At 34.7% G+C, this 121,068-nt stretch overlaps 14 protein-coding genes across 22 annotated transcripts; 7 read left to right on the top strand and 7 right to left on the bottom strand.

The window, feature by feature from the left end:
* Positions 1 to 4,083: 4,083 nt before the first annotated feature.
* LOC129791311 (dual oxidase) lies at positions 4,084 to 30,954 on the top strand. The gene is made up of 12 exons (XM_055829411.1): positions 4,084 to 4,559; positions 7,126 to 7,413; positions 16,298 to 16,378; positions 20,178 to 20,339; positions 20,684 to 21,076; positions 21,158 to 21,409; positions 22,525 to 23,306; positions 23,388 to 23,888; positions 23,965 to 24,068; positions 27,031 to 28,933; positions 30,327 to 30,455; positions 30,560 to 30,954. The coding sequence occupies exons 2-12, from the start codon at positions 7,302 to 7,304 to the stop codon at positions 30,686 to 30,688; spliced, it is 4,548 nt and encodes a 1,515-aa protein (XP_055685386.1). The 5' UTR covers positions 4,084 to 4,559; positions 7,126 to 7,301; the 3' UTR covers positions 30,689 to 30,954.
* A 15,794-nt stretch (positions 30,955 to 46,748) lies between these two features.
* On the top strand, positions 46,749 to 58,117 carry LOC129791348 (dual oxidase maturation factor 1). Its single transcript, XM_055829488.1, has 6 exons — positions 46,749 to 47,117; positions 54,571 to 54,813; positions 55,241 to 55,375; positions 56,505 to 56,936; positions 57,004 to 57,433; positions 57,962 to 58,117. The coding sequence occupies exons 2-6, from the start codon at positions 54,591 to 54,593 to the stop codon at positions 58,002 to 58,004; spliced, it is 1,263 nt and encodes a 420-aa protein (XP_055685463.1). The 5' UTR covers positions 46,749 to 47,117; positions 54,571 to 54,590; the 3' UTR covers positions 58,005 to 58,117.
* LOC129791353 (protein fuzzy homolog) lies at positions 57,941 to 60,106 on the bottom strand. Its single transcript, XM_055829496.1, has 4 exons — positions 59,943 to 60,106; positions 59,596 to 59,800; positions 58,705 to 59,536; positions 57,941 to 58,627 (listed from the first exon to the last, which is right to left on the bottom strand). The coding sequence occupies exons 2-4, from the start codon at positions 59,671 to 59,673 to the stop codon at positions 58,359 to 58,361; spliced, it is 1,179 nt and encodes a 392-aa protein (XP_055685471.1). The 5' UTR covers positions 59,674 to 59,800; positions 59,943 to 60,106; the 3' UTR covers positions 57,941 to 58,358.
* Positions 60,107 to 60,728: 622 nt separating this feature from the next.
* LOC129791387 (thioredoxin-2) lies at positions 60,729 to 63,924 on the top strand. Its single transcript, XM_055829547.1, has 2 exons — positions 60,729 to 60,977; positions 61,379 to 63,924. The coding sequence occupies exons 1-2, from the start codon at positions 60,954 to 60,956 to the stop codon at positions 61,676 to 61,678; spliced, it is 324 nt and encodes a 107-aa protein (XP_055685522.1). The 5' UTR covers positions 60,729 to 60,953; the 3' UTR covers positions 61,679 to 63,924.
* On the bottom strand, positions 63,648 to 65,236 carry LOC129791355 (uncharacterized). Its single transcript, XM_055829498.1, has 2 exons — positions 64,920 to 65,236; positions 63,648 to 64,857 (listed from the first exon to the last, which is right to left on the bottom strand). The coding sequence occupies exons 1-2, from the start codon at positions 65,165 to 65,167 to the stop codon at positions 63,945 to 63,947; spliced, it is 1,161 nt and encodes a 386-aa protein (XP_055685473.1). The 5' UTR covers positions 65,168 to 65,236; the 3' UTR covers positions 63,648 to 63,944.
* A 952-nt stretch (positions 65,237 to 66,188) lies between these two features.
* On the bottom strand, positions 66,189 to 68,946 carry LOC129791360 (M-phase phosphoprotein 8). Of its 2 annotated transcripts, none has more exons than XM_055829503.1 (5): positions 68,842 to 68,946; positions 68,313 to 68,770; positions 68,091 to 68,234; positions 66,763 to 67,166; positions 66,189 to 66,531 (listed from the first exon to the last, which is right to left on the bottom strand). In XM_055829503.1, coding segments are annotated over exons 1-5 (1,032 nt in total). In that variant the 5' UTR covers positions 68,843 to 68,946; the 3' UTR covers positions 66,189 to 66,506. The 2 variants fall into 2 exon arrangements, with proteins under 2 accessions (XP_055685478.1, XP_055685479.1); XM_055829504.1 differs by having other exon boundaries at positions 68,846 to 68,927.
* Positions 68,947 to 69,410: 464 nt separating this feature from the next.
* Positions 69,411 to 70,958, top strand: LOC129791366 (40S ribosomal protein SA). Of its 2 annotated transcripts, none has more exons than XM_055829512.1 (4): positions 69,411 to 69,530; positions 69,752 to 69,877; positions 69,943 to 70,062; positions 70,252 to 70,958. In XM_055829512.1, exons 2-4 carry the CDS (start codon positions 69,779 to 69,781, stop codon positions 70,861 to 70,863), a joined length of 831 nt encoding a protein of 276 aa, XP_055685487.1. In that variant the 5' UTR covers positions 69,411 to 69,530; positions 69,752 to 69,778; the 3' UTR covers positions 70,864 to 70,958. The 2 variants fall into 2 exon arrangements, with proteins under 2 accessions (XP_055685487.1, XP_055685488.1); XM_055829513.1 differs by having other exon boundaries at positions 69,487 to 69,534.
* A 610-nt stretch (positions 70,959 to 71,568) lies between these two features.
* On the top strand, positions 71,569 to 76,383 carry LOC129791317 (glutamate receptor ionotropic, NMDA 2B). Its single transcript, XM_055829427.1, has 7 exons — positions 71,569 to 72,429; positions 72,541 to 73,274; positions 73,345 to 73,606; positions 73,681 to 74,858; positions 74,935 to 75,053; positions 75,118 to 75,406; positions 75,478 to 76,383. Exons 1-7 carry the CDS (start codon positions 72,100 to 72,102, stop codon positions 75,629 to 75,631), a joined length of 3,066 nt encoding a protein of 1,021 aa, XP_055685402.1. The 5' UTR covers positions 71,569 to 72,099; the 3' UTR covers positions 75,632 to 76,383.
* Positions 76,384 to 78,901: 2,518 nt separating this feature from the next.
* LOC129791341 (lysophosphatidylcholine acyltransferase) lies at positions 78,902 to 89,403 on the bottom strand. 5 transcript variants are annotated; one of them, XM_055829470.1, is made up of 12 exons: positions 88,964 to 89,403; positions 88,473 to 88,640; positions 88,044 to 88,189; positions 81,762 to 81,973; positions 80,884 to 80,996; positions 80,657 to 80,811; positions 80,425 to 80,562; positions 80,220 to 80,345; positions 79,961 to 80,096; positions 79,783 to 79,884; positions 79,560 to 79,701; positions 78,902 to 79,491 (listed from the first exon to the last, which is right to left on the bottom strand). In XM_055829470.1, the coding sequence occupies exons 2-12, from the start codon at positions 88,629 to 88,631 to the stop codon at positions 79,400 to 79,402; spliced, it is 1,521 nt and encodes a 506-aa protein (XP_055685445.1). In that variant the 5' UTR covers positions 88,632 to 88,640; positions 88,964 to 89,403; the 3' UTR covers positions 78,902 to 79,399. The 5 variants fall into 5 exon arrangements, with proteins under 5 accessions (XP_055685445.1, XP_055685446.1, XP_055685443.1 ...); XM_055829471.1 differs by having other exon boundaries at positions 88,473 to 88,631; XM_055829468.1 differs by lacking the exon at positions 81,762 to 81,973 and adding an exon at positions 83,045 to 83,262 and having other exon boundaries at positions 88,964 to 89,402.
* A 780-nt stretch (positions 89,404 to 90,183) lies between these two features.
* On the top strand, positions 90,184 to 97,512 carry LOC129791309 (protein MON2 homolog). Its single transcript, XM_055829408.1, has 6 exons — positions 90,184 to 90,461; positions 90,596 to 91,878; positions 93,022 to 95,074; positions 95,529 to 96,561; positions 96,621 to 96,938; positions 96,998 to 97,512. Exons 1-6 carry the CDS (start codon positions 90,342 to 90,344, stop codon positions 97,168 to 97,170), a joined length of 4,980 nt encoding a protein of 1,659 aa, XP_055685383.1. The 5' UTR covers positions 90,184 to 90,341; the 3' UTR covers positions 97,171 to 97,512.
* A 674-nt stretch (positions 97,513 to 98,186) lies between these two features.
* LOC129791319 (ralBP1-associated Eps domain-containing protein 2) lies at positions 98,187 to 104,332 on the bottom strand. Its single transcript, XM_055829430.1, has 4 exons — positions 103,873 to 104,332; positions 100,772 to 102,483; positions 99,300 to 99,486; positions 98,187 to 99,233 (listed from the first exon to the last, which is right to left on the bottom strand). Exons 1-4 carry the CDS (start codon positions 104,038 to 104,040, stop codon positions 98,739 to 98,741), a joined length of 2,562 nt encoding a protein of 853 aa, XP_055685405.1. The 5' UTR covers positions 104,041 to 104,332; the 3' UTR covers positions 98,187 to 98,738.
* Positions 104,333 to 105,045: 713 nt separating this feature from the next.
* LOC129791368 (uncharacterized) lies at positions 105,046 to 111,695 on the bottom strand. Of its 3 annotated transcripts, none has more exons than XM_055829518.1 (3): positions 111,573 to 111,695; positions 108,015 to 108,156; positions 105,046 to 106,954 (listed from the first exon to the last, which is right to left on the bottom strand). In XM_055829518.1, the coding sequence occupies exons 1-3, from the start codon at positions 111,693 to 111,695 to the stop codon at positions 106,392 to 106,394; spliced, it is 828 nt and encodes a 275-aa protein (XP_055685493.1). In that variant the 3' UTR covers positions 105,046 to 106,391. The 3 variants fall into 3 exon arrangements, with proteins under 3 accessions (XP_055685493.1, XP_055685495.1, XP_055685494.1); XM_055829520.1 differs by lacking the exon at positions 111,573 to 111,695 and adding an exon at positions 109,574 to 109,715; XM_055829519.1 differs by lacking the exon at positions 111,573 to 111,695 and adding an exon at positions 109,559 to 109,710.
* On the bottom strand, positions 111,374 to 113,761 carry LOC129791350 (zinc finger protein OZF-like). The gene is made up of 3 exons (XM_055829491.1): positions 112,949 to 113,761; positions 112,000 to 112,870; positions 111,374 to 111,922 (listed from the first exon to the last, which is right to left on the bottom strand). Exons 1-3 carry the CDS (start codon positions 113,295 to 113,297, stop codon positions 111,742 to 111,744), a joined length of 1,401 nt encoding a protein of 466 aa, XP_055685466.1. The 5' UTR covers positions 113,298 to 113,761; the 3' UTR covers positions 111,374 to 111,741.
* Positions 113,715 to 119,022, top strand: LOC129791332 (protein GPR107). Its single transcript, XM_055829457.1, has 11 exons — positions 113,715 to 113,900; positions 114,023 to 114,139; positions 114,213 to 114,358; positions 114,421 to 114,566; positions 114,656 to 114,756; positions 115,821 to 115,925; positions 115,997 to 116,130; positions 116,215 to 116,364; positions 116,436 to 116,826; positions 116,888 to 117,045; positions 117,144 to 119,022. The coding sequence occupies exons 1-11, from the start codon at positions 113,811 to 113,813 to the stop codon at positions 117,280 to 117,282; spliced, it is 1,677 nt and encodes a 558-aa protein (XP_055685432.1). The 5' UTR covers positions 113,715 to 113,810; the 3' UTR covers positions 117,283 to 119,022.
* Positions 119,023 to 121,068: the final 2,046 nt, after the last annotated feature.

Below are 121,068 nucleotides of genomic sequence, written 5' to 3'. Positions count from 1 at the left end.
AAACACGAGTTCAACGAAATGTACTTCAAGATAAGAAATATTGTCAGACAGAATAACTACTTGACTTCTGTTGAATCCTCTTCATGAGAATTTATGAGTTAAAAAGAAAATGCAGAAAAAAACACTGTCGAAGCTCTCTAAAGCATCGTGTCAACCTCTTGTGAAGAAAGCTCTTTTGTGTTGAATTTATTTTTTATTTTACAACCACCATTTAAGAACCTTGAAGAATATTAAAATTAATTAATATTTGGATATTTTATGGCTTTAGAATATTGAAAAAATCATGAGCAAACGCAGCGCCAGGAGAAGCTATAGATTTTATACAAATTTTCAGAAATAAAAGGAAAATATTATAGAATTTTTGTAACTGAAATTTTCATTCAAATTCATTTTCTTCTCACTAAAATGATAAACTAAAAATCGCAAAAAACATATCTTCTTCTATGCTTGAGTAAGGAGTGCAATTGATTTAATTAGCACACAAGTAATAGAGAAAGTTTCTCGTGATTATCAATGATACAAAGTGGTGGTGATGTCTCTCCCCGCGTGGATGTGAGATGAAGAAGGACGATAACACAAGAGATGCGTGGGTAGATGAGTGCAAAAAAATCATAAAAGAAAAATTATTTAATGAGGCAGCCCATTTCTTCTTCATCCCAATTTAATGTCTCTTTCAACACATCCTCCGTGGGCGAGACTTTTGCGCATTTTCTTGCTTTATCTTCTTATATCAATTAATTCACAAAGATGCAATTTTACGCACAGCGTCTTCCCCATTGAAATTCGACCGATTAATTACCCTTTTTTGCACCGATAACTGTCACAATTTTATGATCATTGCAAGTTGCGATGGTATACACAAGTGAGGTGTGGCAACTACGCGAAATTGAAGACATGGTGAGAAAAGAATTTAATGTAAAAAAAAAGCTCACCGCGGTGTCTTGAACGTCTCGAACCATATCAACACCCATATTTATGACTTAAGCAAATACTCTTCAATTCAATATGTATATATTCCCCAATTCCCCGCATTGGAAAATTAAACCAAAAAAATGTTTTCAGTGAGCACAGGTAACACACACACAAAAGGGGGCAGATTGAATCACGAATCCTCCACCTACTCGCGGAGATCTGCAAAAAATAAATTCACTTACTGCTTGAACTAAATTAGACATCTCATATCGAGCCGGCAAATCGATTTTTTTTCTTCTCTCAACTTACCTAGTTCTTGTCTTGTAATACAAAGCGCGATTGTGCAATAATAGAGCGATTTGTGTTGCTGGAAATAACTTGCGTTTGTGCTTTGGTTAATTAACGTTCACCTGGGAATCCGGGGGTGGGTAACTAATAAATATTTTGTATCCTTACGTGCTCGTGAATGAGGATTCACATGCTATAGAATTAATAGTAAATTTTATGAGTGATTTTCTCCGAAAACTCTGAACGTATTTTTTTTTTTTTTTAAATATCTCATTGCTGTCTTGAATAATATAATTAATAATATTATTTTAATATAAATTCAATTTCAATTTAAAGCTAATATTTCATAAATGTAATTACTCGAATTAACCCTGAAAGGATTAATAAATTCAGGGTTCGTTTCCTCATTGAGCACAAAAGTCTTTTTTTCGTACCACCAAAATTAATCCCATCTTATTTGTTTACAACGCTTTAATGCCACGAAAGTTAATTGAAATTTTGGTAAATTGCCCGGCAAAAGAAGCAAAACTGTTAAACGAAATATACCGCCTCCTTTTTGCCTGAGAGGTGTGCATTCTGCGGTATTTATTGTCACCAATAAAGATACGAAATATTGTTAACTTTTTTTGGCCAACATGACGCTATTCTTTTTTTGTGGGATTATTTAAAAAAAATACCCGCTAAAGTGTGAGGATTTCTGCATAAAAATTATATTTCTGCAATTTTCATAAATTAATAATAACACATCTCCAACGTTGCCACACAATCTCTTCCAATGTTTCTTTTTTGCGTCAGCGTGCACCTTCTTTTCTTCTTTCACAATTGCGGGCCTCACAAATTGATCAAAAAAATTTGCATTTGTTCCAACCACGCAATCTCGTGAATTTTGTAGGTATCTTAAAAAGTATATATATTGTCTCTAATGTCTTTGATTGCAAACACCGGTCGCTAGAGGAAAAATTAGATCAAATTGCTGGTAGGTAAGTGCGAGAAGCGTCTACGGGCAATCGATTAAAATGCGTTGTTGGAGCCGCGCGCGAATGCATTGACGGTGAAAGTGAAAGGTAAAACTTCCAAACGATCGCAATTGCGACCTTCTCACAAGAGAGACATATTTCATAGCACTTGAAACAACCTGTGCATTTCGCATTTTGCAGAGAGCGCACAACATCGAGCACCCAGAGTAGCCCAAAAGGCTTTCCATCATCCATTTCGATACACTTCTTCGTACAAAAGTATGTTCCACCAAACTCACTGCCAAACAATGGGACTTTTTTCTTCTTTTAGTCTCCTCAGCAATGGGTGGATCAGTAATGGAGATGTGGTGCTGTCTCAGTTCATTTTATAAATTACTAAAAGAGGTGTAAAAATGTTTTGAAAAAAGTAGTAAGCGAGTAAATATTTTTTAGAGTATATATAATACTCACTTTAAAGATACTGAAAGTTCACCTTTGAGCAGGTTGACATTCTGTACAAAATCAAGTAAATGACGTAATATTTTCTGTTTACACGCGAAATAGTAAAGAATGCAGATTTTTAAAGAATAGTGAAGATTTATTTATAAATAAAAAAGTTTAATTACTCTTCTTAATCTTATTTAATTTAATAATTTATTTTTATTTAATTTATCTTAAATTAAAGATTGATTTTTCTATTTCAACTAAAAAAAACATTTTTTATTTTTCAAATAAAACCCATCCCAACCTTTTTGTGGCGCCCACCGAGTCGAAGCGCAATAGTATAAAAGAAAGTTTTTAAAATATAGTAAAAAAAAAGATGTAAGAAATTTTCAAGTTTTTTCAAGAAAATGCCTTATAACAATTTAGTAAATGAAATATTGGGGTAGAATCTGATAAAAATCTTTCCTTTTCTTTACTTATAATTCGACAGTTGTAAGATTCTTCATATTCTGGGAAAAATCTTACAAGATTTTGACATTTTATTTCATTCTTTAATTGTGTTTTTGAAGAAAAATTACTTTTCCAGGAGTCTTTAAAAATATTTCTGGGTGTTTTCTGCAACAACAAATTCCCTGATTTTCTTTTATAGAACGACAAATGAACAATTTTAAAATATTAGCTGTCAAAATCTTATAACTATTACTAAGTTGTTATTAAAGATTTTAATCAGAATTTATCCCAATTCCTAACTTTAGGAATTTATTTAGCACATAATGCTCTTTTCAGAAATTAAATTTAAAAAAAAAAAGAAACAAAAAAATAATAATTTCAAAAAGTAAGAACTTTATATTCAAGTTTCAATGCTATAATTTTGCTGTAGCGATATTAAATTCATTTAAAATAAAATAAAATAAATATTTTATCGTGTTCAATTCCTATTAAGTAAACTTTCTTTGACATTTCGCAACATAATCATACGACATATTCTTTACAAAATATTATACATACAATCCTGATTATTACTACATAGTATATATATACATGAAATAAATTAAAAGTTCGTTATGCTTATTTAAATTTTAAAAGCATCAAAATGTGTTAAAATTCAGCCTTTATCGGTGTGTTGGGACTCTAATAAAAATACTTTATTATGATGACAAATTTAAAATGCATTTTATCCTGCACGGAGAATCATTAAGTTAAAGCTCAAGCAATAAAATATTAAAAAGCACTCACTGGATTCTCCATCGTTGAAAGAACATTTCTTTGATGATTAAGCAATGCCCGCGACGCCTTTTGGGTGCGATTTTAATGGGATATCCGTAAATGGCGGGATTTTTTTAATCTGATATCTTTGATGACTCCAACTCTACCTCCTCCTCTTGGTCATCTCTTCTTCTTGTCTCTGTGTGTGATGAGCTGCACTACCTCGCGCAATTTGAGCGAATTCCATTGTGGCGATGAGAGCGCGAAAGAGAGACTTGCTATGAGAGAGTAATTTAGAACAAAACGCGCGTGTAGTGTTGGAAGACTTTTGGCATCTCTGTGGGTATTCTCCCTGGGCACGACAGGTTTTTCGCTTAAACCACGTAGGTACCGTTACATGCGGTACACTGTGAGAGAGTCTCACAAGTGGGGGCCCCAGCAGTGGCGTAGCCAGGGGGAGGATTTAGGGGTTAAACCGTATTCTCAAGCTAAGTGAACTAAAATTTATTTCTGACTACGTCCCTGGGGTACAGCACCGAAAAAGAAACCCCAAGTGGGGGAAGAGCTCTGCACCAGCAGAGCGTGTGTGGATCCCACTCTCGGTGTTCTCCTCCAGTGTCGGCAGTACTGGATGGATCTCGATCGTGGTCAGACACTCAGCGTTCAAAGGCGGTTTTCAAAGTGATTTCTGATTTCAAAAGTCTCTCATACCTCTCTCTCTTGCTATTTGCTACCTAAGAGACAGAAGAAGTGGTTAGTGAATTTCTTGTGGCGAGTTGTTTTGTCAAAATTCCATTCATAGCACCTCGTTGGGAAAAGGCAGATTTCGTGGCAAATTCTTCTTGTGCTTTTCATATATGTATTTCCTCTGAGTTTTCCCTTTTAAATGAAATGAAAAAAAGAATCTCTCTCTGCGGAGGGAAAAAGCAACGGTGAAGTATTTGCCAGCCGTTTTTCATGCAGCTTCTGCGACAAAATCAAATCGTTAAATGTATATAATTTATTTTTTTCAAGAATAACGGTTGTGGCCGTTTTGTGCGCCCTGCAAGATGGAATTTTTTTGTGTGAGCACCATCTTATAGCCACTATAAATAATAAGAGTTGTACGTGATTCGACCATAAATTGTAACCGTGTGGAAGCCACCATCAACACCATCGCGTATAGCCAACACGTACATTGCTGTATTTGAAGAAGTGAAAGAGAATTTTATAATATTTTTTTCACTTTTCATTTCCACTGCACAAAGACAGGCGAAAACCATTCCCTCGCGCGCGCCATGTGTTTGAACATCAAAATGCAACTTCACTCGGTGAAGTTTTTTTTTTTATTATGAGTAAAGCTCAAGAGAAAAAAATGTGGGTAAAATGCAGAAAAAGTGCGAAATTGGACAGCTTTGTGCAAGAAATGGTAGCGCTTACAATATTAGTTTTTTCCTCTCTCTCTCTTGTAATTCCGTTAAATCCGTGAAAGTTCATTTTTTGTGTAATTGAAATGTACATATAGTGCAAGATCATGGTCAGAAAATAGAATACAATATTTATAAATGAAATTCTTCTGAGGAAGAATTTTCAAGGAAGGCGAGTAGCTTTCAGGCTTTTTTTTCAGGAAAGCTCCTTACACCGTAAAATTGGTCTTAAGGTTTTATATTGAAAAGCTTTACCTAATAAATTGACCTTTATTGCATTTTATATTTCTTTTAAATAATTTCTTTCGGTTAAATAAAAAGTTTTTTTTTTTTTAATATGAATGAATTGCATGATAAAGCTTCAGAACATTCTGAACACATTCTTATTTAGACTATATATCACCGCAATGCGTTCTCAAAAGCATAAAACTTAAACTATGTGTTTCATTTTATGTTTTCAAAACATATATTTTCGAACAAACAATTTTGTTGTTGTTTTGCTTACTAATGCGAAACAATAATAACTTCAAGAGAAAATATTCAGAAGTTTCCCAACCAACGTGACCTTTTAAACATTCCGCCTAATTTATTTTAAAAATGTTTTGATAAAAAATTTTCCTTTAAATTTAACGCGAGAAAAATTAAATCAAATGCGCCATCATTTCTTGTAGGAGACTGCAACATTAAGATATTCTCTCAAATTGCTATACCCAATTGTTCTAGAGAAAATTACCGTGAAGATCTGAAAATATTATATACCTATGTAGGTTCAATGAATCTCTTAAAGCTTTTTTTTTTTACTTCTTATCTTTCCTCTCAGTCTGTGAAAAAAAATGTGCTGAAAAGCAATGGAGAAAAAAATGCAATAAATTATACTAAATCCGTATTTGAAATGAATCTAAAAATGGAATCAAGAAATTTTTGTGTTGGCTCGGCGAGCAATAAATTTGATAAAAACTTTTACTTTCATTTTTATTATTCACTCCACACAGTTAGATATTTGACTTTTATATTTGATTTTTAATTAGTTTCGGTAGCTAAATTGCAAATGTCTTTGTAGTGTTACTTCACATTTTTTTTTCTTTCAAAGCTTTACTATATTGTCTTTCTCACTCTTGTACCCATCCGTCTCATGTCTGGGTATACGCCTTCGTTGCACACATTATTTTTGAATAAATGTATTGAATGAAAAACCTATATTTGGAGAAAGACTTCACCAACTGACCCAATTTTCCGATTTTTTTTTGTAATATTAAAGGAAATTCAATTTTTTTTTCTTTATTAATTCTTTATTAGCTTTTCTCATTCACAGTTTCTTTAATATTTTCTCAAGTAAAAATAACAGTAAGAGCAATAAAATAGCAAGTTAGAATATTCAAAAATAAATGAAAGTAAAAACATTTTATGCTGCCGCATTAGCTGATTCAATCTTCATTGTTTCATTCGATCAATTGATGATTAGAACCATTTAGAGGGGGTATGATTGCAATTTTTGTGGCAAAAGATAGATGTAGGTAAGACAAGAAAATTAATAAGAAAAATATTCCCCACTTCCTCTTTACTTCAAAGAGAAATATGCACACACACACACAATGTCTTTGCTCGGAATCGAAGAGATGAATCTTCGGCATTACGTAAAGAAGGCAAAACTTGCACAACACTTGAAGCAATCTCATGTGTTTCTCCTCTCTGTGTCCATGGCGCTTCGGTAATGTTTTTGTGTTAATTCACCTAACGTAGCAATTAAAGAGCGCGCGGGGAACTTATCGTGATTTTTGCCATATCCCCAACAATATTTGTTGATGAGGTTTTTCAAAAAGAAAAAAAAAAGAGATGGATTGAGACAGACAAAACGCCAAAAGTAGCAATTAAACAGTGTTGCCAATTGATCATGTTGTCGCTTGTACTTCCAGTTTCGATCACCTTGATGTGAATGAGTGAGTGTACTACAATGGTGTCCACGGAGGCGTGATCTCGTGCTATTTTGGTGGTGATAAATTCGCATTCCCACAGACGGTTCCCGCGGGAAGCAGCAGTGCGCGCGAATTTTTGGGTGACAAAGTGCACCACGTTGGATAATGCTGTAAAGATGAATAATATGGTGCCCGTAGTTTTTCCATGGCGAAGAAGAAGACCCGTTTGGCTGCTTCTTCTGGCAACATTTGCCATCTTAGTCACACCAACCAGTGGAAATGAAGAAGGTGAGTTTCAACATTTTTTTTTATTTCCTTAAGTTCATTTTAGAGAATATTTTCCTAGCTCTTCCCGCTGAAAAATTCACCCAAAAAGCAAAAAAAATCAACCCACACCACTCAAATTATTGTCATGTGCAAAAATTTTTACAAAGGTGAGTGTGCTGGCCAAAAAAATGAAGGAAAATGTGCCACACCAGAACCCGCTTTCTTTGACAAATAAAACACTTATTTTTGTAGAAATTGTGGTGGTATAAATACACGAGCACACACAATGGCGCTTTGTTGCTAATTTCCGATATTTCAAGTTTATGAATCTTTCGGTTTACGTAAGAATTTTTGGGAAATTCAGACCATCACGGAAAGTCCATATTAATTGGCGAAGACACAGTAAATGGGAAATTGCATGCAATGCGAAAGAGTAAGAGAGCTCAAAGTTTAATTAAGTTTTTAAAAAGTTTTAAAAGAATTTTTAATGAAAGGATTTCACCTTTTAAATTGAATTATTTTAGTTTAATTAATTCTGAATTAATTCTTTATTAATTAAGTGGGTGTGTGTGTTGAAGACTATTTGAAGGAATTTTCTTGGAAGAATTATTTTCTAATCTTGCACTTTCTTCTGAAATCTGAAGAAGATATAATGTAAAAGATAAACTTATTCGGGAAAATTCAAGATTGTTCTCTACAGTTGAATTGCTTTAAGAATTCAAGGAAATCTAAAGGAATTCATTTCTTTTTCTTGTGGTTCTAAGTTAGGGTTTTAATCAATTGTATTAGAGTTTGGGAAGTTTACTGAAAATATATTTTCCTGATATAATTTATTAGATGATGGGGAAAAATTTTAAATCAAAATATTTTTTATCAAAAATAATTAGAATTAATTGATCAGAAAAATTCTTAGAATGTTCAGAATAATTTGAAGTAGGAGTAATTTAAAAAAAAAGCTTGTTTCTCATTAAATTTCTATTTTAAATGATCGTTTGTGACCCCAGGAATGGCGAAGAAAACAAAACTTTTTGCTTAAGTATGAGGAAATTTTCAATAATCTTACATTTTCTGCTTTTGAAGCATCTAAAAATATGAGGCTTAAAGATTTCTCTTTCATTTTGCGCTGCATCGTCTATTTATAAGACATTGTAATCGCATTATGGCTTTTGTTGAGTACGTGATGAAATGGTAGACTCTGTGAATTAGCATCCCAACATATTAAGCAGCTCCGTTTCATGGTGCAAATTTTTCCTCCACAATCACATTAAAAAGTCTCGCATCCGGGATATACAGAGAATGTGTTGGAAGAACAATCAGCAGGTGACAGACATTTGACGTGGGGTACAATCACGATTAATATCTAATAATAGAGTCTCTCCACAAAAGGTCCATTTCATAGCAGACTATTTGAACTTGAAGCTAAAATCTCGCGCATATTAGAAGTTCATCGATCTTTGTTTTGTGATTTTCGTGAATTATTCGCAAGAATTGGATTTTTTTTCCGCAAATCATTCAATTTAATTTATGTATCAAACATGGAACATCATAAAAAGCAATTGGTCGAGGCGGTTGATTTAGTTTTTAATGTGTTGCGCCCAAAAATTACCTTGAGAGATTGACTAATCCGATCCAAATATATATTTTTTATTATCACTTTTAACAGCAACGCGTGTGTGATCTCTTTTGAGTTGTCTGGGAAGAATTGGCGCGAAAAAAAAGAGGAATCATCAAATACAAAGCGGCATGTTTTAGAGGGAGAGAGAAAAAAAGAGGCAATATATTGTGTCCATTTGAAATCCAATGAGAAAATGTTTATTGCTCATAATTATTATTTAATAATGGTGTTTCTTACACAAGCATCACTGGCCTTAATTCACCGATTATCCACTCAAGTGTTTTGTGGTTAATTGATTTTTGTCAACAGCTCTGAAAAGGGGCAATACTCAAGAAGTCCAAATACACCTTGACGTGATGCTGCGGAGATTTTTTTTTGAGAAGATTTGTTATTTCTCAAAAAAAAAAGCCGTCTTGAAGTTCAATACGATGGGCCTAAATGGGAATTTCTTTGTGTATCTTTCGTATTAATGTTTCTCTTTGGTAAAGAGAAACATAAAAATATATTTATGAATACCCTGTAATTGCCTTTGAATCATATCAAAATCATACATATTTTGTTGACCTAGCCCCACGTCCAAGAAGTCTCTCCGCGGTGAGCATAACAGCATAACCTTTGAGAATAAGTTGATAAAAAAAAAGATCCATTAGAGATATGTAAACATGATAGTATTTATGTAGTTTGTTGGTCAATCTTGGTGTATATGCGACGGTATGTTGATGACCCAATTTAGAGAAAAATTTAAATCCGACGGTCAGTCTCACAATCACAATAAATAATATCGCGCAAATGTGCGTGACAATCATCCAATGTTGGTTTTCATTTATATAAATTAGCGCCGTAACTGAAACAGAGATTAATTAACTAAATGGCCACTTTATTCGCCACACAGGTGATCAAAGCTTCTGTTCGGGGCATTTTTATAGAATGTAAAGTAATTAGTTTTGCTCTTAAGGTGTATCACCTTAAATGGTCACTTTTTTCAACGAGATCGCACAATTATGGTTAATGCGAACATTTTGGGTAGTACACAAAACTGCTCAACATGGGCTTCCCCACAATATTACTTTTCCTCATACTTTGTAAATTGTATGTGAAATAAACTTCCAACCAATAAATATTTTTCAATCATGGAACATCGTGAGGTTGTTTAAATGAGATGAAATGCGATGACTCTCATGCCATTCATTAATTTCCCCAGAAGTATTCCCAAAATTGTAAAAGAGTTTCTCAAAATGGAGAGCTTTTTTTTCTCATCTGTACATATAAGACCAATAAACAAAACGAATATTACTTAATAATGCAATACTAAATGTACTTTATTTTACTACATATATTGTATTTTCAGAAATATATAGCAATTATAATTTCCAATATGTTGTGGCCTTCCCACGGTCATGTAAGAATTCACTTGATTGAGATATAAAGATTTACAGTTTGATTGGAAGCTTTTAAAATTATGTACAGAATTTATTTTGAGCTTCAGTATACGTCAATAATTTGAAGAATGTGCTCAAAAGCTTCATTCTTTTTTTTGGGGTAGGGGAGAGCGGGGTTAAAAAAGTCACTTAAGGGTTTAGAAAAAGCTCAAAATATCATATTTCACAAACAGATAAAACGAAATGTATAGTCCAATTCTTTAGGATATTTCTTGCCCTACAACTCTTTCTAAGATCATTTTGTTCTATCTAGCTAAGAAATATGATATTTTAGCCTTTTTCCAAACCCTTAAGTGACTTTATTAGCCCCGCTCTCCCCTATTTTCTTGCATTTTTTTCTTTAAAAAAATTTAGGAATCAACTATTTTTCTACAAAAATAATAAGAAAATGAACATTATTCTTAATTTTGTTATTTATAGACTTAAAAGTCACTATAAATCGATTTAGGATAGTTTTACATGGAATAGAAGAACATCTACGCATGTTGTGCATGCTGAAACTTATGCTTTATGCGTGTATACTATACTTAAATGAGATATTTATTTAAAAAAGAAAAGAAAAAAAACAAACCTTATATTCTGCTTAACAAATGGATTATCTAATAACATTAAATCTTATCACACCTAAGCTCCAAATGCTTAAGCATCATATGTGTGTACAAGAGAGACAACTACGCTGTTTTTTTTTTCGTTCTTTCACATGGAAAATCTTATGCATCAAGTGCTTTGAGCTTAAGTGTGATAACTCCCTTAAAAAAGAATTTTCACGATGAAAAAAAAATTGTAGCTTAAGAAATCCTTGAATTCCGATTAAGAAATAATTCTAATTGAGAATGGAATAATAAAAAAATATTCATTTTCTTATTTCAATAAATATCTCATTTAAATAAAGCATACGCATAAAGCTTAAGCTTCAGCATGTAAAACATACGCAGATGTTCTTTAACTCCATGTAAAACTATCCTAAATCAATTTATAGTGACTTTAAAGTCTTCTTGTGCACCCTACAACGGTCACGTCTGCACTAAACTTTCTTTTCGTGGAAATTTACCATTTTTGAAATATTTTTGGCATTGTATTTTAACTTGAGAAAAAAAAGACATACCACCCAAAAACATCAAGGCGACATAAATTAAGCCTATCATATCGCGATTATCTTACCATTGCGGCACTTAAGAGCGTATTACTCTGTGAAGTCTCGCGAAAGAACCATGTGATGTGCAACTTTTAGTATACCAATGCGCTTCAAATAACCATCCATCATCAATTGCGACACTTTTGCCTCGAGTGACGGTGCTCAATCAAAAGGTAGTAGTATGTCTTCTTTCATCCATAAACCCACATTGATTGCATTTTCTCATTTACAACGAACCTCTTCTGTGCGGGGCAGGAAAATACAGTGGATGGGTAAGAGAGAAATTTTTAAAGTACTGCGAGCCTTTCACAAAAAAAAGAAGATTGATCTTTTGAGAGCATATCACCACTCAAGTACCATCCAGATTTCTTTTCTTTTTTTCATCTTCTTGCACTTAACTCTCAAGCTTATCTCTTTGAAGGTTTTTAGCACATTTTTCAGCATGAATGGTTGTTCGATCTCTTCGAATTTGTCTGCAGAGGTGGCTTTGTGCTTTGGGGATTGGATATTCGGTTTGGGGAAGATCGCATGAAGAGACCGTGTGTGCATGATGTAAAAGCCATTTCTCACCTTCCACTGGTGTTTATCTTTGTATTCGAAAGGTAACAAGTTGGTGATTATCTCGCAGCGATGCTACTCTCGCGATGGAAATTTTCAGGTGTTTTGCTAATGATCACAATTCGCTCATTTGATGTCGTCACGCGCGCAATTCACTCCATAATGAAGCTTCTGGGTTGTATTTAATTATTAAAATGTCTGTGGTATGTGAAGGTGAGATCGCTCATTGTGGATTTATGTCTTCACTTTCGGTGTCTTTTCTGCGCCGTTTTGATCTCTATAAAATGCAGGAAGACCGTGTGCGCGACTCAAGAGGTGTGAGATGCTGCGAGATATCATCTCCACACACACGCGGAGATTCCGTCTTTTATGCCAATAAAATGCTGCTGCTGCTACTTCTAAAGTCGCGTCATCGGCAAACCCAACAATGAGCCAATAGTATATAAATGAAGGATAATTGCAAATTTAACCATTGCGCATTCGCTTCGGTTTTACTTCTTTTAAAAGTCATACAAGATAGGAGTCTCTCTTCTATAAAGGTAAATTACATCCCATGCTGTGAAGCATAATTGCTAATGAGATGAGCAGAGGTGCGTCTCTATCGCAAATGAAATCCTGATTCACAAATGTGTGCTTCTATTTAAACTCTAATTGACTTAATTACCTCGGTATCCCATATAATGAATTCACTTTCAATCTCACAGGTGATATGTCGCTGGCCACGTGTTACGAATTGCTTATCCCAAGGTTAATTTGGACGACAAAGCTATGTCTCGCACTACCCACAGAAATCCTTCTTTTTTCTTCACTCTTCTCTAATACAAACACGCGCTTCTTGTAAATTTATTTTAATGAAATGACCAATGCTTAGAGATTCCAGGTCAATTATTTTACCAATTTCATTAAATGCCACATCTGTCTCCTACAATAAAAATTCACATGTCAATTCTTGGCATTCTCACAGCAAATTCCATTAATTCTGCATGACTAAAATTGCAACTTAAAAAAAAGAGGCGCGCAAAGAACATTGAGTTGCAGTAATGTTATTGAAAAATTAAAAATTAATGGAGAAATTTTTGCAAGTTTGCCAGAAGGTAAATGAATTATATCAAACACAATGTAATCCATGAAAGGAGTTTATTCATTTTAAAGACCATGAGATGATTTTTTTTGTATATTTTTTTTTTTATTTTATTATAATTCTTTATTCATTCCTACAATTCTTATTTTCCTACAATATTCTTATTTTACTTTATTTTAAATTGTAATAATATAAGAAAATTCAGGAAAGTTTTGTACAATAATATTAAAATCACGCCCCCACTGTATCTCATATCCAGTTTCATTGAATGCCGCATATGCGTCTATGCTTTATTCGAGCAATTAAGATGCACATTATGTTGCATTAATTGTAGAAAATTGAAATAAAATATGGGCGTGATTCTTGCTAAATTTGAGCAGCATAATTCAAAGAAAAAATTCGTATTTTTTGACAAGAATATTAACAAAACTAAACTGCAAATTAGGAAAGGAGTTTATTCAGAGACTTTAAAATAAAATAAGAAACAGAAAAGTGACTAAAGTCCTTTCTCTGCTTATAAATGTTTTCCAAAAAAAAACTTGCACATGTTTCTGTAGTTTGAAAAATCATCAATGCATAACTTTTTTATGTTTTGCGTGGACAAAGAGATCCTGTGGTAGCCATAAATGTATGAAATGAATAATCAAAATTAAATCAGTGTGAAATGCATAAAATTCCCATTTTGGAAATTATGAGACTTGTTGCGGTGAAGTTCACGTGGTGTGACATGCTCTGCGAGACTCGTGGGATTAATTAAAATCACGAAGACGCATGTTCCCCTAAAGAACTGAAGGTCGTGTCATACATTATTGCTAACCATGAGGATTTCTGTGCAAATGAATGAGAAAAGAAGTTGCGGTCGCAAATTAATTAAACATCCTCTAAGATTTTTTAAACACTTTGATGGTCATTTTACCGTGGCGCGTTGTTTTATTCTCAAACATCTCTTCCCCCTCACGTGGAGATGTGTTTTTTGTTGTTGTTGCTGCTGTTTAAGAACAAGAATTCACAACAAACTAGTCATTTAATGTTTCTCGCATCTCTTTCATTAAATTAATTAATTCGCTAATTAAGGTGCACGGCAAAATTCTCATTGGATTTATGTTTGGTGAAGGGGGGGGGGGGGATCGGCTAAAATCCAAGTTTTAGAATGAAAAATGCGATCGATTTTTCAATTAATCTTGTCCAATGTCAGAATGTAATTTAATAACTCCATTCTGTGTGTACACAATGTTCTACATTCTGTGCGTGACACAAGTTAAATTTTAAGTGCATTTGCAGAGAATTTATTATTATATGAAAAGTGATACGATATAATGCTCTCAATGGTAGATTATATTCTGTGTGACTCAAGAAAAACCACAGAGAGTCTTTCTAGGACAAAAAATCCCCCAACAAATAAAACCTTCATTCGCCGCCACACCACAAATTAAAAGAGAAATCTTTGCGATATTTTTTCACCTAATTATGGGTGTTTTTGAACGGGTTTTTGCAAAACCAACATTTGATTGCAAATAACTTTGGTTATTTTCGCGAAATCAAGGGTTTTTTGTCGCAGAAACTTTGACCTTTTACCATTTTGGCATAATGCATTTTAATTCCACCTCAATTTCCCCCTCAAAGACAACATAAATTGGTCCAAAACACCATGCATATATATGGTTATGTATTTGTGGGAAAATGTTAATTACCGTGACAAAATGTTGCTATTCTGTGCATCTAATTTCGGCAGTTCCAAAAAGTCTTGTGAATGAAACAAAAGACAACAAAAGACTTGAATGCTTTAAGCGACGAACCCTCTTTTTTGGTGGTTTTCGCTTTTTTTTTGTCTCAGCTAGTAATATTATTTCACTTTTGCCACGCAAACTCCAAGGTGATTCTCCTCGGTGACGTCTTCACCACAGCGTTGATTAGAATTCTGCATAATGTAAATTTTTTATTCAATCATAATTTTCTTGCTCATCACAAAAATCTTCTCGTGAGTCTTGTGACTTCCACATCTGTTTAGATGAGTAATGAAAATATCATGTGATTTCTGTGGGAGATAAATTTTAATTGGTCACGACGGGATTCTCAAGATTCACTTTTGGCCACTACATAGATATATTATGTATACTTGTGCTATATGTAGCAAAAAAAGGGGAACAATTTGTCTTGGCAACATAGCCGTGTAGAGGAGAATGAAGAAAAAGTTCAGAAGAAAAACTCGTTTATGTGCGTGAATTTTTGGTTTGATTGGTAAACTGGATCAAATATTGGGTGGTACACTGAGGAAAAAAAAATCAACCGACGTCCTTCGTGTCAATACATTACGCGCAGAGATAATCCCTTTCTGTGGTTAGTAAATGCTCAAATTTAAATAAAAACCCGATGCTCTTAAGATTGTGCGTGAGAGATGCAAATTGAGATCAAAATGTGATAAATTGCTCACCACCAAATGGGCGATAAAGGTTAGAATTTTGGCATTTAATTTGCCTCCATAAAAGGAATGAGCTACTGGTTTTTGCTTTGGTTGTGAATTTTATTGGAAAATTTGATTAGTTCGATTTTTTTTCTCACGCGGGGCATTCCATATTAGTCGATGGAAATATCGCTAATTTATCTCAAAAGTTTTTAAATAAGATAAGTAAACACTGAGGAAAGATCCCCGGATTCTACTTAATAGTCTGGATTTTCTAATGATTTTATGACCAAGAATTTTTGAATGAGAGTATTTTTGGCTGAGATGTAAATTAATTGAAAAAATAAAACTCATAAAAACCCTAAAAAATATATTCTTGTAGAAATTCTTGATTTTTTACATTGATAAATTAAAGCGGATTAAACTTCAAAGACTAAACTATATTTAACTGAGATTTTTATGTACACATATAGGTATATAGACATCTTCAATTAGTTGGTATTTTCTTTCATCAGACTTGGAGTTAATTTTAATAAGCATTCCCAAACCTGATGAAGCTTATAATTTAAAAGATATTTACTTCTTATTTTTTTCCATTCCATCTACTCTAATATTTCATGTCTTTTAATTTCCTTATTTGACGTTTTTTTCTCATAATATTTTTTTTGAATTTCAGAAAAAATTCTGAGTCACACCGAGAAGCAGAGATACGATGGATGGTACAACAATCTCGCACATCCTGATTGGGGTTCTGTTGGTGAGTAAAAGAAGATGAAGAAAAAGTCAATTTTATCCAAGAATTTCAAACATCTCAAGTGCGAAAAAAGTGCTTCAATAAACAAGGTCATATAAAGAAATTCCTTGAGAAATGATAAAAAAAATTGGAGCATAAATTGCTTTATTTATTGACCACACAGGTATAAGAAAAACATTAAATTCCTCTGCAGATTTTTCAATTTTATGCCCTTTTTATGCAATGCAAAAAGCATAAATTGCACTCCGTTGTATATACCTATCTCCAAAATGATATATCATTTTACTCACTTTATTGACTCGGTCTCTACTTAAGTTCTTTACCGAAAAATCACGTAATTAATTATGCGATGAGGGAGAAATGGAGGAAGGAGAAAAAAAAGAAAGAAAGAAAGACAATTTCGGAGTTAATTCCTCCCAGTAAATTACTTCAAGTTTTCAATGAGATTTATTATGCGAACATTCTTTTTCTCCGCATTGGTTGTTTTTATTCACACGAAATTGCCCTCGAACAAAATACTCTTAAATACAACGCAGTGACAATTATTTATAATTGATCAACTGATCAAGATCTGCTATAATTTTCTTTTTACTTCATTTTACCCCATTTCATCGCGCATGCAAATTTATTAATTTTCTTGAGAGCATTAAGGAAAAAAAAATCATGCCAAAAATCTCGTGCGGTGTCGACCACCGCTGGCGAGGAAAATAAAATAAAAGAACCAACAATATTTTGGGCTGAAAAAAAACTAATCAGCTTTTATGAATAATTTTCTATCTTCGATACCTACTTGCTATGTAGATTCTTTCGTGGAGAGTCTTTGGAAATACCTTCAAGAAGCAGAATAAATTGAGAAGACTTCTTTTTGTTCTGAATCTGATTCACTAAAATTTCAACCAATAAATCGATCACTTTTTATGTTAAATATTCCCGGAGATTTTGGAAAACCCTGTGAAGAGTTCCTGCGGGTTTTATTCACGTGTTAAAAAAAAATATTCACGTGTTAAAAAAAAATAAAAGACATTTCTGCCAATGATTCAGAAATGATTTTGTATTTTTTTTTTAAACTAAACTTAATCTAAAATTATATTTTTTTTGCCGCTGGCTTACATATTGTGGGCACATGCCTACCAAAGCTATTCTCTTCCTCATTTTGCGTGGTTTATGAAAAAGTGTTTGGTGACGGCTTGAGGTTTGGGCGAAAGAAGTAATAAAACTATATGTATAAAATGATTATTTAAATGAAATTCATACGGAGCTCTAAAAAGTGAGAAAACCGTTTGGCAAATAGATTAATTAATTAGCATAAACAGGTGTTTTATTGAGCAATTAATTTTGAAAAATTATCCGACGTTGTCTTCTCATTTGTTTGGAATTTGCGGCATAAAAAAAGTATATTGAGGTTCTTTTTTTGCAGCAGCAACAACAGCTATTAAGTGGGTAATTTTCCAGGAAATTACTTTTACTCACACTCATGTTGGTATGTGGTGATTAAAACATCTTGCCGCTGCTTAAATTTGACTTCTATATTCTTTTTTTTTTCTTCTTGTATTGTGTCTTACCAACCCACTGCTCTTTTTCACCTTTCCTCCTTGGTTCCCCCAATATAACAAAAGTGAGGCAATCAACTCAACTCCATGTGGTTCGTACAATTTTTTTTTGTACAATGTGCTTGAGAGCACTAAAGGAGAGAAGGAAAAAAAAAGTGCGAACCACGAGTTTCGCCAGACGGAATAAAGCATCAAAGTCGAGCTTTTGCAGATCACAATCTGTGGGGCACACAAAAAAAAACCGCGCACATAATAAAGTTTATTTGAAGTGCCTTACAATTGGCGAATAGGAAGTATTTTATGAGGCATGGTGTGCTTCTGTTCTTGTTGTCATTGGACTAGTTTTGCGCTAAAATTGCTCAACATTTTTTTCTTCCTCATCAACTCCGGAGAATATATGGGAAAATTGATTGAAAATTACTATCTACGAGACGGATCTCGTTTGTCAATTGACATCATCGCACAGAAAATTTATCCAACACAATTAACGTGCGCTTTTTCCTTCCATATAGTGCGGCGTCGATTACTCACGACTTTGGTGAAAATCCGGGTTTTGGTCACCTCAAATTGCCCGCATATTGTATAGATTTCATAACACATCCCATTTCTGATTAATTGCGATATACACCGGAATAAATTAAAAGTTCAATATTTTGTCAAATTGATTCTCTCTCCGGTACACTTGCGATGAAATTTATGGTTCCAACCTCTGGGCAAAAATTAAATGTGCCATAAATCTGAAAATTTATTGAAATTCCACGGACATAATTCACAATTTAATTTCTCAAGATAAATAATAAAAACAGCCCATGAGAGGGCTTCGAATAACAAATTCATGCGTGGAATGTTGCTAAAAGACATTAATTATGGAACTGTGAGATATAGTGTAGGTATCATATATGTTTTGTGTAAGACATTTAAAAGTAATTGATCAATATGTCACACAATATTAAGTCATTAATGAAATGTTTGTTGACTTTGAAAATTAATTTTTAGGCCAGAAATGTGTGTGAATTGCAGAAATTAATAAGACACATTCCGTTAAAAAATTGTTTGAAATTAAATTGACGTATTATTTGACAGATATTAAGCTGACAGTATCTTTTTAATTGACAGATGATTTGACACAAATAAATTGACATAACTTTAATTTGACAGAATACTTTGGGAGAGAATTACAAATTATTTTTTGACCGAATGCTCAATGTTTCAATTAACTGCGATTCTTTCTTTGAAAATTTAGAACTTTAGATGATTAAATAAAGTAAATTTTGTGGTGAAAGCTTTTTATTTATTAATTTTTAAAGGTTTCTTTAAAGGTAACGCACTAAATAATCCTTCTTTGCTATTTTATGATTTTCTTAATTATCATGAAAGTGTTTAATAATTTTTTAGAATCTAGAAAAAATTAAGAACTTTTAATTGACTTTTAAAATGTTTATTTAATTTTAACAAACAGCATTCCATAATAATGTTAAAAAATAATAATAAATTAGTAGTTTTTTTTCTACATTCCACTGACTAAAAATTCACGAAAAACTATAAATAAATTAGATCACATCCTGTCTGAAAAAAAAGTTTATTTTTGCTACACTTTAAGACATAAGAAATGAATGAGAAAAAAATTCGCGTGATCGCATAACATTAAACTGGAAGACATTAACAACAAAAAAATGTATAAATTTGAATATTTTTATATTAGTTTTAGATTAATGCTCCTCATTGTGTGCTCACTGAAAGCCACAAGAGCGATAAAGTAATTCTTTAGGAAAAATTTACAAAAAAAAGTTCTAATTTTTTGATAAAATAAAAGAATCATTCATAAAATCAATAAAATTTAAAGAGGCAACATTTTTTTTTCAATCTGACTGTATAATTAAATACATAAACAATTTGTTTAAATGATTTAATTAAGCTGTGACTCATAAAATAAAAATTTTCCATCTTCCACAGAGAAGTATCAGTTATTAAAAATTCATTAATAAAATGGCTTCAAAGTCAAGACCATCCGTAGCTAATTGGTTGATTGATTTTTCGCGCATTTAATCTTTTTGCACTGCCAACACAACTCCCCACGGGGCTAAAAAGCATCTGACCCTCTTCGTATTTCAGCACTTCTTGCACTCGGCGTTGCGGAAGCATCCGCGATGTTTATTGTGTTGAGGAAGTGGCTCTCAGCAGATGATCGCGAGATCCATTAATCTCGCCATAAATTGACTTACACTTGACTTTTTGTTTATTTGCCCATATAGATACTCACCTGGTGAGAAAGGCTCCGTCTGCCTATTCAGATGGTGTCTACGCACTGGCCGGCGCCAATCGGCCATCTCCAAGAAGACTGAGTAGATTATTTATGCGTGGCGTCGATGGATTAGCCTCCAAGTCAAATAGGACGGCAATTTTGGCTTTCTTCGGTAAGTTCACTTTTCCTTCAAGTTTTTTTTTCTCTTCTTCTTCGGATGTAGGTAATTTTTTTTTTTCATGAGCTCTTTGGAGCTTGGGGAGATGCGGGATTAGCGATGAGGTGTTGAAAATGCCATTTCTCGCATATTGGGAGAAAATTGATAATGAAAACATAAAAAGGTATTTGTGGTTTTGCTCATCACCCGCACCATTAGCTTTGCAATTTGCTAGTTCTCTGCTGTTTTGTTGTGATGTAAGAGCTTCCACCATAAGTGTCTCTCTCTCTCTCAGGAGGAGAGTGCTTTTTAATCTTCCATTATTCCATATTATTATATTGCTTTACTCGCGCATACAGGCCAGGTCGTTACGAATGAAATCGTGATGGCATCAGAGTCGGGCTGCCCAATTGAGATGCACCGCATTGAGATTGAGAAATGTGATCATATGTATGACAAGGAGTGCCGAGGTGACAAGTACATCCCATTCCATCGTGCTGCCTACGACAGGGAGACGGGTCAGAGCCCCAATGCGCCCCGTGAGCAGATAAATCAGATGACGGCATGGATTGATGGGAGTTTCATCTACAGCACCTCCGAAGCTTGGCTAAATGCCATGCGATCATTCCAAAATGGCACCCTCCTCACCGATCAAACGGGTCAGATGCCCGTGAGGAATACAATGAGGGTGCCACTCTTCAATAATCCCGTGCCACACGTTATGCGGACTCTCAATCCCGAGCGACTCTTCTGTAAGTTCAAACGGTCAATTTTTAAATTATTGCAATTGCATACTTTACGGCTAATGATCATCGTGATCTTTTCGCGCACAGTGCTTGGAGATCCACGAACAAACCAAAATCCAGGCTTACTCTCCTTTGCCATCCTCTTCTTCCGCTGGCACAATGTCCTGGCACGAAGGATTAAGAAGCAACATCCCACATGGACGGATGAGGATATTTTTCAACGAGCTCGAAGGATTGTTATTGCTTCTCTGCAGAATATTATTCTCTACGAGTACCTACCTGCCTTTCTGGACACTGAGATACCGCCGTACAGAGGATACCAACAGGATACGCATCCGGGTATGTACTAAAATTGCCAACAAATCATAATAATTCAATTTTATTGCCAGCAGTATTTCACACCAACATAAAAACAAAAACGTTTCAATAAAATGTTGAGTAATTTTAATGATTCCCATAAATCACGATCAAAAAAAACTAAACTGGAGATATTAACTTTTATTGGTTGTTTTAATTTGTAGATCGCAACCTTGAATTAAAAATTTAACAATTCAATTCAAACTAGTGCAAAAGTATAAAAAAACAGATAATCAAATTTTATTGATTGTTAAACTATATTAAATTAAAAATTATATTTTTAAAAATAATTTATCAACAAAACTATTTTTTTTAAGTTCCTTTCTTTATGCTATAAAGAGATTAAACTAATTTTAAAACAAGGGGTGTTTATCTGACGAATATTTTTGTTATTATGGTGAATCAATAGAATATTTTGAAAGATCTGAATATTTTAATTTACTATAAACATCCCTTGATGAAAGCCGAATAATACGAAACGGAATAAAAATCGAAAAAAAACATTTCCCTTTTCGGCTTGAATTTACAACTATTTAGGCTTTAATTAAGTATTATTTTAAGTTGACTCTGCTTGTTTAGAGCTGAAAACCAAATATTTTTAGGCTTGAATTTAAGTCGTTTCAGGTTGAATTTACTATTTTTTCAACTTGAATTGACTGCTTTTTGTCCTTTATAGGCTTGGATTATTTTTTTTAAAGTTTTTTTCCTCAATCTCTGCTTTTTTACGTCTGGAAAAACTATTTTTATGCTTGAATTTAGTCTTTTTTATGCTTGAATTTAGCATGTTTAGGGATTTACTATTCGGGTTAAATTTAGTCCTTTTGAGTCTTGAATAATTTTTTTTTGGCCTTATCTCCTCAATCTGATCTGAACCATTTTTTTTTAGACTAAAGACTAGAGCCAAATCATCCGAATATTAAGGAATAATCTGAATATTTGCGAAGATCCGAATAATTTCAATCAGACAATCACCTCTTGTTTTAAAAATATTAATTTCATCTTTTATTTTTTTAATTTAAATTTAAATTTAAGAAACAGAAATTCTTTATTTAATTTAATTTAATAAGTTAAAAAAGATAAGAAATGAATTCTTCTAGGTGTAAGCCATATGTTCCAATCGGCTGCTTTCCGTTTCGGGCACACAATGATCCCGCCGGGATTCTATCGACGTGATGGGAAGTGCAATTACAGAACAACAGCCATGGGGTACCCAGCTGTGAGACTCTGCACAACCTGGTGGGATTCCAATGAGGCCCTCTCAATTACAACAATCGAGGAAATTCTAATGGGTTTAGCATCACAAATAGCCGAAAGGGAGGATGCTGTTCTCTGTACGGATGTCCGGGATAAGCTATTTGGTCCAATGGAATTCACCCGACGTGATCTAGGGGCGCTAAATATCATGCGTGGGCGAGATAATGGCCTACCGGACTATAACACAGCCAGGGCGGCATTCAAGCTTCCCCGCGTAAAGTCCTGGAAGGAAATAAATCCGGAATTCTTTGAGAAAAATCCCGAAATAATGGAACTCCTTGTGTCGGTGTACTCAAATCAATTGGATAATGTGGATGTCTATGTGGGTGGGATGTTGGAATCAGCCGGGAAGCCCGGTGAACTCTTCTCCACGGTCATTGTGGAGCAATTTACGCGTATTCGCGATGCTGATCGCTTCTGGTTTGAGAATGAGGAAAATGGAATCTTTACTGCTGAGGAAATTGCGGAGCTACGGAAGATAACTCTCTGGGATATCATTGTCAATGCGACGGACATTAAACCAGGGGAGATTCAGAAGAATGTTTTCAAGTGGACAAATGGAGATCCCTGCCCGCAGCCAATGCAACTGAATGCAACCGAATTGGAGCCCTGTAGTTATCTTCAGGTGAGATTTAAAATGAATTTTTTTTAGAAAGAAATTTCACAAAGAGATTAATCATTTTTTTCGTTGTTGTCCATTTATCAGGGCTACGACTACTTTTCTGGTTCCGAATTAACTTTCATCTATGTGTGCGTTTTTCTGGGCTTTGTGCCCATCCTGTGTGCTGCTGCTGGGTATGGGGTTGTAAAGTTGCAGAATAGCAAGAGACGCAAGCTCAAGATTCGCCAAGAGACACTCCGTAATAAATCCAATCATAAAGGATCCGTGGACAAGATGATCGCTCGTGAGTGGCTCCATGCAAATCACAAACGTCTCGTTACGGTTAAATTTGGTCCAGAAGCAGCCATTTACACAGTCGATCGCAAAGGGGAGAAATTGCGTACGTTCAATCTAAAAAATGTTGACTTGATCACAGTTGAGGAGTCCCAGTCAAATTATTCCCAGAAGAGGCCATACATTCTCCTACGTGTGCCAAATGATCATGATCTTGTGCTGGAACTCGAATCAATCACGCAGCGCAGGAAATTTGTGAAGAAACTCGAAGATTTCCTCATTTTGCACAAAAAGGAAATGACCATCAATGAGGTGAGAAGGAGATCCTAATTTAATAGAAGGACGTTCTAATGCTGATTTAAAAACAAAATAATTCTTATTCTTTTAGTCCAATCGAGATATTATGTTGGCCAAGGCAGAAACACGAGAACGACGTCAAAAGAGATTGGAATACTTCTTCAGGGAAGCCTATGCGCTAACATTTGGATTGAAGTGAGTAAACTTTATTATAATTCTTTTACTTGAAAAAAAAATGTTTTTATTCATAACAAAAAATCACCCAAAAAGCTCTCAATAGCTAAAAGCAACAACTTAAAGTTTGTGCACTTTTCGAATAAACTTTTCTTCCCGGAAAGTGCCATAAATGGCTGGAAGTTGTGCAGTCATCCTGCCCATTGCATCAGGAAGTTTTAAAGGGATCTTAGGAACTTCCTTTTTAACACCCTGCTGATCCTTGATTCCATTTAAGGGTGAAAATCTGTATATTTTGGAAGTTTTCTTTGCAATTGCGTGAAGCATTTTTATTAACTCAGATTTTGACCCAAAGATGACATCAAGAATCCGCCGGGTGTTGAAAAGGAGGTTCCTAAGATCCCTTAGAAACTTCCTGTTTCAATGGGCAGTCATCCTGCACAACTTCCAGGCACTTACGGCACTTTCCGGGAAGCACATCAAACCGTTCCGAGAAGAAGTGTTTATTCAAAAAATGTAACAAACTTCAAGTTGATCCCTTTCGCTTGAAAAAAAAATGTTTTTATTCATAAAAAAAATCACAAAAAAGCTCCCACTACACATAGCTAAAAGCTCAGAAACTTGGAAAAAAAATCTTCAATCAATATGCATTGTAATTCTCATTGCATAAGCATTCAGAAATGCCAGAAATGTAAATAAATATGAAGGTGAGAATCATAAAAGTTGTCTTCCCGATGAGGAACCACAAAAGGAAATTTGAGGCATTTTTTGCTGCAAGAGTAGCTGTTGCAATTTCATTAGTTTGAGAAGTATCTGATTCAAAAATTCCATAAATCACTGCACAATCATTCCCTGTGAGACATGGATAATTCACAAATGCTGTCTCACATGAACATAGATCCATAGATCCGTATGCTTGGATCCAATTTTCCGGTGGTATTAGTGGTTTTATTATTGCCTGAGCTTTTTGAAGAGTTCCAGCATCCACATCAATTCCTTTTCTACCTAGAATCCAAATCCCCTCGACAATCGATCCATTGTGATAGTCGTGACAGTGCCAAAGAACGAGAATTTTCTCCTGATCTGGAGTCACGATGAATAGAACGTTGTAGTCATTGTAGCATCCAGTGGGTGGTGGGACTGATTCAGAAATAGTTGTTCCATACATAATTCGTGTATATGCAGATGAAAGCTCAATCCGGAAGCTTTCCATCCAACACAATTCGACTTCAGGACAATTAAGGGGTACAATACTAGCAACGGTGTGAAGTCCTTCAGCTTTAAATTGAAACTCCACGCAATCCACCAACATGTTTGGGGATGAACCGAAAATAGTGAATTTTGGAGAATAGATGGGAAGATGCTTAATTGGTGTCCAGTAGCTTCCCTGTAAATCAGCTATGTTACCTACACTGATATTTTCTTCATTTCCTGGGGCGAATTCAACACAAGTTCCCGGATAGGGGGAGTACCAAGTTAATGCGAAAGGGATAAAAAATAAATTTCCCAGAAGAAGCAGCATTTCCTCCCCAAAGGAAAGAAAGTTTTAAGGAATTTTCAGAAAACGCTTTGAAAGGATTTATTTTCTTCCTCATGGTTTTATATAGAAATCCATTGCTATCTATTCAATTATTTTCTTATTATCCTCAAATTTCATCAATTTTCTACAGACTTCTCTATTGTTGAATATTGATTTATTTAGGGAGGGAGAAATGAATACAATAGCATCGATTTAATAGATTCTTTACAACTCGTTTATGAGAATAAAAAAGCTCAATTAGGACTTTCTTGGAAGAGCGTGAGATTTATCAATAAAGGCCTAAAAGGAATATTGTAACAATGACAATAATTTACTTGAAAGACTCACTATGTGTAGGGTGAGAAAGCTCTCTGATGAAAGCTCGAAAATAAATGAAAACCGTAATCTCCTTTAATTTTTAGAAGAATTAGGGAGTTGTGCTTATTGTGTATGTTGTGGCTTTAAATTAAGATACAAATTTTACCTCAGATATATCGAGGGTTGGAAAATATACTATACTAACTCATTTTTGTTGATTTTCAGGAGAGCGATTTGAAGTTTGAGATTTACATTGCCTCTTATGTAAAATTTTTTACAGTTTTCGCTGTAACTTTGTAGGGAACAAATATTCGTATTTGTCCTTTTGAGGGAAGATGAAGGACATCAAAAGCTATCGAAAAATGCGTTAAAAATATACTATACTAACTCGACTTAGTATAGTGTATTTTCCAACCCTCGATATCCAGAAAAAATATCTTTGATTTTCTTGTGAAGTTTAATTTGAAAATTTTATAGAAAAATCAATTTTTAACTAATTTCTCGGAATTTTTCTTAAAAACTTCTAAATTTCTTCCTTTAATCAAATTCTTTTGATTTTTCAAAATAAAATTTTTTATGCAATTTTTATGCATTCAAAGGCAACAAAGAAAATTTTTCGAGTGTTTATTAGCCCTATTTCGGCTTAAGTTTAGTACTTTTTAGCTTAAATTTAGTGCTTTTTCGACTTTCGCTTTTCAATTGCAGCCATTAAGGACTGAAAATTGAATTACATTTTTCGCCTTGAATTTAACCCTTTTCAGCTTCCTTTCTCGGCTTAGAATCAGCCCTTTTTTAGCTTTATTTTTCGCCCTGAATTTAACTATTTTCAGTTTCTTTTTTCGGCTTAGATTTAGACTTTTTAAGCTTTCTTTTTAGGCTTAAATTTTACCCCTTTTTCGGCTTATATTTAGCCTTTTTTAGCTTCATTTTTCGACTTGAATTTAACTATTTTCAGCTTCTTTTTTCGGCTTGAGTTTTACCTTTTTTTCTGGCTAGAACTTTACCCTTTTTCAGCTAAGATTTAGCCCTTTTCAGCTTCAATTTAACACTTTTAAGATTTTTCCCTCTCAATCTGAGTTTGTTTAGAACTAAAAAAAACCAACGAGGGGTATGCTTAGAATAGAGATTAAAAAAAAATATTTTTAGGCCAGGAGAACGGCGTCGTCGCTCAGATGTTTCCTCAGATGGTGAAGTAATGACTGTGATGAGAACAAGCTTGTCAAAGGCTGAATTTGCATCGGCTCTGGGAATGAAATCGGACGATATGTTTGTGCGGAAAATGTTCAATATCGTCGACAAGGATCAGGATGGTCGAATCTCCTTTCAGGAATTTCTCGAAACAGTGGTGTTATTCTCGCGCGGGAAGACGGAAGACAAGCTCCGGATTATCTTTGATATGTGCGACAACGATAGGAATGGTGTGATTGATAAGGGGGAGCTGAGCGAGATGATGCGTTCCCTTGTTGAGATTGCGCGCACAACAAGCCTGGGGGATGATCAGGTGACGGAACTAATTGATGGGATGTTCCAAGATGTTGGCCTGGAGCACAAGAATCATCTCACCTATCAGGATTTCAAGTTGATGATGAAGGAGTACAAGGGGGAGTTTGTGGCCATTGGGCTGGATTGCAAGGGGGCCAAGCAGAACTTCCTCGATACATCGACAAATGTTGCGCGCATGACGTCATTCCACATTGAGCCAATGATGGACTCAAGACGCCACTGGATGCTCGAGAAGTGGGATAGCTACACGACATTCCTTGAGGAGAATCGCCAAAATATCTTCTACCTGTTCTTGTTCTACGTCGTAACCATTGTGCTGTTCGTTGAGCGATTCATTCACTATTCCTTCATGGCGGAACATACGGATCTGAGGCATATCATGGGTGTTGGCATTGCCATTACACGTGGCTCAGCAGCATCGTTGTCCTTCTGCTATTCCTTGTTGCTGCTAACAATGTCACGGAATCTCCTGACGAAGCTCAAAGAATTCCCCATACAGCAGTATATTCCACTGGATTCGCACATTCAATTCCACAAAATTGCTGCCTGTACTGCTTTATTCTTCTCCCTGCTGCACACAGTGGGGCACATTGTGAACTTCTATCATGTCTCCACGCAGAGTATTGAGAACCTTCGTTGCCTCACGCGTGAAGTTCACTTTACCTCAGACTACAAGCCAGACATCAGTTTTTGGCTCTTCCAGACCGTCACGGGAGTCACGGGGGTGATTCTCTTCATCACCATGTGCATAATTTTTGTCTTTGCCCATCCCACAATCCGGAAGAAGGCTTACAAGTTCTTCTGGAATATGCATTCACTCTTCATCCTACTCTACATTCTCTGTCTCATCCACGGACTGGCCAGACTGACGGGACCACCGCGGTTTTGGCTCTTCTTCATTGGACCCGGAATTATCTACACGCTGGACAAGATTGTCTCTCTGCGTACAAAGTACATGGCTCTGGATGTGATGGAAACGGATCTCCTCCCGTCTGATGTGATTAAAATTAAATTCTATCGCCCGCCGAATCTCAAATATCTCTCCGGGCAGTGGGTGAGGTTGTCGTGCACAGCCTTCCGTCCGCAGGAGATGCACAGCTTCACACTCACCTCGGCGCCACATGAGAACTTCCTGAGTTGCCACATAAAGGCACAGGGACCGTGGACGTGGAAGTTGCGCAACTATTTCGATCCGTGCAACTACAACCCCGAAGATCAGCCAAAGATTCGCATTGAGGGGCCCTTTGGGGGAGGGAATCAGGATTGGTATAAGTTTGAGGTGGCCGTAATGGTGGGCGGTGGTATTGGGGTGACGCCCTATGCGTCCATCCTCAATGACTTAGTCTTCGGTACCAGTACAAATCGCTACTCAGGTGTGGCGTGCAAGAAAGTCTACTTCCTCTGGATATGCCCGTCGCACAAGCACTTTGAATGGTTCATCGATGTGCTGCGCGATGTGGAGAAGAAGGATGTGACCAATGTCCTCGAGATTCATATTTTCATCACACAATTCTTCCATAAGTTCGATCTACGAACGACAATGTTGGTGAGTAATAACTTTATATTTTATTTCCCATCACATTTACTTCTTTGGTGCAAAATGCAAATTATTCATTCAGGGTGTTTCATGTTTAAATGTGCATAAATTTCAAAGCATAATAATGTTGTGTAGCATTGCTGATGAAGTTGTCCGAGTTTTTTATTATTAGCCAAGGCGAGATAATCGTGACTTTTTGAGGAGTTTTTTATTTTCTTTTAAATAAAGCAAAAAGGTGTGATTTTGTAATCTCTTTATGGTGTCCAAAGATAGTCATCGCGTGGACCTTAAGTCACTGTCAAAATCACAGAGTGAAAATGCAAGAAAATTCATCAGACTTGCATGAAGATTTTCTTCATTGAGGAAGGTTGAATATTTAAGAAAGAAAAACAAAGATTTATCAAATTAATCAGAAAGTTCAATTGCCCCACTCTATGTCTATCTAATGCATTTCATTAGATGAATTTCTTTTTAATATTTCCGGCATTTTTAGCTTTTTCCGTGTAAGCTGCGAAAAGCTTTGAATATTCCAATTTATCATGAAGCTTTTAGAGCTTTTATTTATGCGGTAATAAAAATTCAGGGGCGTAATCAGGGAGAATGTTTATAGATGTTTGAACATCCCTTAAAAATTGACAAAGTTCAGATTTTCAGCAAATTATTTTCATGTTAAAAATTATGATGGAAAAAAATAAAAAGTGATTTTCAAATATTTTAATCGTCGCTCTGACAAAATTGAACATTCTCAAACTCCAAAAAAAAGTATGCGCACTCCACTGTTTAAGTTATAACAGAAACACCATCAAAGTTAGAAAAGAAATGTCAAACTTTTAAAAGAAACGTCAAAGGTTTGAAATTAATTATCGATGTTTAGTAAAAACGTCAAGAATCTTCAATCGTTAGAAAAGAAACGTCGAAGGATAAAAAATTAAGTCTAGTAAAGAAGCATAAGAGTTTTAAATGAACGTAAAATGTTGGAAAAGAACCGTCAAACTTTTAAAATAAACGTCATGCATTAAAAAGAAACGCCAAGCTTTTTTTAAGGCACGTTAAACTTTTAAAAGAAACTTTAAATTTGAAAGAAGAGACAAACTTTTAAAATAAACATCGATCTTTAGAGAAGAAACGTAAATAAACGTCAAACGTTAGAAAAGAAGTATCAAATGTTAATAAATATCAAACATTAAAACGAATACAAGGTGTTTGAAAAGAAACATCAAACATTTAAAAATTCACTAAACGTTAGAATAGAAACGTCAAATGTTAAAAATAAAGATTAGGCACTACAGAGAATTAATTAATCATTTTCAAAGAAAGATTAAATTGTTTTTTTTAAATAAAAATCCCAAAACCCTTAAAAGAATTTCTTAATTTTTAATTTTTGCACATTTCTCTTTCACAGTACATCTGCGAGAATCACTTCCAGAGATTATCAAAAACATCAATGTTCACAGGTTTGAAGGCTGTTAATCACTTTGGTCGCCCAGATATGTCGAGTTTTCTCAAATTTGTACAAAAGAAGCATTCTTATGTGAGTAATTTCATCGTCAATGCGGAGGTTTTTCCTTCTCTGCACATTGCACAACTCTATCGTCACTCTTTATGCTTTTTTTTTCTTTTAATATCTCCTCACAGGTGTCGAAGATTGGTGTCTTCTCATGTGGACCACGTCCACTCACGAAAAGTGTCATGTCTGCCTGTGATGAGGTCAACAAGGGTCGCAAATTGCCCTACTTTATTCACCACTTTGAGAACTTTGGATAGTGCTTCCATGATTAACATTATTTCTAATAATTATATTTTTTGATTGATACAAATTGTGTGCGCGGGAGATGATGATAAGAAACAAAAATTCGTGTGTGTAAATTCCTCCATTTAATTTATTTTATTTTTTATGGCAATTTTTACATTTATCAAGTTATGTTAATTTGTAGTTATTGCTGTTAGGATTTGTAATTTTTTTTATATAGACGTTGTAAACAATTGAATTGGAATGATTTTTTTTATTAAAGAGAGAGATGAACGCCAAATGGGATTTTTTCTATGTGTGAAACGTGATGGAAGAATCTATGCGATTTATGGTGCTGAATTTTGCATTTAATGACCAAAGGGGTGTTCCGAAAGTTTTGATAATTGAAACGAACCACATATGATTTTTGTTTTAACTATTTGATTCTTTTTAATTACTATTTTTAATGATTAATTGTTAATAGTATTCAATGAAAATTGTTAGACTACACCGACTACACTGAGGTGCAACACTTTATTTAAATTCTCAATTAATTCCTTTTTAATATTCTTAGATTGGGAATATTTCTCCCTTCTTGAAGATTAAAAGAAGCTAAATGACCTTCAAATGAATTAAAGAATTTTCTCTATAAAATTTTTAATCAATCAAATAAATTAGCATAAAACTCCAAAAAGCATAAAGAAATTTTTAATATTTAAAAAAAAATCAATTAAATAGCAGAGAAGGTTGAAAGCTCATTTCTCACAAAACTTTCGGAACGTTCCCTTCGATAATATAGTGAAGAAGATAGCAAAATCACCTGTTTTGAGAAGTAATACTATGTATACTACATTGATCCACGAGCGAGACTATCATACATTAATATGTAACTATTCAGGCCATGGACGGACAAACATTATTTAATGGCATGTTGAATGCTTTTTACACACACTTTATTCGCCAATAATAATTATAAATATGGGATGTTTAATAACAAAATGCATAATGCTTTGCCGATGCTTCTCTTCCCACCAAGCAAGAAAAAAAGTGAGGAGAACCTCTTAAATGAATTCCTCGCATCAGCAATGATTGATGAATGAGATTTTTTTGTGTTTCTTCCACCTCTGCACGTGTCGTGGTTGATCCAAAAAAAAAAGAATTTTTCAGTGAAAGTTTGGCGCCGGTGAAACAACAAAAAATTGCCCATTGAAAGTGAAATGAAAAAAATAAAGGAGGTAAAAGAAAAAAAACTGTGAAAAAATACTTCATTTAAGTCGCGTATTGAGGAGAAGAAATAAAAACATTCAGTGCGCTAATTTATGTTACAAAAAAAAGAAGTAAAGAGAAGTATCTCGTATCGATTACGTCGCTCTTTTGCCATCTCGCGCGAACTAATGTGGTATAAGAGGAAAAAAAAAAGAAGTGACTTGAACTCTCTTCTCTCGCGCGACTTTCTTCTGCGAAAACATTATGCAAGTTTTCGCGGCACTTGTATGGAAGAAAATGAATACTGTAAGGCCTATCTTTGTCTTACCTACTTGGGCCTCTCTGTCTCACCTTCGTATACCCCATTGAAATCTCATTGAAATACAGAGTTGTGAGAAAAGTAGATAAGGAATAAAAGATTAATTTTATTTCTTCAGATAAAAAAATATTTTATTTTGAGTTTTAATTGAAAATATATTTTTAAATGAAGAAATAAAGGAGTTTCTTCGTTTTTGTACGGAGAAACTCTCATTTGAAGAAAAAAATCGGAACACGCCTTTAGAATGCTATAGAAAGAATAAGAAATTGCCATATGTTATACTCAAATCACACAGCTGAGATAAGTCGGAAAATATTTTCCCAAAAATGACTACAATGACGTCATTATTGTATATTTTATGCTTTTCAATGCATGAAGCATATGCCTCGTTGAAAATCATCAATGTACAGGTCAACGAAGCATAAACACGAATGTTTTATGCATTGAAAGGGTTGAAAAAGATCTTTCCTCCTTGACTTTAACCCTTTCGCGTTAAACGTGAAACATAAAACAACATTGAAACATGCGCTATATTTATTGCTTTTCTGAACCAGAATAAACTTCTTTAAGCTAGACTACAGTTTTTTTCAAACTAGACTTAAGTTTTTTAAGTCAGACCTAAGATTTTTAAGCAAGGCCTTTGTTGTAGATTCCCCACTACTGACCACCAAGCGAGGTCGAAAGCTCTGGGAAGATACTGAGTTGTAGATTAGACTTAAGTTTTTTTTTAAGAACAGGTTTTTAAGATTTCAAGGTTAGATTAGGCTAAACTACGGCTAAATACGTCCTAAAAGTCTGACCTAAGGGAACTATGGTTTGGCTTAAGAAAAATATACCTGGCTTAATAAACGCCTTAGCTTTGTTTCTTAAGTCAGGCTTAAGTTTTTAAGTCAAACTTGCATTTTTCTTTAGGTCTTAAACAGTTTACTTTAAAATTATTGTTTAAGTTGAAGCTTTAAGGTTTTAATATTTAAAACAGGTTAGGTCTAGAATAAACTTAACCCTCCCACAGCATGACTTAAGAAACTTAAGCTTAATTTTTTTAAAAAAAATTGAATTCTCTTAGAGGACATTTTTCAGGCAAAACCTCTTCTTCGACTTCTGCGTGAATTTGATGAATTTTTAATTTTGAAAAACAATTCATAAAAAATTGGAAAAATAAAATGTTTCTTCTTTGGCCCCACATTAAACATTAAAAGGAATCCTATTGTTATTATCTCTCTTCTTTATTAATTCTTGAGATTCTTGATCGGAATTTTTTTTTAATTTCCAAAAAAAATTATTCAAATTTTTATCACAAAATCTTTATCTAAAATTCACTGAGAGGCATTTCAGTAATCTCAACTCTGTTCACACGGTCAAAGAGAGATGTATTTAGCTTTAATGGTGGTGCCTGTGAAAAATTAAATAATTCATTCGCAATTTTCAAACAATAACCACCCCCCCCTCCTCGTCCTCCCACAAAATGCATGTGAATTCATTCCTTCAGCAGCATGGTGAGAATCATTTTGCTTCTCTCCAACACAACACTCATACAATATTGCCGCCTCCGGTGGGCTCTCCTGCAAATCTTCCGCGCACTGCTGGGGAATTGTTTGCCACTGCTGTGGCTGGAGGAGCGCACGAGAGTCTCAATTTCGCTTTCATCACCCAAGTTTAGTGTTGCTTTCAGTTGCCACTCGGACGCTTACCTGTGCAGAGATTTTTGTGCGCTAAATCCACCTGGAAGATTGGAAGTGCAATCTTGTTGTGTGGTGCAGTGTCTCACCTATTCGTTTTTTCCCTCATAAAGCCTCACAATTTAGCCTCATCTTAATTACCGCACAGCTCTCTTTGAGCCTCCTGCACGCCGTATTGTACCGTGTGTGTGTGTGTGTGCCCAATTGAGCAATATTTTGCTCTATGGAAATGAACTGTGTTGAGGATTTGTGATAAAAAAAAGTGCGGGTGGATTTATTTTGAAATAATTGCCGTACCTCACAGAGTGCACCTTACCTAGCTTGGCTACTATATACATAATAGTACTATAGAGATAGATTGGTGTCGGGTAAATTGAGTGGAATAAAAGCCCCATATATATGAGAATAATAAAGCACTATAGGAGAGCTTGAAGAGAAAAAAAGCTTGATTTATGGACTTTTTAATTGTGATTTATCATTGAGATCCCTTGCGAAACATCGCGAGATCTTGAATTTTTTCTCACCTCGCCGCCTCACCTGTGAGCATAGAGGTGCTGGATATTTTTTTTCTTCATACTACATAATTCATCTACTACAATATAATATTGCAAGCCCGTGTTTATGGAAACATCCATCGACGAGTGAAAAGTCTCATTCTTCGTACTCGGATCATTTTTTTTTTTAATATTTTGGTGTGAATCGCACGAGGATTGAGGAGTGAAAACGGGCGAGACAGAAAAGAGGGCCCCATCACTTGAAGAGGAGGATCAATGAATGGAATTTCTTGGTTGTTCAGCAAACAAAAGGTGAGTCTCTTGGGGCTTTTTTTTGAGTATCAATCTCTTCAGAGATCGCGCGCGCGAATGGTGAAAAATCCAACCTTTTGTGATCAGCAAGTAATTAATGATGACGTTGATCGGTACGCGTGTGAGTTTTGCAACAGAATCAATGCTTGAGGATTTTTTTTCATTCTTTTCAACATCTCTGCTGTGCCTCATCTGCTATGTGGCAGCATTGGAGCATATCAAAGAGATGAGTCTGCGATTGCATCACACTCTTTGCGCCTTATATAAAAGTCGTCGTGAGCAAATAAAAATTTACATGATTGATTGGATCTCGGAGCTTTCGCGCGCAGAGACATCCAGTCCGCGTGGCTTTCATCTCTCTTCCACCAGATCAAACTACAGATGCATATATGTAGCATACTTGAGATATTTTGAACATTTTGAATACTTTGCCTCAAACTTTATCTTGAAGATTTTAATAAAAAAAATCACAGCTATTGCAAATGATAGAGAGTTTCATGAATTTTAGTATATAAAAAAATTATTCTTATTTATAGGAAAAATAATGAATTTATGGAAGAATGTGCTAATTTCACGGGTTTTATGATTTAAAAAATAAGTAAAAGAACAATTTTATGAATTTTGAAGATATTCTAACGTTTGACGTTTGAAAGACTTTTCATTTTTTGTTTTTATAATTTATGTTGAAACTAAATGTTGACGCAAATTTACCTTATTGCGACTCCAAATAAGACTATTTGCGACTCAATTGTCGTATTCAGACTCAGCTTTTGCCTAATGTTGACTCAATTTTTAACTTATCTGTACTACAAAATGCCTAATTTACCCTGGCATTTGTATCGATCTCTAAATGTAATAATTTCAAAGTCAAAGAGTTTTAGGCACTTGAACACTCGAAAAGCTTCCATAATTGTGCCTCTGAAACTATGCAAATTGACCCAAAGTACTGTAATTAATTCAAATTGATTCAAAGGTTACCAATAGTTTTAAAATCATATCAGAAAAATCAAAAACGTTTCTTTAAAAAATATTTTATGGAACCTAAAAAAAATTAGCAGATATCCATAAACAATGAGGAATTGTTTAAATACCTACTTAAATATTTCTCAATATGTGAATTCTTTAAAATAAACCCCGTCGTGGCCAACAGCTAAATCACAACATTCACAAGCATATTATGTCTTTTCTCGGTGCCATTTCAACGTGATCGTGCTCCCCATTGAATCGTCATTTGCGTCGAATTTCACATTGCTGAGGAAATTTCACTTTCTTCCCAGTTTAAAGACACCAACAGCTTGTGACGCAAAGTGATTAAAAACACTCTCCATTTCTTTTCAATGCAAACCACACCGCAAGCATATGGGCGGCAATTTACACGACGACGCTCCAACTGTGCTCACAGACCGTACGTGTGTGTGGTGATGTTGTGCAGAATGATGCATAATTTGGTTTAGCGTCAAAGAAAGTTTGTTGTGTGCTTTTATAAAAGTTGGTACTTTATTGACATTTTACCGCGCAAAGCAGCAATATTACTTTTATTCAAAAACCACCAACAATTCGGGGGGAGTCCATTAAAAACTAACTTGAAGAAATTTTTATAAATTTTATTCATTCATTGTGCGGATAAAACGCTCTTACCGTGATCGTCGTGGTTCGAATATCTTTCACACACGAAAATGCCAAATTACCGCACATTTACATTTTTACCTCAATAACGGGCGAGTATGAGAGAAAATTGTGGCAATTTCCACGTTCAGAGTGCTTAATTTCTGCGCCTTTTTCCTCCTCCGTATGTTCGCAAGATTAATTCAATTCATTCAATTACACCACAATAAATGCGGATTTGATTGCACACGACTACTTTACACGGTAATTCATTAGGGGAGCACCAATAAGATGTTAAATCATCGCACTATAAAAATTCCTCAAGACAATTTATTTTATTAAAGCTTTTAAGCTTTTTTGAGCAACACCCTGTTTAAGCTAATATTTAGTTATTTTAATTAATTCAGGATTAAAATTGTATATATGTAATAGGTAGCATTTCACCACAAAATTCGTGATAGTTGTTTCTAAGTCTTTCCATTGAATACTTAAGATATTGCAATGTTTTTTTTTCAATTACACAAATTAAAAAAAAATGCCAGAATTTGGCCTAATAATTAAAGTTTTGCAAATCTTTTTTTTTTGCTAAACTTTTTTTGCAAAATTTTTTTTTTGAAAGGAAAAATTTATTTTTTACTTTATAAGCATTTTTTTGGGGTAGATTCTAGCAAAAAAATTTTTTTTTCATTGCTAATAATTTAAAATTTGTAAGATTTTGACAGATGGGTGTTTTTAAATTGTTCTGTTCTTATTCTAGAGAAGAAAAACACAGAATTTGTTGTTCCAGAAAATAGCCAGAAAGATCTTTAAAGAGCCCTGGAAAAGTAATTTTCCTTCATAAACTCGATTAAAGAAAGAAATAAAATGGCAAAATCTTATAAGATTTTGCCCAGAATACCAAAAATCTTATAAACTGACGAATTTTAAGAGTAGAAAAGAAAAGATTTATATCAGAATCCACCCCATTGTCAAATGTTTTTTACTAATATTTTTATCTTAGAAATAAATCTATAAAATATATTTTTTGTACGTTACAAAGTAATGTTCTTGCTCATCTTCGTGACATTTCATATAGACATCAAAATCTCATCACTTTATCTCTCTATATACTAAGAATAATTAACACGTTCCATTAACTGTGGTATTTATTGGTTCATAAAATCATGCCTAAGATGATGCGGCAAATTGACTCTTACGAGGTCAAATCACACTAATTGTGCAATAACAAAAAAATCGTTTTTCTTCAAAATTTTGTAGATTTCTTTTATTTGTTTGTTAAATCCTCGCTATGGTCAGTTAAATTTTCCACTAAATTCTAGGTTCAAGATCGATTTCATATGCGTCTGATGACCTTAGAGAAAATACTAATTGAATAATTTGGATTCAGAGAAAAATGAAAAATCATATTTACGAGGTAGCCAAAGAAGATGATATCGCCACCACTTCAGGGACATTTTCTGTATAATATTTGCAAATTTATGATTTTCAAAATTTCGCAAAGTTCAAGCATGAAAAGCTCCTTCGCTTGGACATTACATTATATTCTCATTCTAATGAACTTGAAATTAAAAAAAATACAATATCTTTTACATTATTACATTTTTACATAAGAAACTTCCCCTGAATGCGTTAGAAAATGCATTCACTGACGGAGTCATATATATAAAAAAAATGTTTAATGCAACAAAATCAACATAAAAAAAGCTTTATGAGAATTCATTTATGCGCGATATGACGACAAATCCATTGATCATGTGAATGAGATTCAATATAAGTTTGCGACCTTCACCAAGCACCTTTACTTCCTCCCCATTTTGCGATTGCATCAGTAACGTGGTGGCCAGAAGAGAGAGAGAGAGAACCCAAAGGTGGTCTTTTTTGCAGCAGCAGAAAAGCCACGACGCGATCACGTCAAGGATTTCCGGTTGAAAAACTCCGTCCGCGATGGTCAAATTTTCAAGCTCGTTTCCAAGCATCGTCATTAAAGTTCCTCTCTCTCTCTCTTCACACTTGTACCTCCGCCACCACGCGCAAAAGCACATAATGTACGTACATAATGTTTACTTGTAGGTAGGTAGTATATGGTACAAAAAAAGTGAATGGATTTTAATTAGAGGTGCACATACGAATCTCCCAGCAATGTGTATGACTATAGCTCTACCATCGCACCGTGGACCCGGAGTGGCAATTCAAGGACTCTGGCCGTTGATCTTAAAGTATTTCTGGTATTATTTATTAAGCGATGGATTGATTAAGGAGAAAAAAATGCGACAACAGCCACGCTCAAATAACTTCCGCAATATTGCTCCAAATAGCTAATCTCGTGTCATTGATTGGTGCACGAATAAATTGCACAGAGATAAAAGACCTTTTTCCCACCGATTTATTGCCATTTCATTGCATACTTGGGTACATATGAAAGCTAAAGAAAAAGCGTCCAAAAGCATAAAATTCAAAATCTCAAATGATAAAATTATTTGATTTTTATTATGATCTTAATTTTTTTTTAAATCGATTTATTTTGTTCACAAAATAACTTTTAGTTCCATATCAAAGAATTAATAATAAAAAACTCTTGAATTTTCATAAAGAACTTCACAACATGCGGGACAGAAATTAATATTCATGCTGTATTCATCGCCCCCAGCTTCTCCCAATAATAACAATAATATAAAGATGTTGTGATGCAATAGAAAAAGTAAATGAACTTTTAGCAGAACATCGGTATTGTGAGAAGCTAAGATCACTGCAAAGTATGTAGTATTATTGTGATGTTATAAAGAATTTTCATGCTAAATAAAAATTTTCAACATGGAACATGTTGAAGCATGGAAAATGGGGAATTTGGCGGAAAAATCGAAATTTTATGGGCAAGAAAATTGCAAAGAAAGAAATTTATTACTATCCCCGCGTGCATGAGATAAATGATCTTTTCGTGTACTGCAGTACCACGGATAGTTGTAATTACAATTTGGGATTAAATAACATTGGGAGAGTGGTCTGAAAGATTGTGCGCATATGTGGAAAAAAGTTTTGAAAAGGAGGTACACAATCGCACGATAAAATGAAAAACTTTAGTGTAACAATAGGTCGTCTTGACCCACTTTGAGCGAAACGGCAGAACGTACACATTTTATTTATTTATATTTATAACAGAGAGTGAGAACTCAAATGATTTTTTTTATGTCCACATCCAGCATTATTTTATTCAAATGCGCAACTCCAAATGCATTTCACAAAACCCATGTACATAATATAAATTGTCCACACAATGTGGAGCCCGGAGAGAGAAGGCTGAAATGTGACAAAAGGTTAAGCATCCAATTATGTGGAGTTTCGTATCTAATTTGCAATTATGCTGAAACATCTCACAGAGCAACATATTCGCGGTATTTTCTGCATCTATCTTTGAGATTTCTGCAAATTCATCCATCCTCATTCTTCTTCTTTTTCTCTTCTTTTCCTTTCTCCGAGAGCGCTGCATCAATTTCTTCGACGAGCGTCTTCTAGGAGGAGAGGAAGAGGAGACATATCACAGCAAAGACTTTTACTTTCAGATATTTTTCTTGCGCAAAAAAAAACAAACTGTTGGGGCAACAACTTGTCGTGTCGAGTGTCAATGGCAATATAATTCCACACATCGGAACCAAAAGTCGCCACCGCAAATTGCCGTGGTCCAGGCTCTGGCTTTAAGGTAAACCGCGTGCAGCCTCTCAGCATTGACCATTGCACAGAGATAGTTCTTGTTTTCAATGTGCCCAAGGGGTTAATATCTTCCCAATTTACGATCTTACCAGACTGGATATTTTTTGAAGAGCTTTTCCAACTACTTCCTGAACTGTTTTTTTTTTTTGCTTTCAATACATAAATATGCCCAAAAGCATCATGACGTCAGATGAACGCATCAACTGAGCAGCAATTTTGTTTACCCCATAAAATAATTAATTGTTATATAGTGTTGAAAAAAAAAGAAGAGTAAAAGTTGTTTAAAAAGGGGTCTTGTCGTCACTTTATTAATTATTATTTTTCTTCAAGTTAAAGAATGTTTTTTTTGTGAAACCAATAAAAGGGAAAAGATTGCCTCTGAGATTGTAGTTCAACATGGAAATTTCATTTTAAAAAATCATTTTGCAAAGAAATTCATATAGTTTGAATTTTTCAATTATATAATAATTTTTAATAACAATTCTGGGAAAATTTTTAAATTAAATGAAAAACGATAAAGAATAATCTCTTCCATTTCCATTGAAATACTCATAAATTCCAAATTTTCATGCGAAAAATCTATTTTTATACTCAACCTTGGAAAAATCTTTATTTTTGTAATAAAATAAGATTTATGTTTAAAAATAAAAGTTAATCAAATTGCAAAAAAGCTTGGCTCTATAATTTAGATTTTTAGGGATATTCGGTCTAATTTTTACCAACATTTTTTTACCTAATAAAGAATTTTTTGGGAAACTTTTAAAGCAAACAAAAAATGATGATTCATAGTTGTGGTTGCGGAACTGTTGTGAGGCTTATTAAATAATTTCAACAATTTTGTCTTCAATTCATTTGCATAAAACTAATAATAAAATCCGTTTGTATAAAAATCATAACCGCAACATTTTTTTCAAGAAAAGATGTCGAATTTCTTGTTAATTTAGAAGCTAAAAGTTAGAAGACTCTTTGTCTTACCAACAAGATTTACATGGAGGTGTTGTTATAGTCTCTCAATTACCTTTTAGTTTTTCTTTAATTTTGCTTAATAAGACGCGCAACACCAGGTGCTCTGCAGAAAGGTAAATGAGCAACTTTGTGGTGTATAAAGTTTCTATTTTAATTCAAAAAAAATCTCCCGCGGAATGTTGTCTTTGTCTCATTTACCTAAGCCATATAATAAAGCATTTATAGCGATTCACACATTGACACTCAAAATTATACTTTTATATAAAACTCATTCAATCGAATAATTTGGTTCATGGCAACAGCATACTTCTAAGATTTCACGTGAGCTATGTAGTATGTACCTACATATAATTTGTATAAACTCCCGCAATTGTTGCAGATCATTAGATCTTGATTGATGAGTCAGAGTGTCATGGCCTGTGGGAGAAACCGAATTGTATGCCACACACACAGAATATTCTCTCTGCGCGCTAAGAATAATTTCTCCGCACGAGGTATGCATAATTATTGGGAAGATTAAAATCTCTCATCTCCCTCTGCGTGAATTTCCCCGCCATTTATCCCTCTATGTGCCGTATTATTTTGTGAATCACATGGTGGGGAATATTTTGCAAAAAAAATGACATCACTCCACACAAGATTCGTTCGTCACGGGTTAAACAAGAACCCGCCTGGTTAATGTTTTTGCATACACGGCTATTTTAAGTAACATAAATCACCAGGAAAAAAAGTAGGATGTTCTGCAAGTTTCAAGAGAGTCAATTTGCAATTTCATTAAGATATTCTGAAATTTATTTGAAAAGTCTTATACTTTATTCTTAATAAAATGATTAAGAAGTTAATCAAAATAACAAAATTTAAAAAGAGCTTTTTTAATTAAATCAAATTTTCCATTGAGCTTACCTCCTCTATATAGCAAAGGTTTAACGAGTAAAGAACTAGAAAATCTTCTTTTTCTACTTAGGTTTTATTTAATTAATATTTTGCATATTGGTTACCATGGACGAGAAACTTGTCCCTGAGCTTTGAGCTTTTTTTGTATTCCTTTTTAAAAAAAATTCTCGCAGAGGTAAAATTGTATTTTTTTAAAGAAGTCTTTTTTTAACATGTATTATGCAGACGCGAAAGGGTTAACCATGCGTCAATTTTTTCTAAATTCAACTTAAAGAATCATTTTTTTTATTAAAATCTAATTAAAAAGAATTTTAAGAAAACGAGGTAAAATGGATAATTTTCTTTAAAACAATTTTGAAGTTATATCTGTAAATTAATCAAAATCAGAAAATAAAATCAAAGAAAATTGCAACAAGTAGCCCAAATCTCCCCTAATCAATTTATTTTCCAACAGAAAATGTATTTCTGTTCAATTTTTGATCATTTTTATTCAAAATATCAATATATTTTCTCAATTTTTATTTATTTTTTCTTAAAATATCAAAACAAATCTTTTCATAAATTCTTTAACAATTCTTATGATTAAAATTTCCTTTTTTTTGTACAACTTTCAGTACATCTTATGAAAAACTTTTGAGGGAATCTTTAGGCATGTGATTGTGGTTAAAATTTTAACTCGATGATTAATAATGTGAGGAATATCTTATGAGTAATAGGTGTGATTGCCATTGAGTTCCGTTAAATGATTAAAGACAAGAAAAGCATTATAGGTACTCTGAAAAAAATAGTTTGTAGCGATGTTTGTCAAAGTTTGTTAAAGGATATTAATTTGGAGGTAAATATGAAATTTAACAAAAATGTTTGTTTTTTGGAGATTATTGGTTTTAAAATGTTTGTAAATTGAAGAAGAAATGCAAATAAGTACAAACTTTAACAAACATTTTACACTTTTTTGCAAACAAATTATAATAAATTTGAAAGAACAAACTTTTTACAAACTATACAAACATGTTTGTATACTAGTTTGTTTACAAAATCAAACATTAACAAATATTTTTGATAAAGTTTGTTCAAAAGTTTGTTATTTTAGTGCATTAACAAGTTTTATCAAACTTTTTTGATAAAGTTTGTTATTTTGTCAAGTTTTCATTAGAGTGGACGCCGTATAAGAAAAGTGTGAAAAACCCGATTAAAAAAAAAAGGATATTTTTTGAAAATCATTAATGATTTCATGAAGATTCCTCAACTGTATACCTTGTGCGTACAGTTTGAAGTTCCTGGGGCATCTAGGTCATTAAATGGTAAGATATTTCAAGATAACCTCAATCATGAATGTCATTATCCTCGAATTAAATATCCTTTTTATTTATTTTTAGAAAACGAGATGATTGAGGATTAAGTCGCCTTGGATAGCGACTTAAGTTTTATTAATTTTCATCTATGCACTTCGCCGCGAATGGAAGAAGTAGCAGATTGTCGAAATCCTCAGGAAGCCCCCCAAAACCCTTAGGCTGGGAGTTTTGGAACACGACACACGGGAAGAATGCAAAAGGAGTCATCCTGTCCTAACCGATATTTGAGAAATGTTGGAAGAGATCTCTTGATCAGCCTTATTTGACGTGGTATATGTACGTATGGACGATAATACGTGGTGGCGGATTCCTCAGAGAAAAGTCAGTATGTAATTAAAATCTTGTATTGAAAAAAAAAAAGAATAAATTTGGTGATTCTCATTTAAAAGAATGTCTTTTATTTTAAAAGTTACAAAATAGAATAAACAAACTTGTAATAGTTTGCTAAGGTTTGTAAGGAGGGCTATGCGAATTTTTATACAAAATTTTACAAACAATAACAAACTTTTACAAACATGGATATTATATTTTGAAATAACAAACTTGGAGATTAAAAAGTAATCTCCTTTGACAAAAAAGGGCTTTGACTCCTTTTCACTTCCATGTTTGTTAAAAAATGTATGGTAGTTACAAACTTTGACAAACTCAAATACAAGCTATTTTTTTCAGAGTATAGACCCAAGAAGACCTTTAAAAAAAATCTAGTAAAAATTTTCCAGGAAATTAGTCATTTTTTGAAGTAAAAATTGCAGTTGAATGAACTTTTTGCATTTTACTCTTCCAATGCTGATCAGTGTTGATCATTCCATTTTTGGCCAATATATAAGAAGGTACTTAATCGAACATCTCTTTGGGAGACAACCAACTCATTCAACCTTCTCGCGCGTAATTGAAATGGAAATAAAATTTAATCATCCACCACAAGTGTCTCGCGGTGTGTGCAACGAAAAGTCAAAACTTGGAGAATGACAAACAATTTCAAGTTTATAATTTATGAGTGTCCGCAAGCTTCCATTGTACGAAGCCGAAGTATTGTACAACAAATTTAATAAGATATTGAAAAATTGAACACGATTTTCACTGTTGTGGTTCACGGCCAGCGCGAAACTTTTGTCATTGTCGTGTTTATACTTTTTCACACACAACATCATATTATGTTGTCGCTCTTTTTTAGCTTTTTTTTCGGTTGAACTAATATATTTTGTGGATGAATTTTCTTTGAAAATATTTACAGCCAATTTGGTTAATGAGCTAAACGCTAAAACGCGACCGAAAATGGGAAGTTTATAGTTAGAGCTATATAATTTGCACCTATAGTTGATGTTGAGGGGTTACATACTTTTGCTTAATAACGTTTTTTCTAGATCGTTGTCTTTTCTCAATAAAAAAATTATTTAAAGAAATATTTGTTTAAGAAATATTAATAAAAATTTTTTAAAAAACTTATAAATTCGAGAAAATATTTAAACTTCTTCTTTTTTATCAATAATTTGCATGCCAACAGTACATAAAAAAAGAATCTTAATAAAGTCTTCAAGAATGATTTCAAAGAATTCTTATTTTTCTTCTTTCTTAATAAAAGTATATAACCCCTTAGCATCATATCGCATCTTTATTAAAAACAAACCATATTGTTCAAGGTATACCTATTTTGTAGCGCCAACCTTGCCGCGAGTGATTTGAAATTCCATCTTAATTTTTGCATCTTGTCTCTCTATCTCACAGCATCGGTTAGCATGATAAAGCTCCTTCAGCATAAGTGAGTAGCATCATACACACTGCTCTGCTGCTGTTGAGTGATTGATGATATTGTCATCAATTCTCACTAAGAGAGACAGCACACAGCTTGCCTTATGAATCGATAAGAATTCCATTGAAACCCCAATAAAGCACCCTTGAACCCATTCATTGCACATAGTACGTTAATTAACTACATAAGCCGTTTGTGGTAGCACCATCAAATAATATTCTTAAAAAAAAATGTGCGATCATCAAAAAAGATCAATGCGTCAACAAGTCGGGAGCCCTGAAATGCGAAAGGATGATGATTTCGCTTCTTGAATGCGGAAAAGGGAAATTCTTGCCGTTCACTAATATTTTTCTCTCTCAAAAAATACATTAAATTTACATTGCCTGTTTTTTTCTCCGGCAATTTGCTTTGTGTACCCAATCGTGGTATTGCCGATGGTTAAAATAAACTTTGCGGCTTGCGGTGGTATTAGACTCGTTGAAAATTGTGAAAATTTCAAGTGTTTTGAAAAGAATTAACACTTTTAGTGAACTTGTAATATTAAGAGCGATATCCTTAGAAAAAAAACATAAATTGTGGCTAGAATAACTTCTTGAAAAAAAGAACAACCATAAACCTTAATAATGATAAAAGAGATTTATATTGGATTCCGTGGAAAATCTTTTATAAATCTTCTCAAATTTTCAGGCCATTAAACTTAAGAAAACTTAAATTAAAAAAGGGTTTTCTTTTGTTCTTAAAGAACTGGAATGAAAAGTTTAATTTTTAGCAATGAAACTATTAAATAATTCAAATATTTTTCCTTTTTATTTTTTCTCCAAAGAATCGATCTTCTGCAGAATATCGTATCCAAAAATTATTCTAAAATTTCTTTTTTTACAGAATAATAACTTTCAATGAGTTTAAAAATAAAAAGGAATAGAAAGATTAGAAAAGAGATAAGAAAAAGGGGAAGAATGAAAAGAAAATCATTTTCTTAAAAATCCTTTATTACAGTCTTAACTTATAGCTTTAAGTTTTCTTAAACAAAATTTAAGATTTCATAAGACTTTAAACATTTTCTGAGGAATTTCTTAAGTTTTCTTAAGCGAAAATTTAGCTTTCTTAAGACAGGCTAAATCGGATTTAAGCAAATGCTAAGTATTTTTAAGATTTGTAAAGATTTTTATTAATTCATTAAGATTTCCTAAGTTTCCTTAAGAAAAACTGAAGATTTTTTAAGTTTATTCTTGAGCTAAAGTTAACATTTCTTAAGTCAGGCTGAATCGGGCTAAATTAGTAATTAGGCATATTAGTCCGATTCAACGTTTAAGAATACTTCAAAAATCTTCTGTTTTTCTTAAGGAAACATAAGTAATCTTTAGAAAATTTAAAAAAAAAATTATAGAAATCTCAACAGTTCTTAAGAACTCTTAACTTTAGCTTAAGAAAACTTAAGAAATTTTAAACTTTTCTCAGGGAAATTTTAGAAATCTTAAGTTTTCCTTAAGAAAGAACTTAAGAGATCTTAAGAAATCAAGACTGTCTGACTAGTGAATTTCATCGTATATTTCATTTAAAATTAAAATTATAAAACTTTAAATAAAACGATTTTTTTTATTATTGAAATTTCCGTAAATTTCATCGTGAATTCCAAAAGCTCAAATCGCCTGAGGAAATTACGCGGCGGCGCCTGAGGAATTCCCCCAAAAGAGTTGAACTCTATCGCGTACGAAATGCATCATATTTGAATTGCAGAGCGATCGTCATTTTTTCATGTGAGGTATATTACAATGTCTATTAATAAACCTGCCCGCAGCCAGCCTCCTAGTGGGTAATGCCATTGAATTGGATGACGGATTCGTTGTGTCTCCATTCGGTTCCGCACTCCGGTTTTTGCCGTATATTGGGCTCCCACTGCTTGGCCACTTCTCGTTGTTGCCTTCCATCAGACTTACGCTCAGACGGTGGGGACTTTGCACATTTTTCTTACCCAACACTCTTGTTAGTCACTTTAAATCTCTCACCGGGTTCGGATGTGTTGTCCCGTTCTCTCCAAATTTCTTAACCGTGAACCATCGAGAGCAATTTTCGCGCGTAGAGTTTCCGTATCTTTTGTCCCCGCGGGTCTTTTTGAGGAGTAAAAAAAATCCAAAAAACCTCGTGTGGACCACGCCAAAATTGTGTGAGATTTGATTTCTTGGTAAGTTCTCTCTCTTACTGTATTTTATGTGCCCTGTGGTCACAATTAATTATAAGTTTGCTCTATCGTGTGATCTTGTAGTGATATTATGTATTTCTTCTATTTGCTGTGTTGTTACACATCTCTCTTTAAAATCGGCACAGACACCGCAAGAAAATCATTGTGCGATAGTGCTCTTTGGAGGAGAGAGAAAAAGTGCGGTGAACGAGAGAGAAGGTGAAGAAAAAATCAAAAGTGAAACTGTTTTAATTCCATATGTATACAATTTTATTTCCTGAGCGATAACTCACTAGCCTCTCTGGGTTATTTGCACTCGTCTGGTACACTGAATATTGGATATATTGATGGTGGTTGTAATATAAAAATCGAAAGTGAAATTAATCTCTTCCCATGGATTACATTTGATCATCACTTCACAAAAGCTCCCAAAGCTCACACACCGGAATTCAACAAAAGCTCAATGATTTTTTCCACTTGATTTCCTCTCGCAAATTAAGTCGTTTTTTTTTCAAAGTCAAATTTAAGAACTGGAAGCTTCATTTGCCAATAGATCATCATCCGCTAACGATGGCACCAGGTATACGTTTATACAAAGCTAAATTCAGCGGCGGAAAATAAGCAAAAAAAAAACGAACGAACGCTTTTATTGAGATCGTTAATTTATGGTGCGAACAGAAGATTCTGACACGTCTGACGATCCCGGATGTTGGACCACGTGCTCCCGAAAGAACATTACGCGCGGAGGTGCGGAAAAAAGAGCACAAAACGGATAAGAAGACGGTGAAGAAGTTGATGATGACGGGGAAGATGCAAAAAGCGACGAAAAGGCAAATCAACCTGAGAACAATTGGGTAGAGTCGTGATGGGAATTTATAATGCTATATAAGATCTCGTCTTTTGCTCTTTATGTAAATGTACCAGAATTTTTAAATAATAAAAACGTTACAGGATTGCTAATATAAGTGGTGCGTCTATCATCTGGTTAAATCTAGATTTTGTAGAATCTTTTTTTTTTTAAGAAAATTAACTTTTATTGATTTTTTACTCTAAAAATGTAGCTTCTTGCGAATTTTATAATTCGTTTTGATTTTTTTAACAACTTTAAATTACATTCCTATGCTGAGTTTTATTTTTCAAAAAATTCTAGTATAATCAAAAATTGTTCTAAAAGTTTTTTTGCTGCTCTAATCAATCATTGATTAAGATTCTTTAATCAATGTATTGGATAATTTTATTCTTACCATAATTCATGGAACTATTCTTTCGAGATAAAATCAAATTTGCAAAAAACACTATCTTTTAAAAATTGAATGATTCTCATTAAAATTCTTTTTTTCTCTATTAAAACAAACCACACAAGCACCATAAATCGCATTTAGATTAAATCTCAATTAAAATTAAAAGCTCAAACCACTCAAGAACTTTTTACACGTGTCTGCAAGTGTTGATGGTGAAGAATTCACAAGCATTTTGCCAAAAACAAAAAAACTCAAGACAAAGCCGTGATTCCTGCTGAGATAATTTCGAACGTGTGTCTCATTATTCCGCTTCCAGGATACGCAAAAATTCTCTTTCTGCTCTGAACCGGATTTACTTTATATACCAACACATAGCTACATATATCCTCATTGCTCACCTGTTCCCAAGGTGGTGAAGGCACCTCTCACGTGGAACAATCTCCCCATAATGTGAATGTCCACTCTGGAAATTATTCACATTTTTTCCTCATTCACACTTTCAGAACAATTAATACCCTGGCAAGTGGCTAATTATGTTAAATAATGGAAATTGCTCGATGGATTTCTTGTACTGTGTAGAAAAAGATAAATTGATGAAAGAAGAAAAAAAAAAACGAATGAGCCTTTTGGTTTAGAGCTCATGTTGCAGAGTGAGGAGGAAATGTTGCAACAAAAGATCCATGAAAATGAAAAAATACTCGGTCGCCCCTGTTTGACTTTCTATAGTCGGTTAATTAATCAAGCTATTTGCAATTAATTCGTGAGTAGTGTATAGTAACCAACAATCCTCTCTTGTATTTGACATTTAAGGTGGTGTAAAATGCAAAAGATTCCAAAGGGGTCAAAGTGAGGAAATACTGCGCGCGCGATGGTGAAGAAATGGGCAATTCGCGAAAAAAAATATCCCTCCTTTCTTCATCACAGCATCATTTTCTATATTAATTTGACCTAAACGTTTTGTGATTTGTTTGACTGGGAAAGTTCTCTCAACAATAATAATAATTTAGGCAATAACTGTGCCCAAAAACCCTTGATTAAATTCCTTTGATATTAACTGTGTGAAGGTGGAAAATTGAGTTAACAAAATGCTACAATCGTGACTACAAAAATGTATCTACAACAATTCCAAATGTCTCTATTTTAGCTGTGATTCTTTCTTGAAAGAAGCACAGCTTCTGTGTACACTCAAAAATGCAAAGTCGTCAGATCGGGCTCAAACTTAGGATGAGCACGAATTAGGGTCCCTACATTCCAAAAAATGGTGGCGCCGAAAATCTTTCCGGCCGGCCGGCCGGCCGGCCGTCCGTCCGTCCGTCCGTCCGGCCGGAATATAACACTATATTGCAAGAGAACGGTAATAGATAGAGACTTGCGGTCAACGGCAAAGTTCATATATCGGGTGGAAGACATTCGATTATGAAGTCAAATCCAACCCCCCACCCCCGCGTCCGCCATTTTGAATAACTGTCAAATTTTGTTTTCGCTATATCTCAGCCCCTATTTTAGCTAGAGGTCTGAAATTTTGATATGTTGTAGGGGCCATCAAGACCTTTCCAACGATACCTCATTTTTGAAAATCGGTCAAGCCGTTTAGTCAATATGGCCGCCACAATTTTTATTCGAAAATCGACCATAACTCGAGAACGGCTTGACCGATTTTGATCAACTCGGGCTCAAATGAAAGATATTAACGAGCCCTACAACTGCTCGGAACATCGCAAGTTCAAAAAATGACCGCAAGTGGCGCTAAAATCGAAAACAAAATTTTCGATGAGTTTTCGATGAATATCTCGAGCACCGCTTTATAGAATTGCTTCATATTTTGATATGTTATAATTGGCTATAATATCTTTCATCATGCCAAAAATGAAGAAAATCTATGTAGCCGTTCCGGAGATATCGCGTTTTAAAGTTAACATGTCATATCATGAGGTACATAAGTCCAACGCCCCGCGAAGCGGGGCGTTTTATATATACACATATAAAATTAAATTAAATATATTTAAATGCATAGATATATACATTATATATATACATATAAAAATGCAAAGATAAATATATATAAACTTCAAAGATAAAAATTAAGCATGAATGGAACAGTATAAAGCGAAAGAACGGTAAGTAAAACTTACGGGCTGTGATTCTTTCTTTGTCAGTGAAATGTGAAATTGACGGAAAATTGAGGATGGGAAAATTTTGAGGAAGGCTTTCTCGCGCACCGAATCACAGCCAACGCGCAGATAATTTGTGAGAAGCCTTAATAGTGGGCGTTGGCTGTGATTCGGTGCGCGAGAAAGCCTTCCTCAAAATTTTCCCATCCTCAATTTTCCGTCAATTTCACATTTCACTGACAAAGAAAGAATCACAGCCCGTAAGTTTTACTTACCGTTCTTTCGCTTTATACTGTTCCATTCATGCTTATTTTTTAACAATATAGATATAATAATACAGAATGGCACAGGCTTGATGTCTTGCTTATTTTTGTTTTAAAGAATATTTTTTAAAAAAATCTGATTTCAAATTAGTGGTTTGAAATTTTGTCTAAATTTTAATTTTTCAGAATTCTTAAGAACTCGGAGAATGAATTGAAAGTATTTGTCTTCCTCATCCTTACCTCAAACTTGAATTATAAGTTTCAAGGTACCTATATTTATAAAGCCAAAAATAAAATCGTAAAAGAAGTATTTGTTACCGAATTGGGAAAATTAATTTTAATCCAAGTCTATCCCAAATAATCTCTAATTTTGCAAGGTTTCCTCATGTTAAACTATTAGATTTTGATCTTTTCTTAAACAGATGATATAGGGTAACCTTCATCGAGGTCTTAAAATTTAATCACAACAGAATTATTCATTATTATAAAATCAAGTTCAAAGGAAATTTCGTAATAACCACAAAGTTTTGATCATGAAAATAATTTTTCTTTCTTCTGCAAAACATCTTCATCATGCCATACTTTAACTCATTTAGAACATACATAATCTTTAGAAATATAGAAAGTAATAATTGTTCTTTACATCTATTGTAGCATTAGCGCAACAATCGAATCGTTATTGTTGATAATTTCTATCTTTATATGAAAAGCAAACAATATACTATGTATTTCAGTCGCGAGGAGCTTTTTATGAATATATATTTCTGATATATCACATGGAGTGAACCTTGAAATTCCACATTGACTGTGTTAATGTATTTAAAATATCGCTTTATTAATTCCGTTTCCTCTAAATATTTTATCACGCAGTGAATAACAATTGTTCGCTGTGCAGAACATCCATATAGCTACTGACGGTAGAGATGTGAGAAAATTAAAAGGACAAATATTTAGCTTTCCACTGGAATTCATCCTTCACATATTTGCCTCCAAATATTTTCTCTCTCTCTCTCTCTCAATACAGTGTATTTTCAAGAAAATCCACCTCAATACATATTGCATTGTTAGTTGAATAAAAATAATTTTAAAAAAAAAATCGTGAAAATTCAACATGTTGATTTTCTTTTAAAATTGAATTTCTCTATAAATTGCAAGAAAATTCTGCAATACTTATAAAGTTTTTTTTCTGGCTATAGAAGCAAAAGTCGTCGGTATTGCATGCAATTCATATTTTGCGGATGTGTTAAAAAGCGCGTAACATAACGAAAAAAAAAACAATTAAGCAGACAGGTAAAATATGCGATTTTCAAGGGCTACCACCGAAGGTCGCGTAGTCGTGAGTTCATGTATAGAATTCTTCTCATTGGAAAGCTTTTTTTCCCTCCCATTCACATCTCACGTGGATTTTTTTATTATTATTAAATATCTTATAGTGAAGGAAAATTAATATATTCTTATTCCATGTAAATGCCAACCCAGAAGAAAAATTAATTGTAATTTATCTGTTTGGGAGTTAATTTTGAAAAATTATAATCTATTAATTATTCTTTGACTCTCACTTCTTTTTTTTTCAAAACGTACAATAATATACATAATAATCAACAAAAAATCCATGCCCATTGTGCAAAACGGGTAGCCCAAGCAATTTGATGAGGTATGGTTGGAAAAAAGAAGGTATTTAAATTCCATTCTTGTGTGAAAATTGCATCAATTGGTGTCAGTTAATTGATTTCTTTTCAAAACAGCATAATAACCACCACACCATGGTAAAAAAAAATTCGCGCCATCGAAATTCGTAAACTAAATTGAATTTGATTGATGAGAAAATTGGTTAAACACTCTTATATACGCCTAAAGGAAAAAAAATCAGCTATATATGCAAAAAGCACCTGAGAAAAATAAAAACAGAGCTTTACAAATTTCACTTTCATCCACAGCATGATTCATACACATATATATGCAAATATTTAAATTCCATAAATTTTGTAATTCATCGACAAACATCGCGCGGCATTTTTGACTTCCTTATTGGACAAGATAGTCACAGTTCAAAGCCAATGTTGTTAAAGTGCGAGAAAACAGCGTGAAAAATTTGTGCGGGAGTCATAAAGTTTCCTTGTCTTTCATCATCGTACGTGCGCGGTACAAATTCGCGCACCCAAATCTCACAGAAGAATCTCATGAATGAGGGGCAAATAACTAAGCAAAATTTATAGACCAAAAAGGAATTTCTTTTTTTTAAGTATTTCTTTGGGATTTATTTATTAATTGTAAAAATTATGAAAAAAAACGGGCTTTCAATCATTAAGCTAAATATTTTTTTTTAATTAAAGGGCCTACAACATTTGAAAAGAAATACATAAGACTCAAAAAATGTTGTAGGCTATGAAAAAGGACTCATATAGTCCGAGACGTTGACTCAAAAATTTAAAAAAAATTAACCTAGTAATGACCTAAAATCCGATTTTTCAAAATTCTAAACTATTCCACCGTCGCCTTCAATTTTTTTAGGTTAGAAATTAATGAACTTGGGCAATTTCTAAAAATTATTTTGTTTATTTGACGAAAAGCGTAGTAAGGAAATTATTCAAGAGATTTGGTTTAAAAAAATATATTTTTAAGAGAATTTTAAGAGAATTAAAAAAAAAATATTTTGGAGAATACTAAATTATATTAATGGTTGTTGCATTCAATTAAATAGTTTTTGACAGTTTGTTTGAACGAGCTTTGTTACATTTAATAGGTATTTTTTGTTAAAGTTTCGTCAAACGTTTGAAAATCCTCTTTTATAAATTTTTTATCTGAATTTTAAGCTTGAAAATAATTATTTACTTAACTTTAACTTAATTTAACTTAACTTTACTTGACTTTACTTATTTACTTATTTACTTTCCTCTAATGGAAATACTTAAACCTCCTGAATTTAAAGATATTTTTACACCTAAGTCCCATCACTAGCTTAACCACTGTACACGACTTTTTGGCGGTTTCTTTCCTTCTTCATCAGGTACTCAAGTTAAATGTAAATCTAGTTGAAAAACTGCTAAAGGTTATTCACTTAATTTTCGTACAAATATGAAACTTTACTCTAAACATTTTTAAAAATTTTTTTTCAAGATAAATTCGATTTTATCAATTCGATTTCAATTTATTTCCATAAAATTATTTTTTATTAATGGAATTTTTCAACATAACTTTCCGATTTTCTTTTCAATAATTTTAATTAAAATATTAATAAAGCTTTATATTCATTAACAGTTCCCCCCTTGGGACTTACCAAAAAAATAAAAATAAACGTTTTTTTCAGCGCAAGACATACCTCTATGGACTTTTATTAGTATCACGTTTTGTTGAAAAATATTTTGTGTGTGCTAAAAAAACAGAGAATAAGCATGAAAATGAAGCCCACAATCATGCATAGGTTGAGGTGCCTCATTTGTGACTTCTTGCAAGTCAAACCGGGAGCTTTTAAATAGCTTTTTCTCTAAGCAATAAATAAGTTTTATTTAGCGCGGGTTCTTTCATTACTTTCTGTGTAAATCTTATGTAAGATTTCTATACTCGATCCTCATGGGGCTCATTTAATTTATTCTCCGTCAAACCAACAATTATATATATACTTTATTGACTTCACTTTGGTCACTTTTTCTTTAACATCATATGATGTAAATCCCGCGCCATGCAAATGTATAACCAACACATGGGGTATGATCACAAGAAATAAGCAAAATAAAATAATGTTTTATGCAATTTTATGGAGAATTCTTTTTTTTTCGTGTGCGTGAATGGTAATTTTCACGTGACTAACTTGTGGAATTTTACTGTTTTTTTTTAATTGCAGAGGAGCTCAACAGCCCCACAATGAAGGGATGGTTTGACGCCTTCCGAGACGATGGCGGTCCCACATTGTATTCCTTCTCGAATCGAACCCCCGTGACGGGAGATGTCTCAATTGTGGCTGTTTCCGTACTCTTCACAACCATCTACGTGGCATTCCTGGTGATCTTCCCAGGAGTGAGGAAACAACGATTTACTACCTTCACGACCGTGACACTAAGTCTCTTTGTCGGCCTAGTCATATTAAGTAAGAAATATCCTTTTATTTTTTAAAGAATTGTTGAAGATCATGATTTAAATTCAATCTTTTGCTCAAAGACTTTTCCCTCACCCTTTTCATTCCTTCTATTTGTGCAATGAGAAGAAAATTTAATCTTTTTTTTCTTTAATTTAGAACATTAAATTCTCTCATAGACTAAAGAATTAAATGCTTGATAAGACAGCAAATTATTCGGAGCTTTTTGAAAATTTCAAAAAGTTCAGAAATTTTTCAATAAAAAAAATGAAAAGATGTCAACTTTTCGATTTAATGGATAAGCCAAGTTTTTGCAGTCTTCGAGCTTTTATTTTTCATTTCAACGGAATAAAAAACCCAATCGATTTGTAGACATGTTTCATTACCTAATATAATTCATTTTCAATTCTATACGAAATAATTAAAAATTTTCCGGCAGTTACACGCTTGGGATCTGCTTGGCACGTGGCTCACTCGAGCATTTTGGCGCCATATAAGGCCTTCTCACGGGAAAAACTTCCTGCACGGATGGGAGCTCACATTGGACTGATGCATGTGAATATTACCCTCACAGGTAATTAAAATATTCATTTTAACAAAAATATGAGAAAAAAATTAATCACACGCGGGCAATAACTTGTCAGAGCTAAAACCAATTCAAGGTGTGTTTAATTGATATTCACAAAAAAAACCTTTCTTTGATGAATTTTCAAGCAAAAAAAAAGCTACGATATGAATACTAATAAATTATTTGTTTTTTGCAATTCCCTTTCAGTTAAATGTATTTTTATGAGATAGAATAAGACGTATATTATGTGTTTGCATGAAGAACCGGATGTGAGATTCTTGTGGGTGGATCAGCTCTTATTATTTTATATATGGGCACATTAAACAACTCACTGTTGAGCTATAAAATTACGAAAAACTCAATAAAAATCATACAAAAAGTTGAAATTAATTTCTTGATTTTCCTTCATTCTGTTTAACTTCACCAAGAAAAAAAAACTTTAATGACTTGCAGATGAAGAAAATAATTTTATTTGTTGATTTATTGCATTAGATACAAAATCATAATAAATTTTCTTTTTCACAAAAAAAGCAGTAAAAAAAATTGATTGTATAATACTTAAATAAAGTTTAGTTTAGGAAGAATTTAAAATAATTTATACCTCAAGAAGGAGTTAGAGATCTTCGAAATGTCATGAAAGTTGTCAGAAAAGCTCACGCATTCTATGTTTTGACTCTTGATTTTTTTTTATCAAACTACTCATTTTAAAAAATCTTTTTATTCAAAAAATTTTTAAATAACAAAATGAAGAGACTGGGAATAATTTAATCAATATAAATTAATCTAAAGTTAACAGAATTTCTGAAGAGCTTTAAAAGAAAAGACAGTTTGATACGAAAACAAAAAATAATAATAAAATAAAAATTTTGTATTTATGCCTGAAGAAGGAGTTAGAGATCTTCGAAATGTCGTGCAAATTGATATAAAAACTAACACATTTTATGTTTTAACTTCTACATAATCTCAACTTGCTAAAGACAATTAATTCTTTATTAAATTAAAATATTTGAGATAAATAAATTTTTAAATAAATAAGGGAATAAGTTAATCAATTTGTTTTAAACTAAATCCCCTTTAAAACGCGAATAAATGTTAAAAAATAAAATAAAAATGATTTATTTTGCATTATTTCTAGCACTCCCTATTGGGAATTGGACCCCACCGGATATTGATTTTAACGAACGCTTTAGCTGGAATGCCGCTGATGACATGGGTCAGTCCTACAAGAATTCCCTGCGCCGTGGACTGCCCTATCCCATTCTCACTGTCGCTGAGTACTTTAGCCTCGGTCAGGAGGGTTTTGCATGGGGTGGTCGCTACCGAGCGGCCGGCTACTACGCCAGTATCCTCCTCTGGGCATCCCTGGCGTCGTGGCTACTTATGAATTTGCTGCTAATTGCAGTCCCACGCTATGGGGCCTACATGATGTCCCTCACGGGAGCACTTCTCGTTGCCACGGACATTGGGTACTACTTGCTACTGCCCAAGAGACCCCTAACAATTATCGTAGAAGGTGGCCAATTGCAATTCCATTTGGGATGGTGCTTCTGGCTTGTTCTAGTCGCAGGTGAGACCTTTTCTCTCTTTTTCAGTTCTTTTGCAAAATTCTAAACTTTTTTTTTCTTCTTTTCAAGGAACCCTGTGCCTTTTCGTAGGATTAATAATTTCTGCCATAGACCTCGTGTGGCCCCATACTTTTTCAACAATCTTAGAAGTGTACTACGACACACCGTATGATCGTCACGTTATTCTCGAGGAGTCGCATGATATGCGCTACCGAAAGAGAAATAGCAAGAGCCTCGAAGAGCCCTCTGGGCTTGGGTCGCGCATCCTGAGGCGCCTTTCATCGAAGACAAGCCAATTGGCGGGTGTTGACAACAAGGGCTTCCAGAGTGATGCACCAAAGTCACCGTGGCGCTACCCCTTCCGCCGTGCCCAGATGCAACAGGCAAATGGACGCTCGGCTGTGCAGCGAACTCTGTCGCAGGACTCCATGTCTAGTATTGCGTCGGTCGCAGGCAATCCACCAAATATGCACAAAGTGGCTCTCTCTAGGGTCCTGCCGTGAGTTTTCCTCTTTTCTTTTATTTTCTAATGAACAACTTGAAGTTTGTACACTTTTTGAATAAACTTTTCTTCTCCAGTACGGTTTGATGTGCTTCCCGGAAAGTGCCATAAGTGGCTGTAAGTTGTGCAGTCATCCTGCCCATTGAATGAGGAAGTTTCTAAGGGATCTTAGGAACTTCCTTTTCAACACCCGGCTGATCTTTGATTTCATTTGGGGGTCAAAATCTGTCCATTTAGGAAGTCCTCTTTGCAATTGCGAGAAGCATTTTCATAGACACAGATTTTGACCCAAAGATGACATCAAGGATCAGCCGGTAGTTGAAAATCAGATTCCTAAGATCCATTTGAAACTTCCTGATGCAATAGGCAGGATGACTGCACAACTTCCAGCCACTTACGGCACTTTCCGGGAAGCACATCAAACCGTTCCGGGAAGAAAAGTTTATTCAAAAAATTCATTAACTTCAATTTGCTTTTCTAAGGAACACCTTTAATGTAAAATTCTTTTCTTTTTTTTATTTGCAGGAAACCGCCTTTGGAACGAACCAGGGAATTGTCAAACTGGTGATTTTGAACAAGATTGATTTACTTTGTGATATTTCATTGACTCTCAAACGAACCTGTTAATTTATGTTTTTAGAAACTCTACAAATTAGAAATAAAATTAAAGAACAAATAAAAGTATTTTTTTTTCTAATATTTCTTTTGATTTTTATTCATAAAGGACATTTCGGAAGTTTTTAACTCCTTCTTCAGGTTCAAAATTAATTTAAAAAATAATTTTCCCTTCCTATTTCTATGCTAAGAACTAAGAATTATTGCTTCCAATGAAGCATTCTTTAATAAAAATTTTATAGGAAATCAATCCTATTTAATTAATCGAGTATATAAATTGCAATTTGTTCTGTTAAACGAAACTAACTCACCAGCACGTGTCTTTCGAAGCCACAATTGCGGCGAGAGTTTTCTGAGTGATCAGTCTCATGGTGTGCGTGGGAATTGCAGCCACATAGAGGATGCAGATGAGATTGTCATCTTGGATGAGAGCGTGGCATTTGTGGTAGTCTGAGCACCAGTAGGACTCACTGTGGGTGGCTAAATTGCCCACGTAGTCCTCAATCATGTCGACAGCTTGGTGAAAGAATGTCCGGAGAATGTCGAGACGATGAGTTCCGGATATTGTTCGTTTTCCTGCAACAAATTACATTAAGAATTAAACAAAAAAATTTGTAAATTAAAACCTCTTAATTTTTATGCTAAAACCTTACCCGTTGATGATTGCTGAATATTCCTGGAGATCACATATTTCGCAAGACGACGATTGATCAGGAGTATCCCGAGAATTCCCGAATCTAACTCGAGAGTATTGGGAAAATTCCGTGGGAAACATTGTTCAGCCAGCTCCAGCGTCTTGAGTTCTGAACGCCAAACTTGATGTGCCAGAGCCTCAACGTCCCTATAGGGAGGTTCTGCTCCACACAACAAGCACATGTTGATGTTCTGCAGAATAGGAATAGATACGAGTCTGTAAGCAATTGTGGGGCTCTTCTGGGGCAAATACACCGGCGTATCCTTCTGCAGGGAGCTCGATGTAGCAATGAGGGTGGAGAGAAGTTGACGATCTTTCGCATCGAGATCCCACCATGCTTCCGTAGCTGCAGCAATTCTCTGCCGGATCATCAGGCAAGCATACGCAGAACCAAATTGCTCACAAAACTCGCCCAATTTCTCGAGAATTGTCACATTTTGGGAGCAAAGGATGCAATCTGTGAAGCCAATGAGCTCACTATCGGTGCCCTCGATGAGATGATCAATTGTACCCCAACACGGCTGAAGTTCTCGCTTCAGACGTTCCACACTGAGGAAGTTTTGCAGCTCATTGAGCCCAACAGTGAACACCATGGCGTTGTAGGTGGAATTTATGAGTCTCCTGAGTACTTTTTCCGTCACCCCACGACCATAGCCAACGATCAGGAATGTTTCGGCGTATTCCTCCCAAACAAGGAGTCCATCTTCCCACGATGTACTTCGTAGATTTTGTCCTTGACTTTTGCAGAACATGTGAACACCATTGAGGGATCCAACGGTTGAGAAAGAGAGCTAAAAAGGTTTTTTTTTTGTGTTTAATAAAAGATCAAGGGATCACGCATTTTGCTCACATTTTCCCCTTCTCCCTTTTTCCTCGTGAAAAGAGGAATTCCTCCAGAAAGGGTGAGACATATAATCTGTATGGACATGCCTCTCTAGCTTCCGGGAATTTACAGGGAAGAGAACTGAGCTAGAATCTCTCTTGACGTTCTGATTAATCGTGAGGATCTTCTTGTTCCTCTGTCTTTAGGACAACCTCTTATAATTTCTTCTACTCTGAAAATGAAAGATCATTTCTTAAACCAATTTAGAGGGTCAATCATGTGATCTTAAGGTTCTGGAACTGTAATCAGGATGATCTTCTAAACTGACTGAGAATCACAATGTGATCTTTTGCCGCTTCTTCCCTGTTTTTCACCTTGTCCATACACTCTCTCGGTTAAATTAGCTTCCCAGAACTTTTTTAATTATTCCTGGATCTCAAGAATTACGATCTAAACGATCTAAACCATGAAAATGCAAAATAAAATCACAGAAAATCAATTTTTAAGAAAAAAAATCAAAACAAATAAAATATTGGATGTTCCCATATCATCCCCGAGAGAGAAATGAAAAAAAAATTTGACATACGAGTGGCATGATAATAAAATTTGAACTAAACGAACTTTTTTCTTGCATTTCGAAAAAATTCGTGATTTCCGTGTTTTTTCCCAAATTTGTGGGCATAAAACGCATTTTTTGGGCTCCTGGGGCACTTACGGATGCTCCGGGAGCCTCGGGGAGCTCCTCCGTGCGGAATTTGGGGCCCGCGGAAATTTTGACGGTTGGGTTACAAATTTGAAAATTTTGACGGTTGGGGATTTTACACGCACTTTTTTTTCCTGGAAATGCATTTTCGCGAACTTTTCAAACCAATGATGCCATTCGACGCGGCGTCGCTTTCTGATTGCAAAAACTTACTTCCGGCCGGAAAATTCGGCGGAAAACGCGAGAAAACTGTAAAAAACTGAAAGTGTGAGGGAGACGGATAGCGGTAAAATGCATCCATCTCACTTTCTCTCAACAAAATGTACCAAAAAAGGCGCCAAATTCAAAAAGTAGTCAAAAAAGCATGAATTTTATATGGGGGCTATGTGAAGGGGGGCTCTGGGGGGAAAATGAATGTCGTTGGTAAAAACCGCCTGGTATCAGTAGACTCTGTACCAAATTTCATCGCGATTGGACCAACGGTGTAGAAATGCAGAGCTGAACGAGCTGAACAGACACGATATTTTAGAGAGACGTCAAGTTAAAACTTCAGTGTGGTTCAATTTTCGCGTCTGTGCGGTTTCGTTCCTCATTCCAAGTTTGCCTAAAAAACTCGCCTTTTTTAGTAACTTTTCCTACTTATTTCAACATAAATTCCGTTCCTTACCAAATAACAGCAAAAATGGTGCATCTTGTTGCTGATACGGTAAGTTGGCAGGGCGTGGCAGGAGCATAATCCAATTGGGATTCCCATGGGGGGGCGAGAAAACCAATATGGTTGGGTTGAAAAATGCTGCATAATTATCGATTATTTAATTATGTGGCTCTCGTGGAATGACCTTCTGCCACCCTCCGGGAGACCCTGCGAATAGCACGCGATTAGATTAGTCACAGGCGGCGGACACTGTGGTTGGACTTCTTGCCACCACACATCATCCGCCGGAACGATGTGATGTCATTGCGGTACGAAAAAAAATGATCGTGCGTTTTTTTTTCTGGGAACGCGGTGTGGAGGTCATCCCACGAGAAATCAAATCACTTAGCACCCATACAAGGTCAATGCAATCACACAGTGGAGAATTGTTCTACTTTGTTACACTTTAACAGGCTGATTTCGATGGGAAATTGGACTCTGCAGGAGATCTCCTGGTTGTTGTGGACTTCTTCGCACTGTGGTGTGGCCCATGCAAGATGATCGCCCCGAAGCTTGAGGAGTTGGCCAATCAGTACTCTGAGAAGGCGGTCGTCCTCAAGGTGGACGTGGACGAGTGCGAAGAGCTGGCAATGCGCTACAACATCTCCAGCATGCCCACATTCTTGTTCATCAAGAACAAGGAAGTCGTGGAGTCCTTCTCGGGTGCCAGTGGCGAAAAACTGGCCAGCTTCTTCGCCAAGTACACCGCCTAAAATCATTTTGCACACACCTTTTCTGCACTAAAAACATTAAATTTTTACACACAAAAATGCCACATAAGTGTACAGTTGTCATGGGGCTTCCGCCCCTTGCGCAGGAGCGCTACCAAGTAGATTTGAATCAGTCTCAAGCTTCACTATTGTGCTAAAAAAAAAGAATTTTCTACAAATAGGGATTTAGAATGTTTTCTTTTTACATTAATTGCTGGGAAAATGAAAAATTGTTCAATAAAAAAAAATCCTTGCTCGATGCAATCTCTCTCAGTTGTTCTGAAAAGGGGGAATTTGGCTTGTAAAATGTGCCACGCTGTTGCAGTTTAAAATAAAAATTGCAAATAATTCAATAATAATTATAAAATTGCCAACTCATTGAACATTTTTGTGGAATTTTGATAATCTCAACTGCCTAGAAATGCCCGGCTACACTGAAAATAATTCTTTGAAAAAGTTTTGGTAAATGTGGTAAATTAACCAAATACTATCTTTGGTTATTCTTCGACAATAAAATCCGAAAGATAGGGAGAGCCAATGATGAAAGAGAATTTTTATTATACTTAAAAAAAAAAAAACAATTTATCAGAGATGAAAAAAATGCGGAAATTCAGCAACTTGAAGTTTGAATAAACTTTTCTTCCCGGAACGGTTTGATGTGCTTGCCGGAAAGTGCCATAAGTGGTTGGAAGTTGTGCAAGAAGACTGCCTATTGCATCAGGAAGTTTCTAAAGGATCTTAGGAACTTCCTTTTCAACACCCGGCTGATCTTTGATTCCATTTAGGGGTGAAAATCTGTCTAGGAAGTTTTCTTTGCAATTGCGAGAAGCATTTTTATACACTCAGATTTCGACCCCTAAATGAACTCAAGGATCAACCGGGTGTTGAAAAGGAGGTTCCTAAGATTCATTAGGAAGATCCTGGTACAATTAGCAGGATGACTACACAATTTCCAGTCACTTATGGCACTTTCCGGGAAAACAGTGTACAAACTTCAAGTTGATCTTGAAACCTAATAAACAAATTTTGCCAATCATTAATCGATTATTGAGGTCAATATTGAGTCAATATAGGTCCACATAGATGAAAGATCGGATTGACAAACAATAACAGATTAATAGTTAATCAATCAGATTGATAGACAATTTCAATTTGTGATCAATCTGATTGATTATCAATAATTGATCAATCAGAAAATTGCGTGATTGACCGAGGATTGAGCATAAATTGATAAAAATTTTAAAGAACAATAGTTGTTCAATATTTTAGCATAAATTAACCAATTGATTGATAAAAAAATGAACAATACTTGATCAATCAATGATAAATAATTAATTGAGTTGTAATTGAATCAATATTGAGTCAATGTTGGTTCGCATAGATTATCAATTATTGAGCAATCAGAATTGACCATAAATTGACCAATGATTGATCAATCGAGGACTTTTTTCAATTGATTTATCAATTATTGCTCAACTTGTTGTCAATCTTATTGATTCAATCATAATTGAGTTTTTATTGGCTCAATCATTTTTTTTTACTGGGAAGGGATCTTCCTAAGGGTTTTAAAGTATCCAAAATCCCTTCTTCAAATTAAATTATTAATGTTTCAAAATGATTTAAAATCAAAATAAACAAATCCGTTGAAAAACTCAAAGAAATAAAGAGAATTACTTTACCAACTTTAACCACAATTTACCAAACTTCAACAAACGATTTTTTTCACACCACAAATGCAGCATTTTCAACGTTAAAGAGAAAATTTTGCATTTTATGAATGTATCTGCTGCAGATTTAATATCCCATCCATATAGGTAACCTTCGACATGGAATAATGCAATTAATTTCCAAGCAATTTCACAACAAAAAGAACTCACCAGTGAGTGGCACAGAAACCCAATTGCAATGCAAATTCCATCTTTGTGAGCAGCAGCAGTAAAACCTTGAATCCCATTTTTAAATAGAATTAATATTTTCTGGAAATATTTATTTTTTTAATTTATCTTCTTTTTTCATTGAGAAATATTAATATTTCACAAATAATAAAAAAAAATGCCAGGAACTTCTTAAATTTTGATAGACGTGGTTTTTGTCCTTTTTTTTATATAAAGACGAAGAAGGATATGAGATTTTGTGAATGTGATTGAAGATAAATTGCCTTGTTTACAGTGGAGAACACATTATTGAATCAATAAGACAGAATGTACGAAAAAGTTACAAATAAATGGTATCTGATGTTTAAAAAAAAACTACCCAGACTTCCGTGTGATTAGAATGTCGTTCCCAGCTTGGCCAGATCCAACTTCCGGACATCTTGGAGTTTACTGAAATTCTCCACAAAGAGATCATCATCAAGGATTTCATCATTATCCTCGGACTGTGCTGAAGGGGTGTCTGGGAGTGAAAACTTCCCCTGCGGTGGTTTGAGTTCATCCTCACCCGAAAGAAGTAGAAGGGATACCTCATTCTTCTCTTTGTTGACCATCTCAACGATCCCAATGATGTAGTTTGACAGGACTGGTTCGTACGTTTCACCCATTTTGAGAACTTTAAAGGCAATCACATCATCCTTCTTCGGGAGCTTCTTCAGCAATGGAACATCGAGATTTGGGAGTCTCTCCCTGAGCTCTTCCAAGGCAAAACTGGAGCTCATATTGGATTTATTTAGAGATTTCGTGAGCTTTGCTGTGGATTTCTCAGCTTCCGGTGACTGTTGAGTGGTTCTATGCAATGTCCGCGAGACAATCATCTGAGACTGACCATGGGGAGTATCTGTGATTTGCAGATTATCATCCACAGCACCACTTTCATCATCCCCCTCGACACTACCTCCGAATCGGATGTGTGTAGCTGACTTACTCCCTTTGAGGCGCTTCAGATTATCCGCTGGCTCCTCAAGGATGGATGAAGAATCCTCCAAGACATCCGTATTGTTCTTCTTGCGCTTCCTCACTCTCTTCCGTCTCTTTTGCTTCTCACGCACTTCCGGCAGAACTGCACCATTCTCCTTCGGTGGAGGCACCCCTACAATTGGGGTTTCTGTTACCTCAAACTCCTCCACTGCTACGGGTTGTCCATTGAGGAAAGGCGTTGAATTCCGCGGAGGCTTGAAAGTCTTGGACACTTTCCCATTTTCAGGTAAAGTTTGAGGTTCTTCGGTGCTTTGATTTTCCCGATTAACTCTAAAATAATACAGCTAATTTCTCAGAAACTTTCATTAAGATGAGAAAGAGAGGGAACTTACAGTATCACAGAATTTCCCTGCTGAATGATGTCAATTGATTCCTGTGCCGGATAGAGGAATCCTTCAGTGTCGGTGAGGAAGACTTCATGGGAGAGACTAAAGAGATTAACAATGTGATTTTGCAAGTCCCGAATAGTCCTCCAGTGCCCCTTGACGCAGATGTAGGCTTTTTGTCGATGATCTGTGAAGAATTCTTGCAAAATAACTTTCACTGGGAAGGAAAATCGTTTTGTTTCTACCGCCTCCATCACAAAATTGTGGTTATGTTTTGGAGAGTTTTTAGGTTATGTTTACTGCAGCGAAAATATTATTACACTGATAAAAATACACTGTGAGAAATTGAAATATACAGAGAAAAATCTGAAATTTTAAATATTAATTAATCTTAAAAATATTGTTTAAATGAGAGAATTTTACTTGAAAGTACTAAAATCCATTAGATTGTTTTTTTATAACAGTAATGATTTAAAAATTCGTTTTCTCATTAACGGTTAAACGACAGCGAAATAAATAACGAAAAAATTGATTTTTTTTCAAAATTTAACCGTTACGGAAAAGGAGACAAGTCAATGAAATTAGAAGTTGATAAACGTAAAGAATTTACTAAACTATTTATAAGTAAATTGATAAATTTTTGGTAAGCTCGATATTATTTTTAATGAAAAATTAATTATTTCATTACCAAAAGATTCTCTCTGGCGACAAAAAAATATTAAAACCGATAAAAAAAATGCAAAAGACAAGAATTTTAAATGTGAGATAATCTTTACTTTGCAAAAAAAAAAAAACTATAAATAAAATAAAGAGTACAAGATTACCTAAAAGAACGCACAATTTAATCAAATTAACGATTTGATAAGGAAAAAAATAAAATTATAAAAAGAATTTAATTTATATGAAAGTTTTTCTTACAAACAAAAGATTAAAAAAAAACGCAAACACTCATTTTTATTAAAAGGAAAATAAAATCTAAAAATTATTTATGGCCTTAAAAAGTAACGAAACTTTTATTAAACACCTTTTTTGTAAGATCTTTGTGCTTTTTTTTTCTTTTCAGTAAAATAAAAAAAGGGAATGAAAATCTTAAAAATTAAGACAATTTTGTAGACTAAAATACATCATTCTTCCTCCTTTTTCAAGGTAAAAAAAATATAAATGCTGTCGCCAATGTAATGATTTTTTTTAAATAAGAAATTAAAAGTCATTTTCTATTTTTTTTTTGTGTGTGATGCTGCTGCTTTTTCATTAAATATTGAATTGCACGTAGAATTTCTGTTTTTATCTCTCATCTTTATTTTGCAAATTACCTTCTTCTACATGGAAAGAAAATTTTATTTTATTTACGAATATAAGAATTAGCTTAAAATAAAATCTAAAAATTACATACTTCCATTTTTTCTTCTTTCTTCAAGAAATTAAAATCCTTAATGAATTAATTTGTAATTTTTAATTGAAATGATTAAAATTTCATTTGCAATTTTGGAGCTGAAAGTAATTTTTTTTTAATTCTCTTCTTTCTCATTATTTTCATGATTTTTATTTATTCTTCTTCTTCTTCTTTTGTATCTCTTATCTGTCTAATTTAATTTATTCCGCATCGTAGTAGGTCTTCCTAAGATGTCCGGAAGCATAATTAAGAAAAGAGTGAAAAGAGAAAAATTCAATAAGACGTTATTTTATTTTAATTTTATTTTGAATTAAAAGCAAATTCCTTTTCTTAAGAGCAACATTAAAATTAAAAAAAAAAAAGATTAAAAGCAATTTCTCTTGAATTTATTTTTCTGTCAGATAGCAAAGAAATCAAAACCAGGAAAAATGTACTGATTAGAGGGAAGAAATTTACCTCTGTTTGTTGGTGTGCCTACGCGAAGTGCGGACACCTTTTGACTTAACATTGGATGTATAGCGCACCGCTTTCTTGGGCGTCTCGCGCAATTGTTTGGGCGTTTTGCTCTTTGCATTCTCCAACTTCTCAAGCAATTTCTTCACCAAATCCGGACAGTTGACGTGCTTCTCTGGCTCCCAGGTATCGTGCGCCTGCCCCCAACCCTTCCACCTAATCAGGAACTCCCGCGATTTATTCTTCTTGTAGCGAATATCAATTATTCGATCAACCTCCCATTCCTTGTCCGAACTCTCCTCATCGTCCACTTTGCGCTCCTTTGATTTGGGGGCAATCTTTATTGGGATACCCTTGCGCTTAACACCCTTCTTGCCGCCCTTCTTCCCACCATCATCCTTTTCCATCTGAAAATATCAAAAATATTTTTTTTTAATCTTGTTTTTTTTTAATTTCTTAAAGAAAACATAAAAAATAAAATAAAATAAAAAAATCATTTTTTATTAATTTAAAAATATCCTTAGGGAAAGGTAGCCCAATTCCGACCTCCAAATTGATACCAATTTAAAGCCCATTCTACTGCTCTTTTAACTTTCATAACTTTCTTATCACTTAAAAGTAAATAGCGGATTGAAAAAGGCCTTAAGAGGTCATCCGAATTGCCCCACATTCCCCTAAAAAGACTTTTCTCTTCAATGAAACTACGCGTTTAAATAGAACTGTCATTTTCCTGCATTTGGCACTATTTTAGGCATAAAAATGCATAAAGTCCTTTTTATTTTCATTACAAAACACATTTTCCTGCATTTTGGCACGAAAAGAAAATACGGCGAAAGAAAATAAAATTGAAAATTGGACCAAAGACGAAAGCAAAAAAAGGGGCTCTAAACTACGATAGGGGGTTGCTAAGTAGGCCTTTTGACAGCACTCCAAACTGCGTCACACAACACAAAACCAAAACGACGCAAACGTGGCAAAGCTAATGGCGGCATCCAATCAGGAGCCAGCAAAATACATGTCGTTAACCTCATCCAATGAAAATTCCGCTTGACCGAGAAATTCTCCTACATTTTGTTTTTTTTTTTAGTAGGTACATTTTTTTTGGATTGATTTTATTTTTTCTCTCAGTACCCGAAAAAGAAACTTGTTTTTTTTTTTTATATATTACGAATTTTAAACTTTTAGGGGAGTAAGAATTTAGCGGCCCCCTCCTGACCACCCCTTTTTTCCCATTTAACAAATCGATTTTCATCAAAGGATGCTGTTTTTTTTTTCTTTTTAACGCCTCCTTAGATCAAAACTTAAAGAAAAAAAACAAACAAAAGTCTTACCTTCTTCTTGTAGCGAGCTACAATGTCGGGACAAGAGAGGGTATCTTCGGCTTCCCAAGTATCGTCTTTGGGTCCCCAGCCCTTCCATCGGATGCGATAGGTTGTCTTCCCGCGGGAGACCTTATGGTCGATAATATCTTCCACCTGCACGGAGAGAAAACAAAAAAGAAAAGCCGCGAATTAGAATTTTCATTCCCGGACGCTTCTTGAGGATTTTCTTACTTCATATTCCTCATCTTCTTCATCCTCCTGATCATTGTGAGCCTTGTTCTCTTTGCTGGACCTCTTGGGTGTCTTCTTTACACCATTAGTGGCCGCCTTTCCTGGCTTTCGGCCGCGCTTCTTTTTCTCCTTGGTGGCCCCTTTGGCTTTTGCCGCCTTCTTACTTGATTTCTCCTTGGGGCTCTCCTCGGTATCCCCATCCACAGGGGCAGATGCATCCTCTTCCTCGTCGTCGTCATCATTTGCCTCCTCATCGTTTGCCGATGCGGACTCATCGTCGGGAGCCTCGGCACCCTCTTGAACGTCCGTGGCGTCCTCGCCATTTTGATTTTCTTCGTGGTTGCCGCCGCTCGAATCGAGGCCCGTCTCCGCGTTTTCGTACTCCATGTCACTCGTAGCTGAATTACCGTTTTTCTCACTATCTGATTTCCTCAGGGAAGCTTGGTGCATAATCCGCACTACAAAATTAACACAAAAATCACCCTTATTAATGTTTTTTGTCCGCCTTTTTTGTTTTATCCGCCGTAACTTGCAATTTTTTCCTGGCTCCAAACAAAATCACCATCACCCTGAAGTTTTTGCGTCCAATCGCCGACTGAATCACCCAACGTTGTATCTATCTATATTAATGGCTTATCAACCCATTTTACATTTTACGACCATATCCCGAGAATATCCGATTTTCTTATTTTTTATTAATTTTATACATTATAAAACTTCGCGGTGTAAAAATTTTCATATTCTTTGTGAATTTTCCAAAAAAGCAATTAACAATTAAAATTAGGTATTTTTTTTTTTTAATATTTTTAGTTTTGAATATGAGAGAAAGCTGTAGAACTTTTGCACAATTTTAGAATAATTTATTAGCAAAGTATTTCAGTATTTTTGTGTTTTTGTTTAATTTAGATCTTCCTCATTTTCTCATTATTTATTTATTATTGTTTTGTAAATTAAAGAAAAATAAAAACAAAACAAAGAATTTTGGAATTTTTCCAGGTGTATAATGCTGCCTTGGCTATCTTAGTCGACGATCTTGTTAAGAATATCCACTTCAGCGTGGTAAATAAGGTTTGCAGCCCTTTTTACCAACAATCGATGAATTATGGCGTCGTAAAGTTTATTTACGCGTAGAAAATATACCGTAAGAAATTCCAGCTAAGCCGCGAGCGCCCTCTACGCTTTCTTTCCATTAAAACTTTCAAGCGACTGCAGATCGACGTGAGTACGAATTTTCATTTTTCTCCTAAAATAATTGAGATTCATTCATAAATTGTTTACAAATCACACCCTCACAATACATCACAACACGTCCTGTAGAAATTTTCTCGGCTAAACGGAAATTTTCTCATTTTTTTGCTAAATACCGTAACCACGTGGACCCGGACCTGGAGATTTGCAAAGATTTTCATTTCTTCTGTGTTTTCTTTGGTTCTCTTCAGGTATTCGTTGCTCGGTTTTACGTCAAAATGTCAGGAGGACTTGATATTCTATCCCTCAAGGAGGATGATGTGACCAAGATGTTGGCCGCCACCACCCACCTGGGTTCTGAGAAAGTCAATTTTCAGGTTAGTTTTCCGGCTGTGGGAGTCAGGAAGGTTTTTTTTTTTACTAACATTTCTTCTTTCTCCAGATGGAGCAATACGTCTTCAAGAGGCGTCCGGATGGTGTGCACATCATCAACTTGGGACGTACCTGGGAGAAGCTGCTCCTGGCTGCACGTGCTATTGCTGCTATTGAGCATCTTTCTGAGGTAAGAATATTCCTCCAAAGATTTTTTTATTAAAATTCGAAAATAAGCCTTCAAATGATGCTTTTCCATCTTTCGGGTCTGATATTAATTGATGACCCCATAACCCTTACTGATACCACATTGTCCAAAGTTTTTGTTGGAATTCTTAAGGAGAGTGGATTACTAATAATGAAGGAAACTTCCTTTTAGGTCTACGTAATCTCATCTCGTCCCTATGGGCAACGAGCTGTGCTCAAGTTTGCCAACTACACGGGTGCCACCCCCATTGCTGGACGTTTCACCCCCGGTGCATTCACCAATCAAATTCAACCAGCTTTCCGCGAGCCCCGTCTCCTTGTTGTGACTGACCCATCCACGGATCATCAGCCCATCATTGAGGCGTCCTACGTCAACATCCCCGTAATTGCTTTCTGCAACACCGACAGCCCCCTTCGCTTTGTGGACATTGCCATTCCATGCAACACCAAGTCCATCTACTCCATCGGTCTCATGTGGTGGATGCTGGCACGTGAGGTGCTGCGTCTCCGCGATAAGATTTCACGCGAGAAGAAATGGGACGTCGTGGTGGATTTGTTCTTCTACCGCGATCCCGAGGAGGCTGAGAAGGAGGAGGCCGCTGTCAAGGAGCCACTCCCAGCTCCCAAGACCGAGACGGTGCATGAGGGCGCTGAGCCAGTGGAGGAGACTACCAATTGGGCCGATGAGGTACCCGTTGTGGCACCAACAGTTGCCCCCACTGACGATTGGAATGAAGAAGAAGTCACCGTTACCGCTTCCTGGGGCGGTGGTGGTGGATTCTAAGAAAATTCGCCCACAAGGACAACTCAGCAGCCTACGTGGATGTTGATTTCAATAAAAGGCGGTCGCACCTTCTTGGACACCGTCAAATCCAAAAATATGTTGTTTTTTTCTTTGCTAAATTATCAAAAAAGAGCACCTCAATGTCTTCTCTTGATGCCATTGCACAAATAACAATTGAATTCAATTTATTTGGTGATTAATTCGCATAAGAAAAATGTAATTTTTAATGATTTTCCAAGTTTACGAAGTTTTTGTTTTACAATCTTTTTTTTTTCAAAGCCTACTTCAATTATTCATTGAATCCCTTTCGGGATAAATGGGATAAATGCGAATAATTTAAAATTTTTCCGTTAAGCAACAAGCACAAAAAGGAATTAATTCAACAACTTCTTTTTGGGATGCTTCACCTTGAATAATGGGGGCTCCTTTGCATATTATGCTAATCTCAATTTAGCCCATAGGTTAAGCTTGTTGATTTGTACCCACCGTGTGGTGCCATCCATCACATGTTTACACCCCTTCTGCATTCTCCATAAACATCTCTTCTCTGTTTTCCTTCCACCCCCACTTTTCCGGGTCATGCGCCATGGTATTGTTGTGGAAATTATATCTCAATCAACGAGGAGGGGGTTTGGATGCTGTGGGGATGGCGCGAGATGAGAGACACAGCGACTCCTGATGCGTGGCGCGCAAATGCAAAGATTCAGTTGGAAGTTTGTGTCTGAATCCTCAAGTCCTTCAACCTCGGGGACGTCTCGGGGATTTTTTTTTCTTGTGAAATTTTTCTTCAACCCTCCCAAAGACTCCTTTCTGTCTGGGTGGGGTGTGTGTTTGTTGAGATGGGTGCAGAAAAAATCGGGCGTGAACGCTAAAAATCACAATTTATTGGGGAGATTCGAGAGTAAAATTGTTAAAAGTTTGTGGAAGATTTTTTCTTTTACTGGTGGTGTCCTTCACACGGGGTGGGAACTCACCTTGAATTTTCACATGAAAAAAAAATTATTAGGACTCAAAGTATTTGCAAATTCAAGGGAAAAATCTACGAAAAAGAAGCTCTTTGGGGAGGAAGGAAAAAAAGACATTTGCTGGAGAGTCCGGAAGTTTTTGGGGGAAGAGAAAATTGTGCTCTGTAATTCTTGCTGGTGGAATTCTGGTGGTTGTGAAGCGAAAAGGGCGTCAATTTGTGTGGGGGAGGTGTGGTAGAGAATTTCTGCGTGTGTAAGAGGAAGAAGAAAAATGAGGGTGGGTTTGTGCCTCTTGGGTGTTGTCCTGTGCATCACCGCGGTGCATCGTGCATCAGGATGGCGCTCAGGGACATCCACAAAGTCCAGCGGGGGAAAGAATGAACTCAACATTGGTCTCATTGCACCTCATACGAATTTCGGGAAGCGCGAGTACCTTCGTGCTGTGAATTCAGCTGTGCTGGCCCTTTCGAAGACACGAGGACAGAAGCTAACTTTCCTCAAGGACTACGTCTTCCAACCGGCCAACATTCACTTCGACATGATGTCCCTCACACCCAGTCCAACGGCCATTCTCAATACACTCTGCAAGCAATTTCTACAGGTAGGTTGATTTTTTTTTACAACACATCTGCGGTCTTTTGGTTGCAGGCTTGGATCTTCAAGTATTTCAAATTAAATTTGAAAAAAAAAACGTTAAATTCTTTCTCTAAAGGTGAATGTTTCAGCAATTCTGTACATGATGAACTACGAGCAATACGGCAGGAGTACAGCTTCTGCCCAATACTTCTTGCAACTGGCTGGGTATCTGGGAATCCCGGTAATCTCGTGGAATGCCGACAATTCCGGCCTCGAACGTCGAGCATCACAATCAACACTACAACTGCAACTAGCACCGAGCATTGAGCATCAGAGTGCAGCAATGTTGAGTATCCTGGAGCGCTACAAGTGGCATCAATTTTCCGTGGTAACCTCCCAGATTGCCGGACACGATGACTTTGTGCAGGCAGTTCGTGAGAGAGTTGCCCAAATGGATCATTTCAAGTTCACAATTCTCAATTCCATCATTGTCACACGTCCCAGTGATTTGATGGAGCTGGTGAACAGTGAAGCACGTGTGATGCTGTTGTATGCCACAAAGAGTGAGGCAATTGATATCCTCCACGCAGCGGGAGATCTCAAGTTAACTGGCGAGAATTACGTGTGGGTTGTGACGCAGAGTGTGATCGAGAACACCCAGACACATCCACAATTCCCCGTTGGGATGCTCGGGGTGCATTTTGACACATCCAGCGGGCAGTTGGTGAATGAGATTGCAACAGCTATTAAAGTTTTTGCCTATGGGGTGGAGTACTACCTCAATGAGCCTGGGAATCATGGTAGGAAGCTCAATACGCATCTTCTGTCGTGTGAAAATGAAGGAAAAGCCCGTTGGGATCATGGGGAAATGTAAGAATGCTCTTGGCCAATTTTCCAAACTAAAAAGAAAACGGTTAAATTTTAAATTGATTTTTCTTAGATTTTTCAAGCATCTCCGGAACGTCTCAATTGAAGGAGATACCAATAAGCCCAACATTGAATTTACAGCCGATGGAGACCTGAAATCAGCTGAATTGAAGATTATGAATCTCCGGCCGAGTGTCAACACCAAGGGGTTGGTTTGGGAGGAAATTGGAGTGTGGAAGTCGTGGATGCCACAGAAACTCGACATCAGGGATATTGCCTGGCCTGGAAATTCACATGCACCACCTCAGGGAGTTCCAGAGAAGTTCCATCTCAAGGTAACCACCAAACCCACACATACTACATATATTTTCAACAAAGGTGAAGCTAACAAGAATTTTTTTTGTTGCAGATTACTTTCCTCGAGGAAGCTCCATACATCAATTTATCCCCAGCAGATCCAATTAGTGGGAAATGTTTAATGGACAGAGGTGTGCTGTGTCGTGTGGCATCAGACACAGATATGGCGGATGTGGATGTTGCACAGGCACACAAGAATAGTTCCTTCTACCAATGCTGCAGTGGTTTCTGCATTGATTTGCTGGAGAAGTTTGCTGAAGAGCTGGGCTTCACGTATGAGTTGGTTCGCGTTGAGGATGGTCGTTGGGGGACGTTGAGCAATGGAAAATGGAATGGTTTGATTGCAGATCTTGTGAATCGCAAAACGGACATGGTTCTCACATCACTAATGATTAATGCTGAACGAGAGGCTGTTGTGGACTTTAGTGAACCCTTCATGGAGACGGGAATTGCCATTGTGGTGGCCAAGAGAACGGGAATAATTTCGCCAACAGCCTTTCTTGAGCCCTTTGACACGGCTTCGTGGATGCTCGTGGGGATTGTTGCCATTCAAGCAGCAACATTTATGATTTTCTTGTTTGAATGGCTCTCACCCAGTGGGTATGACATGAAGCTATCTGTCCAGACAACTGGTTCCGTTATGCCGTACCGATTTTCCCTCTTCCGCACATACTGGCTCGTCTGGGCTGTTCTCTTTCAAGCTGCTGTTCACGTGGATTCACCACGTGGCTTTACAGCAAGAGCCATGACAAATGTTTGGGCAATGTTTGCTGTTGTCTTCCTTGCTATCTACACTGCAAACTTGGCTGCCTTCATGATCACTCGTGAGGAATTTCATGAATTCACAGGACTTGATGATCACAGACTCGCCAGGCCATTCTCGCATAAACCAACATTCAAATTCGGAACGATCCCATGGAGTCATACGGATTCCACCATTGCCAAATACTTTGAGGAAATGCATTACTACATGTCTCAATACAACAAGACAAGCGTTGCTGAAGGTGTAGCAGCTGTACTCAATGGGAACTTGAATGCTTTCATCTACGATGGAACTGTTCTGGACTACCTCGTGGCTCAAGATGAGGATTGTCGCCTCTTAACTGTTGGCAGTTGGTACGCCATGACCGGCTATGGGTTGGCATTTAGCAGGAATTCCAAATACGTGGAAATGTTCAATAAAAGACTTCTAGAATTCCGCGCTAATGGAGATCTTGAGCGTCTTCGAAGGTGAGATCAATTATCTTGAAGATTTTATCTTTTTTAATATGAAACAGTTTTATAAAAGAAATTTTCGATCTTAAAGATATTGGATGACTGGAACGTGTCGTCAGGGAAGACAGGAACATAAAGCATCCGATCCATTGGCTCTTGAGCAATTCTTATCGGCTTTTCTCCTCCTCATGGCTGGTATTCTCTTAGCAGGTAAATCATTCAATTCCACGTGCAAATCAGGGACAAAATTAATTTATTTGAATTTTTTTTAAAGCTCTTTTGCTCCTTCTGGAACATGTCTACTTCAAGTACTTCCGTAAGCGTCTGGCTAAGTCCGATGGTGGTGGTTGCTGTGCCCTGATCTCCCTGTCAATGGGCAAATCTCTCACCTTCCGTGGTGCAGTTTTTGAGGCTCAGGAAGCACTACGGAAGCACCGATGCAGTGACCCAATTTGCGATACGCACCTCTGGAAAGTTAAGCATGAATTGGACATGGCACGATTGAGGATTCGTCAGCTGGAGAAGGCAATGGATCAGCATGGAATTAAACCGCCCCAGATAAAGTAAGGCGGATGAATAAATATCTAATTTCTCAATTAAAAATCTTTCTTTTTTATTTTTTGCTTTTGCACAGACTCTCCTCCGCTTCGGATCTTCTCGATGCAGCCTACAAAGAGAATCGATTTCGTCCTCCCTTGCTGGGTAATTTGAGTCTCGGTGGGAGTGATCAGAACCTCTTTAGATGGTCATATAAAACGGAAATTGCTGAAATGGAGACGGTGCTCTAAAAGAGAAAACGAAGAAATTATCTCAAATAAAAAGGAAACCCTCACAGCTCAGAATCATACCCCAATGGTCCATCTTTTAGTATGAAGAAACTAGTCGAACACCTTAGCGCTTCCATTTGCAAACAAAAAATGAATTTTCAACAAAAAAGAAACATTTTTTCTCTAAATAAGAATTCATAAAAGGATCTCATTGCATTCTGAACTGTGGGAAAGATTTTTAGTAATTGACCAGCAGTTTGTCGGTTTCATCATCAAAAAAATTTTCCATCATCTTTAATAAAAGAAAAAGAAAAAACCGCATCGTCGTCAAAAAAATTTGTAGTGTGAAGGCATAAAAAAATAGTTGTTTAAAAAATTTCATTAAAAAAATATGATTAAGCTCAAAAGAAAATTGAATGTTGGTTAAAAAAAAAGATTAGCAGAAAAGAGAAATAATTTTATAGGTTGTATTTCTTAGATGCCAGCAAAAAGAAAAGTGAAGAAAACGTTGTCTATGTGTAAAGGATAAATATTTGAACTAATATTTGTTACATTTGTTACCATTTTTAACAATGAAAGAAGAAAGGAGAAGAACATACTACATACCCCGTATTATTCGTAAAAAAAAAGAATGTTAACAGATTTATCAATTGATGGGCAAAAATGTCTCGATATCAGTCACCCAGAAAGGATTGAAAGTCCCTAAATGCATTATAAACTAATGGAAAGTATTAAAAAAAATTATACCATGAAATAAATAAATATAACTGTAGTGAAACAAATCTTTTCTTGATGCTTCATCTCTTAATTGGGCCTGAATTTGGGTAGAGAGCCTTAGATCAGCGTATGATCCAGTAAACGCCAAGGGGAGAAAGAATCATCCGTTTTAGTATGATCTGACAATTTTTTTTTACATCTAAAATACTATCGGAAACGCAACAATAAATTTTTGAAAAAAAGATTTTTTCTCGATTGTTTTTTCTTTTCAGATTTAATTTTTAAAGGAATTTATTCAGGCTTGTATGAAAGATGATCCTCTATCGCAGAACAATTTTAACCCATTCCATCTTGTAGAGGATCAAAAAACATTGAAGAATCGCGAGAGAACCTCCCCAAAATCCACTGGGATCACATCGAAAAGTGCAAATAAAAATTGCAAAAAAATTCAAATATTGCGACGCCATTTGACATTTTTTTCCCTATAAAAAATGTTTGAAAACTTTTTTGTAGACTTGTCGCTCATTTTCCGTGGAGTTTTTTTTTCTAGTCAAAATAAATGTTTATATTTTCGTTTCTGGAGTGATTTCTACATCTGAATCTGTGAAATCTTCTGCTCCTTGGAAGTCTGTGCATCTAATGATATTCTCAAAGCACTGAGAAAACAAACTAATTGCGAGTTTATTGCTGTGAATAATTTCATGAGACTTCCGGATGTCTTGACATTGCAGCCTCCTCGAGAGCGGATGCAACAAGGAGGAGGGCATAGAATCTCTGTTCACTGCCCATTGATTCAATTTCAATGCGTCGGAGCAAATCTTTCGCTTCCGGAAGCCCCAATATCTCCAGCAAAACCTCATGGGTATTCTGCAGAAAAGATCTCTGAGAGGCAAAATGAAAGTTGAGAATCACTTTTGTCAGCTCCAGGGAGTCATTGCTCTTGGGAAAGATGAATGGGAAGACGGTGATGAAGATTTTGTGGACTTGCTCAGTGTTCCAATCTCAGAAGGAGACTTTCAGGAGCAATGTCAGAAATGTCTTCCGTGCTGGTCATGATTTGCTTGCTGACTCCGTCGAATGTTTCCAGATACTGACTACTAAACTGATTTCTACATCTGAATCAGGTATATTGCGCTGGATGGGATTCAACTCGGTAAGATTTGCTTAAATTCTCACTGCCAAAGAGGCCCAAAAAAATGTAAAAAGATTTGTTTTGATTTGCAAGGGGCTGGTTCTATCAACCTCCCTCAGCTTCATTTCGCAGTGGATCACCTGATTCAGATGTAGAAATCACTCCAGAAACGAAAAAATAAACATTTATTTTGACTAGAAAAAAACTCTACAGAAAATGAGCGACAAGTCTACAGAAAACTTTTGAAACATTTTTTATAGGGAAAAAAACGTCGAATGGCGTCGCAATATTTGAATTTTTTGGCAATTTTTATTTGCACTTTTCGATGTGATCCCAGTGGATTTTGGGGAGTTTCTCTCGCGATTCTTCAATGTTTTTTGATCCTCTACAAGATGGAATGGGTTAAAATTGTTCTGCGATAGAGGATCATCCTTCATACAAGCCTGAATAAACTCCTTTTAAATTCGGCTGAATTTTCAAATAGTAGGGGAAACTGGGGTAATTCGGTGAATTTTTGGGAGATAATTTTTCCAGAGTTCCATGGAAATATTTGAGATTTCCCATGAGAACTATCTTATAGGGAATTTTCCGGGCTACAACTTTGTCTCAGACGATTATTCTCTATCTCCACGGGAAATTGCCTTTTCAGGCCATTTTCCAAACCCTTCCAAATTTGCCTGTTCCAAAAATCCTGGGGTAAAACGGTTAATTGCGTTTTTTGTTCGCTAATCTTAATTTAATGAAATTATTTTAGCAAGGCACTATAATATCGATTAAGAATGAGAGATTTGTTTACCAATTAAAACTTTTTTTTAATAAAAAAAAATACAAAAAATTAAAAAACGTTAAATTTAAGAAATTGCCTTTTTTATTTTTTTAGTTTATAAAAATTGGTAATAGTAAGTGATTAAACATCCCAAATTGTATAAAATAGTTATACTAATTAAGGGAAATTATTTTTTCAAAAATTTAAAACGTTTTTTTAAAAAAAAACACCAAATTCACCATTTTGCCCCAAGGGGTACTTTTTACTATCAGTGTTTTACGGGAAAACTCGGAAAAATTTTTCGGAAAATTCAGATTAGATTCGTGTTTAGCAATAGTTACTCTGTCTAAAAATGCATTTGGATCAAAAATATTGCAGAGAATTTCGCCAAAACTGAATTTGTAGTTGAGAGGTCAGAGTAACTTTGAGGTTCGAAAAATTTGTTTTTCAAATAAAAGCCAAAATATTGGATCAATTATTATGAAACTTTCTAGGTTTAGGCAGGGGTATAAAGTGCAACTACTGACAAAATTAGACAGATTAGCTCTCACTGCTTCTTGAGATATTAATTTTTATTTTTTTTCAAATTCACCATTTTACCACAGTTACCCCTATCCTCTTTATAATTGTCTTCAAGTGGAGATTCTTCAGGATGTAAAAGATAAAGCTAAAAATGTTTTCTACGAAATTTTTTATTCAGTTTACATTTTAATTCCTAAATATACAAATAGAATAAATTACCAGAACTACAAATTATATTCACAATAATTACATAAATATACCTTACAACTTACAACACAATAAACATGAAAAATACTTTATTCATAAATTTAATAGACATATTTTTGGGCATCTTGTCGATTGGACACAATTTCAAAATAATTTTTTTCAGAGTATTTATTTATAAATATTATTATCTTTACAATGATTTAAAAAAGAAATAAAACAAAAAAAAATGGAATGCAAAACATATTACAAATTGGAAAATTAAATTCTTTCTTCAATAAAAATTAAAACAAAACATTAAAAAATTTTCATTGGATCGCCGTTCAATTATTTCATATATGACAAATGAAAGAAAAAATAAATAAATAGTGCGTAGGTAACAAATTTGATCAATATGACATGAGCAATGAGCATTAATATTAATTTAAATAAAACATACAGCAATGACTTAGACTTGTTTCAATTTTTCACAGGAATCAACATTTTCGGTGAATATTTTTGAGAATTCAGCTTTTCCTCTGGCGTACTTTGCAAAATCATCTATGTTAAAAAAAAATGATTTTTCTTTAATTCTGAAAAAGCAAAAGATTTTTTTTTGATTTTCTTACCGAATGTTATAAGCTCTTGTGATGATTGTTTTGCAATTTGTGAATATATCAGGTGGATCACTTCGTCAGGAACACCCAAAGTATGGCGAATTATGAAGTAAAATATTTCACACGATACACCATTTGAATCATTTTGATATATCTGAAATAAAAGTATTAAAAAATTAAAAATTAAATACGTTAGATAGCTTTGAAATTTAAATTTTGTTGTTTTTTATCTAACCTCAAAAGCTGATTTAACTAAATCTATTAGAGGTTGATTCAGTTTCATTAAAAATTGCGTACATAGGAGGTAGTTCCGGAAATCTATAACTCCGCTAGATTCCTAAAAGAAAAGGTAAGTTGTAAAAAAAAATCATTATGTAAAATTTAAAAAAAAATAATAATTCAATAATTCATACCGGGTCAAAGAGCGAAAACAATTTTCGTGCATGTGAATGATTTTGTGGTATCTCAAGCTTTTGGCAAAATTCAATGTAGTCCAGTTCATACTTTGGCAACATTACTGGCTTTTCATCAATGTTTGTTTCTTTGAGTCTATTACGTATTGAAGGAATAAAAGGATATTAAAAGAAAAATTAATTAGTTATGTGCTTCAATAGTTAAAATCTGGTTGATTATGTCGGTTTGCATTAAATGTATATAATTATTTATACTAACCCAATACTTTTCCGCAATTTTTCAATATCAATAATTGACGATGCAAATGGAAGATTCATTTCTTTAGCACGTGTTAATATTTTGCAATCATCATAGGTATAATCTGATATAGGTAATCCCAGGGCTCTATAAATGAATAAAAGAAAAATCAAAAAAAAAGTTTGATAAATTAATTAAATGTTAAAGATTAATTAATTTAACTCACTTGGACATAACATTGCGAACATTATGAGCATATAATTTGGCATTTTCCTTTTCTTCCTGCGATGGGACGTATATTGGAAGAAATTCAATCTCACATGCACTGTGTACTTGTGTAAGAGTGAGCCACAGTAATTTTAATCTGAAAAGATAAATAAAAGAATAAAGAACTTTAAATTTTTCACAGATTTCTTTTGTACGTTAAACAGAAAGAATGGTTCTGTACGAATACTTACACACCAGGTCCATCCCATGTCCAGGTAACAGTGTCACGGACATTAGGATATCTAATACAGACTGGCTGAATGGGAACGCCTGGATAGAAGGCACCATTTTTAAATGTTATCAAGCAGGAGCGATTAGTACACGTTCCTTCCGGAAATATTATAATCTGTATAGATATAAAAAAAAGATGCAAAAAGGTGTTAATTGAAAATAATTTTTGAAAAAAAGTTAATCTTACCTGTGGCCAATCTTCAGGTGAATTAGCTCTTTCTTTTATTGCCTTTATTGTATTCTGACGAGAATTTGGATCGTCACGCCATACATAAATGGGTTGGGTGTAATTTATTAACTCTAGAAATGGGGTTATCGTGAAAATTTTAAGAGTCATATTTAGCTCTAAATATTTTGTGATTTTCTCTTAAAACATAAACTTTATATCCCTCCTTCAAGCATAGAATTTCAAAAGAGAGATATAATACTTCATAAAAGAAAGTTGTTTAATTTCTTTCTATCAAATCCTTTCCAAAAGAATTTTTTTATGCATTAAGCTAATCTCAGTTTCATTATAATTTTATAAATTCTTCACCAACACCTTTGCAATTGAAATATTTAATTCTTTTTTTCATATTCTAATTTGTATAAAGAGCATTTAGCTTTACAATGAGGTGCAAAATAATTAACACCTCTGATAACATTTGCCTTATATTAAAAATATATACGACGCGATTTTTTCTAAACCCCTTCTCCCCCCCCCCCCAAAAAGTGAAAGATAAAATAATAAACCAAAATCTATTATGTTAATAGCAATTACTAAAATTATTAATGTTAGTATCTCTGCATTTGCTATGTTTATTTTTTTAAATTTTATTTGTCAGATATGTTATCTATTTTGCATATCAGTGTAAAGAATGGGCCTTATTCAGCGACCAAGAAACTCTTGAAATTCGCTTGAAATCTTGAAATTTCAGTACAAAATTTAAAGATTTCAAGGGTTTCTTGGTCGCTAAATTAGGCCCAATATTAGACAAAAATAAAAAAAAGTTAAATTAAAACTGGATGAGACAGAAATTAATATAAAAAACGAAAAAAATAAAAATTAAAAAAAAGGAAACTTACTGCCAACATAGTTGTCCATTGATTCCTTACGTACTATAACAGAGCTCATATTGGTTACATAAACAATTACACTGTCCAGAAAAGAGGTGTGCGGAGCAGCAACAAGAATAGGTGCCTCATCTCTTGAACATCTAGATCCAATAACACGGATTGACATTCCGCCAGCCAAATATGAACAGCGCCCGACCAAGCATATAATGTTTTTGAGAAACCTTTCGAAAATGAGGCAAACATAACACAATTAAGAGAATTACAACAAAATTTAGTAACAACACAAGAAAAATTATTTTTGTTTTTCTTAAATTATCAATTAGATTTTATAATACAAGTAAAAAATAAATAAAGCCAGTATAAACGCGTTATATATAGCTAAGAATATTATGGAAATTCTTATTCCACAACGTGAGAATTTTCATAAGCAATGCAATTTATTTTTTTATCTGTTGTTTTAGTGGTGTGCAGATTCGTTTTTTTTGGTTTGTTTATTACATCTAGAGAAGTGTTAGGCCCCGTTTTAGAAAGGTTTAGAGGTAGGTTACATTTTCATATATTAAATTAATGCGATCACCTCTGGAAGAGAAATTTTTAAAGTCTTTTTTTGATAGATAAAATTGTTGTTTTTCTTTTTGATCTTACTTATCTTGGAATGGATCTTCTAATTTGTGGTTTTCCCAATTTTCATTTCTATCGGTAAATAAAAACATTATTCGAGCTCAGTCCGTCATATTTTGGTTCCCATATTATTTTATTCTTGCTATGAAAAAGATTATAAAGAGCAAAAGCTATAAAAGGCAGCTTCAAAGTATTTTGAAAATTTTAAAATATGATTTTCTACCAAAAATATTTTTACAAAGCCTATAGAAAACCCTTTAAATAAGACGCAGATGCTTTAGAAGGCACATACAGGCTGTTAAATTGTCAATTTAAAGAATTTTTTAAATCCTTTTTTTAACCCTTAAAAATACATCGTTAAAACCTTATTTTGTACGCTCAAACTTATCATACCTATATTTCTTTAAATTATGACGAATATGACATTTACCAACTATTTTATCAAATCGTAGCATTTTCCTTAATTTTCATTACATTTTTTATACCCATAATTTTATACAATTGAAATGAAGAATAAGTTTAATTGCAAAAATATGTTAGTTGAGATAGTAAAGAAATAACAACTTTCTTTCTAAGTTTGTTTCTTTTGTTTCATAAGAAATCACAAGAATAGTAAAAGAGTAAATTTTTTTTACTAAAACAACAAAAAAAAATTAACAAATATAACGTACTTCCGAAAAATGGCAAAGATGCCGTCTCAGCTTTTGCAACGACGGCTGGTGGTCCTAAGAGGACCACCACGATTGAATCAAAGAAAGACGAATGTGGTGCTACAACTAAAATGGGGGCCTCTTTTGGTGGTGCCCAGTCCCCTTTAAACTGCACCCGATGGAAAGACCCAGCCATGAATAAAAATCTCATTACAGCAGCGGTCATTATTTGAATTGTCCTGTTGATAATAATAAAAATTTGTTGACGGTACTTGATAAATTATTTAAATTAAATAACATAATGTTTACTAAAAAAAAAGAAGAAATACACACCTAATGACTCAAATGATACGGAAATAAAGATAAGAGAATATTTTGTTTTAATGTAGTGGTTAACAGAGATTTCTGAAGGCGCTATATTTATGATTAATTAAAACGCATTAAGAGAATTAATTTTAAAAAGTTTTGAAGCATTTTAACTATTTAGAAAACACTAGAATCTAACTAACAATAAATCGTAAAGAAAATCCTTTTTTTTAGTTAGACGATAAAAATTATTCAGTATTTCTTTAAAACTTGAAATTGAAGTAAGAAAGTTTTTAAAAAAGATGACGAAATTTCTTTTTTTTGCTTTTTTCCTCTAGTTTTGAACATATTTTTTAGCCATATTGTAGTTCTATGACCCCAAAAGGTGTTCAAAAAGCCCGAATGCCTACCCCTTCAGCTTAGGCTGTTTTGCGTAAGAGGACTCTCTCTTCTCCCACAATGCACTGTTAGGGGTGTCTTTCGAGGATGGAGTCAGACCGCCTCGGCTGATACAAGTGGTAAGACTCATCAGGAGTCAGAGCGTTAGTGTATGTGACATTTTGGGTACAGTGCCGGGAGTTGAAAGGGGGCGGAGTCCTCCAGATCCATGAAGCCCCTACTTGAGGTACTTCATTCAGAAGTGGGATCTGAACAGATCCCCAAGTGTGTAGTGTAAAGATGGAAAAAGGATTCAGCAATTCACAAAGATAAGTATTCTTTTTCTAATCGCAAAGACATGGCGTGGGCATGCATATATATGTATGTATGTTTGCACGTATGTATGTGTGTGAGAAATGGGGCCCATGAATGATGCTGATTGAGAACGAAAGAGTGGAAAATTACCAGTCATAGAAAAAGAACCCCAATACTAATGCAACTGAAGCTTTTCAGATCGCTAGAAAGAAAAGAAGAGAGAAGGGGAACGAGATCGACCGGGATCAGGAGAAAGTGAGGATTACTCATCGACCGACAAGAGGGTAAACGATAATTGCCGAAGGCGGTGAGTAAGCTTTGTGTAAATTAACCGGGCGAGTGGAAAATTTCCAAGTCCTGAGAAAATGTGTGAGTCATCAGGAAGACAAAGCATTAAGTCTTCTTTGTTGAGGCAAAGCACTCTGCGTTTCTCTCGGGATAAAGCATTCCGCATATCGCTCTCAGTCAAGCAACACGCGTTAAGTGAAAAGTGATTAGTGAAATGGACGAAGAAACTCTTGTGCAATTCCAACGCTGGCTCACATCAACCAGGAGAAATAACCCTGGAGATGCCGAGGAGCATGGTGAGGTCCCACCAAGGCTCAGTGAGACCGACAGCTCTGTATTCAGGGGTTTCCCGGAAACACGGGAATACCCCACTGTGCCGCGATTGGGCATGTCCATAGGAAAAAGGGAAGTTGAATCCATGCTTCCCGAATTTAATCCGGACCAAGACAGAACCCTGTCAGCCCAGAAATGGGTTGAAATGGTCGAAAAATGCTGCGCCCAGTTCAGCATTACAAATGAACAAAAAGTAATCATAGCCACCATGAGGCTAAAAGGGGCAGCACGATCATGGCTGGAGGGAAACATGGACTTGGCATATACATGGCCCAAGCTAAAAGAGGCACTTTTAAAATTCTTCCCGGATGATGTGGACGACTTGAGCGCCATGGTGAAAATGGAGGCCACCCGCAAGAGGGATGAACCGGTGGAGGCCTATGTCATGGGCAAGTATGCCCTGGGCCAGCGCATTGGACTGTCTACACGGTTAATAATAAAATACATAATCCAGGGAGTGCCGGGGCATGTAGAGCGCTCATCATTAACATGCACCAATCCCCAAACAATACCTGATCTGATGCTGGCGTTAAAGCGACTTGATGACAGCAATCACAACTCACGCAATCGCTACTCAGTGCGTGGAACTTTCCGTCGAGGTGAGAGGAACCGCTCACGCGAGAGGGACAACAGAATGAGAGAACGACGCAGGGATCGCCGACATCTAAGCCGAAGCCCAAGGCGAGATCGCTCCCGCTCCTGTGAAGGGAGACACAAGCCGAACTATAGGGGAAGATCACGCGATCGTCAATATCGCAATTCATGGAAAGATGATGCTATCAAGACTGAGCGAAGGAAGCCCCAATCCGGACAATGGGGTGGAAGTCGCCGGGGAAATACGCAGAAAAGATGTTTCATCTGCAACTCTGATGAACATCTGGCGTCTAAGTGCCCGGAGAAGAAGGATTTTCGGGTTAGGCTGGTGCATGAGCGTACCACCAGCCTGAGCCCCATCCGCAAATCGCTCACTCAAATCGAATTAGAAGGGAGGAAATTGGACGCACTCCTGGACAGCGGAAGCGACATCTCCCTGCTGCAGGAAAACGTGGCCACAAGTTTGGGATTGTTGAAGGAAGGACGTGCCATCCACTTTAGGGTGTATGGAGGAGGACGGAGGAAAACATTGTGGGCCACCAGCGCGAGTGTAAAATCAGGAGATGGGTACTGCAGAATTAAAATACATGTTGTGCCCCAAAAGTACCAACAATTTCCTTTGCTGCTGGGACAAAATTATTTGGAAGCAAGCAAAAGGAGAAGTCAGACAATTATCCCCACTGTAGACGCGACAGATGGAAAGCCCAAAATTGGAGAGAATATACTCAGTTGTCACTGGGAAGTTGAAAGGAGAGGTGGATCAGAAACAAATTCTGCAAGAATACGTGGTGCAGGACAACAAGTTATTTAGACTCACTCCCCAGGGAAATCGCCTTGTAGTGCCCCCAGGATTGAAATTCTTTGTGATGCGTGCAGCACACGATGAGCGTGGACACCCGGGAACCGACCGAACCATCAAGAGCATTCAAAAGGACTTTTGGTTCCCAAAACTTCGACAATTAACGCGAAAATATGTCAGAAACTGTATGAAATGTGCCATGCATAAAGCCAGCCCAGACGAACATCGATACCAGTGGCACGTTATGCAGAAGAAACCCATACCGTTTCACACAGTTCATCTTGATTTCTGTGGACCTTTTCCACGTACATCGGGAGGCAAGGAACACATTCTGGCCATTGTGGATGCCTTCACACGATTCACGATTCTTCGACCTGTGGCTCGTCCCACAACACTCACTGTAACAAGGGCATTGGATGAAATATCACAATTCTTCGGACTCCCATGCATTGCAGTGAGCGACAATGGGTCTGCGTTCACATCTCGCGAATTCCAGGAATACTGCAAGCAGAATAACATTCAGCATTCCCCTGTGGCTGTGGCCACTGCTAGAGCCAATGGTCAGGTAGAACGCATCTTCAGGGTGGTCAAGGACTCATTACGCTGCCTGTCAGAAGATGAGCTGGGCAAGGATTGGGCAAAACATTTACCGACTGTGCAATGGGCAATCAATTCATCAATAAATAGAGTAACAGGGGAGACTCCCTATCAGCTCTTGTTGGGGTACAATCCTCGACAACAACGGGAGAATCTGTTGTCATTTGCTGTGACCACCGCAGGAGAAAGAACAGACACCGCGATGGAAGACTTGCAGAGCCTAAGAAGCAAGGCTGAAGCAAGGATGTTGGAGCATCAACGTGTTGAAGCAGAAAAACATAATCTGATGAAGAAGAAGCCCACACAATTCAAGGAAGGAAATCTGGTGTTGGTTAGATACACTGCTCCAGCGACAGGAGGATCAAGGAAGATGATACCCAGATACAGAAGGAACTGTTGAAGCAGATCGAAGAAAGGCGAAGGGCCTTGGGACCAGAAGGGTAACATGTTACTAGGAAATTGGTAAGCGTGCACGCTAAACATCAGAATGACCCGAGTAAAGGAAAGAAAACTTTCAAAGAGATATAGGCCAAGCTTAGGTTAGCTTGATGGGATAGGATTACTAGGTTAGGAGATGGGAGATAGAAGAGTGAGGTGGGGTTAGAGATAGGCTGATGTCCTCTACAAATCATTGATTCATTTAATCCTTCGCCGAGGACGTCGAAATTCAGGAATGGCCGAGTGTAGTTCTATGACCCCAAAAGGTGTTCAAAAAGCCCGAATGCCTACCCCTTCAGCTTAGGCTGTTTTGCGTAAGAGGACTCTCTCTTCTCCCACAATGCACTGTTAGGGGTGTCTTTCGAGGATGGAGTCAGACCGCCTCGGCTGATACAAGTGGTAAGACTCATCAGGAGTCAGAGCGTTAGTGTATGTGACATTTTGGGTACAGTGCCGGGAGTTGAAAGGGGGCGGAGTCCTCCAGATCCATGAAGCCCCTACTTGAGGTACTTCAATATTCTAACTATGTATGTATACAAGTATGTATACCTATATTATTACCTACAGTGAAGTGTTAATAAAATTGATGAATGGAATGAAGAAAAGAAAAAACAATATCAACACGATACGTTGACAATAGATAATATTGAACTTATGATTTTATGTGTTCTATATTTTTCTAGTTGAGTCTTATGATAAGATTATGTCATATCTACAAATTAATAGCATATCAGTGGTAATTAAATTTAAAAATTATTGTTTTCCCGACATCTCCTTAATCATTTTGCCTTAAGCAATTTACGTAATATAGACATAGAAAATAGATTATATATTAAAATTAGCCACAATGTTAGTTGGCAAATATCCTCATCCAAAAGCAATAATAAAAAAAATGTATATAGCTACATTATTTATGTATGTAGTATAGGTATAAGGTTAAGCAGTTTAACTACATATATAGACAGGGTATACCTTCTCCAGCCTTTCATTGGTCTTGAACGTAAGTCTTCTTCGGTTAGACCATAAAGTCCAATACAGGCTAAAAACCAAGCTAATAGTAGCAACAGACATATTACGAATACTCGAAATGGAAGAAGGAGAACCGTAAAGACTGCAGTCTGTAATTAAAAACATTTATAAAATATTATTAATTAATTAATTTGTAAAGGTTCCCTTAAAGAATTTTATTACAAACAGAATTATGCTTGAATTTTGAAAAATAAAAATCATTAAATTGTAAATAAAAAAAAATTTAAATCAACAATTGTTACATTATATGTATGTATGTATGTATACCTCTTACAACTATATACCCAAAAAATAACACATACAAGAGAGATTTTCACCAAAGCAAAAATCTCTCACAAGAAATATTTCAAGAGAAACTCTAAAATGACTCACTTTCACTTTATCCAATGGATCAATCAGTTCCATCTTGTGTACAAATGGATTTATAAGATGTAAATTTTCCGATTTTGGATCCATGTTTGTGTTCCTTTGATGCTTTTCAATACCAACAACAGAAGTGTCTTGTGATGAAAACTGATGGTTTTCGGTCATCTGAAAGAACTATTTTTAACTCTTGTATATTTTTTTCTGCACTTGAACTTGCTTTCCACATGATCTGTTTTTTTTTCTTTCATTCATTTTAAATACAAAGACGCATTTTTAAATTTAAAAAAAAATTAAGAGTAAAACACAATAATAAAATTTGCTGACTCCCACCTCCAAAGAAATAAATAAATTGTGAAAAAGTAAAAGAAGGGAAATTGTAGTTAATCGATTTTCGTGCAAAATGGGATCCACGTTGCACAATTTCTTCTTTTTTTCCAATTTAAACTCCTCCTAATTTCACATTATACTTTAATATTTAATTTAAAATAATTTTCTACCTTATTTCAAAGACTTTCTCTTCACCATTAATTTTTGTTTAAGCTCCCTATTCTATTTTTCATTCGGCTCTCTTTGCAGAAAATCAATAATTCTTGCAAAAACGTTCACTCCACTCTCGAGGAATTTTCTTTCACAACTGAAATGTTTATTGTGTTCAACGAATTGTATGGTTTTGATATCGTTGCTTGCAGCAGCAATTATCGTATCAAGAGAGGGATTTCTACAGCAGATACGGTAATTGCTGCAGCAAGCAGCGATATGTAGGGGAAGACGGGGTAATTTGGCTACTTTGGTTGTTTTTGGGATAATATCAAGCAAGTGTGGTAGTATGAAAAAAAACAAATAGCCCTATTTTGTAGGAAATTTTCCGGCCTACAACTTCCCCATATAACACTTTTCTCTATCTTGATGGGAAATGGGTGAATTTTCCATTTTCCAAACTACCCCGTCTTCCCCTACATAGTATATAGGTAACAATAAAATCCCTTCATGATGAGAACAATATTTTCCAAATGATCATAAAAAGATTTATTTTTTTGCCTACTACCTATGTTTTAGGCTAAATTATATGGAAAATAATATTTTTTTAAAACTTATTTTAAGTCATAAGAGTTCGTACCTGTGCTGAAATATTAGGTTTTATTTTACCAATGCGAAACTTTTGTAGTTTTCACTGCTTATTTATCGTTAAATCTTAATAAATGTAGGTTCTAGAAGTCTGACAATGATTTGTTAGATTTTTTATAATTAAACTTACTTTAATGCATATAGATTTTTCACAAAAAAAAACATAACAGTAGCAAAAAACTTAAAAGAAAATATAAAAAGCTCAACACTTTGCAAAGTATATTCAAGCTTTGTACATTCAGTCATTTTCCGAGCCCCAATAGAATATTTACATGATCATTTTTTTTAAAAATATTTCTCTGATCAAAACGGAACATTCCTTTAGTTAGGAATTAGAGCACTTTTCTGACCAAAAATAGCGTTGTCAAGACCAAAACGGAATATTCTTCTGATCAAAAACCCAATTTTCTGATCAAAAGATGAGACCCTATATGCCCATAACAACACATAAACTCCCCTATCTATCTGATAGACAAAATACCTTACGATCGGCCCAGCCGTTCAGCCGAGCTTCACTTTGCAACAAATGAAAGGAAATAATAATTTCAAAATACTTTCATAATTTCCATGAAATTTATTTCCTTTTTACCTCTGACACTTCGTAGTTGCCATATTGTGATTGTGTTGTCGCCAACGCGACTATTTTTTTTTAATTTGTGCTTGAATTTTTAAGAAAAAAAAGGAAAATTGCTGTGCGAAGGAGAAAAATCTTCTTTGAGGGAAATTATTTTTAAATGTGAAGAAGGAAAAATGTCGTTTGTTAGTGGCACAACAGGATCGGAGGCAGCTAAAAAATTTCTCGAAGTGCTTCAAAATGATTTCCGGCAATTGGGTCAGGAGACGAAGAAAAAATATCCCCAGATAAAAGAGGTAAAATAATTTATTGGTGGATGGATGGAAAAAAATGGGCTGATTGAAATAAATTCCACGATATCAGTTCACATTAAATGAAAACTTTATCTTATTTTCTAATTTTTCTTTTTTTTTTGTTCTTTCTGTTGTAGTCATGCGAAGAGGCAATTGCAAAGCTGAAGAGTGCAATAGCAAATCCCCAAACTCCGGTATATTATGTGGTGAATCAGATCTTGTACCCATTGGTGCAGGGATGCGAGTCGAAGGATGCAAAAATAATAAAATACTGCTTGGGCATGATGCAGAGGCTCATAACACAGCAGGTTGTTGATCATAAAGGTGCACGTTACATAACAGATACACTGTGGATGTTGATGGAAAATGGCATTGAGGAGGTGAAGGTGCTGCAAACGGTAACACTCCTCCTTACCACGAATACCGTGGTACATGGTGAAACGTTGGCAAAGACTCTCGTCCTCTGCTTCCGGTTGCACTTTACGAAAAATTCCACAACAATTAATACAGCTGGTGCAACAATTCGCCAATTAGTGTCATTGGTGTTTGAGCGGGTTGTTGCTGAGGAAGTAGAATCATCCACCGCAGACGGGGGTGAGAAGAAAGAGCTGAATCTGGAAGAATTGAAATTGGCAACGGGTATTGCACCGAGAGGACTAAAACCCTGTGCTGCAGATGCTTTCCTTCTTTTTCAAGATCTCGTTCAACTTGTGAATGCCGATCAACCGTATTGGTTGTTGGGTATGACGGAGATGACACGGACCTTTGGTCTTGAGCTACTCGAAGCAGTTCTCACCACATTCACGAGAGTCTTTAAGAATGAGGAATTTTTCTTTCTCCTGAAAGAACGTGTTTGTGCACTTGTTATCAAGCTCTTCTCACCAAATATTAAATACAGGACAGTTGCGCAAACAAGCAACCAACAAGTAACACCCCATGAGAAACCATACTTTCCAATAAGCATGAGACTCTTGAGAGTTGTTTCAATTCTCGTGCAAAAGTACCACAATGTTCTCATCACAGAATGTGAGATTTTCCTGTCGCTCATTGTGAAATTCCTCGATCCGGATAAACCATCATGGCAGCGTTCGTTGGCACTTGAAGTTCTGCACAAAATGATTGTACAGCCCGATCTACTTGTATCCTTTTGCAAGTACTACGATCTACGAAATCACGCAACGAATATTTTCCAAGATATTATCAATTCATTGGGAGCTTATGTGCAGAGTCTCTTTGTAACATCGCAAATGATGAGCACGAATAGTGCAGCAAGTCAACCAAGTGGTCAAGTAAATGCAACAACCCTCATTGGAGCACTACCAGTTGGTCCTGGTGCATCACCACAGCCTGGCTTTCTCTTTCGTGGTGTTTGGCTCCCACTGAATGCCACCTTCCCCACGGGACAGTGCAAATCAACCTAGTATGTTCATAAAATTAGTTGGTATACCACAATCGTGGCCAACACCAAGTATTGTAATCGTCGGAAAAACCAACCCCTAAGATCGGGCTCAAACTTGGTATCGCCCAAACTTTGCCTTATAGTTCGAGAACGGTAACAGATAGAGACTTCGGGTTTGAAGTTTTATATAGAAATGTGGGTGTAAAATTTCATTTTTTCGCATTTTTAAAATCCAAGATGGCCGCCGTCCGCCATTTTGAAACATCGTGAACCACTTCCCTTATAGCTAGAGGTCTGAAATTTTAGTATGTTGTAGGGCTCAGTGAGACATTTTCCTCAACAATTCATACTTGACAATCGGTCAAGCCGTTTAGCAAATATGGCGGTCTAAAGCAAAAAGTGTTTTTTCGATATAACTTGAGAACGACTTGACCGATTTTGACCATCTTGGTATCAAATGAAAGGTATTGAAAAGCCCTACAACTGTCTAGAACATTCCAAGTTCCAAAAATGGCCACAAGAGGCGCTAAAAACAAAAACAGAAATTGCCTAACTTTAAGGGGTAATATCTCCGAATCCCCATTATCGGTTTCCTTTAAATTTTGATATGTTGTAGCTGGACTCAATATCTTTCACCAGTCCGAAAATGAAGAAAATCTATGTCGCCGTTTAGAAGATATGACCATTTGAAAAATTCTTGCATTTGAAAAGTTCTAAGAGACATATCTCTTGAACGGCTTGTCCGATTTTGTTCAACTTGGTATCAAATTAAATGTTTTCCAATTCTCTACTTTCTAGATTATCAGAAAGCTCTAAAACTATTCCTTAAGGACTAGAAGTGCTAAAAACTGTTTTGGTTAAACAAAAAAGCGCATTTTGTGTTCTGAAGGATTATAGCTTGTTTTAAGACCTTTCCAAAACTAGTCAAGAAATTTCTGTAGGTGTTATAGAACTTAAGATATAACCATTTTGTCTTTCAAATTGATGAATTTCATGAAAAATCATCTTTTCCTACTATTACTACTCACAAATTAAATTTCAACGCAAAGACTGATCCTTCTACGTTGTGGTATACCAACTCTTATAACTGGACGCGTAATGATTGACTATTTCAATGCTTTTGTATGAATTTTCATAAAATTTTCCTTTTTTTTCTTTTCGCAGCCTTGAAATGTTGGAGAAAATGGAACCACCCACAATTATGGATGGTTATGGAATTTCAATAGCATACGCATGTCTTTTGGATATTGTAAAATCCATCTCACTCGCCATACAAGGCCCATCGCAAATTGGTGAAACAAACCCCAGACCATACAAGGAGCGAACAACGGAGGAAGATCAGGAGCTTCATTGTCAGTTGATTAATTCAAGTTGGTGCGGTCTTTTGGCTGCACTAAGTCCACTAATTGATGCAGCAACAGATGAAGCAGTAACGGAGAATATACTGAAATCCATGCAATCCTATGCAGCACTATGTGGAATATTGGAGCTCCATACGCCACGAGATGCATTTATAACAACCATTTGTCGTGCATCTCTTCCACCGCACTATGCACTGTCAATGCTCAACACTGGCTACCACAGTACACCATTTAATTGTCACGGTCGTATGGATGTGCAGGAACTCGTGGGAACGGGACAATATATGGGTGGATGTGGTGAGGGTGATTTTAGGCATCAGGTTGTTGCCGTTGGGACGCCTCTGCCAACATCATCCCTACCAATTGGTGTACAACAAGGCCCTGTTATGCTTACGGCGAAAAATCTGCAATGTATGCGATCACTGCTACACCTTGCCCATTGCCATGGGGGCCTCTTGGGTACATCTTGGCATATTGTTCTTGCAACACTTCAGCACCTTGTATGGATTCTTGGTCTCAAACCATCCACGGGGGGAAGCTTGCAAGCTGTGCCAAAGCAAACAACAGATACAAATGCTGTGATCACAACTGCTGTTATGGCAGACCTTCCTATGCTATCGCAAATGTTGAGCCAATTATTTGAATCGAGTCAATATTTGGATGATGTTGCACTGCACCATCTCATTGATGCACTTTGCAAACTTTCCCATGAGGCTATGGAACTGGCATATTCCAATCGTGAACCATCTCTGTTTGCCGTGGCGAAACTCCTCGAAACTGGTGTGATGAATTTGCAGAGAATTGAAGTTCTTTGGCGCCCATTGACAAATCATCTGTTGGAAGTTTGTCAACATCCCCATATACGTATGAGGGAATGGGGTGTTGAAGCAATAACGTATCTAGTGCGAACTGCATTGCAGTATAAGTATGAGGTACCATTGAGGGAAAATCAGAAGCTCCAAACACTCCTTCTGAGCCCACTGGCTGAATTATCAACTGTCCCACATGGTGATGTACGTCAGAGGCAGCTGGATTGTGTCCTGCAAGTACTCAATGGTGCCGGTGAGACCCTATCGTATGGATGGCCACTAGTTCTGGGAATAATTGGCGCAGTGTCTGATCACCATGGAGAAGCCCTTATTCGTATTGCTTTTCAGTGTCTTCAACTTGTTGTAACTGACTTCCTGCCCGTAATGCCTTGGCGTTGTCTCCCCTTGTGCGTGAGTACAGCCGCAAAATTCGGATCGCAAACACAAGAGCTCAACATCAGCCTAACAGCCGTGGGTCTTATGTGGAATATCTCCGACTATTTTAATCAGAATCAAGAGAAATTGTCGCAAACTGTCACGGATGATTGCACGGTTTTTCCCGACTTTCCCGGCACATTGACAATGCCACACTTTGATAAACTCTGGATGTGCCTCTATGCACGCCTTGGGGATCTCTGTGTTGACAATCGTCCAGCCGTGAGGAAGTCCGGTGGACAAACACTCTTTTCCACAATTTCCGCTCATGGGAATCTACTGAATCCACCCACGTGGCAAGCAGTGCTGTGGCAGGTGCTATTTCCACTTCTTGACAATGTACGGACACTCTCCAATACAGCAAGTAGTGAGAAAGTTGATACAAGTGGCAATATCTTGATACATCACTCAAGGAATACAGCTCAGAAGCAATGGGCAGAAACACAAGTTCTCACCCTATCGGGAGTTTCGCGGGTTTTCAACACAAAACGCCAGCTCCTCCAGCAACTTGGGGACTTTGATCGTGCTTGGGCTCTTCTTCTTGAATTCATTGAGAATGCATCTCTCAGTCGAAGCAATGAGGTGTCTTTGGCTGCTCTCAAATCATTTCAAGTAAGTACAGGGTGGCCAGGAAATTAGGGCATGATTTTAACCACGAATAACTTTTGATTGGATTGAGATATCTGAAAACTTCTGTCACCAAAAGACAGAACCCTAAAACTCCCTTCTATACCTAAATCTACCTTTTATCCGTTAAAAAGCCCTCGTGGTAATATCTTAAAAGCAACCCATTACTTCTTCGCAATGATAACAACAACAATAACATCTAGGGACAGACCTTACGCCCAAAAAGTCACTATTACTTACGAATTATACAATTTTTCTTTATCAATTTCCTCTTAGGTCACCCGCGTCGCCATTTTCTTTTCAAAACAATTTTCCTTTTACATATGCCTACTATGCTTTTTTTTTTGAAATTCTTTTTTTAACGTTTTAAACCTACTCGATTTCTCTTCACAAAATAATTCGTTATTAATTCATTTCTTTTCTTCTTCATATTTTCCAGGAAATTATATACAATCGTCCTGCAGATGGAAGTGACGAAAGTAGTGTTGATATGTGGAATGTAGCTTGGCGCGTTTGGTTGAATATTGGTTGTGAAAGTGGAACATTTCACATGAATACCAATGATAAGAGTGATGAGACATATTTTCCTAGTCAAGCATTCCTAACGGCTCTAGTTCAAATTTTTCCAGCTCTCTTTCAACATATTCGTCCCAATTTCACCGACAGTGATCTCGCACAACTCTGCCGTGTACTAATGAATGCTGTTGTTGCACCAATTAATACGGATGCAACGCCCTATATTTTATCCAATATGTCCGATTCACCATTAACCCCCCTCCATGATGGCATACTCGATTGTATGGAGCTTCTGCAGAATGAAGCATTAATACCCAATTCCCCATTACGACCCATGATCCCAGCCATCTTCAAGCAACTCCTCAAGTTCAGTCAATTCTCCTGCCAACCCCCGAGTTTTGGGTGCACCGACGATGATGGCGAAAGGGAGAAGACACGGCAGCATCCATTCCATCAATCATCATCATCAAATCAAGAATGGATTAGCATGAATTACATTCCATTTGGGGAAAAATCCCTCTCGGTCGTGGTGAAGTTGTACAAGCAAACAGCTTCGGATGATAATGTGATTCAAAGTGCAATCCTACATGAAATTATTCGTGCATTGCAACTACCGCTGTCGCTGAAATATAAATGTCCAGCTGCAAGTACATGGAAGCAAGCCATATCGACACTCATGAGTGTCCTACACACTGGCCTTCCGATAATTCGCAGCAATGGAAAATATTTCACTGAAATGTGGAAGGATTTGGCCGATACGTTGGATCAATTTCTCTTCCCGAAGAGTGTGTGCACCATTGAGGATCGTGGCTTGGAGGAAATTGTTCTGGATGAAGCGATTGATTGTCAAGTAATTGAACTCTTGCGCGACGAAGTGCTCACATTTTCATCTGAAATTCCCCAAGAATTCATTCTGAATGTTGTTGTACTTCTCAACAAGGGATCAATACATTCTGGTTTGTATTAATAAAATTTCTTTTCGTGATATAGGTACGTATAATTTTTGCATAAATAGTTTCAGGGTGTGATTCTGAATTCAAATTAAGGGAAGAATTTGCAAAAACATGCTTCGATACACTCCTTCAGTTTTCCCTGGAAGAAAATGAGACACCAAATGCAAATAACAACACCACTATTGAGGGTGGTGTAGCTGGAAGATTAGCTATAACAGCCCTTTTGCATCGCTTCCAAGAAGTACTGAAGAAGTACAATGATGACGAGAGACAAAGTGGAAAATGCCCCTTACCGCGGTATCGTCTAACGGAAATCTCCTTTGTACTAAAAGCTGTTGCAACATTGATTGTATCAATGAAGAAGGCTTCCTCGACAAAAGGTATTCAATTCCTTTCTTTTTTCCTAACTTCTTTACCTAAAATTATGTTTTTTTTTTAGTTGGAAAAACAGCATGGGAGCAATTAATTGAATTATATCCCTACTTGGTGGATTGTACCACAACATCCTCAGCCGAAGTATCGAGATCTCTTCGTGAAGCTCTCCTGCAGTATTCGGATTTATTGCAAATTCCACCAATTACACCAAATGGTATCACAGCCAGTCATCATTAATTACATTACAAAGAGAGAGAGAAAAAAAAACTTTTTGGGACTCTTCTTGTCTTTAGTGAATTAATTTTTGTTATACTAAAGCGAATCTATATAAAATACACATTATAAAAAAATAAAAGAAAAAGCTGTATTATAATCTTACTTTTAGCAATTAAGCACGATAAATTATTATTTAAGTTCATTTACATATTCTCATTTAATATCTTATAATGTGTACAGTAACATTAGAAGTAAATAAAAATAAAATTGAATTTCCTTCAAAATGTTGAAATAAAAAATATTGTATTACACAAAGCGAGAAATTCTTCGTTTATAAAGAAAATAAATAATATATAAAAACAACATTTTTGCATTCTTCTTTCTACTTTTTCTTCGTTTTTATGGATAGGGGAGACCGGGGTAAAAGACAGTGAAAAATTTTCAAATGCCAAATTACTCCCAAAGTTATTAATCGGAAGAATCTGAAAAACTTATGGTGAGAAGCCCTATCACCCTATATTAATTGACTGCAATTTAGAGATTATCAGATCAACATTTTAGGAGAAAAATTAACAAAATTTGGGGCCCATTTCCCAACCTCTGTGGTTATAGAAGTAAAATTCTTTGTAGCAGATTAACAGGTGAGAAGTTTAGCTATCAACTACAATCAATTTCTCAGGTGGAAAATCATTGGAAATGTCGGAAAATTCCACCGATTTAATTTACCCCACTGGTGACTAAAATTACCCGCCAATTTAAAAAAAAAAAGTCAGAAGTGAAAGGGTTCAGGAAATCCTATAAGAATGACCTATCGAGGAAAATTTCTTTCTTTTTGAGAATTCTGTAGATAAGGATTTATGCTAATTGACTTTTCTAGCTCCGGTCTCCCCTATGCTTTAAAATCCTTCGATGGGAAGAAAATAAATGTTTTAGTGGAAGTTCCTGTGCCGCAAGTAAAAGTTATTTTGTGAAAGAATAAATCGTGTATTTTCGAATTAATTTTAATATTTCAACGCATTGTAAATGCAATGAGTGTCTATATTTAATAAATTTCCTTTATTATTTTAAACATAAATACATATAGTGCTTACTATATACTTGGATTACTTTCATATATTTATCATGCATATTACAAAGTTTTTTTTTTCTTTTATCTTTCAAACACCCATTTGTATGGTATAATGCTAACAGAGGAGCGCTATAATAGGTACATTTTAGCTTAATATACAATTATTGTATTTAATTAGATAAAAATGTAATAAAAAAAGCAAACAACAGATCTTTAAGATTTTTTTCTTTATGGAAAAAAGAAGTATACACTATGTAAGAAATTTCACGTTTTGAAGCTTTGATCTTTTATTTTTTAAGCTTTTTTATCTTGGCAATATTATGTATGTATTAAACAAACAATCTCATTGATTATTTTTCCTAAAATCTATTAAAATTCAATAGAAATTGTCATCTTTATTTAAAGGACTATAACTCATACAAAAAAAAACCAAAAAGAAAGTACAAGAGATTGGATTTAATTAGCTGCCTCCTTAACAGGAAAAAAAACAATTACATCTTTTTTCTTATCTCTTCTGATACTAGACATTTGTTTGATGTGTAGAATTCGAAATAATATTCGAATTACTTACACTACTTGATGTACTACTCTTGTCCTTCCGTAAGCGCGTACGCAATTCCTCACGACTACGTTCTGTTTCCCACAATTCACTACTGAGATCAGCACAGATGCGCTTCAATGCGGTATTTTGTCCACGAAGGTATACCATAACTTCATTTACGCTACTCTCACGGAATTGTTCAGGCTGAAAACCCAACTGCTTGACACTTTCTGTGAGTTGAATTAGGCGCTTCTCTAAATCTTGCACATTAACAGCAGGTTGAATTGGTTGCGACGATGCTGATGGGGGTGATTGAGAATTTCGTGAATTTGGCTTCCTATATACTTCAAAAGCACTTATTCTCTGAGATGACTGCAGCGTACTGATTGTTTGACGTGGAGAAAGAGCAATATTTGCTGCTGCTGCTGCTGCAACAGTGGTAGTAGCATTGCTCTTAACACCACTTCCATTGTCCTGCAAGAGAGATCAAAGGTGAAAATGGTTAAAATATGGTCAAAGTAGTGAACTAATCAACCGTACATCGAAACATGTCTGAGGGAATTGTGTAAAATCAGCAAAAGATGTATTTGTGCCTTCAACTTGTGCATCACAGCTATTCTGGGATGTCATATGTGGTGAAATCCTCGGAGGAATTTCAGGTGGTAGTGGAGCACCTAATTTTAATTTATTCAAATCCAAACTACTGCTCCTAGCATGACGATGTGGTCTAGAAAAAAAAATTAAAGAATAATCACATAATGCAATGTGTTAAAGAATTACACTACCCTCAAAAAGTTTTCGGGAGAACAAAAATGGCGCATTTTTTAGGCTAATTTCACGTGATCATATCTCTGGCTGTGGTTGACCGATTTTTAAAAATTTACTACCTTTGGAAAGGTACAATTCTCATCTTTCCAAAACTGGTTAATTTTTGGAAATTGGTCAATTCGTTATTTCCTGGTAGCCGTTTTAGTAAACGCAGATACTTTTTCTCAAAACTTCACAAATTTTCTTTACATCCTCCTGCAATTCGATCGGTAGTTTACCGATTTTGGCAAACAGAATATCGTTGGAAAGGTAATTTAATTTATTTTCCAAATATGTAAAGTTTTTTAAAAAAAACGTTAAAGCGATTCGGCTGTGGCAGCTATTTTAGTAAACTAAAACTATTCAAAAATGAAGTTATTCACTATGAGTTAGCTAAAATGGCTGTAACAAATAAATTACTTGACAGATTTTAATTTTACGAAATTGAAAAAAGGTATTAAAGTTCCATTCCAGCGATAGTCTGTTTGTCAAAATCGGTAATCTAGCGGCCGATTTACAAGAGGTTGAAATCGTTTAAATGAAACTTTTGAAATTTAAAAAAAAAAACACCTTGATCTTTACCAGTTTACCAGAATGGCTGCCAAAAAAAACACGTCTTAACCAATTTTGAAAAATCTCTCAGTGTCAGAAAGATGCAGTTTTCCAAAACTATCGGATGTTTGAAAATCAGTCGTCCACAGACAGAGATATTGGGTGAAATTCACTAGTCTGACTTATTAAGACTTATTATTCTTAAAAATTTTTGAAATTTACTTCAGAACTTCTTAAGTAAAAGTTAGGATTTTCGAACTATTCTTTAAGCAAAACTTTAGATTTCTTAAGTTAGCCAGAATCGGGTGAAATGCATATTTTTCAATGATTTTTACAAATTTAAATGCCCGTGATCATCGGGAAAAATCTTCAGAAAATATGAATTTGAACCTATTTAACTTGACTGGAGAAATATTAAGTTTAGAGTGGGAAAACTTGAGATATTTTATATTTTTCTCAATAAATCTTAAGCTTCACTTTAGACCACTTGAAAAATTTCTTAAGAAAACTAAAAAAAAAAAGTTTTTCTTAAGAGATCTTAAGATTGTTTCACAAGTGAATTCACTTAAAATTTTCCTTTAAAAATACGCCACTTTCGTTGAATGTGAAACTTTTTGATGGTAGTGTATTACTTTTCATCTTTTTTTTATTACCTTGGAGGTGGTAGCGGTGGTGGTTCCTTTTTCATAGACATCACCACACCATTTGCACTTGATTGGTCATTCTGCTCAGATGATATACTTGATTCCCTCTGTGGAGGCGGTGGAAGTGCTCCTGCAGCCTTCGCGGGTAATTTCTTCTTAGGTTGTGGCCGTTGAATTGACCGTAGATCCGTTTGAACTGACTCCCGTAATTTCTCCACGTGCTTGGGGCTTGATTCCCTTTCATGATTCTCATACAGCAATGATCGACGCATTGAATCATTTTCATCCGCAATCTCCGACACTGTTACGGGTGTTACGCGAAGTGCAACCGGATGGAGGATTTGTGGATCAGACACAACAGCCTGTGCTGTGCGTTGCATGTCAAAATTCACGGGCTTAAGGCCGGGACTGGAAACATTTGATGTGGGTGATTCATTGAATTTTGTCCATTCACGATTATTTGTTACATTCCAATCGCGATTTGTTGATTGGGATTGATTGGAAACGCATGCCCAATCTTTTTCAACATGTTTCGTTGACGCCTTCGTTGGTAGCGGAGGCGTCACTTGAGCAACCTTTACGGGTGAATTGGATTTTGAATGTGCAGCACCAACAGCATTCAAGATATTGGCAATTGGTGATGAACCACTTGCAAGTGTAACAAGTGATGCACTTTCATTCTCCTTATCACCATCACCATCACCATCATCTTCATTGTCGTCATCATTTAAATGCAAAAGATCTGCCTCAGGGGGATTTTTAGATGTATTCGATTGACCAAAGATTTGTGTAGTGCCCTCCTTTTCAGTTGCTGCTGTTGTTGATGCTGTTGTACTTCCTCCACCACTACTGAGCATAAGACACGGTGGTAGATTGTGCGGCAGAGGAATATTATTTCGTCGTAAGACAACAAGGTGCATAGCTGCTGTAAATTCCTCTAGGCTCAATGCTCCATCGCGAGTAACATCACATAGTTGCCAGATGTGGCGGAGCTCTTCAACGGGAATGCGAGATTTCTCAAAAAACATTCTAGCCACGGGGCCAGAGAGGAGTCCACCTTCGGGTTGAATTGTATAAAATTGTTTCGTGTAGTATTCCCTCTGTTCCGTGGTAATTTTAAACACGGACTCCAAATCAACATCATCATCACTACTATGCCGGTCGGATGATTCCTCTTCCGTGGCCAGCAGTTGACGTTGCTCCTCACACAGTAGACCATGCCAGAGATTCTCTTTTGCCCACGGACGTTCAGCCACGCTATTTGTTGGTGTTGGACTATCACTAGCAGTACTCCAGGCTTCAGGTGAACCATCCTTATTTTGCATCTTATCCCGTTCGCGTGTTACTTTAACATCGTTGTGCTCAACCTCACTGTCTGTACTCTGTAAATCTGCATTTGCTAGTTCTGCAGGATTTATGGAATTGTTGGTCAATTGAATTAAATTTGGACTGTTGGCATGGACTTCCACCCATTGCTTGTGCAGCTCAACACCTGCTGATTTTGCCAAACCACCATCCTCAGACCCATTGTTGGCTGTTATAATTGTACTTGGTGAATCACACCAACTAAATCGGGGTAGAGGTAATGTTGTGGGTGTATGTATTAAATCTGATCTCAATGGAATTGATGCTTGTTGTGCTGCTATCAATTTTAAGCACGAATAAAATTGTTTTCGCGTTATATAAAGGGTTGTTTGAGGTACCTGTGCCAAGTGAAGAATCTAAAAAGGTTCAAAAATAAAAAAAATAATGATTTAATTGTTGCCATAATGCGCAGTAAAAGAAACAAAAAGAATTCTTAAAGAATTTATTTTGGGGATCAACTCTTTTTTTTTATAAATGAGTTTTATCAAGGGGTGTTTATCTGAATAAAAAACATTCAGATGATTCGCCAAAGACATCAGAATATTTAACAGACGAACATTTATTTATTGTTAGTCTTAAATTGGAAGAGACTGAGGAGTAAAAGCCTAAAGAGAACTAAATTCTAGCCAAAGACGTGAAATTCAATTTAGTACTTTTTAGGTTTAAATTTAGTACATTTTCACGTTGTATTCAGTACCTATACTTTTTAGCTAGAATTTACTATATTTTTGGTTAGAGTTTAATAAAATTTTCGATAAAAATTAGCACATTTAAACTATTGAATCTAGTACTTTTTTCTATACTATTCAGTTGATTCAGTTATAATCTTAATATATAAAGCTGAAAAGTTTGTTTGTCTGTGGCACATGAACTCCTCCGAAACCGCTGGGCCGATCTTGATGAAATTTGGTATGGGGGTAGAGGGGGTCAATACGAGTTGCAAGCGCTATATGGGATTCCGCCCCCTCCCCCCTTTATAGCGCCCCCACAGAAAACTTGATTCTTTTTCCCATTTTCTACCTGTTGAAGGGTCAGATAACGGGTTTTTCTTATTTTAAAAATTTTTCGGGGTACCGTATTATTCATCCCCCCTACTAATATACGCCCCCCTTTCATAGCTTAAAATGGAGTTTGCTCACACGTGATTGGGGGCTCGGGTTGACTAGTTTACTATATTTTTGGCCAGAATTTAGTATGTTTTCGACTGCAATTTAGTACTTTAATTCACCTATTGAACTTTTTTACTTTTTGAGATTGAATTTTCAAAAAAACAACTATCTATTTCAGCTAGATTTTACTATATTCTCCGATAGAATTTAGTACTTTTAAGCATTGATTTTATTACCTTGGCTAAATTATAGTTTTTTTTTTAGAAAATTCAATCTCAAAAAGTAAAAAAGTTCAATAGGTAATTAAAAGTACTAAATTGTAGTCGAAAACATACTAAATTCTAGCCAATAAATCTAACTGAAAAAATTCTGAATTCAATCGAAAAAAGTACTAAATTTAAGCCGAATAAGTATCTACTAAATTCAATCTTAAAAATGACTTAAAAAATAATAAATTCAAACCGAGAAAGTAGTCAATTCGAGCTGAAGAAGTACTAAATTCTAGCTGAGGATGAGAATATTGTGATTATTCGCTAATCTTCGGATTATTCGCTAAAATAGTTAAAATATTCGGCAGATAAACACCCCTTAAGTTTTATTCAAGAAAAAAAAGGAGTAAGAGATAAATAAACTTACCTGTCTAATTATATCATTTGACAAATTAGCCGATCGAAATAATTCCGTGGCTTTGAGTATTGGCACATTTCCTGTTTTTTCCACATCACAACATAAAAATATATCTGCAAAATATCTCGATTCAGTTTCTGAGATGTTGCTCAGCACTTCTTCTTCCATGTGTGTCATTGATATTCTTTTTTTTTTCTTCTTTTGCGCTGTTATAGATTTTACTCTGGCACTCGCTTTCTTCTCTTCTGCGAAGAAATTCTATGGAGCTCTCCTAGGTGAGAACATTCGAGCACATCGAGGGCTATTGAGAATTTATGCCCTTTCCTCACAGGAAATTATTTCAATGAGAAGAATAAATAATCACAGATTGAAAAAAAAACTATCAGAGCCTTTTAAATTAATTGATGTGATAAATTTCACTTCTTTTAATGATTTTGACGTTCACTCTGCTGTTCCAATAAAAATTTTCTCTTCATGCCAGCACATATCGTCTCTTTTTTTCGATATTCGAACGCGGGCACATGAACTTCCTATTTCTCATTATTTCTTAAAATTTATTAAATAAATGCAGATTTTTTTTTCATAAGAAAACATAAATAAAAAAATAGGATAATTACAAGAATAAAAATAATTTGATCATAAAATTGTAATTCTATTGTAGAATAGAAATAAGAATTAAAAATTTAAAATTCAACACACACTATAGCTCAACAAATTCTCTACGGATATTCTCTTGAGTGCAAAGCAGAGAAAAATAAAATGTCTGAGATATTTTATAGATCAACCCGTTCAACCATAAAAAAAATTCATAAAATTAAATAAATCGTTAGTTTTGTAACGATTTTTCAGTTCAATTCCTCAATATACAGCGATTTTTGTAATTAAAGAAAAAACTAAGATCTATAAAAAATAAATCATGTTAAAAATAAAATGTCTCGTATTTTCAGGCGTCACTGAAGGGAATTTCATTAATGCTTTTTTGAAGAAAATTTTATGTAAATGAGAAGTATTAAAATCTCAATCAAGACTTTTTTTTCTACAAACTGTAATAAAATAAAATCAATTACAAAGTTCAGACAAAATTGAATTGAACTTTTTCAATCCTCATTCGCCTCACCAACACTCTAGTCCTCAAAAGGCGAATGTAAAGCAGCTGGACATTGATGAAAGAAAACACCATAATTTGTATGGAATATTAAACTTTGTTAGATATTTCACAGATTTTTAAGTACAGTGTATAGATTAATATCTTAATAAAGAAGATAATATTGCAGTATTGAAGTATTCACGTTTACATTAATATAATTCAATTTACTGTCTGTGTGTCTTTTATTTATATTTTGAAAAATTATATTTCATTTTTTTTATTAATATTAAATTCATTTTAATACATACTGCTTATTTATTTAAGTTAGTTTGAGTAAATAGGAAAAATATTATAAATGAAAAGAAGAAATAAAAAATTGTTTATTCTCTACAAAGGTAAATATTGATAAAAACCACAAAAACGTTTTTTTTTGTATCTTTTTCTTTTCATAAATCTAATTCAACAATAATGGTAACTATGAATGTTAGTATATGTATTAAAAAAATAAACAATTTCTTGAATATTTTCCTGAAAGAAGTTTTACTTTTGTATTTTTGTTATTTTTTCTTTCTTTCTACTAAATATTCCCTCTACTAAAAGGGGGGTGGTAAGTAAGAAAGGATAGTTTAATTTAAATTTTAAATCTTCATTTTTTTATGCTTTAATTACGGTTAGAAGCATCTTCTTCATTTTCAAAGATAAAAATTATTTTTTTATATTTAAATATAATATAATAGTTTCAAATTATGGTATAGGAAACAAATTTATAAATTTCACAAAGAGCAATGTCTTTTCTAAATCTTCAATCATTTCCTTAAATACTTAACGACCAAATGTGTCATACCATAAAAAATCGCATTAGTATTATAACTAAAAAGAAAATATTTATAAATATATTTTTGAAATGGTGTTTGCCGAATAATTTTCAGTTTTTTTTTGTAAATAATCACAATAATTTAAAAGACATTGCTCGTGGGTAGTAATAGGAAACCTCGCCAATTAAATTTTGTAAATATTTGGAATTTTCATTATTGTGGTATTCTTAGCAAAAAAAATTAAATTTCAGAATTTGAAAATATCATGGCAATTCGTCAGAGACGAGGTCCTCTTTTCTGTCACTGAGACTTCATTATACAACTATATTTTATGCTAAATGCGTACCATGTATGTGGGGTAACATTGATGTACAAAATATCTTGGAATAGTGGTAGGTTATCATTAGAAGAAATCATTGATTTCTTAATCAAAGAATGTTTAGATAGAAAATATGCCCAATTGGCAAAAGGAAAGAACATTCAGAGATTTTTTTTTAAAAGATAAAAAAAATTAAACGGCACAGAGAAAATAGAATTTTACTTGATTTTCAATAATATAAGGTGATATTGAAATTTTTATTTAGTGGGGGGATATTGTTTTTCTTTAAAATTTAATGAACACTTTCTTAGAGACGAATACCGGGATTCGTGGCTGCAACATAATTCAGAAGTTCCTCATTATCCTCACACACCACAGGCTTTTCATGGTAGCATGCAACATCGTGCCACGCAATGCCATCGTTGTAAACATTATTCAGAACAGACAGACAAGATTCACTTGTTTGATTAATGTCAAATTCAGCATTATCTGGCTGTGGTTGCTTCTTGTGCCCAGTCCTACTCCATGGATTGTATCCCCAGCCCTGTGGAATTTGATTGGTTGGCTGAATCTTCTCGCGATTTGCAGACCAGAACCAGCCGAAAACGTTCTTTGGCTCGAGATCAGCACGTCCTTCGCACCCCTTGAAATCGCACAATCTTCCAGAAGTCCAAATGTATGGGACATCATTGGTCTGGATGAGTCTGAAGATCAAATTATTTTCCTCCTGAGTTTCCATTGAAACAAGATCCATGCAGTATTCACGGCACAGATTCCGACCATCCAACCAATCGTATTTTTTATTTTCAAGTGCAGGCACGTGTCCAGAAAAGAAATAATTATGGCCTTTGTAATTAAACTGTTTAGGCCCTGTAAACAAGACACAAAGAAAAACATGTGTTTAGGGAAAACATCCAAAAAACCAATTATTAATTTAATACTAATTTATATTCACTTTCTTTCATTAATTCATACAAAATCTTGTAAAAGAAATAATTCCATTTACCAATTTATTATTTTAAGGAATTTAATTATTGTTTCTCTTAAAATAATCTCCAGCCGTACTTAATAGATCTATAATTTCTTAAAATGACTACAAGAAAGAAATTGCATACCTACAAACTAAATGTAGGTAATAAATGTCATTGTTATTTATATAGCATGAAACAAACTTACATTTCATGCATTATGTATGTATTAACTTTATTTATTGCTACATTAATTTTGAAAAACCTTTTTTTTCCTAAAATGGAATTTTATGTTAACGATTTTCTTGTTTTGTTAGTCAAAAAATGAAAGTATCAATATTAGGTATTCCATTTAATATTTTTGCTTAAGCGTATAACGATATATGGATGCCTTAATGACAAACCTTTTTTTTTTTAAATAAAACTGAAACACGAAAGAGAAAATATATATTTGCTTTTACATATATTTTTCTCTTTTTATGGGATTCCGTTTTCTTCAAACCATACATAGTATATAAAACGTCTCTCTATATTGGACATAGATATCTATGCAATACATCCATATAGGTTTATATTGGTTCTATATAATCCCATGATGATAGTTGAATAATAAATTCGTTATGAACATACATTGAAGCGGGAAAGTTATGTAAGAGATTTAAAGGTCAAGAGACCATTCATTACCTACTTAAACAAAATCAAAAGTACATAATATGTATGCTTGTTATATGGTATTGTACACTCATCGAATTCTTAAGCAATGAATTATTTTCTCATGCACTTTTGGAATATTATTGTTGTTTTTTTTTCTTCTTTCCCTACAAGTTTTATTTTTATTAAATTACGTACCTATGTTATAGGTATGTATGTGTATTATTTATGGGAAAACAAGATAAATTATCAAATAAACATGATTTTATGCACAAAGATTAAATATATATTTTAATGATTACAATACTTACGGTTTACGCATTTCTGTGCATCTGGGAGGGACAAAAATCGTCCTGGTTTCGATTGCTGTTGTCGTATTTCATTTATAGCTGGTTTTGGTTCAGCTAAGCAAGCAGCAATGCAGCACAGTACGACAAAACATACAATTTTCATCTAAAATAAGAAATATACATCATACTCGATGATTTTCACTACATTGAGGTATAATTCACACGTTCCTAATTAAACTTTAGGTATGTGATACAGCAGAACGACATATAATGGAAAAGAATAGATAGGTAGGTAACTATAGAAAAGATCTATCCATATATTTATGTAAGTATGCACAAGCACATGAATGTATATATAGTCGAAGAACATTAAGTGTGAGTTAAAAAAATTAAATTTTATTTTAACACAAATCACATTTTTTTACAAAAAAAATGTGGAAGAAGAATCTCATCTTAATATGCTTAGAAGGTCACATAAAAGGTAGATGAATGAAATTCTTTTTATACATATAACACTGCCAAATATATTTATGCTGATGGAAACACTTTTGGGGCTTTTTTTTGGATGATCTTCACACAACCATTTTTGCCATTTCGAATTGATGATTCTTTCCTGTTCTTCCAGTTTCTAAATGAATATAAAAGTAGTTTCTAAAGAAAGGTTTTTTTATCTATCTATACATAAGACTACATAAGATCTATCTATCTACCTACCTACCTACATACCTATCAAAGAGTTAAAATCTTAACACTTTAAGCAGAAAAAAAAGGATTTTTTATTAAACATTTTCCGGTGTTTCTATTCTGGTTAAAATAGAGAAGATTATGCATAATACATCAATATTGCATAAATTAACGAGAAAAATTAAATAACAATAGTCGAAAGTATTTGCTTATTATATACTGTATATTTACATAAGGCACAATTTGCGTTTTTTCCGATGAACTCTATTGAAAAATCTTTTTGCACAATTCAATCGTTAAAACGTTCGATGAAATCCATGGCTGGACAGTGTATAGTAGAGAGTATTTTACATATCGCTATATATGAAACTTGGTCATATGGTACATATGTATACATACATTTACAGGTATGCAACATTATGGTAAAATGTTGTGATATGTGTAAAAATTGCGAAATATGTAATATTTGTAAATAATATTAGAAAAGTAAATGGTTTTATCTTATTATTGCATTAGCAAAATCTTGAATTTTGCATTAAGCACCGATTTTATACTCTTTTTTTTTCACTTTCGATACATGTATGTAGGTCATAAATATATGTATAAGTATGTATCCGAAAAAATCTTCCTTTTTCTTAAATGACATTTCTAATCACTTCTTCGTTAATTTGGAAAGAAATAAAAAGGAATTACATTGTAATTAATTATATTTTTATAGTTAATTTTTAACACTTGAAAATTTTAAAACTTTTTTTCTTTTTTAATTTTATTCTACATTTGTGTAATATATTTTTTAAAAAAAAGAGGAATCACATTTAAACGAGACACAGATCAGTATATAAATAATATATATGTCACTTCCATTCTTTATATATATATACCTTTATGGAAATCACCTTTTTAACCGATAAAAAAAATTGTACTGAGCAGTATTGAGATGCTCCACAGATGGGATAAAAAGACCAATGAACAAATGTGCGAAAACAAAAGTGAATTTCGTAGCTCCAAGAGGTTTTATAGTGAAGCTAGAAGGTAGCACGAGGTGGGGTCTTTTTCACCAATAGAAGCAACACAAGATAGAGTGAGAGAGATCGTCCACGATTACTTTCAAGTCACAGAAATATGTGTAATGTTTTACTCAAAAAGTATGTTTTTTTTTTAATAAATTCATTTTTTTAATGAAGAAATGTAATAATAAATTCAAAAATTAAGAGAAAAACAACTTTAATTAAACGGAGAACTAAAATTATTTCTTTTATTAAATTATTTATTAGTTTTTTTCACTTGTATGTACCTAAATAATAAGATGATTTTTAACATACCTATTCAAATGAAGTTAGGTTCCTAACTAGCTAGAAAGTTCTTACAAAAATAATATTTTTGAATTTAATCTAAATTAACAAAGATATATTACATATATATTTATTACCGAATATATGTATGGTTTAAAAAAAATTGCAATATATAAATAAAAATTTTACTCACAATAACTAATTCTTAACGTTAAAAAAATAAACTATTAAACTTTTTGAACAGGTCAATTTAAAGGTGTAAGGTAGGGGTGGAAGAAGTGGAACCGGCTTTGAATTTTCATCGAAGGAGAAACTGGTTAATATCCAACAATACAATTCTTAAATATGTAAGAGTGAGATAAATGTTGTTTAGGTAGGATATTATACCTTTTTTAAGAAATGATCGTGAAAATTTAAATAGTAAAAAAATAGATGTAGGTATGTAGTATTTAATAATAAAATAAGAGTTCAATGAATCTGTTTTTTCTTCTTCTTCTTCTTCTCAAAACCTAAATGAGAGGAAGGAGGGTAATAAGAAAAATGATACATAAGGCAATGTTAAGATTTTTCTTATGCACATTCATGAAATATATATTAGCTCATCTAGATTGGGATTTGTAAGTGATATTTAAAGAAGAAAAAAAAAGTATTCTTCACTGCAAGGCATCATCTCTTGAGAGGAATGTTTTTTTGGATAGCTGTTTACCTTCACACGCCAAGCTGAGTGAATGAGCTTCAACTCTCTGATCAACTCTCTTATTGAGATTCCACTCTGAGAGCTAACACTGTTTCATAACACTTTTTTTAATATACATATAGAATAAAAAAATTATAGGTATATATGTAACTGTACGCGATCATCATTTTGCATATATAAAGACTTGGCGATATATGCTGTATTGTGGAGAATTTTTTTTGAAAACTATTTGTGGCCCAATATTGCAATGATTTATCTTATACAAATCTCAAGCAAGAAGATGGGATTATGACATTCGATGCAAATGATGAGATGAATTATTTCTAATCATGTTTTTTTATTTATTTAAATTATTTTAATGATTGAAATGGAAATTTCCGAATAATAATTAACTAAATTCTAGACTAATATGTTTTTAATTACACTACATTTGAGAGATTTTTTTTTTCATAAAAAAGAATTAGAATAACGAGTAAATAAGTATGTATATACAGCTCTCAAATGGATTAAGTTCAGTAATAATCATATCCAAATTAATCAAAAGAAGTTTTTCTTATTAAATCTGAATATTTTGCAAAATACTTTTTCACTGAAATAAACTCTCTGAGAAAAAATATTAAAGTATCTTCTTCTCCAACCTTTTATTCTTCGAAACAAAAAAAATCTGCTTGAAGTTGAAAATGAAAAGTGAATGTTCTCTTGCGAGATTATTTGAAGAAAATGTAAATTTATTTGTATTTGAATGCAATATATTTGTTTTGATTTATTTCAGAATGATGCAAACTGGTTCCGGTGTACATTAAATACATATATGGAGAATATATAGAGGTGAGGGCGGTAATATTTGTACATATATTGTACACAAAACATGTGCTTTTCATTGAGAAACATATTTAATGAACTCACCCCCCAAATCACCGGAAAATCTGCTAATTCTCTAATTGTTGGATAGCCTTCCTTCTGATATACGGATGTGATGCTCAAATTGAGGCAATTCTGGGCAATCTTTGCACATATTCTCCGGCTCATTATTTATCCTTTTCATTATCACCTCAATAAAGTAATATATGAATGACTAATTTATTAACATACCACCACTTTCATCATCACCAACAATGGTTAATTGAGCTTCTTGGGGAACTTGTACTAATTGATAAGTGACTGCATTGATATTTTCACTACCTGGAACCAAAATATATTTATTACTAGGAGATTCCATATCTTTCCCATGTACCGTTCTTAGGTGCCTTTTGTACCTAAAACGGAAAGAAAAGGAAAAATTAGTTTTGTGAAGAAGTAAAGGAAGTAAAGCTGCAATTTTTCTCCAACATACTTGTCCTTCCGTACAAATGAGGAATCACAATCTGGACATTTGAAACGAGTCCCTTCCGTGTGGGTGTACATGTGAATCTTGAGACTCCATCTCTTTGAGTATTCCTTCTTGCACACCTCGCATTGATACTTCACCCCATCGTGGGTGTCCATATGTTGATCCAGATGACATTTCTGGCGATATCGATTGGGGCATCGATCGCATGCATACGGTTTCTCACCTGTGTGCTTTCGCATGTGCACGTGCAGGAAGGATATTCTGCAGAAGGTTTTCTTGCAATCCGGGCACTCAATTGGTTTCCCCGTGTGTATAGCCATGTGCGTCTTCAGTGTGGCATACTGCCTAAATGCCTTCTGGCAAATGCTACATTGAAATGGTTTCTCACCTGTGTGCAAACGCCTATGGCACACGAGTACATTCCTCTGGGAAAAACTCTTGCCGCATTCGCACTTATACGGACGCTCTCCCGTGTGTACCCTAATGTGGTTCTTGAGACGACTTGATGTGGCAAAAGTTTTATCGCACAGGGTGCATGGGAACTTCTTCTCACCCGTATGAGTTACAGTGTGATGCTGCAATCTCTGTCTCGTGCCGAAATTCTTACCACAGATGCTGCATAAGAAATTATTTATGGATGGAACTTTAGTACCTCCCAAATGGACATTATTCATGTGTTTCTTCCATGCACTCCGGGTGGAATAAACTTTTTTGCATTCTCTACAAATGAAGGATTTTTCTTTTCTATGCTGGAGCATATGTGAGGCAAGCTTGGATTTTTTTGTAGTCATGAAGTCGCAAATATCACATAATAACTCTTTTGACGGATCCTTGTGAATGTCATCCATGTGATCTTTCAACGAAGCAGCAGAATCTACAAAAATAAATGATTAAATCAAAGAAAATCCTTAAATTAACGTTCTTTAAATTAAATCTAAAAGTAGGTACTCACTGATATTTATTTCTTCAGCTGCCTCTTCATCCTCATCTGCATTTGAACTTCCTCCATCAGCTGCTTCATTGTCCTGCACTGCAGGAATCTTTCTCTCTTCCAATAAAACGGAAAAGTTCTTCTGTGCCTCCTCGCACTTTGTCCAGAATTTGAAGGTACTCCTGAATTGCCCAATGCAGGCATCACACATATTTTCCGTAAATACTGAAGAAACACTGGAGAGGAGATCCTTGGAGAATATTTGCAGGAATGCAGAAGAAATTGTGTGATCTCCCTCAAAAGGTGACCGAATAGACGTAGATGGTGTATTCTTTGCAAAACACGAACAGCAATATTCGCTGAATTTCATTTTTAACAAAGAGACTTTAGGAGCACAGAACTCCTTTGCTTTACTCGGTAGTATAGTGGTCAGTATCCCCGCCTGTAGAATTCCTTCCGGAAGTGTCGGCAGGGAACCTGCGTCTTAATCCAACCGAATTAAAACTACCTTTCTGATGCTTTGGGTTTGGTGGTCACACCAATTCTTTATTCAAATTCTTTATTCATTCACATGAAGGTCTCGCTCAACGGTATATTGGAGGGATTTTTGAATTTTTTCATCTACTTTTTCACAATTTTCGGCATTTTCTTTTAAATTTTTAACAGTAAAGCAAAACAATAACAACAAACAGCGTGACACTGAATGAATGTCCCAAATTTAACCGCACACATACACGTGCAAGGTACTTGCTGAATGTCGCTGGGTTCCGTTGGGCCATCCTAATGTACATTTTCTATGTTTCTATCTTTCTATCAACATAGCCGAATTTTCCTAAACGTCAAAAAATTGGTGTTCTTCGTGAAAACATAAAATAAATTGAAAATGTGGCTAAAATTACTATGTGGCTCTTATATTTTGGGCATGTTACTACTGTCTGAGGTATCAGGACGAAAGCATCATCTGGAAATAAAGGTGAGAATTGGAAATTACCAAGAAAACAATTTTCTTCAAGAAAAATATTTTTTTTACCTGTTTTGACGTCGTCACCTGTGAGGGTGGTTCTTCTGATTAATAAAAAAAAATCTTAATTTTAGAATGATTTTCGACGCTACATTGCGCTGAGTACCTTTGGATTCTACCAGGGTGGCATATTGGATGTGAAATTCTCGAATTTCTATTACAACACAGAAAAGAGCGATGGTGGCTTGCAGGTAATGCTAAAAGGAATCAAGTGATTTGTGTGGGAGATAATCAAATACAATTTTTTTCTTTACCTTTATTCAGTTTGGCTTATCACTGGATAAAACCCTATCAGATGCTATGAACCCGTATTTGGATACGCATCAAGCAAAATGCATCTTGGATGAACCAGCATCGGTGCAGAAGAGAGGTCCTATTGTTTTCTTCAGGATGGATTTGGAGAAGGATACGTAAGTTTTCACGTGAATTGCAACGAAAATTTCATGATTTCTAATTAATTTTCCTCCTTCAGGGTACATATTGATTGTTCCCGAGACTGGCCACCTACTGCCATCATCTACAAGAACAGGGCAGACATACCCGTGATGCGCGCAAAGAGAAATAGCCTGGCAAAAGTGAGTGACTCATCCATCTTTATGCAGAGACGTCGTAGAGCAGGTGAAAATTGAATTTATTTAATATTTTATTTGTCTTTTTGTTTGCCTGATATTACTAAATGAAACTACTTATGTATTTCACCCATCCAGCCACGGAGGTGGAAGATAATGCTCGCGGGCTGAAGTGTAATCAGCAAGTGCTTCCTCTCAATGTAACAATGCAAGATGGCATTAAACATTATTCCCTGAACGTAAGTTTCTCTAAATAATATTAATGTGAATTAAATGAGGAAATCAATCAAGGAAAAGAATTTGTTGCGAGATTTACTCCCAAGTATAGCTGGGTTTCACATGAGTCCCTGTGAGGGCCACAAAAAGATGTCCCTTCAGCACAAACAGAGCAACTTCAATACCTTTCTTCTTCACCTTTCGTTTTATTTGATTTTAAAAGCAATTTTTTTTTAGAATAATTTATTAAATTTTGAAGATAATGAGCTTTATTCAGCGACCAAGAAATCCTTGAAATCTTTGAATTTTGTACTAAAATTTTAGGATTTCCTTTCTTAGGAAATTTTCTTTTCCAATAATTGCCTGGGTAACACCAAAAATCAACCTCTTTAACCCTTTCGCGTTCATTGGATCATACGTAGTCCCAAACATGAAACGTTTTATTTTCTTAAATTTTGCTTAATTTAGGTGTTTTTACATTTTAGAAATGCGTTGAACTTACCTAATTTCGGCCAAAGAAGACGTTCTGACTGAAAAATGTTCTCTCAGAGCATCCATAGAAAAAATATCGCGATTAAATGATCGCATGTTTCATTGTTCTCATTGTCATACGCTGACCTAAACGTGAAACATTTTAATTTTTCAATTATTTATGAATTTTATTTTTTTTTTTCAAATTATAAAAGCATCAAATTTATGCAAAATAGATCAAAGAAGACGTTCTGACTGAAAAAAGTCCTCTGAGAGTATTCATAAAATAAATATCGTAATAAAAAAGCGCATGTTTCAATGTTTTTATTGAAACATTGAAACACGCACTCTTTTTATCACAATACATTGTTCTGTGTATGCTTTCAGAGGACTTTTCTCAGTCAAAACGTCTTTCTTCTTTGGCCTCTTTTGCCTGAATTTGATGCAACTCGGAACAATCATATAAATTCTTTAAAATCTGGGAAAATAAAATATTTCACGTTTGGGTCTATAGCTTAAAAAACGCGAAAGGGTTAACGTGGACGCGAAAGGGTTAAATTCAAATAACTTTGCACCAACGCGAAAAGAATTAATTTTATTCTTCTCTTTTACTCAGTTTGTTCTCTATGTGGCTACAAAGGAAGATGAAGGTCTCTACAACTTATATTTCCACAGTTGCCCCAATTATGCTTATCCACCACCGTATTCTCTAAATTTCAATGTTAGTAGAACTGTTTTTTTTTCATCTCTCTTCAATAGTAAAAAAAAATTATTCATAAATGATTCTTTTAGGTTGATATTGAAGAAAATAACAGTGGGAATTATCTATCAGCTGGTGAAATGCCTCTTCCAGCCCTCTACTTCATGATGGCTGTCCTCTTCTTTCTCTCGGGACTTTTTTGGGTGTTTATCCTTCAGAAGAGCAAGTAAGTTAATAATTTTTATTAATCAAAAATTAAGAAAAAAAAAAGTTTTTTTTTAATCTAATATGAATTTTTTCTTCTTTGTAGACATCCCGTATTTAAGATTCACTATCTTATGGCTGTTTTGGTATTCCTCAAATCCATTTCTCTCTTCTTCCACGCCATCAATTACCACTTTATTGAGATTAAGGGTGAGCATGTTGCAGCATGGGCCATTCTTTTCTACATCACTCATCTGTGAGTTTTGCGCGACAACACACAAAATTGATGGCAATCAAGAATTAAATATATCACGTCCCTTTTTACAGCTTAAAAGGAGCCGTTCTGTTCATTACGATTGTCCTCATTGGCACAGGGTGGACATTTATCAAGCACATCCTTGCTGATAAGGATAAAAAATTATTTATGATTGTTATACCACTTCAAGTTTTGGCGAATGTCGCAGCAATTATTATGGAAGAGAGTGAAGTTGGTGATAAGGAGCATACAACGTGGCGGGATATTTTCATCCTTGTTGATTTGATATGCTGCGGAGCAATTCTCTTCCCTGTTGTGTGGTCCATACGGCACCTACAGGAAGCATCGGCAACTGATGGCAAAGCCGCAACGAATTTGAGAAAGCTCAAACTCTTCCGACAATTCTACATTATGATTGTATGCTATATCTACTTCACACGAATTATTGTCTATCTCCTTAAAGTAAGTCCTTTATTTGTCTACTTTTAATGCACTTTCTCTAATTTTTTGTTTGTTTTTGCAGATAACTGTAGCCTTTCAATATGCATGGATATATGAGATGTTCCGGGAAATGGCCAATTATACATTTTTTGTCCTGACAGCATATAAATTCCGGCCAGCATCGCAACATCCGTATTTCACTGTCAGCAATACCGATGATGAGGATGATGCCAATGAAGTGTAAGTAATGTCATGTGATTATTTCCTCTATATGGAACACTAAATATTTCCTTCGCCCCACTCCTTAAGCTAATATGTCCCAATTAAATACAATACAGATTGACAGATTCGGGTTTCACGGAGGGCTTAACTAAAGTCACCAATCGTTCAATGCCCAGTACAACTGTTGTTGATGGCAACGAAGAAGAGCGTGAAACATTAATAAGTAAACGTGAATCGAGCCATGAATACGACTGAATCGTTGAGAAAATCGTGTTCAATTTATTGATTTAGCCTCAAACGAACAGGCAACAAAAAAGCGTCTCATCTTCATTCACCTTACTTTGCTCTTGTGGTCTATTTTGTAGGTAGAAGAAAACCCATGTGTATAGTATATATAATAATAAACTAATTGTGAATATTACATTCATAAAGGAGTTTATGCACTGACCATGTATAAACTTCCTCAATCGCAGAACAATTTTGTTAAATTCCATTTTGTAGAGAATAAAAAAAATATTAAAAAATCAAGAAAGAAATTCCCCAATTTCCACTGGAATCAGAGAGAAAAAGGGCAAATAAAAATTGCCAAAGAATTGTAGTATTGCGACGTCATTTGCAGAAGAAGACGCCATTTTAGGTTTTTGTCCCTCTAAAAAATTTTCAAAACTTTTTTTTGTAGACTTTTCGTGCATTATCCGCTGTGTTTTTTTTTCATTTTAATAAATAATAAATAATCATATTTTCAAATTAAATTTGGATAATTAATTTTTTTGTAATAAATGTTTATTATTAATTTGAAAATGAAATAACCTCTGCGGAAAATGCGCGACAAGTCTACAAAAAATGTTGAAATATTTTTTAGAGGGAAAAAAACTGCAAATGGCGACTTAATGGTTAACATTTTTTTTGGCAATTCTTTTCTGCCTCTTTCTATCTGATCTCAGTAGAAATTGGAGCTCCTCTCTCTCAATTTTGCAATGTTTTTTTTTATTCTTTACAAGATGAAATTTGTTAAAATTGTTTTGTGAATGTGGAAGTTTTTACATGGCCAGTGCATGAACTCCTTTCAATTTAATATGCATATTACTTATTAGAAGTTAAATAATGTATCTCCTCAGCTCTTGTAATTAAGTCTTTTACGAAAAAAAATATACATATATTTTACAACTTTATGGATACACCGCTCTTTTTAGTGGAGCTTTATGTATAAATTAATATTGCAAATTATTAAATAAACTTTAACGGCAAAAAAAGTGTTAAATCAAATACCAAAATGTTGAAAAAAAAATTAATTTAGAAATTAAACTAACTTTCTACTTTTATTTTTTTCTCTAAAAAAAAAGAGAAAATAAGATTATAAATAATATTATGTATGGATAAAGTAGGAAGACCAAGAAATGGCACTGAGATGTACTTTGTTACAGCACAGTCTATGCAAGCTCAGGGTAATTGAGTCCTAAATGCATCTAGTGCCAGAGTCTTCTCGATACTAAATAACATCTGTTTGTAGGCTTAATTTTTTTTTTTGAAATCTGTATACATTCTAATACTTTTTCTTTCTAAATTTTATTTCTATTTCATATTAAAAAAAAATATTTTGTAGAATTTTTTCTTTTACCAACAAACATTCTTTGGACGAAAGTACGTTTTATTCAAACGGATAAGGCGAAGAAAAAAAGTTAAAAACTTTCTCAAAATGTCTGCAATGCAAAAAACTGTGTCAATATCTTTTTGCATAATTCAAATATTAAAAAAAAGAAAGTTTTAAATAATAAAATCAGTGTAATTGACTGCAAATCTTAAGTATAAATTCAATGTGATTTTAAAACTAATTTATAGTGAAAATTTTCAAACTATTATGATATAACTACCTATAATATATATAGGATTGTTGGTAGCAATTAAGAGAGATGGGTAAAAAAAATAGAGAGAGAGGAAAAAATAATGTATAAATACCTAAAATTGCGAAATAAAGGCAAGTTAATTTTTGCATAACTTTATTTTTATATTAAACTGCACACATACATAAATATCTTGTTAACTGTGTCTTCATTATTTCATTCACTATTTCTTTTTTTTTACTTTTTTTTGGATTATTTTATTTCCATCTTACACTACTAGAAAAAAAAACTCAACAAATACATTTTCTTTTACCTTGATTTCTCACCGTATTCAACATTATTTTCTTATCACCATCAATTATTTTTTTTATTCAAAAAAATTATAGTTTTCAATTTTGGTTTTATTTCTCATTGTTTCTCTTTAGTTTTTTTTATTCTTCATTTAAAAGTCGATTGAACTGTCTGTGTTCTGTTGAATTTGGCTCTTTTAGGTTTACAATTCAGGTAATGTGTTTTTTATCTGTGTAGGTACATTTCCTTTTATTTTTCTTAATGCGTATTTCTTTTCTTTTTTTGGTATTAGGAAATGTTTGAGTTTGATTATGGTTTGGACATGATGTGGTTATTTAGGATGTATTGACAATGATTAGAAAATACAATGAAATAGTTTGTGATTGAATACTTTTGAATGTTTGTGTGTAGAGAGCATAAAAATGATGTGTCCTACATAATTCTCCTTGAGAACCACTATACATCATTTTTGTTTTCTTTATACTTTTAGTGTGGGTGGGTGGATTCATCTTGGCGGGGGATACAAATGATAAAAGTATAGGTATGTAATTAGTTGGAAGAAAGAAGCAATCAAAAGAACACTATCTCTTGTAATATAGTTCTTTTATAAATTGGAAACCATTAATGCTCTTATTATTTTTCCCTTATAACAATTTTTATTATTTATTAAATCCTCCTTCTCTTTCTATTGCTCTAAATAACATTTTTTTGCCCATTTTGCTTTTATTGTTTTTTTGCTTTTGTTTCTTTGTACAAACAGAATTTACATTTTATTTTGAGCAAGAAGCAAGGAAAAAATTCTTTTTTTTACTTTTGGTTACTTTTGAGGACAATTCTAAAATTTGTTTAAAGAACATAAAAAATATGAATATAATTACAAATAATTCTGGATATTTTTTTTATAAAGAAACACAGATGTTAAGTCTTGTGTGTTGAGTATTTAACAGTGAGTTTTGGTTTGAAGTTTACCATTATTACTCATACTAGTTTTTTTTTATTAAAGAAGATAAATATTTTTATTTCTACGCGCTAATACTTTGAGCATATTTTTTGGAGATTAAACATATCTGTTCATATTATGAATATTTTTTTTAGGAAATTAAAAAAACAAAACAGAAATTTAAAGAATGTCTATCAATTTATTTGAGAGACAATATCAGAAGGTTCTGAATTGTTTTTTCTTTTATTAATAGGTATACTTATAAATCTCTTTAAGTTTAGTAAGTTATCAGATTGAATTTTTTTTTGTCCTTCTCACCAGTGAGTTTTAGGCATAAAACCCGCAACTTTCGTGCATGAGGATATTTTTTGATGTTTTTCTTTTTCAGAAAATCAACACATTGGGGTCGATTCTGTCAAAAAACTTTGCTTTTCTTTTCTTACAATTCGTCAGCTATTAAATTTTTGATATTCTTTAAATAATTTCAAAAGATTTTGATAGTTTGTTTCTTAAACTTGATCGTAGTTTTGAAGGAAAATTATTTTTCCAGGGTTAATAAAACGATTTGTAACCATTAAATTTTAAAATCTTTCAACAACCCTTCTAGTTGTAATAAAAGAAAATAAAAGTTTTTTGCTAGAATCGACCATAATTGTTCAATTTTCAGAAAAATCTAAGTTTATGGTTTTATTACAAAAGAAGCAATTAGTTAGGAGTTTTATTAAAGGGGTGAATTTTTACAAAATCGATGATAAGTGTCATCTTAAAATATTTCTTGTGATTAATCGCATAAGAATTTTTGATTTTTCACTAATTTTTTTTTCTTGTTGTCGTGTTTCATATAACAATGAACTCCTAAATATTTTTAAAATATTTTTTTTTCCTAAAGGACCACTCAAAGATTGCAACGTGATCATTATCTTATATTATTTATAACATTTTTCATTTATTTTAGTTTCCTTTGTATTA

Source organism: Lutzomyia longipalpis, chromosome 2, assembly GCF_024334085.1.
Source record: "Lutzomyia longipalpis isolate SR_M1_2022 chromosome 2, ASM2433408v1".
Taxonomy (NCBI): Eukaryota; Metazoa; Arthropoda; class Insecta; order Diptera; family Psychodidae; genus Lutzomyia; species Lutzomyia longipalpis.
Note: the sequence above shows the minus strand (reverse complement) of the source record. Positions and strands in the feature narration are given on the sequence as shown.

Bases quoted from the DNA above. Each gene is read 5' to 3' on its own strand.
- LOC129791311 (XM_055829411.1), top strand. From the start codon at position 7,302: ATGAATAATATGGTGCCCGTAGTTTTTCCATGGCGAAGAAGAAGACCC. The intron at 21,410-22,524 runs GTATGTACTAAA...GAATTCTTCTAG, and splicing joins CCAACAGGATACGCATCCGG to GTGTAAGCCATATGTTCCAA. The intron at 30,456-30,559 runs GTGAGTAATTTC...ATCTCCTCACAG, and splicing joins TACAAAAGAAGCATTCTTAT to GTGTCGAAGATTGGTGTCTT.
- LOC129791348 (XM_055829488.1), top strand. From the start codon at position 54,591: ATGAAGGGATGGTTTGACGCCTTCCGAGACGATGGCGGTCCCACATTG. The intron at 56,937-57,003 runs GTGAGACCTTTT...CTTCTTTTCAAG, and splicing joins CTGGCTTGTTCTAGTCGCAG to GAACCCTGTGCCTTTTCGTA. The intron at 57,434-57,961 runs GTGAGTTTTCCT...TTTTATTTGCAG, and splicing joins GCTCTCTCTAGGGTCCTGCC to GAAACCGCCTTTGGAACGAA.
- LOC129791353 (XM_055829496.1), bottom strand. From the start codon at position 59,673: ATGTCCATACAGATTATATGTCTCACCCTTTCTGGAGGAATTCCTCTT. The intron at 59,537-59,595 runs GTGAGCAAAATG...AAACCTTTTTAG, and splicing joins AAAAGGGAGAAGGGGAAAAT to CTCTCTTTCTCAACCGTTGG. The intron at 58,628-58,704 runs GTAAGGTTTTAG...AATTTGTTGCAG, and splicing joins TATTCAGCAATCATCAACGG to GAAAACGAACAATATCCGGA.
- LOC129791387 (XM_055829547.1), top strand. From the start codon at position 60,954: ATGGTGCATCTTGTTGCTGATACG. The intron at 60,978-61,378 runs GTAAGTTGGCAG...ACACTTTAACAG, and splicing joins TGCATCTTGTTGCTGATACG to GCTGATTTCGATGGGAAATT.
- LOC129791355 (XM_055829498.1), bottom strand. From the start codon at position 65,167: ATGGAGGCGGTAGAAACAAAACGATTTTCCTTCCCAGTGAAAGTTATT. The intron at 64,858-64,919 runs GTAAGTTCCCTC...GTATTATTTTAG, and splicing joins CAGGGAAATTCTGTGATACT to AGTTAATCGGGAAAATCAAA.
- LOC129791360 (XM_055829503.1), bottom strand. The intron at 67,167-68,090 runs GTAAGACTTTTG...TGATATTTTCAG, and splicing joins TAGCTCGCTACAAGAAGAAG to ATGGAAAAGGATGATGGTGG. The intron at 66,532-66,762 runs GTAAATTTCTTC...CGGACATCTTAG, and splicing joins AGGCACACCAACAAACAGAG to GAAGACCTACTACGATGCGG.
- LOC129791366 (XM_055829512.1), top strand. From the start codon at position 69,779: ATGTCAGGAGGACTTGATATTCTATCCCTCAAGGAGGATGATGTGACC. The intron at 69,878-69,942 runs GTTAGTTTTCCG...TTCTTTCTCCAG, and splicing joins CTGAGAAAGTCAATTTTCAG to ATGGAGCAATACGTCTTCAA. The intron at 70,063-70,251 runs GTAAGAATATTC...ACTTCCTTTTAG, and splicing joins CTATTGAGCATCTTTCTGAG to GTCTACGTAATCTCATCTCG.
- LOC129791317 (XM_055829427.1), top strand. From the start codon at position 72,100: ATGAGGGTGGGTTTGTGCCTCTTGGGTGTTGTCCTGTGCATCACCGCG. The intron at 72,430-72,540 runs GTAGGTTGATTT...CTTTCTCTAAAG, and splicing joins TCTGCAAGCAATTTCTACAG to GTGAATGTTTCAGCAATTCT. The intron at 73,607-73,680 runs GTAACCACCAAA...TTTTTGTTGCAG, and splicing joins CAGAGAAGTTCCATCTCAAG to ATTACTTTCCTCGAGGAAGC.
- LOC129791341 (XM_055829468.1), bottom strand. From the start codon at position 88,631: ATGACCGAAAACCATCAGTTTTCATCACAAGACACTTCTGTTGTTGGT. The intron at 80,997-83,044 runs GTACGTTATATT...CCCCATTTCTAG, and splicing joins ATCTTTGCCATTTTTCGGAA to AGTTAATAAATTACACCCAA. The intron at 79,885-79,960 runs GTATGAATTATT...CTTTTCTTTTAG, and splicing joins TGTTTTCGCTCTTTGACCCG to GAATCTAGCGGAGTTATAGA.
- LOC129791309 (XM_055829408.1), top strand. From the start codon at position 90,342: ATGTCGTTTGTTAGTGGCACAACAGGATCGGAGGCAGCTAAAAAATTT. The intron at 91,879-93,021 runs GTATGTTCATAA...TTCTTTTCGCAG, and splicing joins GGACAGTGCAAATCAACCTA to CCTTGAAATGTTGGAGAAAA. The intron at 96,562-96,620 runs GTTTGTATTAAT...TTGCATAAATAG, and splicing joins CAAGGGATCAATACATTCTG to TTTCAGGGTGTGATTCTGAA.
- LOC129791319 (XM_055829430.1), bottom strand. From the start codon at position 104,040: ATGACACACATGGAAGAAGAAGTGCTGAGCAACATCTCAGAAACTGAA. The intron at 102,484-103,872 runs GTAAGTTTATTT...GAACCTTTTTAG, and splicing joins CAAATGATATAATTAGACAG to ATTCTTCACTTGGCACAGGT. The intron at 99,234-99,299 runs GTACGGTTGATT...TCTCTCTTGCAG, and splicing joins TCCCTCAGACATGTTTCGAT to GACAATGGAAGTGGTGTTAA.
- LOC129791368 (XM_055829518.1), bottom strand. From the start codon at position 111,695: ATGAGCCGGAGAATATGTGCAAAGATTGCCCAGAATTGCCTCAATTTG. The intron at 108,157-111,572 runs GTGAGTTCATTA...TTCTTATTTTAG, and splicing joins ATTTTCCGGTGATTTGGGGG to ATGAAAATTGTATGTTTTGT. The intron at 106,955-108,014 runs GTAAGTATTGTA...TCTTGTTTACAG, and splicing joins TGCACAGAAATGCGTAAACC to GGCCTAAACAGTTTAATTAC.
- LOC129791350 (XM_055829491.1), bottom strand. From the start codon at position 113,297: ATGAAATTCAGCGAATATTGCTGTTCGTGTTTTGCAAAGAATACACCA. The intron at 112,871-112,948 runs GTGAGTACCTAC...TTATTTTTGTAG, and splicing joins AGCTGAAGAAATAAATATCA to ATTCTGCTGCTTCGTTGAAA. The intron at 111,923-111,999 runs GTATGTTGGAGA...TTTCCGTTTTAG, and splicing joins TCATTTGTACGGAAGGACAA to GTACAAAAGGCACCTAAGAA.
- LOC129791332 (XM_055829457.1), top strand. From the start codon at position 113,811: ATGTGGCTAAAATTACTATGTGGCTCTTATATTTTGGGCATGTTACTA. The intron at 113,901-114,022 runs GTGAGAATTGGA...TCTTAATTTTAG, and splicing joins AGCATCATCTGGAAATAAAG to AATGATTTTCGACGCTACAT. The intron at 114,757-115,820 runs GTAAGTTTCTCT...TCTTTTACTCAG, and splicing joins TTAAACATTATTCCCTGAAC to TTTGTTCTCTATGTGGCTAC.